Source organism: Castor canadensis, chromosome 10, assembly GCF_047511655.1.
Source record: "Castor canadensis chromosome 10, mCasCan1.hap1v2, whole genome shotgun sequence".
Classification (NCBI taxonomy): Eukaryota; Metazoa; Chordata; class Mammalia; order Rodentia; family Castoridae; genus Castor; species Castor canadensis.
In genome coordinates, this window is record NC_133395.1 from 77,740,196 (window position 1) to 77,884,374 (window position 144,179).

Sequence of the window (144,179 nt, forward strand, 5' to 3'; positions counted from 1 at the left end):
AAGCCTCAGTACCAAATCCTAAATATACTGTTCTTCTATACATATATACCTATGATAAAGTTTAATTTATAAATTATACAGTAGATTAATAACAACTGAGGTGGGGGTAATATCACCTTCTTCATTCAGTGGGATGACTCTGTGGACACAGGTAAAAGGCTTAAGTTAGGCACAGGTGATAGACAATTCCTGTCCACATGGGTTCAGCATAGAACCTGCCTAAGAGTGGTGGGAACACTGATGGCATCCTAGCTTCTGCTCTCAGGTGAGGGGCCCACACACTGGGTCCTGGAATAGAGAATACTCCTTATTGAGTGAGGCAGTGAGGCTTCACTTTATCAGGAATTCACCTCATGTAATGTCTATTAAAGAAGCACTGCTTACCTACAGATACTCCTTTTGATACAAAGATGGCAGCATGACCTCAAGGAGTGGTAGGTATGTATGTAAATTCATTATAATACAAAAGCTTAAGTGACATCAACAATGACAGAATGACAAATTCTGTCCAGTGCATTTGAAGCAGTAGAGCTCCATCCCCTTTCTCCCTGCAAAATCATAGGAAAATTCAGAACTCCATGGTCATTTTCCAAAATCAGACCTGAGGAAGTGGCCTTTAGTGTTCAACCCACTCTAAATAAAACTGCCTATCTACTTATTCAAAGTGAGAAACTCAGTCCAAACATCTTAGTTGGCAAATGAGGAAAATGTAGTACAGAAAAATGACCCCAATAAGGGGCCACAGCTGGCCAGAAGCAGAAGCAGGACTGAGACTCGTTTCTCCACCCTCTTTCCTGCTCTGTGATCTCTAAACCGTTATCCTGAAGCTCAATAGTAAAAACGAGCAGCTGGCTCTCATCAGTGCCTTTACATTAGCTACAGAAGCAGGCGTAGCTGGCGTGCAGAGCACAGGATCAATCCCTGTGCTCTTAAAAATGGGTAATTTTCTCTTGACATTTTACATACAGAAAACTATGGATGCTCTTGATGAAAATTTCAAATATGCCAAGAAAATTTTCCAAAGCTGAACGGTGCCTTTTAAAGGTTTTATAGGCCATTTGTCCTATAACAGAACCTATATAAGGAAGGTGAGTATGATTAGGCAAAAAACTGTCCCTTAATTTTGAGTAAAAACAGTGCTTATTATAAACATTCCCTTTCAACGGATAATGAGTGTGGCAGTTATATAACAGTGCATAAACAAATGATACAATTCAGCTTTTACTTCATTATGTCAAGAACTAAAAACAAAACTCTATGACTGCTATTTCTAATAAACACTTAAGTATAAAACATTTAAAAGACAGCACAGATAATCTAGGCTAATGCATAACTGAATTTAAATAAAATCAAATGAAGCAAATGATTCCTCTTGTGTGTTTGAAAGCAATGTGTGCCACAAAGTCACAGGATGACTCTGGAGTGTGGCCTGGGAGGAGGGGATCAAGTGAGAATGCTTTGGTTTGTCACTTCTGAGCAGGCTGAGGGTGTAGCTAGGTAGCTTGGTGGGGGAGTGACACCAGGTCTATTCTAATTTCTCCCATACACCCCAAAGCCAACTCCTTCCCAGCAAGCAGGGAGGCCTTTTCTTGGTCCCAGGAAGCAGGGGCAGGCTGTGCATGGTCACTATCTGGGGACAGCAATCATATACCAGCATGCTTTGAGAAGCTGGGAAAGGGAGCACAAGACACTCTTCTACCTTTTGTGGACTGGGCATACTCCTTGAGTATGAAGGAGGAATACAGGATTGAAAGGTTTGTAACTGCACATTAAAACAGACATTGAAAATCAAAACTGGGGGGAAGAAGGCACTGTGAACACACTTTTATTTAAAATGAAGATTCCTGACACAACTACACTAGAGTTGGTAGCGTAAATCTTTAGCTAAAAAAGATGTAACATTAAAATGTGTTGATTTTAATGAGGGTTCTTTTTAAAGCACCACTTAAAGTCTATATATTGAAAAATAAATACAGAAAAATTGTTCTATCTAAGGAATGAGTCTGAAAACACCGATTTTTCAACTTCTCACTAATTGATATGGACCACTAAGTCCAAAACTGTTTGGGCATTTCCCACACTGATCCCTTAGAGGAAAACAAATGTAGACCTATTGCCAATTTTCTGATATGTTCTCAGCCCTTGCAGGGCTACAACTTTTCATAAATATGGTCACTGGCCACATGATTTCTAAGGTATGAACTTGACACTCAAAAAAAGTAAAGAAGAATATTTGTAAGTATTTTATTTTTTGAGAAAATTTGAGAAATGACCAAAAGTACAGCACATCAAAAAAAACCAACCAGCCAAACAAAAAAACCTGGGACTAGTTTTAACAATCTGAAAACTTGAAATTCTAGATTTGCTTGTTTTGAAACTAACTTCCAAACAAGACAGAATAAAAACAATATGGATATTGACTATACTGCTGGAACAGCTTACACTTGCTAAGACATCTTCAGAGCAAGTTCCTTTTTGTTTCCTCCAAAAGTTGCAAGGTCATTTTTTTGTCTGTCACCAAGAGCCACCTTAAAAACAACAAAAAACCTCCTGAGGAAGTCACTCTTAGGTGTCCACCCTGCCAGTTCACGCCTGTCCTCACACACTGAGTCCCAGGTGCAATGTGGGCTGGCTAGGTCACCGCCTGGCGGGTTGGGGGTCATACTTGTCTCGGGTGCCCCGCTTCCTTGGTGGAGAGTGGCCCACTGCCCCTCGGGCATGCAGGCTGTGCTTATAGGGATGACTTCTGTGCTTCTTCTTGTTGGCTTCTTTCTGGTCCTGGCTTTTCGCTGGTTCCTTACTGCCCTCTTTTTGTTCCTGGTCTTGCTCTTTGTGGGAGGGCAATGTGTTCTTAATTGTGTTAATTAGGAATCTTTTATTTGTACCAGCGAGAGGACACTTCATCCTGGGGGGTGAGGGGGGAGAGAAAAGGAAAACCATTATAAATGAGAGAGCTCAAGAACTCCCCCCTTCCACACTGAACTCACTATCATGATTAGTACCGAAGAACTCCACAGAGCCAAGTTCCAGGGTTTCTTCAGCTTCCCTTGCATGCCACCTAGCGTAAACTCGGAGTAAAAGGGAGTCAAGACAGAATTCCTGAGAGAGACCCACAGGACTTTGGGCTGTACCCTGTCGACCTTTCTCCCTTATTGGGACTCAATTTCCTGCAGAAGTTTATGTGTTCAGGTATTGACCACAATGCAAATTAATTGACTCATACAATATTTTCTTATAAAAAATAAATGCCTGCTCAGACTACAATGTCTCAAATTAATTATTATGGCATGCTTTTTATTAGCAAAGAATGAAAATGTCTTTTTACCAAGCAACAAAAAAGTGTATAGGAATCAAATGGCCTATTCTAGAAATTAAAATTAGATGAAGAATCCATAAATATGCAATAATCTCTTTTTACTTAAAAAAAAAAAAGCTTTATATGTTCTCTTCTGGGGCTCCAGCTGGGGCTCTGTGGGGTGCACTTTCTTTACATCCACTCTCAGGGTGAATTTCTGTGCCATGTATATGTAAATAGCTTCATAATTCAAGTTCACCCAGCACAGCAGCTATAACCAATCAAATTTCCAATTTATGTGCTTAGACATACTTATATACTATAGTATTTACAATTTCTCAGGTGTAGTAAAACTTTTCATTTTGGAAAAGAACTCCCCTCGCCAAATCATGTTACTTAGAGTGGCTGACATTAAATAAAAGTGAGTAATATCCATCATTCTATAAAACTTTGATTTACAGAGACTCCTTCACAATCCTACACTTACAATGGTTCAATTTTTTTTTTGGCAGTACTGGGGTTTGAACTCAGGGCCTACACCTCGAGCCACCTTTGCCAATTCTTTTTTGTAATGGGTTTTTTTGAGACAGGGTCTTGTGAACGATTTGCCCAGGCTGGCTTTAAACCGTTATCCTGCTGCTCTCTGCCTCCTGAGTAGCTAGGATTACATGGGTAAGCCACCAGCAACTGGACTGATTTTTCAACTTTACAATGGTGTGAAAGTAATACTTATTTAGTAGAAACCATACTTCAAATTTTTGACTTTTGATTCAAAAAAAATTTTTTTTGAGACAGGGTCTCATGTAGCCCCAACTGGCCTCAAACTTGTGGTCCTTTTGCCTCTGCCTCCCAGGTCTGAGTGCTGAGATTACAGGTGTGAGCCTCCATGTCTGTCAATTTCAAATTCTTTATAACCTTTTTATAAAATAGGCTCTTCCTGTGTCCGAAGCATGTTTAAGGCAGGCTAGACTAAGCTATGACGTTTAATAGGTTAGGTATAATGATTGTCCTTTTGACTATTCAATTTAGGATGGGCTTATTGGTATGGAATCCTACCATAAGTTGAGGAGCCTCTATAGGTCAAACTCAATTCACAGGCACTTCCTTATAGTAACTGTGTACACTTGTAATGTACAAGTGAGAGATAAGTAGTCATCAGCCTAGCCACATTTATATGGAGGTCAGACCACCTTGGACAACCAGAATGGCATTGAATCTGGAAGTAAAAGGTTGGGGGGTAGGGAAGAGAAAATAACCCCTGCAGCAAATAAATATCTCTTGAGCCTAGAAAGACAGAGAAAATACCTGAGAAAAAGCCTAGGTAACTCAGTGCTATGCCTGGCTAATGCTCAGACCAAGAAAAGTGGCAGGGGGATAAACTAGAGCAGGGAGGAACAGAAACTTAGAAAGGGACAATAGAGTGCAGTAGAAGCAGTGGAAATATGGTAACAGCACTCACTGAGAAAAAGGGATATTCTGTTCCCTTTGTCTCAAACCCTTGGATCCAGCTATGTTTCTGAGTTTAGGTATTAGCAGCCTAATGTTGAGGTGGGTCCAGAAGGCAGAAATGACTTTACCTTGGGACTACTAAGATACTATAAGGCTGGGGTTCTTTTTCGGCCAGCTGGGTTTGCACCAAGTTTGCCATTGTGCCCCAGAAGGTGTGCTGGGATGGGGAACTAAAGAGGCCAGCAGGCAAAGCAGCTAACCCTGACCAGTCAACTTTCTCATCACACTTAGTTATTTTTATTTGTGGTTCTAAAAAGCCATACTAGCTCATGTGGAAAGAGCTAGACTTAAGGTTCTAGAAGTAAAAGTGGATATAAAAACTGAAATAGCATGAGAATGGTTAAAACTGTTTTCAAACTACCCATAACACACTGCCAGAGTTAAGATCTGGCATTCTGTGTTAAACTGTAATTTTTTTAAGTTATTTGTTTTCTGATACAGGGTCTTTGCTATATTGCCCAGGCTGGCCTTGAAATTATGGACTCAGGTGATTCTCCTGCCTCAGCCTCCCAAGTAGCTGGAACTATAGGCATGCACCATCATTATGTTAAAAGATTCCCTTGACTTTCAAATCTGTCATTCTAGAAACTGTGATGGAGGGTTCCATATACCGACCAAGATTGATTAGGGCTAGAATTATAAGCTTTTCATCTATTTATTTATTTTTGAGTAGGCACATGTCTAAGACATTTCACAAAAATAAGGCACTTGTACCCTGCAGTTATATTTGACTTATGGAAAACAGTAGTCAAGCCTGGAAGACAGGAAGGGGAGGATGAAATGTAGCGGGGGTTCTGATTTTAGCATTTTTGTCTCTCCTTTGAGAAATGGAGGTCGTATCTAAGCTTTCCACAGATTTAGACCTGCCACTTTGGGCTTCTAAAATAGTTTCATGACTGTGACCCATCAAATAGTGACATGTGATCACTAGCCATTAGGGTTTTATGGTAGCATAACAAGAAGAACAATGCCACACTTACAAAGCAATCACCTGGTGCCGGGGTATTACCAGTATTTCCTTATTTGGTCTCTACGGGCCCCATTCATTTTATGGCACCACCCTGACTGGGGCAGAAGAGAGACTTGCTGCAGTCTAAGCAGATGGCCAATTAGCAGAACTGTCAGTGAGCAACTGCGGGTGGACAGCGTGTCAGCATGCTTGTAGCTGAGGCTACTCTGTTCAAGAGAGAAGCAGAGCTACATGCAGGACCAACCAAGGATGGCTGGCCGGCTATTCAGGAGTGCAGGACAGTCACGGACACAGACAAAGGTAGAGAATTCCTAAATACATTGACTTTGAGGTGTGTGACGTATAAGAGGCACTGGGCATTATGATTCACAAAAATGATCTTTATGGGAGGTAAACAGAGACTTGGGTCAGCAAGTGGCATTTTATCCTCCATTCTGCGCATTCTCTGCACTATCGTGGATCTAAGTCCCAAATAAGACCTCTGGAGGCTGAGGCAGAAGCTCAGTGACACTCCCAGCTCTCCATGGAGCAAGGTACTATTTTTTATCTTGATGCTGTGCCTGATTGCAACTTATTTTGTTGTTCAATGCCACCATAGCTACTATAACCACCCACGATGCTACAGTTTATAATTTGGCAGTCAAATGCCCCAGTGTGTAGCCACCTGAAAAATGCTTTTGCACTGTTATCATTTCCATTACCAAACTGCTAACCCATAATTACTCTAAACACAACAGTCCTAAGGCTCGCAGTAGTGTTCCATGACTGTCCCAAACACTGTACCGGAAAGAAATGTAAAATAGTTGACATATGTGTGAGTGTATATGTGAATGTGGATGTATATATACATATTTGTATGTATTATATATATAAAATATTTATTCAGTAAGAAACCTGCAAATCTTTCACATGTAAGACATTATTCTATGCTCTGCAGCAAAGAAAGAGACTAGGCTACCAGTCTCTTTAGGAGACTACCGAGAGAACAGAAGGTAGTGGAAGGGGAAGTTCAAAGCAGGTATGCGGGGATAGATTGCAAAGCTATAGTCCTTGGCCTCCATCTCACAGAACAACATAGGTCATTTACATAGATATATGGTCTGAGAGCAACATTCAGGGTGCTCTGACTCACTTTCATCACTGGATATGAGGAATGTGGGAATCACGGACAGAAAGTGCTGCATTTTAGTGGGTTATTTGACAATAATCCACAGAAGGGAGGCAGCTTGGTAAAGGAGCATTAAGCTGCAGGCAGGAAAGCAAATTACAGTGTCATCAGCAGATAGCCAGCTGGGGGTCTTAGGACTGCTTTGGGCTCCATGTTCTCTGAGTACAAAGTGGAGGGTTTTGGATCTCTGTGGTCCTGGAATATTATGAAGAGCCTCAGCCATCAATCAGCTGAGATGAAAGCCCGTTCCGTCCTCCCCATTGATTCTATCACAGTTGCTGCATCTGGACTGCCTCTTATTTGTCTTATCCCATACTGGATTAGAAACTCAAAGACCAGGAAAGTCTCATCTTCACCACTGCCATGCCTGGCCTCTTAATGTACCTACTGGTGTGCAGTGAAAATTTAAATGAACTTTGAAAACCCATACGTGTGGAAAAAGATTGAAGAAATTTACTTGCTTTCCAATAATTAAGCTGGAGATATAGCTCAGCAGTACATACAAGGCCCTGGGTTTGATCTCAGCACCCCCAACCCCTACCCCCCAAAAATCAATTGTGTAAAGTGGAAGAATGTAGGTGATTTCCTCCTGACCTTCAGGTCAACCCCAAATCAAAACAGAAAAGTGTCCAAAAAAACATCATTTTCCTTAAAACTGGGGTAAGATAATTAAAGACTCATTTTCCCTCAAGTGAATCTTTGGAACTTTGGTACCAAAATATAAGGCTGAAGTTTCACAGGTACTAAACTCAAAAATTTTATGTACTATACACTCAAAAATTATATTTGGCTGGAGATAAACCAAAGTGAATGTCACCAGGATAAAAACGGCTTTGTAGACAATGAATCTGGGCAAATTTCTGAAATTTATGCTTAGAAATTCCTTTATGTTGACTAACAGGAAATCACATGGGCCAAGATTTTAGGCCTCTGTGAAGACTCTAGAGAGATTCTTTTTCTGAAACACATCCAAGAAAGTATGCAGCACCAAATGGTCTCTTTCTTTAGAAAATAAAAAATGGCATCCCACTTGCTTTTCCTTTAGTTCAGCAGCCCCTGTCTGGCACCTGCCCAGCCTTCTCACTAAGATCCTTCTTAGGGAATATCCAAAACAAACTATGGCCATAGTGAGCAAGACTGCCTTCTCTTTTAAGAGCTGTCCAAGGAAGTCCAATCCACAGAGATGGACAGATCCTGGGACTCTGGCATCGGTACAGGTTACTTCAGTGCAGAACACTGCCCCTTGCCATGGCAAGGGGTCACTCTGGATCCTGTAGGATTAGTAAATTGTTTTGCCAATGTGTGTACATTCTCTAATCACCTGTGTATCTTTTCAGACCTCCAAAGCCCAGGTCACATCCTATAATCACTAATGGTGAGTGGGACACATGCATGAGTCATTTTTGAAGCTCTCCAGGTGATTCCAAATGTGCAGATAAATTTGGATACACACACACACACACACACACACACACGCACACACACACATACTTCAGTAGATAGAAACCAGGTGCTCCTCTAAACTCAGCAGGATATAGGGCAGATGCTCTTTGTCCCAGCACCAGTAAACAGAAGCAGTTAGAGTCATCTTGCTGGAAAGGCTGACTAGGAAATAGTCAGGTGCCCCTGGAGTTAACAAGTACCAAGAAATTCCTGTTTCTAAAGCACAAGTCTAAATGTAAATATGAAAAAATCCAAATAAACCCCAAAAAGGAGCAGATGAATTTCCCTTTTATTTCTAATGCAATAAGGTCTTCCTTGTGGTTGATTCACTCAATTATTCAGAGACATGACTCCCAAACTTCGTTGACAAGATCTCCTGGGGGAAGCTTTAAAAAAATCTAAGACCCATTTTTGACTACTTTTATCAGTTTCCTAGGGTGAGAGAGGAAGGCAGATCTGGATTTATAAAAAAAACAAAAAAAACCCTCTCCAGACTTTTTTCTCACTTAAAAATCTCTATTACAAAGCTATAGATATATACTTATAAAATGTCCAACAGTAGAGGGTAGCAATGAGCACTCTCTCTCCCCCCTCTTCCCTGTTCATTTGCTCTCATTAGTGATTACTACTGTCAGGCAAGTCTTCTCTCAGACCTTTATTCATTTATAAAGTTCCACATCTTTTCTCACTTAAGACAAAGGAGGATTATACACATAGACCTGCAACTCAGTTTCTCACATACTAGACATTTTCCCACAAGAACTCACCTAACACTAGCCAATTCCTTTTAGTGGCTGAATAGTATTCCATACTAGATTGTGCCACCATTTATTTAACCACATCCCTATCTATGGACATTTGGACGGTTTCCAATTTTTGTTTTTGTTATTTTGAGACAGGGTCTTGCCATGTAACCCAGGCTGGCCCTGAAGTCACGATCCACCTGCCTCAGCCTCCCAAATGCTAGGTTTACAGACATCCATCACTATGACCAGCCTATTTCCAATTTTTTTTTGTTATAAAAAAATGTGCTATAATAGGGTTGGAGTGTGGTTCAAGAGTGGAGCACCTGCCTTGCAAATGTGAAGCCCTGAGTTCAAACCCCAGTACTGCCAAAAGAAGATTGCTTGAATACTGTATTTATGCATATGTATGTGTATGTGCATGCCAGGCTAGTGCTCTACTACCAAGCTACACTTCCAGCCCCACTGTGTGTGTGCACATTTATGAGGTTCTCTGTAAGAGAGGGCACAGAAGGTGGAGGGGCACAAACAGAACATGACTCAAGAATCTTGTGGATCATTTGCAGAGCAAATCATACCACCACCTGCAGTGCAACAAAGTACCACCAGCCACATGCCCTGGCCTATACTGGATTACTACCTTTTTAATTTTTGCCAATCTAATGGGTGGGGTGAAGAGGCATGTTACTATTTAAGAGGGATATAAAAACCTATACATACAGTCCAATCCCAACAGATTATAAATTTTAAGAGGGCAGAAATCTTTCCATTATGCTTACAGATGTATCCAAGTGCTAAAATAGTACATATTTACTGCTGAGTGCCCAGTAAATATGTTAGTTATCCTTCTACTGAGCATTTGTGGTTTTGTTCTGAAAATGTCATGTACTCATGTATAAAACATATGTATGCACATTAGACATATATTTATATATGGTTTTCTTTTTATAAATTTGTAGGGACTTGTTCAAAATTAAAGGTATTCGTCTGTTGATTATTATTATTTGAATCTCTTATCACTTGTCTTTTAATAAGATAGCTTTTTGTATGGTACCTTTTGCTGTGTAGAAGTTTACAGTCAAATCTGTCAATTTTTTCGTTCAACTTCTAGGCTGTATGCCTAAGGAAGTTTCCTGTCCTATCCTAGCCAATATATCATTCCCCCCCTCCTTTTTTTTCTAAAGAGTTCATAGTTTGTTTTGTATGTTAATTTTTAGTATTACAGATCGTAAACTGAATCAGCACCACTACTGAACAATATGTCCTTTCTCCACTAATATGAATGACCACATTAATTTCCTGTACAGATACTGGTCTCTATTCTTTCCCACTAGTTTTTTTTTTTTTTTAAGTCTTACACTAATCTTGTACTAATTTAATTACCAAAAACTATTATATCTAATCATGGAATGTTTTCATCTTAGTCCCTTCCCTACTCAATTATCTTAGCCAAAAACAAGACAAAAAAATAATGTACTATAGTAATTGAGAGATCACCACCTTGACCAAGGGCAACTTGACCTGAGTACGTTTCATAGTACTCACTGTCAATATAAAACACTAGTATTTTCCAATGAAAGAAAATTAGAATTTTGGAAAACTGTGAACTTGACAGGTTCCTAGTAAAAACATCACCTATATAATATTCTTGCCCAAAACTCTTACCTAAATCTGATTATGACAGCATAATCAGGCAATACAGAATGTGGGACATTTTTGGCTGGATCCTGAATCAGACTCCAAAGCAAAAAAAAAAAAAAAAAAAAACTGTAACCACCTACATTTTGGGGATTTAGATGGCAATATGAAATTAATGTGAATGTTCTTAGACATCACAATGTGATTATGTAAGGGAATGTCTTTGGAATCTGCACGCTAAAGTATTTAGGGCTAAAATAACAAAATGTCTGTAATTAATTTTCAAATGGTTCAGCCAAAAATTACACATTTATGTGTTATATGAGACTATATTATACACATCACAAAATATATACACATGCATACATATCTTCATACAAATTCTTTTCTTGTTACACTATCTAATTGACTTTGAGTGTTTATCTTGTGCTGAACCATTATAGGTCAGCATCCTATCTTCACTAGATGGCCTTTTGTCTCTTACTTCCCAGGGCCAATGCTTTGTTATTTTTCTTTTTTGTTGCATTTGCTTGGTGGACCTTCTTTAAAGCAGTTCTCAGAGTGTGACCTGTGGACTTGGGTATCTTCCAGATCTCATGAAGGGATCTACAAAGCAAAAGCTATCTTCATAGTTTTTGATGTTATTTACCTCCCCCCCCAACACACATACAAAGTTGACATCTGCACTGATGATAACAAAGTAGCAAAACTGTAGAAAGAATCAAGGCAGTGACACCAAACTGTACCAGTAGTCCTTAATAAAGCAGTAAAAATTTTTAATTTTGTTAAATCCTGATGTTTGTGCTTTTGTTTTTTAATTATGTTTATGAAATGGGAAGTACATATGCAGCACTTGTGAAGTGTGACGATTGTCTCAAGGAGAATACTCGTGTGACAGAGCTGCAAGGTGAGCTAGCTGGTTATTAAAGAACACATTTCATAGTACTCACTGTCAATATAGAACACTAGAGTTTTCCAATGAAAGAAAATTAGAATTTTAAGACTGTGAACTTGACAGGTTCCCAAGATTTCAAAGACTTTTCTGACAAGATCAGTGGTGATATTTAGAAATGTGCTTTAAAAAATATTATATAATAACATGTGACACTTGGAAGATCTTTATGACTCAGGGAAGAAATATTTTCCAGATGATCAACAATGATTTATATAATTAAAAAACTGGTAAGAAGATCCAACATTGAATGTAAACCAAGGGATTTTATTATAAAGGAACAAGAAAAGTTTGCATTGTTGAAAAGAATGTTAAGAAACTACCATTAATTGAAATTGCTTGCAAAATTTTGATGTAGTTCAAAGAATAGCTAAATTTTCTGAAAAGTTTATTGAAACACTTCTTCCTTTTCCAAGTATGTCTATGTGAGGCGAGATTCTTTCATATACTTCCACCAAAATAATATATTGCAACAGATTGAATATGGAAGCAGATATCAGAACTCATATGATCTTTTATAAGCAAGATATCACAGAGCTTACAAAATTATTAAACAATGCCACTTCACTCAATATGTTTTGGAAAATAAATTATTGCTAGTTAAAAGGAATTGATAAACACTTTAAAAATTGCTTAGTTTTAATTTTGGATATGACCTCAATAATTTTTTAGAGTACAAAGGACAAAACATTTGTAAACCACGGTTACAAAACAATTAAAAAAAAAACAAAGCCAGTGAAAATTCTGTCTTGTAGACTAATGGTGCCAGCCATCATTTTCTCCTATTCAACATGTTTCTCCTCCCCCATGGAAAGAGCACCAAGCTGTTCCTGTATCCACTCTTCCTTTCTTCTACAGTAAAGAACACCAGATGGTTTTTTCTGGCAAATGGTTGCCTAGGGGAAAAAACATGAAATTTCTGGCCTTGCACTTACACGTAGACATGAGACTAAATTCTGGCCGTTGGGGTAAAATAGAAATGGTGCACAAAGCTTCTGGCAAGTGTTCTTCAAGGGAAGGCATGTCTTCCTTCTCTTCCTCCTTCCTGCTAGCCAAAATGTGGATTTCATGTAGAAAAGATCCACACAGCAGGGTTGGGAGATTTGAAAAACTATAAGGAAACTAGGTCCCCAATAACTATAGAACTGCCAACCTAATTGGCACAGTACCCAAAGAGATCACCAGTACTCCATCAATCTCAAGATACAGCAACTCTCCCCAGGACTGGCATTGATACTCAGTTCTTCCATTATCAGAAAGTTCTACAAGTCCGTGAGTGGTCCTGAGGTTGTTAGGATAAATGAGTTCCATTTGGAGCACCTTCTAGAAATAGCTGCTTCTTTTGACTGTTCCGGGCACATCAAGAACCGGGATTATATTTTCTTATTCACTGTCAAATCATCTGAATTCATGGTTTAGCTCTATGTCAATTCTCCCAATTGTACCAGATTGGAACAATGACTACAGTCGGCCTGAGGAAGGCCTTCTCTTACACCACTACGTAAAGCACCCTGCTCCTAACAGTGTGTACTAATAGGATTCCATCAGGAGAGGCACCTTATTTCTGTAAAGGACGGGGAGGGTTGAAAAGAAGAGTAAATTTAACTAACATTTCTAATATTTTCTAACTGCTACATACCAGGAACCATACTAGGTGTTTTCATACATATTATCCTGCTGAATTTTCACAAGTACCCTCTTAGGAGGTAGCTATGTTACTGGATCTAAGGTGATTACATGTTATATACAAACTGACTCATTTATACTAGATTATTTAGTTTTCTTATATAATTTATCCCATACATATTACATATTTAGAATGATTTTTAATTTTTTTTGAGACAAGGTCTCACTACATAACCCAGGCTGGCCTTCAACTTGTGATCCCCCTGCCTCAGCAGCTGGGATTAAAGGTGTGTACCACCACACTAGACTTTCAGAATGAATTTCAAAAAGATAATAGGTGATTTCCTCGACATCCAAGTGTTTATATTCCTCTTTTATGCTACAGATTCACTTACAGATAACTTCAACCAAGACTTTCCTCTTCGACTTTTTAAAAAGTGTTATGGAAGATTACCCAAGAACTTACCAGCCCATAGGTCCCATTGTTTCAGCTCTAGTTTTCCCACGTTTTGCCTCCTTTAGTAGTTCTTCTATGGCTTTCCTGATGGGAAAAAGAAGGAAATTTGAGAATCAATCATACACTAAGTTTGGAAAATCAACTGATTCCATGCATACAATCTTGGGAAAGGAAATGACTTCTGAAGCATGACTGCTGGAGCAAAAAAATAATTTAAAATGATTGACATTAAACCTTTTCATATGAAGGGAAAAAACACTGAAAAGAAAATTAGAGAAAAAAGTGACAAACTGGAAAAAATATCTACAATACGAGCCTATATTTATCTTACTAACCTAAAAATAACCAAAAGACATAAATAGCTAAATAGATATTCATGTTCATCTATATTTAAAATATTCAAATTCACCATTATTTAATGAAATGCCAATTAACTCAACAATGAAAAATGTTTCTGCCCACAAGTTAGTGAGGGAGTAGAGAAATGGGCACTCATTTCTCCACTAATGGGCACTAAAGCTGAGAGATTTTTGGAAGACAATTTGGCATCATGAGGAAGACCTTTAAGAATAGTATATACCTGTTGACTTAAAGATTCCACTTTATCCCAAGAAAATATTCAAGTAAGTATGCAAAAACTGTTATGTACTAGCATACTCATGAAACAACAATGAAAGGAAAAGAGCAGACAAGTTAAATATTTACTAATAAAGGACTGGTTAAATGAATCATGACATATCCACATAGGAAGATTAGGAAGTCATTAAAAATGAAGACAACAGGTTACTAAGAAGAGAAAAAATTTTGTAATATTTGGAATACAAAGCTAATTACAAAACAGCGTGTATATGATAATCCTATTTGAAATTTATTTAAAAGCATAATTGCATAGGAGAACATCTGGAGGGATGTTATCAAAATGGTAACTTTTGATAATTTTCTTTTGTTTGCATCTCTGCATTTTCTATTTCTTCTATAATGAACATGTATTATTTGCATAATTTTTGGAAGAGCTTAAAAAATCCCAAAAAACTTATTTGTCAACTATATTCTGAGACTTAACTTGCCTAAGATATAGCCCAAGATGCTGTGAGTAGCAACAAAGGAAGGTGCTCATCCTTGGCTTAAATATTATTGTGATACATAAATAATAGAAGACTTCTGGGGTTAGATGCTGGAACAGAAGCTTCTTCTTTGTGACTCCATTAATGAGAAGAGCTGGTAACAAAGGCTAGACTACATTCCAAATTGAGAAAAAGATGAAATTACAGAAGAGGGGACAAGACAGTTAAAAAGCCATGGAGAAACAGAAAGGCTATTTAGAGAAAAGAAAAAAACAGACCAGCTCTACCCCAGCTTCCCAGAGGGGAGGGGAGGCCAAAGCCACAACTGCAAGGTAAGCCAGGTAGTCCTGGTAATAACAGATGGGTAGGATAAGCCCTGATACAATGTGGGGATATGGTATGACAGGGACTCCTCCTGTGTGGCAGGCTAGCATTGGAGAAGAAATCCATTTTGTTGCTTCCCATATCTCAGACAGCTATGGCTGGGAACCATCTTGAGAGGGGACTATAATTTGAAACTGAGCTACTCTGGGAACCTGAAAGCAGGGAGGAATGGTAAGTCACAGAACATAGGGATACCCTATGTTCCCACAGTGTCAGGGTGGGACAAAGCCATGAGCTGCAGTTGTGGAAGGGAGAGATGAGGGTCAGACAGTTTAGACAGCAGGGAGCTCAGGCTGTGAAGGATATGTTGGTTAGTGGCTCCACCCTCTGTGGATCACCACAGAGAAGAGAGATCCGAGAACATTCCCAGGGCCAGGAGATTGCTTAGCTTCCAGAACTGCCTCCTTGCGACATGTGGAGAGACTGAGAGCTCTGAGCGCAGGTTAAGTAGATTGCTCTATTTTCCCAGCCTGCTCCCTCCTGCAGGAAGATTTTACTGTTGGGTAGGATGCAAAAATTTTGAGACCAGAGGCAGAGTGTTGGGTTCCCTCAGTTCTTCCCCTCCAGTGCACTCTCAGTGCTCTGTTTGTCCTCTACTCCTTCCCCATGCCCTCTGGGGATATCCCAGGCTTGGATGTTTGTTGGTTCTGGGTGCACAAACTGGGGGGTCTGGAACAAGTGGGAAGCTGCCTGGCTCACAGACTACAAAGCTTTTATTGAATCCAGCAGCTGCTTCAGGTACACAAAGAAGGGAAGCTTCCAAATGTACCCTGACACTGACAACTTACCTTGAGCAGCATGGGCCTCAGCCTGCATACAGCATGAGCCTGAACAGTGCTGTTACTATTATGGTGGTTTGTTTTCTCCTCTCTGAGTGGTACTAGGGATCGAGCCCTCAAATTAACACTATTCATAAAACTGTAAGAGATCTCCATCTCAACAGATGAACAAATCACAACCCAGAGAGATAAGAAAAATGAAAAGGCATGGCAATGACTCATTCAAAAGATCGTATCACTTCAATAACCAAATCTAAAGGAAAAAGAATTCAAAAGTCTAGTTTAAAAAATGATCAAAGACCTCAAAGAGGATTCAAACAAACAGCTCAATGAAATAAGTAAGTAAATTCAAGAACCAGATGAGAAAGTCTTCAACAAGGGTGAGAAATTCAATAAAGAAATTGAGATTCTGAAAAAAAATTGAAATGCTGGGAAAGAAAAATTCAGTAAGTCAAATAAAAAACACAGTGGAGCATCAGCAGGAGATTAGATCAAACAAAGAAAGAATGTCAGATTTGAAGATGAAGTTAAGGACATATCACATTCAGATAGCAATAAACAAACAAGCATGACCTCTGGGCCATGATCAAGAGACCAAAACTGAGAATACAGGAGGAAGTTAGATAAAAAACTAAAGGTGTAGAAAATATAGTCAATCAAATTATAGCAGAAAACTTCCTAAATCTAGGGAAAGATATGGGCATTCAAGTATAGAAAGCATTTAGAACTCCAAATATACATGACCAGAAAAGAATCTCTCCACATCACATTATAGTTAAAATGCCAAGAACACATAAGAAAGAAAATTTAAAACACCAAGAGAAAATCACCAACATACTTTGCAAGAACAGACTTATCAGAATTGTACAAGATCTCTCAGCAGAAACCCTAAAAGCTATGAAAGTGTGGAATGATAGTTCTGAAAGTGACTGCCAACCAAGATTACTATATCCAGCAAAACTGTCCAGAAAATAACAGAGAAAGACCTTCTAAGATGAGGACAAACTAAAGGAATTCGTGACCATTAAGCCAGCATTGCAGAACATACTTAAAAGGAATCCTACAGGCACAGGAGGAAAAAAAAAACATCAAAAACATGAGAGCTCAAGAAAGAATAAACTTTATGAAGGAATAGCTAAACAATGAGAAGAGGGAAAGAACCAAACATGTACAACTCAGTAAACCAGCAAACTCCTAAGGTGAACAAGGGATAAAGAAGAGAAGAAACAGTACTTGAATCAATCAAGAAAAAAAAAAATCCAACAAAATTACAGGAACCAGCAAATTACTCTTAATAATAATCTTAAATGTAAATGGTCTTAATTCACCAATTAAAATATGCAGACTGGTTGACTGGATTAAAAAACAAGATCCAATTGTTTGTTATCTGCAAGAGACACACTTCATTGGCAAAGACACACAGAGAATGAAAGTGAAAGGATGGAAAATCAAGCAAGTGCAAACCGAAAGCAAGCAGGAGTAACTATATTCATATCTGACAAAGTAGACTACAAGCCAAAATTGCTCAGAAGAGATAAAGGCCATTATATATTAATAAAGGGAACAATCCATCAGGAAGATATAATTTCTAAATTTATACACATCAAAGGTTGGTAGACACAATTTCATAAAATGAACAGTACTAGACACAAAAGGACAGATAATAGTGAGTGACTTCAATACCCTACTCTCATCATATAGACACATCTTTCAGACAAACAACAAAGAAGCTTCAGAGTTAAACTGCACCACAGATCAAATGGACTTAACAAACATCTATGTAATATGCCATCCAAAAGCTACAGAATATTGTTCTTTGTACCCCATGGAATTTTCTCCAAAACAGATCACATGGAAAGTTAATCAAGAAATTAGGAAGGAAAAATGTTAAATTTTTAGCATCAAATGAAAATGAAAACACAACTGACCAGAACCTTTTGGATACAGCAAAGACAGTTCTAAGAGGGAAGTTTATAGCTATGAGTACTTATATTAAAAAATAAAAAAAAACTGGAGAGTTTTCATATAGATAACTTTATAATGCACCTCAAGGTTTTAGAACAAAAACAAGCCTAACCCAAAATAGTAGAAAGAAATGATAAAAATCAGGGTAGAGGGATGAGAGCTGAGGGTATGGCTCAAGTGGTAGAGTATCTACCTAGCAAGCCTAAGGCCCTGGCCCTGAGTTCAACCTCTGGTACAATGAAAAAAAAAAAAAAAAAGATCTGGGCAGAAATTAATGAAATGCAAACAAAAGAACCCTACAAAGAATCAGTGAAACAAAGAGTTGGGTTTTTTTGGAAAGATAAACGAAATTAACCAATCCTTAACCAAACTAAGAGATATAGAACCAAACTAATAAAATTAGAGATGAAAAAGGAGGTATTACAACAGTTATCAATAAAATTCAGAGGATCATTAGAGAATATTTTGAAAAACTTACATTCCAACAAAATGGAGAATCTAGAAGAGATGTGTTTCTAGAAACATATGACCTACCTAAATTGAACCAAGAAAACATACTTAAACAGATAAAAAATGAGCAATGAGATTGAAGCAGTAATACAGTCTCCCAACAAAGAAAAGCCCAGGATTGGACAAATTTACTAGTGAATTCTACCAGAACTTTAAATAAGAACTAACACCAATGCTCCTCAAATAATCCCATAAAGCAAAAAGGGAAGAGACACTACCAGACTCATTCTATGAAGCCAGTATTACCTGATATCCAAACTGGATAAGGATACAACAACAAAAAGAAAACTATAGATCAATTTCCTTTATGAACATCCATGCAAAAATTCTTTTTTACTTATTTTTATTAGCATATTATAGTTGTACCTAGGGTACATTGTGTCATTTACAAAAGTGCTTACAGTATATCTCAGTTAGATTCACCCCTCCATAGTTCTCCTTCATCCCTCCTCTCCCATTTCTTACAACAGTTTCAACAGATCTCATGGTTCCATTTTTGTTCATAAATACACATTACTTCTACCATATTCACCCTCCTTCATCCTTTCCTTATGCACTTCACTCTCCCATTGACAGGACTTGTTTTACTTTCCTGTCCTTCATTTAAAAAAAATGGTTACACAGGGAGTTTCATTGTGACATTTCCTTATTGGTTTATCCCATTATTCTCCTTTCTACCTTAGTCTTTGTGTTACAGTGATGTCAACAGGTTTGAGTGTTTCATATTCAAGTTTGTATAGAAATTACCTCAACCATATTCACCTTCTTTACTTTCTTAATTTAACTTCCCTCCTCCCCATTAGTGCCTTCCCTTATCATGACCTGTTTTACATTCTTGTCCTTCATTGTTCAGGTTTGCTGTTCAATAGAATTTTTGTCTTGATATTTTATGCACAAATGTATTGTCAATCTAACCCCCTCTACTGCATTTCCTCAACCTTCCTCCCCTTCTACTCTGTGTTGTTCAACAGTTTTCAGTGTTTTGTTGAGTCTTGTTCCTATACAAGTCTGATGTATTTCATTACTGTTCCTTATCTTTCTTTCCTTCTTTTTCTCCTCCCTTAATCCTGCTTTTGGGTGTATGTTCTGTGTATATTTATATGTATATATGATATGATGCAAAAATTCTTAAACTACTTGCAAACTGAATTCAACAACACATTAAAAAAGTCATTCACCACGATTCCAAGTTGGTTTCATTCCAGCAAATCAATAAACATAATACAACACATAAATAGAGTCAGTTACAAAACAATCACACGGTTGTCTCCACAGATGTAGAAAAAGCCTTTGACAAAAGTCAACATCCCTTCATGATAAACTAGAAGTAGAGGATCAACACAATAAAGGTTATATATGACAAGTCTATAGCCAACATTGTACGAAGTGGGGAAAAACTAAAAGCATTTGTTCTAAAATCAGGAATGAGACAAGGACATCTACTTTTTCCACTTACTCAATATAGTGCTTGTATTCTTAGCCACAGTAACAAGGCAAAAGAAAGAAATAAGAGATACAAATAGGAAAGAAAAAGTCAAACTATTTCCATTTTCATATGATATGATCTTATACTTGAAAGTCTCTAAAGACACCACCACCAAAAAAAAAAAACAACAAACAAAAAAAACAGATTCCAGCATCTGATACAATCTTTCTGTAAAGCAGCAGGATACAAAATCAATGTACAAAAATTAATAGCTTTCCTATACAACACTAATGCACACACAGAGAAAGAAATCAGGAAAAAAAATACCATTTAGAACATCCTCAAAAAAAACCTAGGAATAAGTATAACTAAGGAGGTGAAAAATGCCTACAATGAAAACTATAAAACTAAAGAAAGGAACTGAAGAAGACACTAGAAGATGGAAAGACTTCCCATATTTATAGGTTGCCTGAATTAATATGGTGAAAGTGGCTATATTAACAAAAGCAATTTATAGATCCAAAGAAATGCCCATGAAAATCCAAAAGACATTCTTTTGAAATAGGAAAAAACAATTCTAAAATTCATATGAAAGCACAAAGGACCCTGAATAGATAGTAATCCTGAACAAAAATGCAATGCTAGAGGTATCACAATACCTGACTTCAAATTATACTATTGAGCCATAGTAACAAAAACAACACACACACAAAACCAGACACATAGGCCAATGAAACAGAACAGTGGATCCAGAAATAAGTTCACACAGCTACAGCCATCTGATTTTTACACAAGTGCCGAGAACACACATTGGAGAAAAGATAGCCTCTTTGACAAAAGGTGTTGGAAAAACTAGATAGTCACATGTAGAAGACTGAAACTAGACCCCTGTCTCTCACACTGTACAAGATCAGTTCAAAATGGATCAAAGATTGAAAATTGATAGGGGAAAACACAATTTAAAAACACCTCAAGATATAGGCACAGGCAATGATTTTCTGAACAGGACTCAGGAAATAATAACAAGAACTGACAAATGGGATTACATCAAATTAAACAGTTTCCGCACATCAAAAAATTGGTCACCAGAGGGAAGACAGCTCACAGAATGGAAGGAAATCTTTGCCAGCTATTCATCTGACAAGGGATTAATATCCAGAATATATAAAGAGCTCAAAAAATTAAATACCAAAAGAACAATTATTCTAATTAATAAATGGGCAGACAAAATGAACAGGCAGTTCTCAAGTGAAGTAAAAATGGCCAATAAATACAGGAAGAAAGTTCAATATCCTTACTCATAAAAGAAATGCAAATCAAAACTCCATCAAGAGCCCATCTCACCCCAGTCAGAATGGCTATCATCAAGGACAAACAAATCATGGTGAGGATGCAAGAGTGAAAAAGGAGCCCTCATACATTTGGTAGGAATGTAAGTAAGTGCAGCCATTATAGAAATCAGTATGATGGGTCCTCAAAAAACTAAAAATAGAACTACCATATGATCCTACTAAACTACTCCTAGTTATACATCTGAAAGAATGTAAGCATTCAATGGAGATATGTACACCCATGTCTATTACAGCAGTATTCACAATAGCAACCTACATGCCTGTTGATGAACTGATAAAGAAAATGTGGTATATATACATGTGGAGTACTATTCAGTCATAAAGAAGAATGAAATTATGTCACCTGCAGGAGGATGGATGCAACTGGAGGTCATCATATTCAGTAAAATAAGCCAGATTCAAGAAGACAAATATGGCATACATAATTTCTCTCATATGTGGATTCCAGATTTTAAAAAAACCAAAGAAAGCAACCCCTCACCCCCAATTGACATGGGGAGTGAATATGATTAAAGTACGTTGCATTCATGTATGAAAACGTCATAATGCAACAAATTAAAATTTTTTTAAAAAGGGAGAAGAGGTAATAAAAAAAGTAAAGGGGTGAGCATGAACAAAGTACATTTTACACACATATGGAAATATCACAATGAAATCCCTTTGTACAATTAATATGTATAAATAAAAGCAATTTAGTAACACTATGTAAAAGCTATGAAGTTGAACACAAATATATTCAATGATATACCTAAATCTAATCAGAATGTTTTGAAATGTGATTATATAAATTCTATATTAAAACATCTAGCTACAGTGTTATAATACTACTACGCATTATTTATATGTTCCTCATATAATATTAACACTTTGTTAGTTTTATAAAAATTCTAGGAATTTTTAATTTTCCTTCCTGATTTCTTCAATGACCCATTGATCATTAAACAATGTATTATCCAATCTCCACATGTTTCTAATGTTGCTGGAGTTTCTCTTGCTATTTGCTTCTAATTTTATTCCACTATTATCTGAAAAGACGTACGAAATTAGTTCAAGCTGGGCACTGATGGCTCAAGCCTGTAATTGCAGCTACTTGGGAGGCTGAGATCAGGAGGACAGTAGAAGTCAGCCTGGGCAAAAAGTTCATGACACTCCCATCTCCAAAATAACCAGAGCAAAATGGACTGCAGATGTGGTTCAAGTGGTAGAGTGCCTGTTTTACAAGCGCAAAGCCCTGAGTTCAAACCTGTTCCACCAAAAAAAAAAGTTTAATTTTTTATTTTATCAAAGAAAACATGCATGTAGCTTAAAAAGTCAAAAATATTTAAAAGACTTGACAATAAAATACAGTAGTCTTCCTCTTAATCTTTCTTACCTACCAAAGGAAAACAACTTCAAAATTTTTAAAAATCCATTTCTTCTGGTATTTATCTCTATATTCCTAACATTGTTTTTGAACTATCTATTACCCTCTTAAACTTCAGCAAACACATCAGCAATAACATACTTTAAAATAAACTTTTATATTAATATTGATATCTTTAAAAAGTATATTGTTTTAGTTTCAGCAGCTTGACAATTTCTGGTCCCTGCTTGGTGGACTACTGGCTGGGTTAATGAGGAATTGAAGCACTTGCCTATCCACCAACATGTGCACCTTCTTACCCGACACTTGCTTAATCAGATCACAGCTCATGGCCCAGCCCGAGGATATCACAAAAAGGTAAGTCATCTGATTACACATATCATTCTCCTTCCAGTGTCTTAAACAATAATACAGTCTATTGATATGATGTGGCAACTTTGTTTAATATATGAACATTTTATCCTATTTAGTTGTAAAACAGATATCCTTTTTTACCCTTATATAAGTAAAAGAAATTAAAGAGTATAATTATTCCAAAATTTCTTCTCTTCTTCCCATAAATTTGTGTGGTAGTTTCTAAATAAAAACAGGTCAATCATCCCTAGTTCTACCCATTGTTCTCATCATGCCAATACAAATGGTTAAAAATTAAGGGGTGGTGATGAGGGACGGGACCTGTTTGGGCAGTTCTTTGATTATGAAGGAAATTATATCAATCACAAATAAATTAGAATATATTTTCCCATAAAAATTGTGTCAAAATGTTTGCCTCCCTTTCTGGTTCAGACTACAAAAGTTTATTTGAATCAGAAAATAGTCAAAATGTAGTACATGTACAGAAAACAATACCCACTAAAGAATCCTGCAGAAACCTTGAAAACATGTTCTGAGTTCTTTTTTTCAAGAAAAAAAGATTCTAACTCTTCTTTAATTTCAATTTCACTTAAAATAGTCTCCAGCAGTGTTATCAACTTTACCTGGCACAATTAATGATGCCTTCTTATTTGCAAATACAACCAAAGAGAAAAAAAAAAAGGTATATGTATAAGAAAGACTGCCTGAGGTAAAATGAATTCACCAGGGATGAAAGATCATAAAAGGATGGGCAAGGATTGGGTGGGTACCATACTCAGTCAGCATCTTCTCATTGGTAAGATGGCTTAGTTGTAGCCCACAGTAGACACTATAGAGAGTCCCAATTCCATGACTCCAATGTACCCAGGCTAGTTAGGTATCTATAGTTGGTCTAATAATGACTAATGTTGATATAGAGCTTTAAGATTACAGACGTGGACTGTAGTTTACATTGTAATCCCAGCTATTCAGGAGGCAGAGATTAGGAGGATCCTGGTTCAAGGGCAGCCCAGGGCAAAAACATGAGCCCTATCTAAAAAATAACTAAAGAAAAAAAAAAGATTATTAAGAACTACCCTGTCTGAATATGATAACGCAGTTATTACCACCAGTTTACAGATGAGGTAAGTGATATTCAGAGACACCCACTACTTTACCTCACTAATGATGAGGGAGGTCAGGGAAGAACAAAGCACACAAAACTCCACCTATGTTTTTAAGGCTACTATCCTCCAATCTTCTTATAGTATCTATCTCCCTATGAACATTCTACAGTAAATCCTAGAGAAGTTGTTTTCTTTTTATCTTTCATTAAAAGGCAAAGTAAGTAAAGAAAATAAACAAGGAGGGGGAGATGCCTGACTTTGAGCTTCCACTGCTTCTGTATTCATTCAGAGAAGTGGGGGATGGGCTGATAATGGAGAGGCGGAAGGAATGAAGGACTGCTCACTATTTTGTCCTAAGAATGCTGAGCATTCCTACTTCCCACCCAAAATTCTCCTGCATAAGTTCCTGCTGCAGGGCCTTTCTTCCAAATAAAACAACAGTCTCTTACAATCATGTCTTCTGACCTTGAAACATCACCACCTTAAAAATTAAGGGGAAAAATCAGAGTTTCCTCACTGCTGTAGCCTCAAATGTTTCTTTTGGAACTTAAGCTAACGCATTGCTAGGTAAATCTAGTTCTTACTGCACACACCCACAGAGGCCACATACTTAAGTTACCAAACACTGTGAAATATCAATGTGTGTGAAGCATGAGAGTTTTAATAAGATGAAACAGAACTGTAAGCAGCAGTTAAATTACAGAGAAAGCAAATAGTACAATATATAGAAATAAATGTGTGTGTATATATATATATAACTTGAATAATTAAGCAGTTATTCAGACATATAGTTAGTTCTTGGCACACTAATTTTTATACTTGGTTCCTTCAAATACCTGTTTTCCCCCTTAAATACCTTACAGTTTCTTTGTAAAACAAATTCATTCTACTATAATGTAATTCTCCATGGAATAAAAATCAGAACTGAGCCATTAAGCAGACAGTTTTCTGGGCATAGGAACAAAATACAATCAATCTTCAATGATCCATGTGTGCATTATCTACAGCCAACTTTCCATCCGAGTTTGGCTTCCTCAGGCCTATTTATTCCATCAGCCAGCTGCTACATGCTTAAGGAATGTCAACTGATCATAACAGCAGCTTAAATAAAACCCAAGTGGGAATGCAAATCTGGTGCAAAATCATCTTAAAACCCAAAGTCAAACAAATTAGTTTTGAGGTATCTGGGTCTGTGTTCCTTTTTATTCACATAAACCAATTGACAGTTATAACTATGACAGTCTATAGAAATGGTAGGTATGGCTTAAGGCAACTAAAATGAAGCACTGGAAATTGAAAGGTAAATTAAATAATGAAGAACACAGGAAAATGAATTTAAAGGAGTAAGATCAGAGAAAGTAAATATCAAGTAACTGCTCAAAAACAAGAGACTGAGAGAACAGGATGGACCTGCACATATCTTTCAATGGTGAGGGAAAGCAGAAACAGAAGGCTGAACATCAGAAGCTTGGCTTGTTTTGTACCTCTGTAAATCTTTTTAAAAATCACCTTTGATCAACTAACTGTAAAGTACAGTACCTATCACATGATGGGTGAAAAAAAACAGATTCAAAAAGGGATGTGTTCAAACAAGCATGACTTGGTAACAAGAACACAGACTTAGAAAATTGGCAGAAACCAGCAACGTTTGTTGCTACTGACTGCGAAGTCCTCTCACAGGTCTTTTCTCAAAATGCTGAAGACAGACAGTTCACAACTCAGTCACCCACATACATTAACCATCAAAGTCATAGACAGAATGTAAGAGAAATTTTACTATAGCAAACTAAGTATCTCCATAATGCAGTGATCAGACTTGGAGAGAAAAATGGAACAATCTGCTTGATCTTCCAATAAGGATTTGATGTCAGACCACAGAACATTCTGATTACAAAATGTGAGTAGATGATCGGATCACTGCTGGACATCTGCAAACAGCTGCCTGCAGGCTCAAAATGAGCCAGCAGTTAACTAGCGCCTTAGTGATCATGACCATGAAGATCCGTAAAAACTACAGAACACAGTGTGACTTAGTGTTTTGATAAAGCACAGATGAAGAAACTCAGGATATTCTTATTTAATTTCAGTAAACATGCAATTGTCTGGGATCACCTACCAACTGCAAAAAAAGAAAGAAAATTCAAATTTGGGAAGTGAAAAGAATTATTCACAGATGTGAGAGGAGACACCAAAAATTAATTCTGTAAATTACATTAAATTTAAGCCAATCTGCATGACACACTTATTCTGTAAGTACTGTGATTTTCATAGTGAGGAAGGCCCTTCCCTAAAAAAGGCTTACTATTAGCAATTGTATATATCAAATGAAGATACATATATGTACTTAGAAAACAATGCTGGGGCTGGGGATGAGGCTCTGTGGTAGAGAACTTGACTAACATGCACAATGCCCCCAGCATTGTTTGATTCTCAGCACTGCAAAAAGCCAACTAAACAAAAACAACAAACAAATAAAAGACAAATATTGTATAGTCTAGGATAGGGAGGGAAGGGAACACAAATGTTTCTTAATAATATTATAACAGACAGGCAGAGTTACAAGAAAAGGTGGTTAAATATCGAAAGTACTTATGCCAGAAGAGTGGAGGATAACAAAGGAACAATGAATTTGAATAAAGTATTAATGAGACCTTTTCATTTCATGCCCACATTCACTAAAGAGAAAGGAGAAAAGTAGGATTTTAATCAACGGTAGAAAAATCAGACAAGGACGTCACAGATTTTTTTCAAAGATGAAGCCCATTATCATAGCTATCTCAAAGAGTTGTTATGAGGGTGAGACTTTATTTGGATCCAAGTGTTCAGGATTTTATAAGAAGCATAAGAAATATGACAGCTAGTTTTTATGTGTCAAAACTCCTAGGGGCCAGAGGACTTGTCTTTTTTTTAATCATAGTTCTCCCTATGCCTGGCACAGGGTACTAAGTTAATACCTGGGCAGTGAATGATATTCTGTATGCAAAAATGCAGAAATTTAAAAATAAGAATGGAATTCAAACACATCAATAGTAACAAGCTGGTTAAAAAAATGGGCAAAGTACATGAATGGACATTACCATAAGAAAACATATGAATGGCCAACAGATATATGAAAAATGCTCACAATCATTAATCATCAGAGAAAGGCAAATTAAAATCACAGTGATATTACTTTACATCTGTTAGAATGGCTATTATCAAAAAGCTGGAAGATAATTGTTGACAAAGTTGTGAAGAAGCTGGCAGAATGGCTCAATTGGTAGGGTACCCACTTAGCAAGCATGAAGGCCTTGAGTTCAAACCCCAATACCAAAAAAAAAAAAAAGGTGTGAAGGAAAGGAAATAGCTTACACACTATTAGTGGGAAGGTAAATTAGTACAGCTGCTTTGGAAAGCATGACATTTCCTCAGAAAATTAAAGTTAGAAGTGCTATGTGATCCAGCAACCTCACTGCTGGGTGTACACCTGAGGAAATTAGTATGTTGAAGAGACAGTTGCACTCCCATGTTCACTGCAGAATTATTAACAATAGCTAAGATATGGAATCAACATTACGTGCTCCTCAATGGATAAACCAGTAAGAAGTAGAGAGGTAACCAAGGTTTAGAGATTGGGAAGGAGGAGGGATTGGGGGATTTGAGGCGATACTGATCAAGGGATACAAAATTTCAGTTAGACTGAGAAATAAGCTGAAGAGATCTAACTATAGCAGGTGATTTTACTTAATATCACTGTATTATATTTATGAAATTTGCTAACAGATTTTAAGTGTTCTCAGTGTAAAAAAAAGTATGTGAAGTAATGCATATGTTGGCTTGATTTAGCCATTCCACAACATCTACATATTTTAAAACATGCTATGAGAGAAACATGTACAGTTTTTGTTAATTAAAATTAATTTAAAAACTAAAAATATTGAATCTGTAGAATAGGAGCTAATAGGTGACATGGAAGAAGAGGGAAGGGGAAAAAGAAGACAAAAATAGGAAAACGTAGACAAATGTATCCTTGGGGGAACAAATGGGGTGAAAAGGATGAATGGCAAAGGCTTCTGACTGAGCATTCTCTGCAGTGGCCAAATTTGGACATAATCACATCAGCACCTTGTATCCTAAGTGGCATTGAGTAATACTAGGAAACCATAGTGCAAGATGTGGAATGAGGCCGAGATGGAATTTTCCTGACAGAATTGAGGACTTGGGATTCTCTAGGGCTGCCTGAAAATCTCAGCAAAGTTGCATATGCAGAAAACACTCTTCCCCTAGTGGGCTACCAGAGACAGCTGGCTTTGTTTAGCCTCTAATGTCATTCTGCTTCACTACACACATAGTAAAAACCCACTTCACTCATGTATGTCAATTTCCTAGGGAATACTAATTGTGCTTTGAAATGGAAGCACACAGTGTTGGCTAATAAAGAGCTAATGTAGAGAGGCAGAGATGTCATTGTGGGGGCTCACCACAAGTGAAGCTCTGTGGGATTACCACAGGCCTTAGCTTTGACAGTACAGAAGCCTAAGATGGCTATGACACCTTGACAACTGCAGTACCACATCTGCCATTATAGGCACTCTGCAGCTTTGCTTGGAGTATGCCCCCTAGCCACACCTCATCACCAGACATCCAGCCCAGACGTGACATTCTCCACCAGGCCTCTCTCCTCATGTCTCTATTTGCCCCACATCAAAAGATGTACTCACTCCTCTCAGGCCCACAGAGGGGCCAAGCAAATTCCACATACCACATTTCAAATATTTAAAAGTTATAAAGTAAACTAAAACATGAAATAAAATATATTTCTTCCTTTCATCTTGACACTACAACAAAATTAAAAATTCTTGAGTTATTTTTTAAATGACTAAAAGTCAGAAAAATATCAAAGATGACATAATTAACTTATAATACACATTGATTATGTTGTTAATGAGTTGGTAATATTTGGATAAAGAAATAAGGACATAATTCACATATTATTATATATTTACTTCATAAAATTTTTCTTTCATTGATTTCAGCAAAATCCATAATTATATTGTGATAAATCATGATTTTCACATAAATTATGTTCCATAAACCATAATAATCTAAAAATATTAAAACCAAATGTAACTAGTAAATACGGATAAAATTTTTATGCATTTGTTAAAATGTAAAAAATTTAAAACCTAAATTCTGAATGTTTTAAAAGGCTCTTATAAAATAATGCTCTATGAATATGAAACTTCTTGCATGTTCCATAGATTTACACATGAACACAAATGAGTAATATGATTGAGCTGCAAAATGTTATTCAGCCTCCAAGTGCAATGATCACCAGTACAGAGCTATGTGAGTCAGCTTTCCATCACCATAACAAGTTCCTGAGACAATCAGCCTAGAAAAGGTTTATTTGGTCTCATAGTTTTGGAGGTTTCAGTCCATGATTGTTTGGTCCTATTGTTTTTAGGTTTATGGGGAGGTAACATATGGCAGTAGCATGTGGAGAGCAAAACCATTTACTTCATGGCCAGTAATGAAAAACTAAAAAAGGAAAGGATGAGGGTCCCACTATAACTTTCAAGGGCACATCCTTAACTACCTGAAGACCTGCCACAAAGCACCACCTCTTAAAGTTTCTATCATTTGTGGATTAAGCCTTTAACATAGGGGTCTTTGGGCAACACCTAAGACCCAAACTATAGTATGTGCTAAGTCATTAGTATCTCCAGACCCATGAACTACTATGACAACAAAATGGAAAGTTAGCCCTGCTGGGAAACAATGCTTTCCTTTCTCCTTTTTTCGGTGGTACCTGAATTTGAACTCAGGGCCTTGCACTTCCTACACAGGACTCTACTGCTTGAGCCACACCTCCAGCCCTTTTTTTCTCTGGTTATTTTTCATATAGAGTCTTGCTTTTTGCTCAGGCCAGCCTAGACTGTGATCCTATTTACACTTCTCATTGCAGCTGCAATAATAGGTGTGTCTCACCACAACCAGCTTTTTCTGTTGAAATAGGGTCTCATGAACTTTTTGCCAGGCTGGCCTAGAACTGTGATTCTTCTGGTCTTAGTCTCCCAAGTAGCTAGGAAGACAAGCATACACCAGGGTCCAGCAAAACAATTCTTTCTTATAGAAAGCTCAATTGTATTCACACAAAGAGGAAAAGATTTGACAAGTTAATGAGTCTTTTCTCTTCTGCAGCTCAAATGCTTCCAGTTTACTCAAACATAAGTTCTCTTCATTCAAGAATGCAGGTCAAATTACATGAAGCAGCAGACCTCCAATGATAATGACATCTATATATGATAATATGGGGCTAGTCTCCTGGTGTTGGTCCCAGGCAGTTTTCCTTTGAATATTGATATAATAAGCATTAATATATATCACTGGGGATATGATGAAAAATAATAGCAATAGTACTTATATACCATGTGTTTAATGCTAAATCTTTATAACTCCTCTACATAGCAATCATTTCACAGAGCAAGAGATAACGGAGAAAATATGGAAGTCAAGAGAATGAAAACCACAACAGTCAGTAAGGCAATCTGACTCTAGGGCCCAGGATCTCACCATAGTTCAACTGAAAGGCATGGTAGATGACAAGAAGCTCAGTCTCACGAGGGAGGCACATAGTGGGATGGCAGCAATATTTTACTGTGATTATCACGGTAAGAACTGCTTCAATGAAGATAAACTCTAGACCCTTCACCCGGACTTTGACATTCTCAAATCTTTGCAGCTATTCATGTATAGGTGACCTCAAAGGGTGGGTTATTATTACAGAGAGATGATTTCTTTGGCTAGTAGTTAATGTGGGTTTAGCTCTTCCAAGGAAACATTTCTCAGTTCGTAAGATATCCATCTCACTGTAAGCATAGTAATCTCATTTTCAAAGCAGCAAGTGTGTTTTCTATAAATATTTATTCTTAACTCCTAATACAGAAAATACAATGGTTCATTTTCAGTTTGTGTAAATGTGCCATGGGAAATTTTATATAAATTATGAAGAAAAGCATCTCTTACTAAAAACAACTTCATGGAGTGGCACTGGTAAGGCTGCTTAGGAAATAATAAGGTATAAATAGAAAAGCTCATGAATTTTGTAATACCAAGAACAGCAGATCTGCATGATAGGTCAATTGTTAGGTTTTAAAATGTACATATATGACCTGAAATACTAGTTGGAGAAATAAATCTAGATGGAGAATATAAGGTTAAAATAATTATTGAGCTCTTTACTCAATAAAAAGCATTTGGTCTTCTCTTCAAGAAAACAGATGCTTTGAAGAATACAACTGGTGCAAAGAAATCTGCAGGAAAAAAAAAGGATTTAAAGTATAGAAAGATGGGTGTGGACAGGAGCCAATAAACCAGCAGAGAAACAAACTAATTTAGCAGCTGCATGAATTTAGTAAAAGAGGAAAATATAGCAGAAGATTAAAAAGCAGAAATATGAAATTTTTATCACTACCAAATAGCAGCTCAAAATACAAACAGGGAAAAATCACAGAACTTATAAGAAAGAAAATATTATAATATAAAGTCTGCGGAGTTTGCCCCATAACCTCCTTTTATGAGGGCAGAAGTTTGGCATAAAGTCCTTTGATAAATAACACATACCAGAAAAACCACCTCACCGAAAGCTGGTCTGTAACTCACTGTCTTAATCCTAAAAAAGCTTTATGTTGTACAAATGATCTGCAGCTCTCTGCAGGCTGTCCTAAACAATGCTTCAGAGTTCTTGGACCTCAGCCCTGAGGATGGCCTATTCAGCAGAAAGTCTGGCCAGCCTGCTGGAGCTGTTTCCTTTACTGGTGTCAAGGCTGCAGTAATCTGCTAGAAAACAAGCTGTCCACCCCTTGTAGAATTCAGTGTCTGGTTCACCAAATGATTATAAATTATACTCAGAGCTGAGAGCCAAGGAATGCAAAGCAATGAGGATAAGAGAAAGTTCCAGAATGTGTAGGATTTCCTAATCACTTCATGCTTCTTAAAAAGTGTTTTCATTTTAAAACACATGTAGAAACTAGTCTCTGGAAGGTGCTAGATCAAGATAAGTTACTTGTCATAAACTGAATTGAGCACTTTAACCCTGAAGAAAACATTTATACCTAGATTTAGATAAGAAGAGAGGAAGAGAAAGCCCACACTGCATAGCACAGGTTAAATGTCTGGCCTAGGGCCTCTCAGTAAAAGGCAGTCTGGCCTTAGGAGGCAAGAGATGACCAACAGCCAGAGAGATTAAGCATGCAGCTTGTTCCAGAGTGAGGGTACTTCCTTCTTACCATGTGGACTGCCAGACCTAGCCTCATGTTGACCCACAGGATTTTCTGTTTTTCAAACACTGGTTTAAAGGATATGCTAGTTTTCTCTACAAGTGGAGGGAGAGATTTTTTAAAAAGTTAACATATACATAGACAATCTTTTTTTTTTTACCATCAAGAATTAGTTACAAAAATCTATTATACAAAAATAATTAAGATGAATCAGCAAATTCTTGATTCCTTCAACCTTGTACTAGCCACACACACACAAACACACACACACACACACACACACACACACACACACACACACACACACACACACACACACACACCTAACTTTGAGAGCAGGGTCCTCTTCAGGAAAATGTTTATAAAAGTTCAAAGTACTGAATTTAGGTGGTCCAGACTAAGTTTGGCAGTCTGAACAAGTCTCCAAAGCTGCACATGTGTGAAAGATGCTTCCTTCTTTGCCAGTTGAAGTTGCAGAGCTCTGGTACAATGAAACACATTCTTACAGAGGCAGAATTGGCACTAGACAACCACTCAAAAACATTACAAAGATAACTGAAAAGAAAGAACCAGTGCAGGGGGACTTACCTCTACAGGATAAAAGCCCGAGGTATAAAATATTCCAAACTTATGTTTATGTCATATAACACACAGATGCCAAAAGAAAGAAACCATGGAGGGTATTATGACTGGTGATTCTGGTATCAGAAACCAGCTGTGAGACAACCAACAACTAGCAAACTTTATCACAGAACTTTATTTTCAGAGTTACTATTTTACAAGTTAACACAATCTTCTCCTATTCCTTCACTAATGTTATGCTTTAAATAGTGGACATACTAAAGCCATCTCATCCACTACTGAAACACAAGCCATCCTTAGGGATGGAATAGCAGCTGTAGTTTAAATGGATGGAGCAATGCCAACAAAGAGTTAGAATGAGGTTAAAAATAGAATAGGTACACAATTGAGACTGCAGTATAAAATTCTGAGAGACAGATCATGCTGATTATCCAAATAGCATAATTTGGCTTCCTCCCAAAGCCTAATACACTTTTATACTTATAAAAAAAAAAGGACAGTGCATTGTGCATTTTCAACACAAATACATCAGACTATCCTTTCACATTTCATCTGAAACATCAATTCCTCAATGTAACAATTGTCTCCTAGCATTTGCTTGATAGAAACTGGGCCATATATGAAACTGCTATATTAATTCCTACACAAATAGTGTTTCTAGAGAGATCCCCCCAAATCTAAGTATTTGCAAGGCTCTCTTTACTAAAATTTGTAAAGAAAAAAAAAATGAATGAAAATGCCCAAGTAGAGACCCATTAAATACTGTATTCTTTCAAAAATGGAAGGAAAAAGTTTCTCACGTTAGTGTTAGAAGTTATCTAGTTTAACTTTGTCATACAAAGTCATGGAAGTTATAATTTAGAGAAGTTAACCTGCCTACAACTAACTGATTATCTGCCTTTTTTTGGGGGGAGGGGTGTTTAATTGAAAATTATCAATAACACCAGGCAAGATTCACATACCTATACCCCAGTGCTTGGAAGGCTGAGGTAGGAGGAAAGCTAGCCTGAACTACATAGTGAGACCCTGTCTCAAAAAGAACCAAAACAAAAATTAGCATAAGTATTTCTTTTTTTTTCCTTCTAGAACTTAGAATGGCATGTTATATAGCACTTAGGAAGAAATTATGAGGGATGAACTAGACTGTTTTGGCTCAGGGTCATTACTTTGTGACACCACAAGTACCAACACTAACACCATACCAAACACACAAAATTTGGAGCAAAGTTTCTTACCTGAAAAATCCAGACTGAGTAGAATTACCCAATAATTGTCCCTAACACCTCTCCTGATGACTTCAGAAAAGGGATCACGCAGTGCCCACTTAATAGTTTCGAACTGAGGATATATTCAAGTCACCTTAAGAAAATGAGATAGCAGCCACAATACAGTGGTGAGAGAATGAGTTCTAGTTTGGCTACTTGCTAACTCTTGTGACAATCTTGGTCACAGAGCTAATAGGATCTGTGAAATTTCTACAGCCCTGTCAGAGTTCCTATGGGGATTAAAGAAAATTACACATATAGTTACTTTGCAAATACAAGGCACTGAACAAATATAAATTATTATTTTAAGAATTTATAAATAACCATTTTTGTAGTCATGATAGTATTGATGCTTATCTATGTTAACAAAACACAAATATTATATATCCATCATGTACATAGTGACTTACAATATGATGTTACTTTGTTAACTCTCAGAAGAATCCTTGACTTTGCTATTCCTTTTTTATTGGCTAGGTAACTAAGGCCTGGGGAGGTTGGTGTATCTAAGGTCAATAGTTAGGGCACAGCTAACTATAACCTTGAGCCTTTGACTTCATTTCCAGAGACCTTTCAAATAACAGGTATTCTTATTTTATTCAATCCATTAAGATGTTTTCTAAGCCAGATGCAGGTGGCTCATGCCCATAATCCTATCTACTCAGGAGGCAGAGATCAGGAGGATCGAGGTTCCAAGCCAGGCTGGGCAAATAGTTCATGAGGCCCTATCTCAAAAATACCTAACATAAAAAAGGCTGGTGGAATGGCTCAAGGTGTAGGCTCCGAGTTCAAGCCTGGTACTGCAAAAAAAAAAAAAAAAAAAAAGTTTTCTATATTTGAGGATACTCAAGTTGTGCTTTGGCATAATATAGATGAAAAGTTAATACGAATTTACTTAAAGATAATGCCAAGGAAGCTTAATAATATGAAAAATGATATTTTCATGAAACAAGTATCACTAATAAGCCCATATCTGGGTTCTTAACAAGATGCTAACTCATTGGCCCATTTCATAGTTAAGACTTACTAGCTATATAACCTTGGGCTGGTTGCTTAACTTCTCTAGGCCTCAGTTTTCTCTTCTATAAATGGGAAAACTATCAAATCTTGAAGGAGGAGTAAACTGGTTTTCCCACTTGAATGAGTCTTCTCGCTTTATAGTCACAGTTACGTGGCTGCTTAAGCCATCAGCTTTTGGCTAGGAATAAGCCTAGTTGGCTTTCTCATGTCTTGGCTTGCTCTAAATCACGTAACTCAGGTGGCAACCAACAACCAAATAGGAAGGGAACCCTCTGCTTGAGCTACAAGTCTGGGCAACAGACAGTGACATACCTGTAGGCTGACACTTCTAAAGACACATTTTCAGTAGAACAGTTTCTAAGCATAAGCCTCTAGAATCTCTATTTTTCCCATCCATTTAAGGACAAGGTGCAATCTTTGCATGTAAACAAAACAAACAAAAAGTAAGAATAAAACTGTAGCACCAAACCTGTGAGGCTTTGATTACAAAGGTCTGATACAGAATATAAATCCAACTCCTTTACTTTGACAAAGAACATGATGATCCCACTCCTCCTCATATTCAGGGAATGTGGTGAAGTTGAAGCTCTCCAGTTTTATATTAATCACTTTTGAAGAATAACCCTGCTAAGTATTCCAAGCACCAGGATTTATGCTTAAGTATGCAGAACACAGTAAGCAGGCAAACCAGGATCTGAAACAGCTTTAGATGAAGACTCTCAATGATTTGTGATCCTTTAACTCTGAGTTCCAATTAAACCTTATTCTCAGATTCCATATAACTTACCAAGTATGGTGGTAAGACATGAACAGTTATGGACCAAATCCTTCAATAATGTGTTCATCTTATTGTAGAGCAATTGTGATAAAAATGGCACAACAGACGTCAAATTATAGAATGTTCCATTTAATTCTTTTGAGTTGTTCTTCATATGCTTTGCGCCATTTAAAGACTGAGGTTTCTGACAATTTCCCACCAAAGCAAAGGGAAATCCATTTTACAAAGAAATGGCAAAATAAAACTTGAGTAACCTGCATTAGTTCACCCCACTGGATTTCAGTTTTTGAAATACTATTGGTTTGTTAATACCATACAGTAGGTACATAAAGTAGAAAAAATGCTCATGAAATCAACATTGTCTGCCTTGGAGTCAATTCTCACTAATGTGAGAGGAACTCATCTGCAGTCAACCTTGGCCTTCCAAATCCAGAGCTCTGCTTTCTTACATGTATATAAAAAACAGCCCAATCCTTCCTGGCTAAGGTGACCTCTCTGGACTCATCTACTGGCAATATCTGTCAGATCTACTTGTTTCTTACTAAGCAGACTACTCTCACACTCCTCTGTCTTTGCCTGCTCTGGTCATGACCACCCTTTGCCTCAATGAACTTCTAGGTCAGATTCCTCCTAGGCAGGTCCAGTCTCTTGTCATATATTTGCACCACTATGGAGCTAGACATACAACCACAAATCAACTCAAAGCTTATAAAGCTATTTCAGCCTTTGAAATTCAATTTCAGCTCTTGGGGTATTTAATTTAAAATATTACAGAGCTCCTTTTTATTAATTTGCTCAATAAACATTTTTTGAGTGTTTACTATGGGCCAGACACTGTTTTAGGGGCTATGGCTACAGAAGTGAACATTAAAACAAAAATCTCTGCATTCATAGAGCTTATGCTGTAGTGTGCATATGTGTGTGGGAGGGGGATAGACAATAAAGATAATAAATAAATTATGTATACATGTTAGAAGGCAGTGCTATAGAGAAACACTGCAGGGTAAAAGTCTTGGTGATAGGAGCTGTAATTTTAAGAGAGAAAAGTTGGAAGAAATGATACCTATCCTTCAGAATTTTAATAATTTCAGCAATTTGGTCCAACCAGATTGCAAATGAGATTCATCTTTGCATCCCTAGTACCTGAAACACAGCAGGACTTACATAGTTACTGAAAAAAAACCATGCATTTTGTATTTATTGCAATACCATTCGCAATAAATGACTTATGAGAAATGTAGTTAGAGAATGGATGTAATATTTGGCATTGACAAAGCAGCATACCTTAGAATCAAATCCTTTGAATTCAACCTCATGGTAACCAAAATAATAATCCCACAACTTTTGCTCTATTAGAGTTCTATGGGGACAAGATCCCAAGGAAAATCCTTATCATTCTCTTATATTGCTACTTCAAAATAAAAATGTTCTTTGATCAACTTCAATAGGAGATAACTTACCTTTTATTTTAGGTCAATAGAAGAAAAGGTAACAGATAGAGCACGGGATAAAGCTGATGAAGATGGCAATGTCAAAGGCTATTGGCAACAGAAAAGAGAAATGAAATGGACTGTAAAGCATAACTACCTTTACTGAGGCTCTCTATGATGATTATTATCCCACTCTTTCTCCCACTGAAGCCATAGCATAGGCAATGGTTCCTTGGTGCACTCAAGAAATTTCTGTCTTCTTGAAGCTTGTTACTCTGGTAACAAACTTGTTACTGAGTTTGCAAGTGTCAGCTGATGACTGTACAAAATAACCTCATTACAAACCATCAGTCCCAACAGTTATTCCTCTCTGTGTGGCCCTGATAGTCATTGTACATTCATTCATTCACTGAATACATGTTAAAGAAAGCCTACTATGTGCCTGCCAATTTTATGTGCTGGGATACAGAGGCAAACAAGGCAGTCCTCCTTCAGGGAGCTTACATTTAAGTGGAATTTGATAATAAATAAAGTGAAACTATCATGTTAGTTAACAACGACTGTTATGAAGGAATAAAGTAAGGTAAGGGAAGAGAAAGTAATGGAGGTTTCTCTGCAGCTACGCATGCAGTTTTAGAGCATGGTGACAAGGCTTTCATTTCCAAGTGTTTACTCTTGTATAATCCCCTCCCCTGAGTGTGAGCTGTACATACTGATTCATGTCTAACAAACAGAAGAGAGTACAAGTGATGGGATGTCACTTCTAAGATTAAGGTATAAAAAGCTGGCTCTGATCTTGGATTCTCTAACTCTTGGATTGCCTGCTCTGGGTAAAGCAAGCTTCCACTGCTTGAGGCAGCCACATGTAAGTGAGCTGGGGGTTGGGGGAACCGAACCCTCCTCCATGCAAGCCTCAGGACCATAGGCTTGTTGACTCCTGTAACACAGCCTTCTCAGAGACCCTGAGTCAGAATCACTGAGCTTAGTGCTACCTACATTCCTGATCCACAGAAACTGTGGGAAACGTTTGGTGCTTTCAGTCTCTAGGTTTTGGGGCAATTCATTATGCAGAAATGGGTAATTAATACAGTGGTCAAGGATGGTCCCTTCTGAGCAAATGATCTTGGAAAGGGGCAGACCATGTAAACATTTAAGGGAAGAAAATTTCAGGCAAGTAAAAGACAAGTGCCAAGGCCCTAAAATGGGAAACAATTTAGGCAAATATGAAAGAAGGCCTGTGTGGAAGAGTCATAGGTGATGGTGTGGAAAGACAGATAGGCCAGATCATGCAAATCAGCATTGACTCCCACAAATAACAAAACATAACCAACACTGTGAACACTATTAGTCTAACCACTAGTAACTCTCTTGAACAACAACCAATACAACACTGTTTGTTTGAGTATGTACATGTACTAGGCATTGTGAAAAGTGCTTTACTTCATTTCTTCTTCATAATAAACCTGATAAAGTAGGTGTTATTATTCACCTAATTTTATAGATTAAGAAAGTGGAAGCGGAGAAAGGCTAAGCCACTCATACATATTCACAAGCGAGGAAGTGGTGGAGCAACAAGGCCCTGACTTCAGAGTCCCTACACTGCCCCTGTATAATACTATTCTGAAAAGGAGTGGCTAGAGAGAACATAAATCTCTTTACCCTTGAAAAAACATTCCCAACCCTAAGCTGTTGTTTAAGCCAACTGGTCAAGTCTTGGCTGTATTAGATGTCTCAGGCTTTTTGATTTTCTCATGGAGACCTTTTAATGGAATTTGTTGACACATTACCTGCAATTTTTTTTTCAGGTTTGACCCAAGTCAGAAAGGTAAAACATAGATAAGCATTCATGCAGCTTTTCTTTTTAATATATGTACAACAAATATAGAATTTATAAAGGATAGGAATTATTAGAGAAAATACCAAATAGTCTATTTTATGCAATTTTATGCTCACTGATATAGATTGAGTCCTGGCTTCCTACCAACATTTCAGATACCTGGCACCAGACCAGGCATCCATCTGCTACAGAACTTGCTTTTCCTTCCTTATCTTGAAGCTTGAGGAGATTATGAATGTTCCAGAATCTTAATTTCCTCTTCAAAGAGGAGAAACCCAATCCATTTACTTTGATTTTTATCTATATTCTATTAATAGGAATGCTATTTTAAACTTTTTTTTTTTTCTTAAAAGCTGTGACAGATTGGAGGCCTTCCAATTCATATTATAATACCCTCTTGGGCTAAAGGAAGCCAAATATCACAGAAGTTACTGAGGATTTTGTTGTTGTTGTTTCAAAGTTTGCACCCTAGAAGATATATGAACCAACCAGTTTGTTCAACATAATATCATAATAATAGTACTAACAGCTAACATTGAATAAGGACATGCTATATGGCCAGGTACTATACTAAGTACTTTGAATATATTGTCCAAATTAATAGTTATAGCATCTCCATATGGTACCATCATTATTCCAATCTTACAGATGAGAAAACTCAGGCACAAAGATGTCAAACAGTTTAAAAATTCTAAGATCACGTGGCTAAATAAGTCTAGATAAAGAACAAAACTCAGGCAGTGTGATTCCCACAACTATAACTGCCTCAGTTATTTAGACTGTACTGAACATGTGTAGCTTTTTCTTATTATTCCCTAAAAACAGTAACAGTATCATTACTATTCACATTGTATTAGGTATTATAAGTAATGTAAAGATGATTTAAATTACACAGGAGAATGTGATAGGTTCTATGCAAATACTATGTCATTTTATATAAAGGACCTGAGCATCATGGATTTTGGTATCCATGAGGGTCAAGGAGCCATTCCACAAGAAGATAAGGAGGGACTGTATTTCTTTTCTCAAAAATACCAAGAAAAAAAAGGCTCCATTAAAAAAAAAAAAAAACTACTCAATACAAACACATAGAAACCAGTTAACCACGTACAATGTTTTACATATCCTACTGTTTCAATAGTAACTCGATATTTTTACTATATTAGGTAAATATATACAGATTAAAGTTGAGTGATATAAATTTAGGCACCAATATCCCTCACCCCCACACACCATAAAACTACAAAGTTTTTTCCTTTAATAGCATTTATAATTTTGCCTTTTCATTGCTGAATAATCTAAACTTATTTTTAAAAAAGTTCTGGGCTTATTCTCATTTATTGTTCATCTTTTTCTGCTTTTATTTTGCTGCTCAAACATCAGCTCCTCAGAGAACCCTTTTTTAACCACTCAGTCTCTCAGTGTTTTCTCCTCTTGGCCATCCTTCTTTTATTTCCTATTTGTATTAGCATCCCAAATTGGATTATGTATTAATGTACTTGTTCATTTCCTATCTGTGCCATTAGAAAATAAACCATATGTATGCCAATTTGTTTCCTGCTGTATCCCCAGTCCTGCATGTATTATGTGCTCAATAATATTTGTGGATAAAAATGAAAAAAAATTTTGAGACAGGGCCTCAAACTCTTGATCCTCCTGCCTTAGCTTCCCAAGTGCCAGGATTACAGACATGTCCCAATATGCCCAGCTGAAATATTCCCTTTGAAGACAGCAACTTGATGACAGGTCAGGAAGAGCCAATCTGCTCACTGCCCTGACCCTCTCCCTACCCCCCCAATTTTGACACCTATAACCCTAGATTTATATTCTTATAAAAAACGCAAATTATTGTGGTATGGAGAAGGGGAAGAGGTAAGAGTAGTTGGATCTCCTGACTCCTATCAGTAGGACAGGCTGGGGAAGAAATGGTTAATTCTGCCTTACTGGCTTTTGGATATGAGGAAATGGTAGGGAAACCAAGGAGTAAATGAACATGTATATGGGGTCTCAAAGAGTTTGGGGGTCATTTTCAACCCTTCTCTTCCCTTTACTCTTATATTGTATCCAATGTTTTTTATATCCATTCCTACAATTATGCCATCTTTACTTTGCACGAGTATTATTACAGATGCTTCCCCAACTCACTGATGTCTTCCAGTGTTCTCTTCCACTCATTCATAGGAATTAGATGAAAAACTAAAACTGTATGGCTCCTTTGCACTGGGAAAGAGCCTGAACACTGTATTTATTTTACCAGTCCACCAACTTCAATCTTATATGAGTTCCTGGAAGGCAGACTACACCTGTCTTGTTTGCTATCCTCAGTGCCTAGGGCAGTGACTGGCAGAGTGGAACCTCAACAGTGTCTCATCCATTCCATTCTACATTTGGCACTTACTACTCAGTACTGCACATTAGGGCACCTTATTGTAAATACAATTTCTTTTTCATGTGTGCAACTCATGTGCCCTGTTCAAAACCACAGAAGGCTTTTTAGAAGACTCATATTACACTCTCTTATTTCTATTACTTCTCAGGACTGCTACTTTTAGGTACATACTTGCTATATATATAATTTGACATTCAATAGTCCAGACTTGGGAGGAATTTCATTATTGGAAAAAAAAAAACCCACACAGTATCAGGGCATTTTATAAAGTTTAAGAAGCAAAAGAAAAACCAACATTAAAAATTTGAGCAGAAAAAGGAAGTCTTTATACATCCTTGACAGCAGACTGATAGATTTGGATAAACTTTCTGGAGAGCCAGTTTGAAGGGTATTAAAAAGATCATCAAAGGTCACATATATTCCCTCATGTGTGGAAGCTGGACCTGTAAGTTAAATGTATATATAGATACATATATAATCATATATACACACAAACATATAATATATAGAGAACAAAATCATATTAGTGAGTCTGTCTTAGAGGACTACAGGAGGCAGAAGAAAGAAAATGTTAAGAGAATGAAAAATAGTGAAGCAGCCCATCTATATGTAAAAATAATGTACAGTACTATAAGCTATTGAATATTAGAGGAGCATGCTGATAAAAAGTAATGGGGGGGTTAATTTGATTAAAGCATGATACATACAGGCCTGAAGTACCAAGATTAAACTTCCTTGCACTATCAATATACACTTGAAAAAAAAAAAAATGGAGAGCAGGAGGGTAAAATAGGTCTTTTCCAGGGGTGGGTATCAATGGGAGGCGGGTAGGCATAAGGAAAAGGAGAATAAGGGTAAATATGGTGGGTGTATTTAGTATTCATATATGAAAACAGAATGAAACTTGAAGTTGTTCTAAGAAGGGGGGAAGAGGAATAATGATGGAGGGGGGATTCTAAGATATAGTATAAACACATATGTACTCATATATTACATATAACATCATAATGTATCTTCCTGTACAACTACTATATGCTAATAACATTTTTTAAAAAGATTATTTAAAATAATGCTAATTAAAAAGATGACTTTTGTCTAGTAATCTGAAGACTACCATCTTAACATGTCTAAGGGAAATGAAAAGAAGGGTGGGAAATTGTGGGCCATGGAACTAGATATGCTTTCATATTTCTGGATCGATATTTCTTACACAGATACCTTCTCATCTCTAGAGATTTTTCATGAAACTGTGTGTTATGCCAATTAATTGGAGCACTTAGATGTTACAGCTATATGCAATTTATAAATAGTTTGTAAAGTGCTTTGAAAATGCAAAGTGCTAGGCAAGTACTCAGAATTATTATATATTAAAAGCCTTTAGTATATAATCATATTATTTAATGATCGCTTCTTTAAAAGGCACAGTACTTTATAGCTGAGCAGAATTTCTGATCTTGAATCATTAACACTGGATTAGTCTGAGTAAAATGCTATTACAGAACAAATCAGATACTGATTAATTTTTTTTTTTCAGTTTCATAGTATGATTCTTGTTCATCTCCCTTACTCTTTTTTGGACCAATTCAGCTTTCCCTCAGTCCCTACAGACTTCATGCAATTCCTTCTATACATAAGGGATTTTTGGTTATCCTGTCTGCCCTGCCCTGTTTTCTCCCTTCACCCATCTGCCTTCTGAAGTTGTTTTGTATGAATCTATGGCCATAGATTCATACAAAAGACTGTATGCCATGATTAATGACAAAATATTTTATGAGCAATGAAGTCATGTAATATGGTAATGGTCACTACTGGGTACATTTCCCATGTGTACTGTTACTATTTCAGTCTACTATCATCATTCTATACCTCTATGACCACTAATTGAACTTTGATTTCATTTCCTGATAGGCCTAGATTCAGAAGAATTAAAATCCACCTACAGGTCTATCTATAGGCAAAATTTTAGAAGTGGCAAAGGAATTTTTGATCCTTTTCTATTAACTTATGTTGTGCTTCCTTCTTTGCTTCATTACTATTTCTCTTACATTGACACTAGCTTTTCAGAATCTCCATTACCTAGAACACTCTCCATTCTTGCCCCATGAATGATTCTGCGGACTTTCTACCATCTCCCCACATTTAATACTGAAATTATATAGTACTTGGTCCTGAACCCACTTCCTTGTCACTCTACATTATCTTTATCGTGACAACTCACAAAGTTTATCTCTATCTTAGAACCCTTACATGGCCTCTGACTCACATTCAGTGCTTATGAGGATCAAAATGGAATATTTGACTTCTCTCATCTTTTCTACCTTCCATCTTAAGCTTCCATTTTAGAAATTGGTCCTAATCCTAGGTAGAAGTCATCTTTGTTTCCTCATCTTCCACACCCAATTCCTGAGGTTTACCAGTTCTATATCCACTTTCTTTTCCCCATTACTAGTTTTTTACACTCCTAGACCACTTTAATTCTTAGTTTTCCCTCTGCTTCTACTCTGGATCCCCTAAATTCACCCCACCACCGTACTGTAACCAAAGTAACTTAATCAAGATGTAATCCAACTACACTTAAAATTCCAACCTCCATACCACCCCAGCTCTTCTTCCCATGGAAACCAGAGGACAAACCCTTCTTGCATGCTAAAACATGCAAATCTTTCACTTCCTTCAATTCCTCAAACTAAAGATTGTTTTTTGCTTTAGGACCTTTGTGCACGCTCTCCATACTCCAACATGTTTTTCTCTCCATACTGTACAGACAGATTCTTCTTTTCCTGTAAATTTGAGATGTCCCCTAATTTCTATACCTAAAACAGATCCCTCTCATGTTTTCTATCTTAACTCTGTAGGTGTTTCTTTCATAGAATTGTAACTTCAAAAAAAAAGCTGCTGCTCCTCCTATAACACATGCTCTATGAGGACAGGATTTACTGTCTGTCACCCACTAGCAAATCTATCCTCAACGTCTGGTACAAACTAGACTCAATAAATACAGAAATCTTTTGGGGTTTTTTTGGTGGTGCTAGAGTTGAACTTCGGGCCTTGCACTTGCAAGGCAGGCTCTACCACCTGTGCCACACCCCCAAGCCCTTTTCAGTTATTTTTCAGGTAGGGACTGCCATTTTTACCTAAGGCCCGCTTCAGACCTCCACATAGCTGGGATCATAGGTGTATATCACCACACCCAGCTCATTGACTGAGATGAGGTCTTGCTAACTTTTTGCCTACGCTGACTTGAAACAGCAATCCTCCAGATCTCCCAAGTAGCTGGGATTATAGGCATGAGTCAGCATGCTTGGCTCCAGAAATAACTTTAACAGATGTAGACTAAACATGAGAAATGCAGGCTCTGTGGCAGGCTAGAAGAGGTCAAATTTGAGTGACTGAAAAACTACCTATATGAATTCATTCAGTATTTACTAAGTGCCCAAAACATCTCAGGTCGGGGAGAGGGCAGGAGGGAGAAATGACCCAAACAATGTATGCACACATGAATAAATGAATAATAATAATAATAAACCTGTCAGGTGTTGTTCCAGGTATCAGAATCACACTGAAGATCAAATGGTATAGTGGTTAACAACACAAGCACTAACAAGAGCACAGTAAACATTATAATCAGGAAAGGCAGAGTATAATGAAATCACACAGAACTACCCAAACTAGGCTAGGGAGTCTGACAGTTAAGGTTTGACTTAAGACTACAGTAGTGTGGTAAAACTCTCCAGGATGAAATAGGAACATCAACAAAGGCTCCAAAGCACAGAACAAGGGGAGAGGGGTTGCTGGGCTCAAGGACTGACAGATATTTGGAATAGGATGGTTATGAGACAAGGCTGAAGAGGTAGACAGAACGGCTCTTTGATATGATTCTGTATGATATGATCTGATATATGATTATTTTTCCCCACACAGAATTTTCCTTCTTTCTATCAAATAGTGCTTCTTCTATGCCCTAGCTATACTTAAGACACCTACCTAAGAACTAAAAATGTTATCTGGTCACCTCATTTTCTCCTTCTAAAAATACTCAAAATATTTGGCTTACTCGGTCCATGACTAAATATTAGTATCCTGAAATTCAAGCAGTAAATTAGCATCTAACTTAAAAACGCTACAAAGATGGAGCTTGACACCAACTAAAGTGCTAATGCAAAACCAGAATTCTCACAATTCTCTCATTATTCCCCACTCATGCCCAATCTACCAATGATAGCAAAGGATATAATTCTCATTATTAAAATACCTAGCCAGAAGCCAAGACCCTACCTCAGTCTATCAACTTCAGTCTACTGGATCATGTTTGATTGCATCTCTCTCTTTACTACCACCCCAGTCAAGAAGGAATATTCCTTTTACTTCCATAATCAAAATCCTTGAGTAGCTCAAGCCTGTAATCCTAGCTGCTCAAGAGGCAGCGATCGGGAGGATGTTCAAGGCTCTCCTGGGGGAGACACCATCTTGAGACACCATCTCAACCAATGGCTGGGTGTAGTAGTGCACTCTTGTCATCCTAGTTACACAGGGAAGCACAAACAGGCCAACTTGGGCATAAAGCAAGACCTTAGCTCAAAAACAGCCAATGCAAAAAGGGCTGGTGGAGTGGCTCAAGTGGTAGAGTGCCTGCCTAGTAAGCTGTGAGGCCGAGTTCAGCCCACGGTACCATCAAAAAAAAAACAATTCTTGTTCCAGTCCCTGATTTTTTCAGTTTTCTCACTTTCAATGTTGGCTCAATTAAGAAGGAGGGAGAAGCCATCCTTGAGAATCATTTGGTTGCAAGTAACAGAAACCACTCAAGCTAGTTTACATAAAAGAGGGAATTTATTAGGCAAATACACAGGTTCTTTCAGGAACTCCAACAGCTGTAATAAGTCAACAGCTAGAAGCACTGTTTCTGAAGGACAGAGCATGCGGTAATCATAAACTTTTAATGCTGGGTTCTGCAGGATCATGGGGATAGTCCTCCGTGTACCCTGTATAAGGGCCTAGAATGTGGACTCATTTCTGCTTGGTTTTTGATCCTTATAGTCCTTTACGCTGGCCTCAAACTTGTCAAGCACATGTTGGCAGACATTCATGAGCTCATTCAGGCCTTTCTGAAATGGCTCAACAGCTGGAAGGGCGCCTCGAGTCTGAATGCGCAAATTAATTTTGCTCTCTGAAGGATGGGTCGTAGTGTAACCACAAAACTCCACTTCCGGGTTCTTCATGATCATGTAGCGCAGAGCATTTCCTAGGGTATGGTCCTCCCCGTGCAACACAAATGTCACACAGTGTCTATCTGGTCCAGCTGCCTGGACCATTTCCAGGGCTGTCTTCCTCTCGCCTTCAGCCATTGAGGTCTTCAATCCAGATATTTTTCTACACACATATTTGTTATAAAAATGAGATCATACTGAATATTGTTTTGTGACTGGTTTTTCATTTATCATATCCCAAGTGCAACACATTAATCCACTTCAATTACACAGAGCTATAAGCCTCTCATTTTACTACCTCCACAATTTCTATCCATAAATACCTATTGTCTCCAGTTTCTCCCTACTCCATTTGACCAATCCACATTGGCCACAAAGGGAGTCTCTCAGAAAAACATAAACTTAAATGTTTGCAAAAACAGTCTTTTGGTAGTCACAAGAAAAGGATAGGATTAGAATAGGGTGGGCCCTGCTGAAAGATGAAAAGGGAGTTGACAGGCGTATAAAAACACAGATCTTAATATAAAAATAGAAACTACATATTATCAAAGTGCAGGCCCAGCTACTGCTTCCATTTGCAAGAAGAAAGGAAAGTACTAAGTGGAAGGTTTGAAAGGAGTAAGCAAGAGGGAGAAAGGGAATTCAGCGTAAAAGGGGCTTTAGGAGCAGTCGCACAGAGCAGGGCCGTGACGGTAGCTACAGGAACTTAGGCTTGACTCAACACGCCAGCACCGCCACTCCGAGCAGTGACCTGCTGTGCGACTTTACACTAGGCAGTTCTAATGGGGTGGGCGGCTTAGAACTTAACACTGGTGTACCCACTGGTCTTCCCTCCCGGGTAACTAGCATACTCTGGGCGTCTCTATGTAAACACATCCGTGCCTCCTCCCCCTCTTCTCAACCGGATCCAACTGTTCTCTCTCCTCCGCTCTTTTCAACGCCTCCATTCAGGCCTAGCTACCCGGCTAGGCCGCGGAGGCTGGGCTCGGGTCCGGCCGCGTGCCCCGCAGCCAGCCGCTCTCCTGGCCCGGCGCGGCCCGCCCCGCTTCGCCCTCCTCCTCGGCCGTTACCTCTCCAGCTCCTGGTCCTCTTCCATTGCGGGGGTGGTTTCCAGGATCCTCAGGTGGTGCTGGCGGACCGAAGGCTCTGCCCCATACCGCGAAACGTGCGGGCTAAGCAGGAAGGAAGAAACGACCGACGGAAGAAGCGGAGAACGGAAGGAGCAGGGCGGAGCCGCAGCGGCGGCGGCACAGCCCAGTTGGAGGGCGGGGCCAGTACAAGCCCCACCCCCTAGGCCCCGCCCCCGGCGTGGGGAAGGCGCGCGCGGCCGGGCGGCTCACCTGGAGTTCGCTCAGCAAGCCCGCCCTACGGAGGACTCGGAGGCCGAGGGTCCAGCATTGGCTTCCACGGTGGCTCAGACAGGCCCGTGGGCGCTGGGGTTCAGCCTTTGGTACTTTCCCCAGGTGGTGGCGAAGGGGGCGGGGCCTCACCTGCCACCTTCACATCTCCTTCCTTCTTAGGGCCTGAGTCGGGCTTCTGCTAGACCCTGGGGGACTGGATTGCTCCTGGGCTGGCTCTTTCCAGAACCTGAGTCTTTAGGGGCCTCTCATGGGATACCAGGCTTAGGCTACAGTTGATCAATACACCTTCACAAAGGAGGGGGCTAATTGCGGAGGTGAATTTCAAAACAGAATACTTATGTTTTAAGACGGTGTTTATCTCACCGGGGTTCCTGCAGCTGCACAAGTCAACTGGGTCGAAAGACAGTTTCTTTCTCTCTTGGGGTAAAGACTGAAGTTTGGGAGAAAAGCTGTTTCCCCATCGCCTTCTTTCTCAGAGTCCTTTCTGCCCTAGAGTAAGTCCTCCTCCGCTATTGACTTCCTTTTCTCTTTACCCTTTTGGCCCTCACTGGCAGAACCTCCCTCTCACCTTTGTTCCTAGGTGCCCCAACACCCCGGCAATCTTTTATCACCCGACTCGCTCTCCGCCGCCCTCCTTGCTTAGGACCTCCCCTTTTCCGTTCCTTCAGGTGCTCTTCCACGGTGACCACCCCTTCTTCCTTCCCCGCCCTTCTTAACCCGGGTCAGCTCGTCCCTGCCCTACCTACCCCAGCTGTCCTCTTGGCCAACACACCTACATTTCAGCTTTCCTGCGCCACCTGCTCTCCTCCACTCCCCCTCCGACCCCCTACACGTTCCTCCCTCCCCAGCTGTTCCGGGTGAGCAGAGACACTTATCCAGCGTCTTCTGCAGGGGAATCAGGCGAGCGACAGGGACAGCCCAGAGTGGTGGGGGAGGGCAGGCGGCGAGGGGCGGAGTGGGCTCACTCTAACCCGGGAGTGACTGTCCATTCTGGCCCGCCCCTTGAGCTCTCGGATAGGTGAAGTCGCTCTCGGGCCCGCCCCTTCCCCGCCCTCCACCGCTGCCGATTGGCCCAGGTGCGTGTCGGGTTGGACTGCTCGGCACTGGCGCTCGCCCCCGGGAAGGCAGCAGGGGCGGTTGAGAAGTGAAGTCTTGGCCAGAGTTTGCTTCTTGCCAGGAAATCCGCGGAGGCGGCGAGTCCCGGCCGAGCGGACCCCGGCTAGCTCCCGGCTCTCCCTTAGCGGACCGCGGAGAGCGGGAGCGGGAGCTGGCGCTGGTCTGCTGTGCCGGGAGCCGTGCGCGCTCCGGGCAGCCGCGCTTTCCCTGTGAGTAACTTTGCCTGTCCGCTCCTCTGGGTGCCCTCTCCCGGCTCCCGGCACTGCCTCAGGTACGGGCGGCGGCGGGGTGTGGGGTAGCGCCGCACCCCGGGAGGCGGTCGGAGCGGCGCCGCTGCGTGGCCGGAGTTGCGACCTCCGCGGCTCGCCCGGGCTGCGGGGCTGGAAGAGGCGCTGCCCTGTGGGTCGGCGCGTGGAAGGCGGGCTGCCCCGGCTGTTAGCCTTGGGTGGTTCCGGCCGCCGCGGTACAGATCTTTGCGTCGTTTGCTTCTAAGGAAGGGGAGCAGTAGGGAGGAGTTTTGCGTTGTGTTTTGTTTGGTTTTTATTATTGTTTTGTGTTTGTGTGTGCTGTTGGGAATCCGAGCGGCACCAGCTGCCCTCAGGTTGAATTTTGTTCTTCTGGGAAGGGATGGGAGAGGTCGTCCTCCCCGCCTGTTGCCTGAGAATTCTCACCTTCCCCACGAGGCTGCAGGCAGTGGGGAGAGACTTGACATCTTGCAGGGAGTAATCTCCATGTGTAGATTTGGAGGCATTCGCACACAAAGCACCGCTCAGGAAATGCATCAGTCGCCTTTCAAAGCTTGGTGCCACGTTTTAGACCAGGACTGATGACTTAGTGGTGGGTTTCTTGTAGTATTTCAGTTTATGTTTAAGATTGTGGATCCAGACGTACACTTCACTGTATAGATTTTTCTTTCTGAAAAATCACAGAATTCAAGATACGAAGTGAGTGAGAACCGTGGCAGTGCAGTTGGAGGAAACAGTTGTGAGCTCTAATTTATTGAAACTGCCTTCACTTTAAGAATTTCACGTTCTTTTAGCAGTAGTTCTTACTTGGGAATTGGCCCTCTTCCCGGGACAGATTTTGATTTTCTTCTTGCGTGTATACTGTGACACAGCACTGATGACGTTGGATTTCAGTAAATCAATTCTGTTTACTTTGATAGATTTGACTCTCCCCCCCACCCCCCAACACACACCTTTAAGAAAAAAAGACTTTGGCAGGTAAAGAAGGAAGAGTGGGAGGGGGAATCTAGTGTCCTGCTTGGCCTTTCAAAGCTTTGTTAAGCCAGGAATAACAAAGTTTTGCCTTTTCAGCTTGTCCAAATCCCACATGTGAGTTTTCCCACAGGGTTAAAATGTAGGCCAAATTGGAACCCCTGTAGACTAACACTACTGTTAAAATAATGTCAGCCCAGCCTGCTTGCACGTTAACATTCAATATCTGTATCTTTTTCCTGTCTTCTGTGTCTTTTCCAGTCTCATAGAATTTGAAATTTTCATTAGCTGTTCATTTAACCACTCTTAAAGTGTCTCATGCATGCCAAGGGTCACTTTTTTGCTCAGAGTCCCTTAGAGTAGCTAATCCATACTTCTGTTCCACTAGCTAGCTGATAGTTTGAACAAAAGGGCTGTGGGAATTTAAAAGGATATTTCTGCCTGGAGTTAGTTTAGAGAAGGCCTCACATAGGCACTCCTTAGATGAGTATGGAATTTTGCCAAGTACATTCTAAATATGTATGTCTTTAGGGTATTTGTGTGTGAGATCTGCATATGGCTAGTCTGGCTGAAGGACTCAACGTCTGGGGTTGAAGTAGTAGCCAGGGACTGGTGCTACTCATTTCAGGGCACATGGCACTTTGCCTTGCCTACAGTGGGCATTCAAATATTTATTGAACTGACTGGAGCAGAAAAATGAAGGATTTTGTATTTTACATTAAGACATTTGGGCTCTATCTAGTCAGGGATACAGAGCTGCCAGTTTTAAGCAGGAGGATGTCATGATAACATTTGTATTCCAGCAGTCTGGAGGATGGTGGGGTCTAGCTGAAAGGTAGAGAGACAAAATAGAAGGCTGTTACAATGTAGGGATTAAGTGTTGAAGAATTCTGGATTCAGACTGTCTAGATTTGGATAGGCTCTGTCACCCACTGAGCAACCTCTGTGCTGTTGAGGTTCTTTATCTGGTAGGGTTTGGAGATTTGAAAAAATTATATATATTACTTAGAACAGTGCTTGGTATACAGTAAGGACTTAGCCAATGCTACTATGTCATCCTCTGTGAAGGCAGTGGGAAGAGATGATGTGGCATTTAGGAGGTTATGACTAGGAGGCTGAATAAGTGCCTAGATAGGATTAATGAGAGAAGGATGATCCCTTGGTTTTTTGACTTGGGGCATGGGTGTGTACTAGTTAAGCTGGCTGTGGAGTCAGAACTGGGATGAATTCTATCAGTTACCCTTAGAATTACTGTCTCAACTGAGTTTTGATTCCCTAACATTTAGGAAATAGTCATAGTACCTGTTGAGTTAGGGTTTAAGGAGGCAGTGAAATTATGCATGTAATGCCCTTGGCCCAGTATTTGTTATGTTCCAAGTGCTCAATAAATATTAGTTGTTCCTTTAGTGGTGATGAAATTAATGAGCTAGTGGAGTGTTGGAGGCTATGAGAAGGAGTGGTTAAAAAACAAATGATGGTAAAGGTAGGGAAGGGATGATAAGAAATTTGGGACCAACCCAGTGAGGTGCTGCATGGATGGTCGAGATGTCTGTGATGCATTTGTGGACAGGTGTATCTGAGAGAAGCTAGGAAAGAATAGAGAAGGAAAAAGAGTCTGTATAAAGTATGTGTATATATGTGTGGTAAGCTCTATGGAAAACTTGGGGGGAAGGGAAAGTAAGTTTTGGGAGAAGGGGAGATGGGATTTATAGGGTTGCAAAGGCAGGTGTGTTGACATTGACCTTAAAATGCATTTTGACCACTATCAAAGGAGAACTTGAGACTCCTACAATGTGGTTAACTCTGTTCCCTTCTCTCACTCCTGTTTTTCTCCTTTATGATTGAACCCCCTCCCCAGATACTTTTTATTATGTAATCATTTAACTTTTCCCTGTTTCCCCTACAACAGTTCACTCAAAACCCACCTTCCTAAAAGAAGATCTCTAGAAGAACTAAAGATCTCGTTTCATAGGTTTAGCTCTATTTAGGAAGCAGTGCTGGTTGAAAAAATAGCATATAACTCTTGCATACAAAATTGTAGTTGTAAAAGACTTCCACAGGCCTCAGTTGATTCTGTTAAGAGGGTCTGGGAGTTTTATAAAGCAAATCTCCTTGAGCTTTTCTGTCATATGCTTCTTTTCCTCTGAGTAGAAAACAGAAAAATCTGTCGTTATGTATGTTTTGTTGGTTGGATTCAGAAAAAAACTATTAGACTAATGAGAACTTATTAAGAGGGATTTTTTTTTAAAAAAAAAGCAAATGTTCATGATACATATTGCAATAATAAACTGTCCTGCTCATGATAAACAGTCAACAATAAGTTGTTCTGTGGCATATGTGTGTGTGTGTGTTTGGTGCTGGGTGTCAGAGTTTTTTGGGTTTTTTGTTTTGTTTTGTGGTACTGGGGCTTGAACTCAGGACCTACACCTTGGGACACTCCACCAGCCCTTTTTTGTCATGGGTTTTTTTTCAAGAGAGGGTCTGACAAACTATTTGCACAGACTGGCTTCAAACCGAGATCCTCCTGATCTCTGCCTCTTGAGTAGCTAGGATTACAGACTTGAGCCACCAGTGCCCGGCGTTGTCAGGCACTAACAAGGCAAGTAAAGGCAAGTACTCTACCACTGAGCTACACCCCTATCCCAGTTAGTAGGATTTCAAAGATGCAAATATAGTTTCTGTCTTTTAGAATGTATGCTTCCTAGAGCAGAGATCCTATCTTATTTTGCTCACTGCAGAATCCCCAATGTTATAAAAATAAACATTAATGTATGCATAAATGAACGAACTGGATCCTTTGGCTTTGATCTGTTTTGCCCCACAGACATCTCCAAATCTTTGGAACAATCATAAATTGGAGGGAAAACAAAAGAGAATTGATTCAGGGAGGAAGCTTAAAGTACTTTATGTATTTATAAAAAGGTAGAGGATCTATAACAGAATTGTTGGCTACTACGATTCACTGTTTTAATGCCAGGTGCTGTAATTATTTACATAATTCTTCTCCTCCCCCTTTTCACATTCTGCTGCTGTAGTTGGGTGTGGTAAGGAGGAACAGACTTCGTAGGGATATAGCTTTGTTCAGAGGTAAACTTACAACTACCCCATAAATTTGTCCTCTCTTGGTTATTAGCAGAGCTTCAGGGCAGAGTCTCTGAAGCCTTGATAAGGAGAGCTGGAAAGCTAGGACAGAAGTGTGGGCAGATAAGGTTTAAGCACACTTTAACTTCTGTCTTACAGACCTGGAGGTTTTAGACTGTTACTCTGGCAATCAGTATCACTCAGTGGAGGAAAAAAAAATTTTTCTCAGTAATAGGGTAGAAAAAATGAGAAATAGAAATAAAAGCCAGAGAACAGGCAGTAGGCAAGTCACATACTTAGAAGATGCTTTCCACTTAGAAAACATTACCTTCATATGTAAAATGAAAGTTTTAATTTTTCTTTATTGAAAGAGTAATCTTAGAGTCCTCTTAAATAACAAAATGCCCAAAAGTGGACCATTGTAAAAAATGTTTATTGCTCCTCAACTCCAGTGACCTTCATTTCCACTATATTTTAATATCCATTTGGTGCCTTGTCATTTCCCTGTATTTTCCACATTAAAAACTTATATATAAACTTCTACATCTTATTCTCTGACCACAATCACCTGCCAATCCTTCCAGCTTTCTCAGGCCCACACTTTATAACACAGTGTCCTTCTTCTTCACAGAGACAGTTTACCAATCCCTCTATCCCATCTCCCCTTCCTTTTTGCATTAATATATTTTAGATTTGCAGTCTTTACTATCTGCAAACCAGGGGTCTGGAGCCCCTGGTTAAGCATCTGAAATATGCCTCTCTTGAACTTGCCTTTGTGCTATACCTGCCAGGTAACACCCCCCCATTTAGGTGATCCCTGCTTCTGCCCCTTCACTGCTTTGGTAAGACACCTTGTTCCACCCTGCCTTGCTTTTTCTCAATGCAGTCAGTTGTCTCAACCCCCTCTACTTTCCCCTCACTCAACTTGGTATCTACTGAGTGTTCTGACACTGACTTAAGACAGGAATTGGTCGAATAATAGATAGCTCTCACAGTTCCATACTATGGTAAGGGCTTTGAAGAAATAGTATAGGGTTGTGTTGTCCAATGTTATAGTCACCAGCTTCAAATGGGATTAGTCTGCATTGAGAAATATAGTAAGTGTAAAATACACACCAAAAAAATCCTTAAAAATAATGTATTTACTTGGGGGTTTTTTAGTGGCATTGGGAATTGAACTCAGGGCCTCAGGCTTGCTAGGCAGGTACTCTACCACTTGACCCAGCTCCTTGTTTCTTTTTTAAAATCATACCTGTGGCACATTTTAAATCATACATGTGGCTCACATGATTTTTCTGTTGGACAGCTCTGGGTGTTATCTGGAGATGTGATGAGGGGAACTCACCTTGTCTACGGTGTGGTGTATCCTTGAAGAGTTCCCATAGGAAGTTGTAGTTGAAGGTTATGTGGATGGTAGGTGTTACACTGGTAAACCCTCCCTAGAGGAAGCAGTTGGAGGTGAATGGCACTTTGTAGAGGGGAAGAAGGTGCATGGAAGAGAGATAGGAGAGAGGCAGCATGTATGCCTTGCTGGTCCTGATCAGGATTTTATTCTTCATTTATGGATCATTCCAAACCTTCATTATTCACAAACTTTTTTTTTAATTGGTGGTACTGGGGTTTGAACTCAGGTCCTCACACTTGCTAGGCACACAGGTGCTCTACCACTTGAGCCACTCCGCCAGCCCTCTTGTGTTGGATATTTTCAAGATAGGGTCTCAGGAACAAATTGCCTGGGGTTGGCTTCGACCCTCAATCCACTTGACCTCCACTTCCTGAGTAGCTAGAATTATAGGCATAAACCACTGGGGCCCTGCTTATAAACTCTTTTATTCAACCCTTACCTCTTCTATAGTCTTTAAATAATCTGGTCACTTCATGGAGAAAATTTAGATTGTCTTCTGTGATTTCTGTCATATTTCTGTCTTCCTCCTTAATTTACCTGCTGAGGTCTCTGGGATAGGCTAACTCACCACAGGCTTTCAGTCCCATCCTTTCAAGTGTCTTTCAGGTGAGGATTCATGGATTAATTCCTCTCTTCAATATTTAACCTCTTTCTCCCTGGTCCTTTTTTCAGACCAGCCTATAAATATGCTTCAATCTTATGCTTATAAAACAAACATAGCTCCATTGACATCAATTCCTCTCTAGTTATTGTTCTTAGAGCATAACAAATTCTTAAATTTCTTTGTTTAAAGCAGTGTGTTCAGAGCATATTAACAGGCCATCAAAATAAAACTATTAATAAGATTTAACAGTTTTTCCTTATTGAGTACTTTAAATCTGGTGAAATATTTTCCACTTTTCACCACATCTCAATTCAGATGCTAAATTTCAGAGGTTTAAGTGAAAGGAATTCTACCAAAATAACAGAAACTTAACAACAATATTTTACACTGTTTCATTTTTTCTTTTTATTGTAGTAAATTTTACCATCTATCCATTTGTAAGTATATAATGCTGAGTATACTCATTATTTTAAAACAAATCTCATCTTGTAAATTTGAAACTATACCCATTATACAACTTACCCTCTCCCTCAGTCCCAAGTAACCACTCTTTCATGTTTGTTTCTATGAATTTGACATCTTTGCCTATCTCATATAAAAGGGATCTTGCAGTGTTTGTCTTTTTAGATGACTGGCTTAGCATAATGAGTTCAGGGTTCATCCATGTTGTAGCATATGACAGAATTTCCTTCCTTTTTGTGGCAGAAAAATTCCATTCTATGTAGTATATATATACCACATTTTGTTTAACCATTTGTCAGTGGTCCTCCGAGCTGTTTTCACCCCTTGGCTTTTATGAACAATGCTGCTATGAACATGAATGTGCAAATGTCTCTTTGAGATATTGCATTTAATTTTTTAGGACATATGTCCAAAGTTAGATCATATGTCAGTTCTATTTTTTATTTTTTTGAGGAACCTCTATTCTGTTTTCCCTAGTGGTTGTACCATTTTACATCCCCACGAAGAGTGCACAGAGATTGTAGTTTCTCCATACTATCACTGGCAGTGTTATTTTGATTTTTGGAGAGTAGCCATCTTGATGGGTACGAGGTGATATGTCATTGTGGTTTTGATTTGCATTTCTCCAGTAATAAGTGTAGTTAAGCATCTTGTCAAATTTGTTGGCCATTTGGATAGCATCTTTGTTGAAGTGTGTTTTCCAGTACTTTGCCCATTTTTAGTAAGTTTTTTGTTTTGTTGAGTTACTAGAGTTTATTATGCATTCTGAATATTAACCTAACCTCTTATCAGATATGCAAATGCTTTTTCCTGTTCCCCAGGTTGCCTTCTCATGCTGTTGATTGTGTCCTTGGATGTGCAGAAGATTTAAAGTTTGATGGAGTCCCAAATGTCTATTTTTGTTTGTGTGTTGGGGTCATACCCAAGAAATTCTCCTCAAATCCAGTATCATGAAGCTTTTCCCATCTTCTTTTCTTCAGTCAATTTTGAGTCAGTTTTTGTATATGATGTAAGACAAAGATTCAAACAAAATATCTTGAACATATTTCTGAGAACTTGCTTATGGAAATAAGAGAGAAAGTTCTGAAATATGTGGAGTAGGTTTGATTTGGAGGGAGGTTGGAGAGTAATTGATATTAGTGATTGGCTTTTGCTACAATTCTCAAATGGTACTTTATTATAATTCTGTTGTGAATTCTCTGTTGTTTTGTTTCTTGCAGTAGAGACACATCAATATAGAAACAATAGTCTAAGTTTAGCAGCAGCTAACACATAAAATTAGTGAGAAGTCAGTTTTCAGAGGGCTTGTGGTTGTGTCCTATGCCTCTGATTCTAACTATGGTTATTGGCTTTTGGTTAGTGATTGCTATATGTGCCCTTAAGACCTTTCTGTGAGTGCTGTTACATAGATATCAGAACTATCGCTAGCAGTTAGTTCCTATATGCAATATTAGCTCTATTAATTTGTGTTATTTTAGGCTTTATGCTGTCATTGTAGAGGAGAGACATTAATGGATACTTAAATAGATGAATTTCAAATTTTGTTAAAATAGACATGATTCTTCTAAGATTCTAGCCAATTCTTTTTTCCAGGTATGTGTATACCTTTATCAGCATATTCGAGTGACTTTTCTACCTTTGAAGGAATATAATAACATTGAGAAACCTTTCCAGGATCTGTTCTATGAATCTGAAATTTTTTTTAATGGCATGGGAGCTATTTACAAAAAAAGATTTAAAAAATTTCAGTGAATCAGTTTTGCAGAATACACAAGGGTGGAGGTACGGTTTTGATATGGCTCAGGTGGACCATCCAAGGGTCCATGTGTTGGAAACGTGGTCCCAAATGTGGTGTTGCTAAGAGAAGCTTAGACCTTTAAAGAAGTGAGGCCTAATAGGAAGCCCTTAGGTTAGCTGGGGGGAAGTCTTTGAAAGAAATGACTGGTCTCCTTGAATGCGTTCTCCAGACAGCACATTGCCCTAAAAGCCTGAACTTGGTCTTCCAAAAGCCTCTCTGGCTTCCTTTTGTTAAGATAGGTCCTCCCCTCTCTTATGTGCTCCTGCCATACTCCATGAGACACTCACCAGAGCCAAGCCAGTGCCAGCACCATGTCTTAAATCTCCAGAACTATGAGCTAAATAAACTTCTTTTGTTTGTTTGTTTGTTAAAATTGTAGCCTGCCTTGGATATTTCATTATAGCAGTGAAAAGTAACTAATACAAATAGTAAAATCAGAGTACTTTTAAACATTACAGTCAACTTTCAGTGAATATTATTTTCCTTATAAGATGTTTAGCAAGTGCATGGTCGCCTGAAGTAATCAAAGTTTGTGCCAGAGGAAAGCAAAATAGACCATTAAGTAGCTCTTAAATTATTTTCTCATAATACAGCATGATAAAACTTAAGCATAGATGTCTTATGACAAGGTAAGATAAAAGTTTATTAAAAATTATAGGTAAAGAGTAATAGGTGAAAACAGATTTCATGATTGTGAAGGTCCTAAGATAGCTTAGCACATGATTATATATCTTTTTTTCCCCACCACTGGATATTTTTTGCATGCCTATTCTTTACTAGGCTCTGGTGAGAAAATATCAATGAGTAAGATAACTAGGACCTCTGTTAGAGCGTTTACATGCTGGGGGCAGGAGCATGTGTCGTTTATTATAAAAAAAACAGGTAAGGAAATTCATGAAAAGGATAATGACAGATTTTAAGAAGAAAATAAAATGATGTGATTAGATCTGAATGGTCTGTTATACTAATGAGTAAAACCTGCAGCTGGTCTTCAGCTGTCCTTTTGGTTATTAGTCTATCTTTTTCACCAGGAAAAGTTTTAACTAGTATTATCAAACAATGCACTTATGCATGCCAGGCAGGTGTTCTACCACTCAGTCATACCCTTACCTCCAAAAATGTCATCTTCACCTTGCAAACCCTGTCTCAGAGGTTTCCAACTCAGTGAATTAGCTCCATAGGGAAAAAAGGAAGAAAAATAAAGGAGAATTAAGATATTGGGAAAATCATTTCTCATTTTGATTTTTGCATGAATCTGGGAGTTTGTTTAGTTTTTCAAACTTGAATTTGTATCTGTCAGTATATTCCTATGTTCTGAATTAAGAAAAACAAAACCCCAGCAGTTATTAGAGAGGGGGGGGGAAATAATTTTGTCAATCCTTGTGGAATTTGCAATTTTGTTTGAAAGTTTGTCACATCTTAAAAAGCTCACCCATGTTACCTTACCAAAAAAAACCTTAATTTGTGACTTAGCTTATTAGACTATCTTTACAATTGATGTGTAAGACTGGTGCCGTGCTTTCTTTGGTACATAAGAATTTGGAGTGTGACCCATGACTCATCAGCTGACGTTGTGGAACATTTTTAGAAACAAAGACTGTGATAGTAGATTTCCCTAAGCAGCATTGGCGAAGTAAATATAAGAAAATACAAGTTCGTCTGTATCTGTTGGTGTGATTACAGCTGTTTGTACTGAATAACTCTTAGAAATGTGTCATTTCAGTGATTTTGAATAGAAGCATATAAACTTTGTGTCTGGCAAAAAGATCTCTTATGCAGCCATAGCTGCATTTCTCCCATGAAGCAACTTTGTAGGTAAATATGATGCTTACTATTTAGGCAAGTGTTTTACCTATTTACCTTTAAAACACAGATGAGCAGTGAAAAACAAAGCATGGTCTCGGGCATATTACTGTGTGCTTAGTACTCCAGAAAATTATTTTTCTTTTTTGACGTGGACATCTCGTTTGTTTGCTTTGCTTTGCTTTTTATTTTTAATCATGTGTCTAAGAACTTCTGCTTTTTACTTCCTACTTTTATTTCCTTTTGTGGCTACTCCCTTGCTTCTGCCATGATACATTCCCATCCACATAGAGGTCAATCTATACAAATGGATATTTAGTGAAAAATCAAGTTCCATGCCCTTCCCTTGGCCCCACCTCTGGCTTCCTCCATGGTGACTATTGTTAAGAATTCTTTTTATACCCTGGTAGGCATATTTTGTGCATAAAAATATATGTGTATCTCTATATGGATCTTTAAAAATACATCTGTATATTGATTTAAATTAGCTTAAAATTTGACTTGCTAGTCCTTTTGAAATTTAGTTTTCCTGATTCACCCAAATTATATTACTTTTTAAAAAGCTGTTTATCTATTGAATTTCATGCAGATGTTACCATGCAGAGGTTTTCTTTCCTGGGTATGATTATAAACAAAATGATTGTTTGAACATGTTTTCTTTTATAAGTCATGGCCCTGTTGCTTTTTAAAGGGAACGCTGAGGCCAGACAAGGTGGTACAGGACTGCAGTCCCAGCACTTCAGAGTCTGAGGCCATGAAGTTTTGGACTATAAAGTGAGACCCTGTTTAAAAAAGGGCTGGCAGAGTGGCTCAGGTGGTAGAGCGCCTGCCTAGCAAGCCTGAGCCCTGAGTTCAAACCCCAGTACCACCAAACAAAACAGCAAAATGAAAAAGGGAATGCTGAGCACAATGAAAATTAATTTAGTCATCTTTATGATAATTTAAAATGGAACATTTGCTTCATATATAATCTCAGAGGATTAATTTAGCAATAATAGTGGAACCATTGATGACCTCTCTTTTTGGTACATTTCATATTCTACCCAAAAGCTTGGTTATTAGGGAATATTATAATGCAAACTGTGCTGAATTAAAAATTACTTGTTTAGCATTGCTGCTTGGAAGTATCTTGGTGCATTTTGTAGTGTTGGTCAATTCTGCACTTGGTACCTTTCAGTGTTAATGTTTACAGTGAACACTGATTACAGTATCTTTCATTTTTAGAACTGTTAAGTGCATCCATTTTGTTTTTATAAAAGGGGAAAGGAAAAGATAGTCTTTTCCTTGAATTCAATTAGGGTATGGTGTCAGATGTGGAGGTGAAAAAGGTAAGTTGTTTTCAGTAATTTAGAAGGTTTTGACATTTTCAGTGTTATATTCCCTTCGTTTCAGTTGTGAAATATAAGTGAACAGAATTGTACCATTGCCAAAATTAATCATACCAATCATTATAGTAACTACTATTTACATGGCTTTTCTAGCTGTCACTCATCTAGGAGTTTTAAGTTTCTTTCAGCAGTTAATTTTCACAGCAATCCTGTGAGGTCAGTATCTTGTATTTAAGAACTGGAGTTCAGAAAGTACGAGAAGCAATCTATAATTTGGACAAGAAGATGTGGTTACCTATGATTGGAAACCAGACCTATTTTACTAAAAGCCATGCCATTCTTTAGTGTATTAAGGCTGATAGAGTCATAACTGTCATCATCTTTTTGCTGAAAAGATCATTTTAGTTTAAGCCATATAGTTAGTCATGAAAAAGTAGGTTCCAAGTATAAACATCTGTAGTTGTGTTCTTGGACTCATAATTTTCCTAAAAGAACCTCAGTGGGATTATTTTGTTACAGTGCAGCTGTAACATAATTTTCTAGAAATTATGGTTTCAATCATAAAGCCTGGAAGGAAAAAGCTGGTTTCTCTCTCTCTCTCTCTCTCTCTCTCTCTCTCTCTCTCTCTGTCTCTGACTTGGAGAAAAAAATAGTTACATTTTTTATGTACTGCTTCAAGTTAGGTGTTTAATTCTGTTTAGTGGTCTTAGATCTGAAATGGAATATTTAGGAGGATAAGGGGTTGGAGAGTACTTGGTACCTTGTTGCAGATACTGGCACCTGTAAAAGTATGTATATCTTAACTTTTGCCCTGGGCTATCAACAAGGACTCTGATTTTAGTTTCATCAAGCCCTTCCTATAATGCTACTTAACTAGTGCTGTATGTACCTATGTGGTTCTGTGTACTTATTTAGTGTGGTGTTTTCTGAAAAAGCTGTGTTTCCTGCACTGCCATAGCAAATGGCAGTATAGAAGTAGTCACAAGAAGAGGTTGCAACAAAAACAACTAACATCTTCTTGACTGAGGTGTTCCTTGTACCCAATAGCCCTTTGAGCCATAGGCATTCACTTGCCTGCCTGCCTTCTTTCCTTCCTTCCTTCCTTTGTTATTTTTTTTTTAAGTTTTAACAAGGATTTATTTTAGTACCACAGGATAAAATATAGACAAGACAGCAGAGGGGCGAGGAGAGAGAGAAACATTTCCTGTCCCTACACAGGAAATGGGAGCAAATCTCTTTCTTCTTTGCTCTTTACTTTTCTTTCTTTCTTTCTGTCTGCCTTTATGTCTGTCTTTATGTCTTTTTTTTAAATTTTGTTTATGAAATAATAGAATTTTTCACCTTTTATGTTATAAAAATAATCGAATAATGGAACATTTAGTAATACATATTCATAAATGATTTTTCAAAAGAAACTCAATGGGATTATTTTGTTATAATGCTATTGTAGGCAAGCAATGGCAAGAAAAAAATAGTAATTCCTACTATCAAATATATAGTTTTGTCTGTTCATAGTTTTTCCTTGTTCCCACTCATAATTATTCTGTACTCTTCCTTATTAGCTACGGAGAAATTTATGATGAGTAAAATTTATAATGCTTTTTATAGTGTCAAAGACTTGTACTAATATTAACTTATTTCTTTTGCTTTCCTGTTTTCTTAGCTTATACAGTAAAGCTTTCACTTACAGAAATACCCTTCATTTTCAGCATTACTACATGCATACCTTTTATAGTCATTGTGGCTCAAACTATTATCCAGAATATGAACTAAAAGATAGAGAGATTCAAGTTGAGAAACAGTTCACTTTATAGAACACCTGTAATTTAGGATTGCCCTGTAGTGGGCTCATTAGAGGAGCCTTTGCATTGAGTGTGCTGCTGACACTCCTGCCCATGTGTGACTGCACTGGCCATGCCCGTTGTCCTTGTCTGAGAGTGACTGCAGCATAGCACAAAAAGAATATGGTAATTGTTTACTACATAAATACATATTTTTTAAAAAATGAGGAAAACATTTTAGAAAATATACAAAAACCAAGTTGGTGCTTTGTGGAATGGTGCTAATAAAATTAGTGATTAAAATTTCATTTGAAAGGGCTGGGGGCATGGCTCAAGTGTTAGAGCACCTGCCTAGCAAGTATAAGGCCCCAAGTTCAAGCCCCAAGTCCTGCTGGGGGAAAAAAAATTTCATTTGAATATATACTTTTGAGTAGAGGAATACATTAATTGTAGTCATTTTCACTGAATTAAAGTTTGTCATCTTAAGGTGTAATGATATTAGTCTAGTCAGGCGGCATTTCTTAAGACTTTCTACCCCATTGTTGGCATTTGTGTAGTAGAAAAATAAAGATAGCTGTATAAGGACTGGCTGCCCCTTAACATGTTGTGGGCAAGTAATGGTGTATAAAAAGAGATCTGGAGTTTGCATAGCCTGCTGTTGTTGTTTCTTTGACATAAGCAGATGGTGTTTTACTAATTTTGGATAGTAACCTGCTGAGTTCTATGATGGCATGATTACATAAGCATATCCTACTGAAAATGGATATAATATATCCAGTAGTGATTTGCTCTTATTTCTAGGACAGTCTGCTGCTTTTATGAGCTAGTTCAGAATATGTAATTGTACCAAGGTGTGTTCAGGTACTATTCTTATTCCCTCAGAACTTAACTAAAAACCATTAACTTCAGTGCTAAGACAGAGTTACGTAGGGAAAGGTGACAAAATTCTTTCAATGTAGAAAACAAATTAAATTTTAAAGGAAAACCAACAGTGTGCTGTTCAACAGATGTCTTTCAGTTCATTCCATTGATCTAAATTATGGATCGAGTCATAAATTGTTGATCCTATTAATGCATAAGAAATGAACAGAAAGAAAAATTATTGACACAGCTTTCCAAGTAACTGCGAATATTTGATGGCATAATTGTTTCATGAGATACTAAATAAAAGTATAGTTTCAGTCATGTGATTTTTCAATAAAATTAATAGCATAATTTCTTTTTTTCTCCTCTTTTTTTTGGGAGGGAGGTGATACTGTGGTTTGAACTCGGTTTCTTGCTTGCTAGGCAAACATTCTACCACTTAAGCCATACCCCAACCCTTTTTGCTTTTAGTTACTTTTCAGATAGGGTCTTGCTTTTGCCTGTCTCAGACCTAAATCCTCCTACCTACGCCTCTCGAGTAGTTGGGATTTCAGGTGGGAGCCACAGTGCCCTATTCCTATAATTTCTCTTAATATTGCTTTATATTTTATATGATTTTCAGTTATTCTTGTGTCATATAATCTTTTTGGGACTTTTGACATCATCAAGGGTTGGCAAAAGATATGGAGCAATCAGAGCTCATACATTTTTTTATATTCTTTGGGAATATAAAATGGTGCGACCACTTTGGGAGAGGTCTGGCAATTGCTTGTAAAACTAAGCATGTACCACCCTTTAACTCAACCCTTTCACTTTTAGGTACGTATCTAAGAGAAATGAAAACATAGGTTCATAAAAGTTCTTGTTCATAATCACTGAAATCTGGAAACAATCCAGTTATCCATCAGTAAGGAGCAGGGTATAATGGGATACTACTGAGCAATGGAAGGAAACAGACTATTAATATATGCCACAACACAGATGAATTTCAGAAACATGCTGAGTAAAAGAAGCCTCACCCAAAAGAGCACATACTCTGTGTTTTCATTTAGACACTTTAAAATGGGCAAAACTCATCTATGACTGGTTTCCTGCAGAGGTGATACAGGTGGAGATTGATGAGGAAGGGGCATGAGGGAACCTCCTGGAATAAGCATAAAAACTTATAACGGGGAAGAATAGGCAGATCTGTGATAAAGCAAGCGTAGTAACATGCAGGTAGGCTCCTAAGATAAAGTGTTCCTGTGAAGATACTGAATTTTTCTGTGTCTATACATTTGCATATTAAATTGTTGGGAAAGTTAGATGTACTATTTTATTAACTATACTTTGTTTCCTTTTGTTTCAATGATATATATCCTGATCTCATATATGAACTTGTGCCTGTGTGATAATTTATGAGAATTTCTCTACTATTAATTATGCTCAGGTTGTAGTGTTATTTGAGGAGTCGTAGAAGTATCATTCTAGTTTATTAGTGCAGTTGTCTTTCTTTGGGGTTGTCATTACAGTTTTCTTCAGCAAATAGACTTATAAATCATGTGGCTTCTCTGTGTCACATGTTGCTTATATAATGACATTTTTGGTTTTTAATGAGGAGGAAGAATAAGGGAACAATCTCAGGTACCAGTGAATGTAGACTTTGGAATTAGGTGGACTAGTGTTTAAATCCCATCTCAAGTCACATAGAGCCTAGTGTTTAACCTCTCTGAGCCTCATTTTTCCTTACCTATAAAATGACAATGGTAATTATTTCATAGGGTTTGTTTGAATAATTAAATGAAGTAATGCTTATAAAGCAGTTAGTATGGGGTTTAGTATGTGGTGATGGTGAATGAATAGTTATAAGGAAATAGTTAAATCATTGGAAATGAATTTTAGACTTTCAGGTTGTTTGAGTAGGAAGTAAGGCTACTGTAAGGTAATAGTGAATGTATGACTGACTCTGAATGGACACACATAACCTAGAACAACACCTGGAAAATCTGTGGATTCCTCTCTGAGGACTTTAGATCCAAACGCTGCTACAGAAACAACCAGTCTGATAATGGTCAGCATTTAGAGTAGTGCTTGGGAAGGAGAAGAAGTTAAAGTAGTAGACATTTTATTTATTTTTATTACCCAACATTCACAACCTTATTTCCAGCCACAGCCCCTGACTTCATTTTTCACGGGTATACCCATTCTCTGCTTCAGTCTTTGTGCTTCTGGGGATATTGACTCACAGAAGTAACCCAGGTCTGACCCATTAAAGGATCGGGTGTTCCTGTCCACAGTGATTGATTCAGAATGGGTACATGACTCAAGCCAAGCCATCAGAGGTAGGAAGATGTGAGTCTTGGGCTGTTGTTGGAAATATTGTGAGAGCTGAACAAGGGTCATGACCTTAAACTGCCACATGCAGCCTAAGAATGCATTCGACCCAGGGAAAGCAGAGTTGGCATAGTATCCCCAGTCAGCTACACCTCTCTTGTGTTTTACTTATGCCAGTTTCAGTTAGGTTTTCTATCACTTAACACTGAAAGAATCCTACGCGTAGCTGCTCAACCAGTTAAGGTATCTATTAGTAATATTGTGTAGGGCTTGTCTTTACCAATTCTAGTTATGCTTATATTTTCCTACATCACATATATTTTAGTTGTCTAGTGGTTAATCTGGTTAGATTTTAAGTTTACTCTGGCTGTACATGCTTTTCATCCTCATTGGAGTATGTCTGCTGTCCAATGCAGTAGGCATAGCCTTACAGTTATTAAACATTTGAGAGGTGGCTTGTCCCAAGTTGATTTGTGACGTTATCATAAAGTACACATTGGCTTTCACAGACCTGTATAAGAAAAGAGTGTTAAGACAGCTCAATAAATTTTTACATGTTGATTACATGGTAACATGACAATTTTGGATATAGTGGATTAAATAAAATATATTATAAAAATTAATATATTTCTTTTTTCTTAATGTGGCTACTGGAAAATTTAAATGATATATGCCTCACACATTATTTTCCTATTTGTGTCTTTGACTAGTTAATGTCTTTGTACTTGACTAATCACTGTGAGGGCAGGGACTGTTTATTTAGCTCACTAAAGTAATCCCATCCACTAGCACAGTGCCTGGCATGCAACATATCATCAACAAATATTTATTGAATGAATTGCACATTTTCTAGTGCTTAATTTATGCACCTGTTGATGTACCATGCTAGTTAACTGGGGTTTTTAAAAATTATTCCATTCTACTCTTAGGTTTTCTTCATCTAGATTGCTTCCATGGAAACAGCAGCGAAATGATTGTTGCTACCGGGTTGCAGTAGCATTCTTTAGATGTTATTTGCTGCCATTGTTAATCAAAACCTGTAAGTGTAAATATTCAAATGGAAGTTTCTTGAGTTTGAAGTCCAAAGTGTAGTGCTGGGCATGTAGCTTGGTAGTATAGCACTTATCTAACACGCAGAGGTCCTGAGTTCAATCCCCAGCACTGCAAAAAGTAGTAATAATAATAATAAATAAGGAATTTGAAGTACTGATGTATGCTACAATATGGATGAACCTTGAAAACTATCTTAACTTGCCAGTCGTGGTGCACACCTGTAGTACAAAGACTCAGTCACAAAGGATGAGAAGGATGAATCCAGCAAATATATATATGTGATCAAGGCCCTCTCTCAAAAAGCCAAAAGAAAGAAATCTAAAGTAGATTTAACTTGAAGGAAGTTGTTAAATATTCACTCTTTTCTGGTTCTCTTGAAATTCTTCTTTCCATTAAAATGTAGTTTGCTAGAAAGTGAAAGTTACTTAAAATGGATGTTGTTTTATTTCTGCTAAATACCCTTGATGTCATTTATTTTAATTTATACCATCTCTTCATTCTTAATGAATGCTTTATAGATTATTAACTTGAACTTTACATGGTTAGAATGTAATTACGTTGTCTATAATATAAGTAAACTATCTAATAATAGAATTCTAATAAATTATTAGAATTGCAAGATCAGATTGCATCGAGGATGTTAGTAGGTGGGGTAGAGACAGTTATATCCAGTGTTAGTGGTACAGCCCTAAGCCATTGACAAGAAAAAGCAAATGGGATTCTAGATCATGAGAGATTATATTACAAGGGAGTGGTAGGTGGCCTTGGATGATGGTGTTCTTCCAGTGAAGAAACATAAATGCTACTTTTGATACCTGAGTCTTCAAGGCCTAGGAGGAAGAAAGCTTTAAATCTAACTAAGACATTTCTTTTCTTTTTCTTTTTGATGCTCTACTGCTTGAGCCACCCCACCAGCCCTAAAACATTTCTTTACAGACCCTTTTTTGCATGAAGATTGCATTCAAAGCCTTAAATATTTTTGTAAGTGAATGTTTTTCAAGAAGCTTTTGTAGAGATTGATGATAGCTCAAAATTTGAGCTGCTATTAGTTTTATGTTCATTCAAATTGATTTTAATATCTAAACACAGCACAAGGTTATTTGAATTTTGTGAATGTAGAAAGGATTGTCAATTTTGAACACTCCATTTTATCACAGTAAAAATCAAAAAATGAAAATACAAAGTTGTGAAAAATTCCTGTGAGACTAAGAAATGAGATCCATTTAGTATTTTGGCTCTTACATAAATAGCAATGTGTGTTTTCTTCTAAAAATTAGTCTCCCTGATGCTAACAACAAAAGAAAAAAAATTTCCCTGTGACTCTGTCATCTATTTATGCAAACATATTTGTATATATGTACGTGTATGTATGTATATTTTTTGGCTCGTACAACTCTACATGGTTACCATAATTTATGTACTTAATACTTAAATACAGTATGTACTTAAAAAATAATAACTTTGGAATCAGGGTGCCTGATTTGAATCATGTTTCCATCAGTTACTAGACATTACTTAATGTTTCTTATTCTCAGTTTCCCCATCTGAAAAATTAGGAATGTGAGAATGATATCCAATTGTCATGAGAATGAACTCTTATTAGTTCCCCATCTCATTAATACCATGCCTGACATATAGTGAGTGCTCAGGAAATGTTAACTTTTATCTCCACAATCTTTTAGATGTCAAAATTGCCCTCATAAATTAATCCATTTAATTTAGACTATGATTTTATGACTCCTCTCCCTTTTTGTTTAGCAATGAAACATTCTGTTTTTACCCTATTGTTTTTCTGTTTGATGATGCAGGAAATCCCCCATGGAATTGCAGGAGGCTTGAAGACTCACTAAGCACCTTTTTCATTTCTCCTTTAACTTTGAAATTAGGCATTAGTAGTCTGAGGCATTTGTGAATAATACATAGTATTAAGACTGACTCATCTGCCCTTTTCAATTATTAAGCACACACCATACATATTTTCTATTTTCACTTAAGTAGCTGATAATGTTTCATCTACTTTTAAAATAGTATATATAATCTTAATATAAATGTAGTAAGCCTAACTGCAAGTTAATATATAATTAAACAATATTTTATATATTGTATACTTCACTCTGCACACATACATATACAATATTCTTCATGTACATTTTTGTATTTTTTCAACCACTGCAAAATAGGTGTCTGGGAGGGTACAGTCAGTACCGAGAAGAAAAAATAAGCAGATGGTATCAAGTGCTTATATCGTGTTAGCTTTTATTTCATAACAAGAAATGTTGTAAACAGGTAGTTGGTAATATAAGGCAATTGTTTCTGTGATCCATTGTTTGATATTTTTTAAGTCAATCATATTTTTAAATTTTCTGTATTTCTTAAGTAAATACCTAGAAGATATTTCCTAAACTAGGTTTCTACTGGTAGAAAGCCTACAGGTGTTAAAAGTGAAGAGGCATTTCTAAGGTGAATTCTGAATATATTTAATACATCAAGGAAAATGATGTCAGGCTACAGTAGCTAATAGAAATTTATGTTAAACATTTAATTTATAGTTTATGTTATAGATATGCTATTTAAGGGTTTTTTCCTTAAGTTAAATTTTTGTTGCTGTTTTGTCTGTGTGTAATAGTTTGTAGATTAAATCAGTTTAAGTTAGATATTTAGTTTCTAGAAACAGTTTTCTTCCAGGAAAGGTTCTCATATTGCATTACTAAGCAATAGATATTTTAAAATGAAAAGTTCTAGATGGGGGGGGGGGCGCGAGGTGGCACAAACAATGTATACACATGTAAGCAAATGTAAAAAATGATAAAAAGAAAAGAAAAAAAAATTCTAATTCAATGCTCTCAATAAATGGAGACAGAAGCAACCATGTAAAATGTGACTGCCAAATAGTAGCTATGTTTAAAAAAATAATTCCAAACATTAAGAAATGTATTTTCATTTAGACTGCTAGATTTTTGTAGGGTTTTTATTTAGGGCTGGGATATAGGAATAGGTAAGAATTGTGAAGTCTCTCATCTCTTAGATTAAAGAGCTCTTATTATTAGAAATAAAATCATTGAACTCTCTAATGGTAGTTGTTACCACTTTTTAAAAGCTCACAAAAGTGTATCTGTGGGTAACAGTACAAGAAAACCTAGTATTTAAGGAGAAGTTCAAGAACTGCCAATCTCTGAGAAACCTAGCAAGAATCTATTTAAGATTGAATGTTCTGTATGAAAAATTTCCAGAGGAAACCTTATTCTGTATTAAGATTTACAGACACTTTCATCTCCCCCAATAATCTACCTTTGTATATTTTGTCTACAAATGTCTAGCCTAAATCTCATAGTTTATACCTAAGCTGTAAATTTGTGAAGTATAGAAAAATGTTAAGGATAAATAAAGGTGATGATGATGTTAAAGTAGCAAACATCATCAAAAGAATATATAGATATAACATATATATCTCCTTCTATAACACAGAGTGAGGGGTTTACCAACAAAGTGAAAATCCGATCCCTTCCTTCTGATCTCATTTCAATTAACTTGTTGGTATTTGGGTTATGAATGGCTCACTTTTTTAGATAATGATTTCTTTCACTAGCACCTGCCATTCTTGAATGAACAGGTCTAATTGAATTTTTAAATTGGAAGAGCTAGAAAACAGCTATGGTGATTTAATTGTGTATGTCAATGTTGAGCCTAGCCAGAGAACCTGGCCAAACTTGGCATGTTTTACTTCATTTCTTAAAGAGCTACCCCAAATCCTGAAATGTTGTGGTACTCCATGGAGAAGACCACTGAGCCTCATAAGTACTGAAGTGTTGTTCTTTGTTCCTTTTCTGGGCCTCAATATTGGCTCATTCTTGGCATATGGTTTCTAATAAGTTTGGTATCTAAATGCAAATTAGTAGCAACAAACTATAAGTATGTTGTGGGAAGGTAGTGGTAACAAGAGACAAATATTAGAGGAGGTGGCAGAGAAATGAAAAAGTAGACATTGTGGAGCTATCTGTGGAAAAATCATAGATATGATGTAGCAGTCGAGAAGAAATTACGTCAGTATTTTCTGTTTGAGAAGATAGAGAAGCGCATCATTCAGAAGAGGCCTATGAAAGCAGTATGAAGGGTAAGGTAGAATGCTATGTGTGTTGAAGGGTGACAGGAGTACAGGAACAGAGTAAACAGAAGAGCAGGGAGAAGGGAGAGAAAGGAAGGAGAGACAGCAAGAAGATATTGAGGTGAGAGAGACAGATTCAGTCATTGTGAACAGAGAGGTTGGAACAAAGTTTGCAGTAACATCTGACTACAGCACTGGGTTTATGGGTAACTATATAGAAAAAGATATGTCCGGAACATTCCAGGCAGATAGAAGAGCATGTTGAGGTCAGGAAGTTTTCAGTAGCCTGGTGTAGCCAAAGCATAGAATGCGTAGAATTGTGTCAGGAAATGAAATTGAAGGAACAAGGCCTGGAAGGTTTGAGTGTGTGGTTGAAGAATTTGGCATTAATTTTGCAAAAGCAACCGGAGACTACAGAAGGCTATTCAGCAGAGAAAATACTGGCAGTGGTTTGTAGATACTGTGTTTTAGAGACTAAATAGTGGAAAAACACTTAGAAAATATTTTAAGAACAATTGTAACCAGTAATAGCTGAGAGTAAACTAAGAGTAGTGATGGGAATGGAGAAGTAGCATGTCCTGGAGGTATGACCGACCATTGGGATTCTGAAGACTGGTGTGGAAAAGAAGGCAGGAAGTGAGAAAGAGATGAACTAGTCCTGGAATACTGGAAGTATGGGAATGCCATGAGGAAGAGGAACATTTGGAGGAAGATACATTCAGCCCTTCATGTCCTTGGGTTCTGCATTGGTGAATTCAGTCAGCCTCAGATCAAAAATATTTGGGAAAAAGAATTCAAGAAAGTTCCAAAAGCACATTTTTAATTTGTCACGCCATATAGCACACTGAGTTGACACAAATGAAGTGCTATGTAGGCATTGAGCTAGGTATTACAAGTAATCTAGGTATGACTTAAAGTATACAGGAAGATGTACATAGATTCTATGTAAATACTGCACCATTTTATTTAAAGGGTTTGAGCAACCATGGATTTTGTAATCCATATGAGGTCCTGGAACCAGTACCCATGGATACCAAGGTTCCACTGTAAAGACATATTTTAAAAATTTACTAACATATGATAGTTGTACAGGGGGTGGATACATTTTGACATTTGCATATGTGCTTACAATTTATCTTAAATTCATCATTCTCCCTCATACCTCCTCCCCTCTTTTTAGAACAATTTCAACAGGTTTCATTATTCTCTTTTCATACACCATATTCACTCCTTCACCATCTCCATTTACCCTCTCCCCAAGAGATTTGTTTTTTAACACAAGTGTAAGATAATTCTTTAACTATTAAGAGAAGTTAAGTTAGATCTATTCTCATACTGCATATCAATCAGAATCAGGTTTTTCTTTAAAATATTTTTAAAATGAGGAAAATAGAGGTAAAATATCTCATAAAGGAGAGGATGAAAGTAGTGGAAGAACTCTCAGAAATAGAAAATGAATGGATTCAACTATAAAAATTGGCATCTTTTTATGCCAGTAGACAATTAAAAGTCAAACAGAAGGCTTGGGAAAAGTAACTACAACAATGCAATAAAGGGTTATCATAAATATAGACTTCATATCAATTGATGGAAAAACACTTTAAATCAATAGAAAAATGAGGCCAAGGATATAAAGAGGTACTTCACAAGAGAAATAGAAATAATAATCATGTATTTAATTTAGCTAGAATCAAAAAGTTGCAAATGAACAGAAAAATACTGTTTTTCAAGTATAAGATTTATAAATATTAACCAGGATTAGAACAGTTTGGAAGAAGTTAGTGTACTTATACATTACTAGTAGGAATCAAAATTGTATTCACCATTTTGGAGGGCAGTTTTGTAGTGTAAATCAGAAGCCTTTTTTATACTTTGGCCCGCTAATTCGATGTTTTTGGAATTTGTCTCCAGGAAGTCACTGGAAAACTATTAGAAAAGAACGGTGGGTAAGATGAGAACAAGAGCAGAGTGGTATAATTTAAGGCAGCAGAGTTTCAAGGGAGAGAAACCAGTGATATTAAAGAGAGGTAAGGTAAAACTTGGGGCTGAGAAGTAAGTGCCATTGGACTTAGCAGTTAAACTCATGACCACAATAAAACCAGTCTTAGTGACTGATTGGATGGAAGCCCTTCCCTTGGTAAAGAGTTAGAGATTGCACATATGGTCTTATATTTTGAAAATATTGGGGGTGAAGTAAGATGGGGGAAGGGTAATCATTTTAGAAGAGTGTTTTGTTTTCATTTTAAAGTTGTTGAGGCATACTTTTTTGTGACAGTAAGAAAGAATTGAAGAAAGATTAAATAAAGTTACCATGGGAATGGATATAAACTTTCTGGTGGAAGAGACTAACCTTTGGATAGGAGAGGGAGAGGTCTGATGCAAGAAGAAGGACATTAAGGATGTGTATAGACACAAATAGTAAGCTTGTATGTGGAGATAAAAAATTAGTATTTTGTTTGGTTAATGGAGTTGGGGTATATAACCTCCAATAGTCTCAGTTCCTCCCCAAATACAAGATTTCCCCTTTTCCATATAGTATAATTTCTCAAAAGAATTGTCTATGCCTTAATTTCTGCCTTCTGCTTCTCTTTTGAACTCTCACTGAAGGCTTTTGCTCCCAGCACTCCGCCAAAACCCTGTATCAAGGTCACCCACGAATTCCATGTTGCTAAATCCAACTCTTAATTCTCAGCCCTAATCTTATTTAACTGGCCTGCAGGATTTGACACAATTGATTATTCCCTCCTCCTTGAAATACTTCATTTGGTCTCCACATCACAACCTCCTAATTTTCCTCCATCTGCAATGGCCAGCCACTCTTCCTGGACTTGGCTCCTCTTCATCTCCTAAACCTCATAATGTGGAAATGTCCCAGGATGACACTGGAAGCCTCTGCTTTTTTATATTCTTACTCATTCACTCTCTTCTGGTTACTCATCCTACTCGTCCACTTCTCTTCCAGGCTAATGATTTCCATTCCATCTGTGCACTGGTCACCTCTAAATTCTTATCTGCGTCCTTTCCTTTGACTGGACTGTGGATTTAACTGCTTATCCAGTGTCTCTTAGAGATCTCATAGACATTTCAGATCTTACATGTCAAACTTGAGCATACCTGTTAAACCTACATGTCTGTTACGGTATTTCTGTCTTTTCAGTTGTTTAAACCAAAAATCTTAGAGTCATCCTGACTTCTCTCCCTTCCATCAATTCATGAACACTTTGCTTATCAGTAAATAATATATTGTTCATCAGCAAATCATACTAGTTTTGCTTTCAAAATATATATGAATTTGAGTCAGCCTTGTACATTACATTCCAATCTACCTCATCTCGTGCTTGGAATATTTCAGTAGGCTTCTTGCTTCTGCCTTTGTCCCATTCATATTATTCTCAACATAGCAGCCAGAGTGGTTTTGTTAAAATTCTTACTCAGAGTAACAGCCAGAGTTTTTGAGGCCCTCCAGGATTTAGTTAGCCATTCTTTCTACTTTGCACATTTTGCCCACACCAACTGCCTTGCAGTGTTGAGAACTTCGCACATGCTCTCCTTAAGGCCTTTCTACTTGGTGTTTTTCTTGCCTCTAAATGATTTTATTTCTAGTCACTTCTTTTTGGTTTCATTTCAAATACCATCTTCTGGGTTTTTTTTTTTTTTCCCTGATTGCCCATTTAAAATAGTTATTCTTCTCCTTGTATCTGTATTCCTACCTTGCTTTCTTTTGCTCTGTAATACTTTTTAGCATCTAAAATACTGCATAGTTTATTTATTTTTCTTATGGAAAGTCTATCCTCTCCCTGACTGCCCTCCCCCACCCATGTAAACTTCCTAAGGGCAGAAATTTTAATTTTTGTCTGGTGCTGAATTCCTAGCACTAGAGCAGTAGTGTCTAGCACATAGGTAGTTCTTTCTTTTTTTTCTTTTGTGGTACAGGAGCTTGACCTCAGGGCCTACACCTTGAGCCACTCTACCAGCCCTTTTTTGTGAAGGGTTTTTTTTCAAGATAGGTTCTCACATAACTTTTTTTTTTTTTTTTTTAGCTCAAGGTTATGGAGCACATTTATTATTATTTTTTTATTATTCATATGTGCATACAAGGCTTGAGTCATTTCTCCCCCCTGCCCCCACCCCCTCCCTTACCACCCACTCCGCCCCCTCCCTCTCCCCCCTACCCCCTCAATACCCAGCAGAAACTATTTTGCCCTTATTTCTAATTTTGTTGTAGAGAGAGTATAAGCCATAATAGGAAGGAACAAGGGTTTTTGCTGGTTGAGATAAGGATAGCTATACAGGGAGTTGACTCACATTAATTTCCTGTGCGTGTGTGTTACCTTCTAGGTTAATTCTTTTTGATCTCACCTTTTCTCTAGTTCCTGGTCCCCTTTTCCTATTGGCCTCAGTTGCTTTTAAGGTATCTGCTTTAGTTTCTCTGCGTTAAGGGCAACAAATGCTAACTAATTTTTTAGGTGTCTTACCTATCCTCACCCCTCCCTTGTGTGCTCTCGCTTTTATCATGTGCTCAAAGTCCAATCCCCTTGTGTTTGCCCTTGATCTAATGTCCACATATGCGGGAGAACATCCGATTTTTGGTCTTTTGGGCCAGGCTAACCTCACTCAGAATGATGTTCTCCAATTCCATCCATTTGCCAGCGAATGATAACATTTCATTCTTCTTCATGGCTGCATAAAATTCCATTGTGTATAGATACCACATTTTCTTAATCCATTCGTCAGTGGTGGGGCGTCTTGGCTGTTTCCATAACTTGGCTATTGTGAATAGTGCCGCAGTAATCATGGGTGTGCAGGTGTCTCTGAAGTAACCTATGTCACAGTCTTTTGGGTATATCCCCAAGAGTGGTATTGCTGGATCAAATGGTAGATCAATGTCTAGCTTTTTAAGTAGCCTCCAAATTTTTTTCCAGAGTGGTTGTACTAGTTTACATTCCCACCAACAGTGTAAGAGGGTTCCTTTTTCCCCGCATCCTCGCCAACACCTGTTCGTGGTGGTGTTGCTAATGATGGCTATTCTAACAGGGGTGAGGTGGAATCTTAGTGTGGTTTTAATTTGCATTTTCTTTATTGCTAGAGATGGTGAGCATTTTTTCATGTGTTTTTTGGCCATTTGAATTTCTTCTTTTGAGAAAGTTCTGTTTAGTTCACTTGCCCATTTCTTTATTGGTTCATTGGTTTTGGGAGAATTTAGTTTTTTAAGTTCCCTATATATTCTGGTTATCAGTCCTTTGTCTGATGCATAGCTGGCAAATATTTTCTCCCACTCTGTGGGTGTTCTCTTCAGTTTAGAGACCATTTCTTTTGATGAACAGAAGCTTTTTAGTTTTATGAGGTCCCATTTATCTATGCTATCTCTTAGTTGCTGTGCTGCTGGGGTTTCGTTGAGAAAGTTCTTACCTATACCTACTAACTCCAGAGTATTTCCTATTCTTTCCTGTATCAACTTTAGAGTTCTCACATAACTTTTTGCCCGGGCTGGCTTTGAACCGCAATCCTCCTATCTCTGCCTCCTAAGTAACTAGGATTACAGGCATGAGCCACCGATGCCCAGTTAGGTAATTCTTAATAAATCCTGGATGGATAAGTGGGAAGGCAGGTGGATGGAAGAAGGGTTGATGGGATGGATGGATGGGAGATCAGGTTTGAAGGTTAGGGAGAAAAAGAAAAATGAATTAGTTTGCTTTGTGAAAGTTCCCTAGTGGAGAGTTCCAAAAGGCAAAATGGCATAGTTATTTGTAAAATAGAAGCATAATGTAAAACCTAGGATTTTGTTTAAATCCATTTCTGAAAATTGGGAAATTAATACAATTGGGATAGTTGCGTTGCTGATCACCCTAAAGACTTTGTATAGTACAACCTCTTTTTATTTCTAGCTTGACAATAAAATATTTTATTTCCAGTTGTGTAATATTAAGCATCTATATTTTGAAGGGCTTTCTCATTTGTGATGTATCTGAATCTGGGTAATGATGTACAATTAATGAGGTTTTTTTTTTTTTCTCAGTATTAGAACTGTAACTTAAACAACTCATAATAAATTAGAAGACCCTCTGAACAAATAACAAGGCCAGTAAGGGTTTGATCCCTGCCCTCAAGGCCATTACCTATTTTCACTAGCTTTGGGGAAATACAAACATCTGGCCCACTCAGTAATGGTCTGGCCCAGAATCATTTTAAGTTACAACTGGAACGAAGTGAGCAGCTTAAATACAGTGTTTTTTTGTCTGTTTGTTTTTCAGATGGAACTGGGATTTGCACTCAGGGCTTTGTACTTTACTTGCAAAGCAGGTGTTCTGTTTGAGCCACACTTCTAGTCCATTTTGCTCTGGTTATTTTGGAAGGCGGTGTGGGGGGGTAGTTCTCAGGAACTATTTGCCCCGACTGGCCTTGAACCTCTATCCTCCCAATCTCAGCCTCCCCAAGTAGCTAGGATTACAGGCCCCTGGCAAATAGGTTCTATTAATTATTGATGTACCTGATTTGCTTCAAAAGCTGTAAATTTCTTACCTCTCATCCATACTCAGGATAATGAAGTCTGGTAACCTTAATTATTAGTGATACACCATCATAAAATCCATTCTGTGGTTTAGTTCCACTTCATTTATTTTATTGTAGGTTTGACCATAGACTAGCAGTCTCCTGCTGATTCTTTTGTATTTATTGGAGGAAAATAAGACTGAAAAGTTTGTTCTTCTGTAGCTTTAGATTTTTTATGAAAAAATGTGAAAACGACTGCAGCAAAATCTACCATCAAACCACATCTGTTTATGCTACTAACAATTACTTGTGCTTGCCTTTTAAGAAACAAACCAACAACCTTAGTCCTTCAGTGGCTGCAACAGCATCTCCTAAATAATCCCTTTTCTGGAAACCAGTAGAGAAGATTATTTTTGTCTTATAACATTATAGTATCTTATGTTGTACTGTCATCATAAAAATACAGAAGTATTCAATTATATATCTCCCACTACTCCCTTGTACATATACACTTGTCTGTGAAAATGTGACTTTTCAGATCAGGATATTTAAAATGTCTAGTACTATAACAACAAAACAAAAACAAGAAGTAAACACACAAAGCCTTTTATATAGGCTATGAATTTGGATCATTTCTATGGCAAGCATAATACTGAATAGCAGTAAAGAAACATGTTTGTTCTGTTTTAGGCCAAAACAAATGGAGCGTGTGCTCAAAGTGCATTTCTAGAAGCGTGGAATATGGGATCTGTAAGTATCTTAGGGCTTGTCTATTAAAGTTGTGAGAGGGCCGGAGAGGGAATGCTGTGTGGCCTCAGTGCTCAATTGCAGAGTTCGTAATCACATTTGGGTCTCCTGATTACCAGTCTAGTAGAAGAACGTGGGCAGCCCAGCACTCTGCATCATCCTCTATCATCATTAATTTAGTGATAAATTAATTTTACAGTGCTTTTACAGTGCTTGTAAAAGGGTTTTCTTTTGTGAGACCTTTTTTACTTCACAGTAATCCTGTGTCAAGCAAGGTGCCACTTCTACTTTACACAGGAGGAAACTGAGATTTATAGTGTTTCAGTGGTATGCTAGATTTAAAGGTTCCAGTCCATGATCAGATAGGCATGTTTCTTTGGGCAAGGTAGCAAATAATGGTGGGAGTATATGACAGAGCAGAACTTCGAAGCAAAAGATGAGAGAGAGAGGAAGAGGGAGGGAGGGAGGAGAGAGATACTCTGACCTTAGCCTCCTGAGTGTTAGTATTGCAGGCATGGGCCACCACACCTGAAGACTGAGTGAATGGCAAAGTTCCAACTCTAAATCAGTGACTCTTTTGATGACTTTTACTCCCTGGAATAACTGTGACCCAAAATTACAGAAATTAGAGTTTGAAAATAAGAATTTATTAATCATTTGAAGACATTTTTTTTTTTAGGATTTGTTGTAAAATCAGGTAAATATTTGAAAGCTTTCATCTGTTAGAAGAAAATTGGTTATTTAATTGATGAAAATTTGAGCCCTTTCCATTGAGTATAAGGAAGCACTTAAATTACCTATATATCCAACAGATAAAACAGCACAGCAATAAAACCAAACCTTTACTCTTCCCCTGCCACACACACCCCTTTTATGTATTTATTATGTTACACTTGTTAATCTGTGGCATTCTCTAAGACATTAGGTGGGGAGTGCCCTCAGGAAGAGCTGTGTGCAGAGATGGCAGGAGCCCAGGTGCCTCCAAATAAAGTTCTTTCCACAGAGGTCCATTCTGATTGGCAGAAATATGTTTCAGATACTCAGCTGTATAGAAAACCTTTGCCTGCCATCTATTGTATTTCCTTTTTGAAGTAGCCTTGCGTAGTTTCTGTTTTTAAAGTATTCTCAGCCGGGCTCTGGTGGCTCATGTCTATAATCCTAGCTACTCAGGAATACAGATGAGGAAGATCACAATTTGAAGCCAGCCCTGGGCAAATAGTTCTTAAGCCCTGTCTGGAAAACAACCAACACAAAAAGACTGGTGGACTCAAGCGATAGACAACCTGCCTAATAAGCATGAGGCCCAGAGTTGAAACCCCAGTACCACTAACATATAAAAAAAAATCAAAAAATATTCTCAGATAACATAACTTAGTATAATCTTTAAAAGCATAATTTAGGTGTAGCCATCTGAGTGTAGGATTAGGTAGGTGACTTAGTATGGAATTTACTTTTATCCTTTTGCATTAAAAGCATTTTTCATCATAGCTTGGTGACTTAAAAGTTAGAAGAACTAAAGGTAGAAGGACATTTGAAACTGTAAATTCTCTACTAGCCACAGCTTGACTTCCTTTTTGTAGAATATTTATGAGCTTATTAAGGTTATCAAAAACGCACTAACGTGTTAAAACTTAAAGGCAAGCATGGCATTATCAGGAAATATTTTACGATGTATAAAAAGATACAGAATCATAAGCATTTTAGAATTACATTTAAACTTGTGTGTATGTGAGTGATCAATTAGTATTTAAGCAAAGCTGATAGCTTATAGACAGGAAACCAAGGCTCCAGAGTATCTATAATAGAGGAGCACACAGTAGACATTTGATAAACATGTGGTAAGTGAAAGAATGAATTGTGTAGTGACCTAGTTACCCAGCTGGCATAAAGTTCTGGGGCTTAATTTCATCGCTCCTAGCATTTTTTTCTTATTTTACTAATTTTCTAGATTATTCAGTAGGATATGTCTAGCCATAAGTACTACATTAAGAGTGCTTAAATCTAAGATAATTATTTTAATATTTAAAATGATTTTTCAAGTGTTTCTAAAAGGATTAAGATAAGGAGAGAAATAGGTAAGTGTACCAAATTAGTTTTGTGTAGAAAAATGTAAATGTGGAATTGTTGTAACTCACGTTTGACAGTTTCCTAGTGTTGTGTGCTAGGAAATAAGCATTGGTTGATTTGCAAATTCATTTTATGTAAAGCTCCCATGTGATATAAAATACTTCTATGCAGCTAAATATCCAGATTGCTTCCTCCAGTAGGAAAAGGCTCTGGGGAAATACCTTATTCCAGAAAAGACAAACTTCAGCAGTTAGTTTTAGTTTTTGTCCCTCTAACAATTACCTGACAGAAGGTTGATTTTGGCTCACAGGTTTAGAGGTTCCAGTCCATGATAAGGTGGCCGTGTTGCTTTGGGCAGGTAGTGTATCATGGCAGGAGTGTGTGGCAGAGCAGAACTGCTCACTTAGTGGCCAGGAAGCAAAAGAGAGAGAGAGAGACAGACGAGCAGAATATTGATCCTCTTGCCTCAGCCTCCCGAGTACCAGGATTGCAGGCATGGGCCAGCACATCTGTCACTATATTTTTATTTGGGGAAAAAGTTCTTTTTTTAATGGTTTTATTATCTTAGTAACAAATGAATACTTAAACATTTTAGCTATAGTACAATAAATGTGGACAGACACAAAGAAGAGCTGTTTGGGATCTTTAGTGATTTTTTCTCAGTAATGTTTTTATTTTAGTAGAGGTGTAAATTCACATGTCCCTCTTCCCTTTTCTCTCCAGTGGTGCAGCTTGTGAAACTGCAGTACAGTGGTATGACCAGGCCGCTGACGTTAGTACAGCCAGGATGTAGAGCATTTCCATAAGGACCTGTCATTTTAACCTTCTATCCACCTTTAATCCTGGGCAACTACTACTCTTCCCCATTTCTATAATTTTGTTATTTCAAGGATGTTATAAAATAGAATAATACAGTATGCAACCTTTTATGATTGAGTTTTTTCAGTCACTTAGTCCTCTGGAGACTCATCGGGTTCTATACATCAGTAGTTCAATTCCTTTTTGTTTCTGCATACTATTCTATGGTATGGATGTATTACAATTTGTTTAACCATTCTACCTGTTCAAGGACGTCTAGGTTGTTCCTAGTTCTGGGTATTACAAATGGAGTTGCTGTAGACCTGTGGCCTGAGGCTTTTGTGTGAGGGTGAGTTTTACTTCCTGGAATAAATGTCCAGGAGTGCAGCTATGGAGTTATATGATAGTTAGCATGTTAGCTTTTTAAGAACGACCAAACTTGTCCAGTGTGGCTAAAGGAATCTGGAGGTTAAAAAGTTTGACAACCACTGCCTTGTGCAAAGGCAACAATCAGAGCTGACAAGTGACATAAACAGTAAGAAAATTTTCTTGTGTTGAGATCATTAAGTAAGGAAACATTTTTCTTTCCTCAGCTTTTGAAGGCTTTGTTCTTTGCTTATAAATTACATTGTAGGGCCCAATATGTTGATTGCTTTTCAGTGCCACAGATAAATGCCCACAGATTTCTTCTGTGTATTTATATATTTATTCACTTCAAGTTAACAAATGAACCTAGAGCAAATTTTCCTTTTGTGCATAGTATGTGCCAAGAAGTGGAAATATAAAAAAATGAAAAAGGCACTGTCTTCCTTCTGAGAGGAGAGGAGACAGCCACGTATCATGTAGAAATTGCTGAAATGAAGTTATGTGAAAAAGCTGCAGGAGCTACAGAAAGGGAGATACACCAAGGGTCCACAACGATGAGAGAGGAGAGGATGTTGGAGGCTCAGCATTGGGTCAGGGGGACCAGGTGTTTCCTGTCTGAACATACTTTGGTACAGCCCTTACCTCATCATCTTTTTCCCCGTGCTGGATTTCTTGGGCTGGGAATAGGAAGGACTCTTGAAATCTGAGTTAAAAGTAACATCAAGGTGAAAGTTGTCTGAAAATATATAGTTTTGGAATATGCACATTAGTGGTTAAAAACTATAGTTCTTTCTGCTGGAATCTCTGTTGTGTAACAGGGCATTTATTCTTGTCCCACAAACCAGGAAGAGCCTTCATGCTAATCATAACCAGAATTAAGTAATAGTCTCATACCTCCCTTTCCATTGCACAGGCTATTTTTAAATATATTATTTTAAGTGTGTTTGAGTAATCTCTGCCAATTTAATAGTTTATTTCTCTTTACTATTCCTGGAATATTGCTAAACTTTTAGCTAACATATTTGTAGAAACATACATTATGCTACATTTTATTTCTATATTTTGGGAAATGTATGAGACTTATGTATTTGTAGTTTAGTGTCTTAAACTCTTCATAGGTATTATAGATAATATCTGAAATCAAAGTCATATCTAAACCTGAGCATATCCTCCTTGCAGTTCTGATCACCTGGATTTATCAAGACTGAGAGTACTGTCATGTAGTTGATCATTCAATGTTTATCAGGCTTCTCCACGGGAGGCCCAAGTCTTAGAGCTCTTACTCTGTTTTCTGATGTGTAACAAAACGCTTGAGCTGAGTACCTTATTTTAAAAATAAAAAAAAAAAAGAAGTTTATTTAGCTCACAGTTTTGGAGCTTGAAGTCCAATATCAGCAGCCCCAGCTGTCTGGCCTTTGGTGAAGGGCTGCCTGGCTTCACGGTAGAGTGGAGAAAAGGAAAATGGCTTCATGCAGAGGGGATCACATGGCAAAACAGAAAGCCAGAGAAATTCAGGGCCAGCTTTATTCTTTTATCGGCCTGCTCTTGTGAGGATTAAGGGTCCTGTACGAATCATGCAAGTCTCTTCAGAGGGTGATGCCCAGTGACCTAACCACCTTCCACTGGGGCCCGGCTCCTGAAAGCTCCACCACCTCAACCCACCACACTGGGGACCAGGCTTCTAGTACATGAACCTTTGACACACACAGTAGTTAATCCATAGAAAACACACAGTATAGCAAGGAATCCAGCAGAAGAAGTGCCATATAACTGCTCAGGAGGCTAGCATACAAAGAAGAAAGAAAATCTAACAGACTGGGAGCAGTGGGATGGGCGACGTGGGGGAGCTGAAGGTTGGAAGAGTGGGGCAAGCGCATTTCTTATAAAACTCTCCCCTCCAGAAATATCTTTCCTTTTTCCTGTAATCACTTAATTACCATTGCCTTACTTTGAAGCAAGAAAGAACTAAGTTTCTTTTTCTTCTCTTTTGCTAATTGTAAGTTGTCTAGCTTTGGGCAAATCATAAAATCCATCTGAGCTTTTGTTTATCTTTAATAATAGCCAACACATTGCACCTGTAGTGTGTCAGGCACTATTTTAAGAAACACACACACTTATTGTTTATGTTGATCCTTTGAAATAGGAACTGTTAACCCCCATTTTCCATCTGAGAAAGAAACACACAGAAGAATTTAGTAAGGTCACAAGGCCAGTAAGCAACCAAACAGGGACTTGATCTCAGACCAGCTTCCAGTCTGTGATCTTAACTACTTGTGCTGTACAACCTCATTCAGTTTTCATTGAATATTTGTTTCATGATAACACAGAGGTCTTTCAGGAGTGGAAGTAATGAAAACATGTTAATTTTCCTCATGAAAAAATGATAAAATGAAAATAAAGAACTAAAGTTATTTAGTGATGTGGAAGATAGCTGAACTATAAGAAATGCTTTCTTAGTCATTATATGGGAGGCTACAATTGCAATGTTTTCTTGAGTGTAAGAAAAATTAAAATAGATACCATCACAAAGAACAGCAAAAGATTTGTGAATTTCCTTGCTAATTGAGTGGGAAACAAGTGTATAGAAATTCCATATTAGTAAAATACCTAACTTGAAGCAGTCTATCTGCCCAGATAAATTTCTCTCGTTAGTTTCATATACCTTGCACTGTAAACATGGTTATGATGTTCAAAGGTACAGAACAAATCCCATAAATTACCAAATATAACAAGTACTTGCTGTCTTAGTGTTGCTACTGATAGGAGTTTAGAGCACAGGTGCTCTTATTGTTATTTTATAAAATAACTTAAACATGATTTATCTGAGGTCAGATCAAGCTGTCCAACCTGAATCTTATCCCAACTCCCCTAATTCACTGCCATGGTTGTAAAGTCTGTGAAAATGTTAATGCCTTATTTGTTCATTATTTAGACAGGGTCTTGTTGTGTAACCCAGGCTGGCCTTAAAGTTACTCATCTCCTGAGTGCTGGGATTACGTGCACACACCACCATGCCTGGCTTAATGTTGTTTTAAAAATAAGTACTCTAAATAGGTAAAATAGAAGTATGTACAGATTGGAGGGGAACGTTGTTGAAATGTAGACAGTAATAGAATCCATGTGTATCCTGCTTGTTCTGCTCTTGAGCAGGGATAGGAAGTTTTAGAGTTGGAGATTTTGTACCTGCTTCACATTTCCTGAATGTGCCATGCACCCTCCAGCCCCCATGACTTGTGAAACGGTAGCTAATGTGCTAGTTGATACTCTGCTTTCACCCGAGATACCCTTGTCCATTTTTTTCTCTCTGACCAATGCTTCCTGTCACAACTCAGCAGTTCATGTTTTTTCAAACACTTTTGAAAGTATTTCTAGCCACAAAGCCAAACAGAGTTAAATGCCAGTTCTCATCTTTCCCATGCTTACATAACATCCTGTATATAACTTTCTTAAAGTACTTATTACATGGAATTTTAATAATAGGTTTTCTTAAATGTCCTCTCCCTGCCTCTCTGCCCAAGTTCAATGTTCAGCACACATTGGAAGCTCTGTAAATATTTACAGAAGGGATCCAAAAAGCTGCTGTCTTTGGAGTTGATTTTTAACCCCTGGTGCTTCAGCAGCAGGATGTCCTTATATGAGGGGAACATTCCCTTTGAGCCTTGCACTAAAACCAGAGAATGTTGTAAGAGTCTTGTGTTAGAGAGGATGTGTATGTACAGACACACACACACACACTCTACACAAAGCTACTCCAAGAAAGCAACACCAAATGGAAGTATGGAATAAGAAGTAGAATTGAAATTTATAATGTGTCTTACATGTTTAGTTGAATTGCACAGGTAATTCAGTTAAATAGATAAACAATTAAAGCATAATAAAATAGTGTTGTACCTAATGGAGTTTGCACAGGTGTTATATGTGATGCAGATTGTCTTTCTATAATTTAAGTTATATAGGAAAAGAACATTCAAATCCTACATGTTTTAAAACATATTTTCCCATAGTTTGGGGCAAAGATCATCTTTATTACCAAACTCAAAATTACCCTCAAGAGTACATTTCAAACACACTGCCTTCGGTGTAGTACTGTATCTGCCCAAGGTCAATTAGAAGCCAAGAGCCGTGACTAGAATGACAAGTACAAACGTGTTACGTAATATACAGCAAATTGCAGTATTAGCACACTATGGAGATTAATTAGCTTTAAAACTACCATTGGACAATGAAGTATTTGGGTATTTCAGTCAGTCAAACAATTGACATACCATATAACATATCTTTGCTTTTAATCAAAGTTAAATATATTATTTAATATTTAATCAAAGTTATTCTTGGCCAACTAGCAAATAGTTTATTTCATTGTTTTTGTCACTAATTCATTACCTGATCTAAGCTGTAATTTTTTAACTAAAAAAATGAATAATATTATATTGAGACTTTTAACCACTTTTGATTGATAATAATTACTTTTGTTTTTATCACATAGAAAAAAACAAACCTTGGCTTTAGTCAGATACACCTCTGTCTATAAAAGGAAAGCAAACCTTCAGTGGAAGTCTAACATATGAGTGTACAGAATCTGTGCCACTTGATTCAGAATGGGAACAACAAATGATGAGATGGCGTCAGTGGAACAGACCTCTTCCTACTCCTCCCTAAATCCCCTGTGCTTTGAGTGTGGCCAGCAGCACTGGACAAAAGAAAACCACTTGTATAATTACCAGGATGAAGTGGATGATGACCTTGTCTGCCATATTTGCCTTCAGCCTCTGCTGCAGCCACTCGATACACCGTGTGGACACACTTTCTGCTACAAGTGCCTCAGAAACTTTTTACAAGAGAAAGATTTCTGTCCATTGGATCGGAAGAGACTTCATTTCAAGTTGTGTAAGAAGTCTAGCATTCTAGTTCATAAACTTCTAGACAAATTATTAGTTTTGTGTCCGTTTTCTTCAGTGTGCCAAGATGTAATGCAACGCTGTGATCTGGAGGCACATCTTAAAAACAGGTAAGCAACAGCTCTAAAGAAAGAGCAGTAGCTAGGTTTTATAAAAAGAGTTGTATAAAACAAATGAATAAAAATGTGATCACCAAGTATGGTGTTACACACCTGTAGTCCCAGCTCTCAGAAGCCTGAGATAGAAGCATTGCCAGTTTGACGCCATCCTGGAGCTAAAAGTAAGACCCTATCTCAAAAAAGTTAAAACACAAACAAAAAGCCCCAGCAAAGTAATGGGCAAATCAAATACAGAACATGCACAATAAAGTGCATTGAATAGTATTTAACATTATGATTTGTCAAAACTGTGAGTACAAAAACTACAGTGAGAAAGTACTATTTTATTTATTTATTTTTTTTTTTAGTGTAACACAAAACAAATTCAAATGGTCAAGACGATACAATCATAGACTCTTTGTAAAAGGCAGTTGGGCAGTTTGTTTTTAGAACTGTAACTGAAATATCCTTTCATCTAGTTTACTATCCTAAGGAAATAATCCAGCAGAAGGGAAAATTGTAAAGATGTTCACCACAACATTGTACATGGTAAATTGGAGCTAATCTAATTTCTTAGGAGCCAGGAAGGGTTAAGATACAGTGTATCAACCCAATGGATACTATGCAGCCAATAAGAATGGGAATTTTGTTGGAAAGAAGTGTGGAAATAAGTTGCTTGATTTAATTTGCTGAGATCTTGTGAAGATTCTGTTCAGGAGCTTGACTGAACAAGAACCAGGAGTTAGAAAACTAAATATTTAGTGTGTATTTTTGTTCTAATGAAAACTTTTTAAAATGTTGAGTAACTTATTTAACTGAATAGTTGGTGAGTCTTATAATTCAATTTTTGTAAAAGACTTGATTTTTTAAATTATTTAAACCCTTAGGAAGGTTTAAAATACAACTCATATGTAGAATCACATAAAATGACAGAAATAAATGTATTCATTTGCAAACTTCGGGGGAAGCCACTGTGTAGTATAAATCTGCAGTAATCTTGAGGGCTGTAGGAAACAGTGCATCCTTTGTAGTACTGGGCTTAGATGTAAATGCAAATCTGATATAAAGTGACATGATACTCATACAGTCATAAATTTGAAGGAGGTTATCTAATCCCTAATTTAAAAAGTCACAAAGATTTAGAGTTAGTTAATGCTTTGGTTACACTTAAGCTTCCTTACTCTTGTAACTTCTGTATGCCGTGTTTATTCTACCATGGATAGAACCATGTTGCTAAATAGTAGTCAAAATTTCATACACACATGAATACACAAGTTCTTCCTGCTCCAGAATATGACTGTTACATAGAGATATCATGTACTCATTAGAAATAATTAAGACACATGAAACTTTTTAAAAAATGAACAAGGGCTGAACGTATAGCTCAGCGATAGAGAATTAGCATGCACAAGGCCATGGGTTCAGTTCCCTGCAATGCTAAAAACAGAAACAAGAACATTATTAGATGTTAGAGATGTCTACATTTATGGAGAAATTGCTTAAATTTAAACCGCATTGTCTAAAAATACAAGTTAACAGCAGGCAGTGGTGGCTCATGCCTATATCCTAGTCACTCAGGAGGCAGAGATCAGGAAGCCAACCCCCGGGGCAAATAGTTCACAAGATCCTGTCTCAAAAAAACAAAACACCCATCACAAAAAAGGGCTGGTTGAGTGACTGAAGCTGTAAAAGTACCTCCCTAGCAAGTGTGAGGACCTGCCACACAAATCCTTGTTCTGCCAATAAATAAATAATCAATCAGTCTAAGAAAAAGAAGGATATATAGATTTTTGAAAATGCATCTAGTTTAGCCTTAGCTAGTCCGGGTCAGGCCTACTCATGACTGAAGAATAATTTAGGCTTCTTATTTCTCTCAGTAGAACGATTGCTTTTAGGATATATGATTCTTTGGTGATTCTTTTATGAACATTAGTTCAGGATTTATGAGGGACTGAATGAAATATCAATTCAGTTACTTATTATTTTTAGAGCAATGAGGTAAGATTTTCACTAATTTTTCAGAATATTTACTTAAGTAGCATTCACACATTTAATATGTACTTGAAATGCTAATATTTTCTATTAAACCATTTATGATTATATAAAAATTTGGGAATTGCAGACTATTCTTTCATTTACAGATTGATTAAGGCTAAGCAGTTATATATCCCTTTGAAGCTCCATTTTCCAGGTGTGCCATGATATTTAAGTTACTAATTTAATAATTTCTGTGAAAGATACAATGAAATGGTGGATGATTGGAAAAGGTGGTGATTTGCCTTCATGTGAAGAACTAAGTAAGGGTGATTACTGAATATACCAATGTAAAAAGTTAAATTATCAAGTTTAATTTGATTTTATATCACATTTGAAGAGATATGTGGTGAGTAGTCTTACCTTTCTCTAGTCTCCATTAAAAATATTGAAATTTAGGTAGTATTTTTTATCCAACACTCAACCCTAAAGAATGTATCATTTTTGTTCATTCAGCAAATATTTATTATTGACTTTGTGCTGCACACTGTTCTACCTGCTAAGTTATCTTGTCAAACTGTTAATAAGTTAGAATCTGCTGCTGGATTGTAATTCCTTTAGGGCCAGAACCATGTCGTCTTTGGATTCTCTTGCCCAAAGTTGACACTCAGCTAGTATTTGTTCAGTTTACTTGTTGATCTGTTCGATCATCCACTGCTGAGAAACTAACCAACCTAAGCATAGAAACATAAAACACAGCAAGCCTTTGATTCTGCTCTTAGATTCTGTAAGTCAGAATTCAGACAGGACATAGCAGGGATGCCCTGGCTCTGCTGTGTATCTGGGCCACCAATGGAACTGAAGAGTCCACTTCCAAGATAACTTCTTCATTTGTATGGTCTGGTTCTTTGGGGATGATTAGAAGCCTGGGCCCAGCTCAGACTTATCAGCTGAGATCCTGCAGGTGGCTTTTCCAGTTTAGCAGCTCCAGGTATGTAAAGTTCTTACATGGTGGCTCAGTGTCCCAGGCAGAGGCAGAAGTTCAGGCCTAAAATAATCTAGCCTTGCAGTCTCTTCTGCTGTTACTCTATTGGAAACAATCCTCCCCCAAATCTAATGGGCTTCACCTGTGGGAGAGGAAGAAAAAATTTGCAGCCATATCTCAAACAAGCATTCAGTAGTAAAAGAAGAATGATGTCATGAGGAATAGAACAAGATTATTATGACTACTTGTGGCACTTCTGTACACAATCCACTTGTTTTTTAGAAATTGATAAGTTTTATCTAAGTTTCATTGACATTCATAGAATTTCAGCATCAGCAACAATGAATCACTGAATGAAAGCTACATGGCTCTTGTGTGCCTTTGTCCTTTAGTTTTTAGGGTTTGGAAATCTCTTCACTCGTAGACGTAGAACATTAGTAGTAGTTTACATAAATTTGGTAATTTCAAATGTCAGATCACCTTTCCTATGAAAGGATGAAATTCTACTCTTAAATGGTATATGTTTCAGTTTGAGAGAGCTGACATTTTTCTCCTGCAGACAGAAATTTATGTAAGATGAATGTCTTTTTAAGAAAAATTACTGTTACTAACTAATTATATACTAGTAACAGTGAAGAATTGTAAAAGACATGAGCAGTGTCCATCTAAGAATGGAGAAATAAAGCCTTTAAAAAATATTCTATATATCGTACTAAGTATGTAATACTTGGATAATTATATTGTGAAATTTTGCCAGGCAACATCAGCCATAAAGCATTCCTCCTATTGTCCTGCACCTCTCCTCTCCAACCCACCCCAACAATTTAACATTTAAATCTTATGTTTATTTGTTGTTGTTAAATGATATATTAATACAACATTAATTCAGAACCGTTTTTCTTTACTATAATTTTTAAGAAGAAAAGAAAAACCATCTGATGAACTTAAAGATTTCAGCATGGAAAAAGACTTAAAGGTTTTCTTTCTACTGTACCAACTTCCTGTTAGGTGTCTTTTCTTTCTCCTATGTTCTTTGAAAGACAAACCACTTTGATTTTTATGAAGTCCACAGTATGTATTTTTCTTTGCCTGCGCTTTTGGTATCATATCTAAGAAACCATGGTCTAGTTCAAGGTCACAAAGATTTACACCTATATTTTCTTATCAGAGTTTCATAGTTTTAGCTCTTAATATTTTGGTCATTGATCCATTTTGGGTTGTTACATAAGATAATAGTATGTATTAATTCAATCCTTTAAATTTTATTGGGAGCTGGATGCCAGTGGCTGATACCTGTAATCCTAACTATTTGGGAGGCTGAGATCTGAAGGATCGCAGTTTGAGGCCAACCTGGGGAAATAGTTTACAGAGATACCACCTCCAAAATTACCAGAGGAAAATGGACTGGAGGTGTGGCTCAAGCAGTAGAGTACCTGCTTTGCAAGCTCAAAGCCTCGAGTTCAAATCCTAGTCTGACCAAAAACCAAAAAATTACTGAAGCTTTTTAAAAATGTTTTTAGCCTAGAAAACATTCTGTAAGTACTTGAGAGAATTATGTATTCTGCTATGGATAGATCAGGTGTCTGTTAGGTTTAGTTGTTGTATAGTATTGTTAAAGGGTTGTTTTATTTTCTTGTTCTTATGTTTAGTTGTCTATCCATTATCAAAAATAAAATATTGTTGCCTTCATTATTGTTGAATTGTCTCTTCCTCCCTTTGTCAGTGTATTTTTAGGGCTCTATTGTTTGCTGTGTTTATGTTTATAATTGTTATTTTTTCTTGATAAGTCAAGCTTTTCTTTCATTATAAATATCCTTTGTCATAATTATTCATTAATCTCCTATTAATTATTAGGATAGCTTTTGTCCTAAAATCTATTTTTGACTGAGTCTAGTGTGTATACCCAGCTCTCTTTTGGTTACTATTTGCCTGGTGTATGTTATTTCCGTGTTTTGCTTTTGGCCCCTTTATGTCCTTGAATCTGAAGTATGTCTCTTGTAAGCTGAACATAGTGAGATCATTCATGTTGTTTTTTTCCTTTTTTAACCCATTCTGTCAATCATGACTTTCTTCTGGTGGTACTAGGGAAAGCACCCAATCACTCGGCTACACCCCTACCTCTAAATCACTGAATTTTTATCTGCTTGTTGTTTTGTGTTTTTGAAACAGGGTCTCATAGCCAAGGCTGCCTGGAACTTACAATCCTCCTGTCTCTGCCTCCTGTGTGCTGGAATTACAAATGTGTACCACCATGCCTGGCAATCAGTGACTTTTTTGTTTTTGTTTTCAGTGTTTAGGATAAACCCAGGGCCTGGGCAATTCTATGCAAGCACTATACCACTTGGCTATATTACCAGCCCTTGATTTTTTGAGGCAGAGTCTCACTGTGTAGCTCAGGCTGGCCTGGAATTCACAATCCTCCTTTCTCAGTTTTCCAAGTTCTGGGGTCACAGATGTACACCACCATGCCCAGCAATCACTGATTTTTGATTGGAGGGTTTTAGTCTATGTTACTGAATTTTACTGAGAAGGTAGGAATTATGTTTCCTATTTTTCTATTTGCTTCTGTGTATCTTTTTTGGAAACAAACAGCTTTTATTTAGTCTTAAAAAGTATATAATAGGCCTTATAATTACTTAATTTGTGGCTAACAGCTGTTCCTATTTCCTTTTCATTCCCTGGACGTAGTCTGTTTTCCCACTGAAAACCAGCTGCTGCCCATGTGGATGTTGGTGTAAACCATGTATTTCTCAGTCACGATATGTTTATGGTCTAGTTACTGCCTCAGCTGTTTCCTTTTCTTTCTTTTTTTTTTTTTTTTTTTTTTTTTTGACGGTGCTGGGGTTTGAACTCAGGGCCTTGTACTTGCTAAGCAGGCACTCTACCACTTGAGCCATGCCCCAGCCCAGCTTTTTTCCTTTATGGATAAAATAGTTTTATGCATTTATAATTAAATTTACTTTCTTGACAAAAAGGCATTTTTCTCATCCAGTTTTCAAAAATATTTGCCTAGATCTTTGCAAGAACAGTCCCTGGAATATTGCACAGCAATGCAGAAAGGAAAAAAATCACTTGTCTGCCTTCATAACAAGCCATAGAAAAAATTAAACAAGAGAAAAGTAGATAAAGGAATTTGAAATCGATCTTTAGTTCATGGGGAAGAAACTTACTAGTTTTATAGTTAAGGGATAGCTTTCAGTTTTAGTTTAATTTAGTCCTTGTTTTGTTGAGTGGAGGAGGCCTGTGATCTTCTCCATACATACGGCCATGCACCCACCCACCCCCACGGGTAGCTCCAGCTTTTCTTTACTATCACGTATCTTCCTCCCACTCAAACTGGGCATTATTGATTGCTTTGTCTTATCAAGGTGTCACATGGAAAGGAATATGCATCTGATGTCTGTTGTAAAAAAAAAAATCCCTTATTTAAATGTTTTGTTGATTGTTTAAATGAGCATCCACCTGCTATTTCTATGTGCTTAAATAAGTAAAAACAAGCACATTTACAGCTCTAGTTTGTTGTTGTTTGTGTAAGTTTCCCAAGTACTTAGAATATATTCTTTTGCCCACATTGCATATCTGTATTGCCATTGCTGCAAATCTAATTTTATAGACCAGCTAGTACACTTCTGTGTCCTATCATGTCTGTCATGAAGTAAGTTATTTGGGCCCTTGCAGTGCCTTGCTGCATGTTGTAAATTAAAGCTTCCGATGTATTAGTACCCACTAATTATGAATGTTTAGAGAGGGGCAGCAGCATGGCACACTCAAGGTCCAGGTCAGGATGCCACTTCTTATAGTGGAAGAAGCCTGGTAGATTGTCACTTGTGGTTGAGACTTCTTGCCTGTACAAAGGGCTCTGTAATCCAAATTTCATACTCATTCTTACAGCACAGAGGCAACTATTGGAGTGTCTCCTGGTGACTAGTATATACCTGAATATATTTTTTTGCTGAAGTAGTTTTTGAAATATATACCAAACTACTGTTCATGTCAATGTCTTTTGTTTAATTTGTCTGCCATGTGGAGTGGTAATAACTTAGTTTGAGTAGAGATTAGGATCAGAATTATGTACTAAATCGTGGTTATTTCTATTTCTTTTTGTGTAGAAGTCATTCCCATTCTTCTGTTGAGACATATGTTATTAATCTTCCCCCTTTTTTTGTTTTATCTTTTCAAATAATCTGGAAACACCTGATAACTCTTTCTAGATGTCCTGGAGCTTCTCATCGGAGAGTTGCCCTGGAAAGAAGAAAAACTAGTAAAACTCAGACAGATATTGAGAATGAAAGTGGATCCACTATAATAGAGCCCCCAGGTACTTCATCCCCAGAAATGGACTGCTCAGGGACAAGGACAGGCACAGTGCCCACCGAGCAGAACTTGACATCTGTGTCTCTTCCCACATGGACTGAGGAGCCTGGCCTGGACAACCCCGCCTTTGAGGAGAGCTCTGGAGCTGACAGTATGTGCTATTCACCTCCTCCTGGTATAGTTCCTCTCTGCCATCCTTTCCACTACTCTTCCAATGTGTGCCTTTGTCCTCTTTAGAAAAACTACTGCATTCAGATACAAGCTTACCCATCACATCATTCACCCTGTTCGGTGTGCAGTTCTAGTGGTCTGCATTTTGTAAAAAACGAGTCTTATCCTAAAGGAAGGTGATCCTTCCCCATCCTTTTTCCATTGTAATCCACTAGGCATTCACATGGTTCTTAATGTTTTTCTGTGTGCAAAAATGTGTTTGCTTTTTGGTATAAGAAATCAATGATATCATGAACAATGAAAACGGCAATAATAAATCAAGTGTATACTCTGTCAAGCATTACGCTACACACTTTCTGTTAGCTAATTAATTAAATGTTTGTCATAACATTATAACATTTTTAAAAACAGATAAGAAAGCTGATCTTAAGAGGCCGAATGGGCAAGCTCCTAGAGCAGTAGGTGGCCAGAAATACAGCATCTGATCATGCTCCTAACCACCACCCATGTGCAGCCAGCCACTGTGCCAGCTGTGCACCCACAAGGAGGCATCATCCTGGGCATGCCTTGGCTGTTTACCTCTAAAAATAATTTTGTGCTACAAATTGCAAATTGTACTATATGCTCATATTGTTCTTGCCACAGTTGATGACCCTTTTCATCTCCTAAGACTCAGCTCAAGACCCACCTCTTAAGAGCTTGATGTGGCTACTCTCAGCTCATGTGGGTTTATATACCAGAGAGTATGTCTCCTCTGTACTGCCTAATGCTATCAGACTGTGTCATAGTGTAGACTTTGTCTTATCTGTTAGGGCAAGGTGACCTTCTGTCAGGCTGGCAGAATGACTCAAGCTGTAAGAACACCTGCCTAGCAAGTGTTGAGGCCCTGAGTTCAAACGCCAGTGCCTCGAAAAAAGAAAGAAAGTTTAAAAGAAAAAAAAAGAAGGTGAACTTCTGTCAATGTTTCCTCATCAGATCACTGGGTCGTCACCAGTAATCTGATACATACTGTTTTTATCCATTATTTCTCAATCACCTTTGGAAGAGAAAAGTTTTGGATAATTTTAACATGTTTTTTGTCATCCCAGTTCTTACCCAGTTATATTACTTAGTTATTGATCATCTACACATTAACATAAGATACCTGTTTACCTGAAGAAAATTAGAATATAAAACATTGTTCTTCCTTTCTCGTTTTAAACTTGGCAGCTGCACAACAGCCACTTAGTTTACCAGAAGGAGAAATCACCACAATTGAAATCCACCGCTCTAATCCATACATTCAGTTAGGAATTAGCATTGTGGGTGGCAATGAAACGCCACTGATTAACATTGTCATCCAGGAAGTCTACCGGGACGGGATCATTGCCAGAGATGGGCGACTCCTTGCTGGAGACCAGATTCTTCAGGTATCTGTTCTAGTTATTCTATTAATTTGTGTGTTTGTGTTCGTATTGATAAGTTTAAAACTTAGAAAATTAGCTGGTTGCAGTGGCTTATGCCTGAGAATCTCTCCTGCCTCTCAGGAGGCAGAGATCAGGAGAACCATGGTTCAAGGCCAGCCTGCACAAAACATTAGTGGGACCCCCATCTCAATCAGTAGCTTAGTGTGGTGGCTCAAGCCTGTCTTCCCAACCTCAAAGGAGGCATAAGTAGGAGGATCACTGTTGCCCTGGACAAAAACAGGATACCCTTTCTGAAAAAAAGGGCTGGGTATGGTTCAAGTGGTAAAGCACCTGTCTACCAAGTGTGAGGCCCTGAGTTCAAACCCCAATACCAAAAAAATAAATAAACCTTAGAAAATCATGATATTGTGTAACCTTAATAATATATGCTGGTTTTATATGTAGAATGGATCAGAGTTTTATCTGTGCTTTTCCCCTGTTTCCTCATATAGCTAGAATATAATTTTCTCCCACCTTAATTTTCAGTCCCACTTATGACTAGGCACATGGTGCTGGGCTCTCTGGGCTTTCTAGTCTCTTCCTGGCTTGGACTCCATGACTGGTTATTTCAGGGACACCTTCATCTATGCTGAAATCTCTTACCCATTGGCTTTATTCTACACACCCAGTTTTCCCATTCATCTCTTGCCTTCATGTCTGACTTATTCTCTGATTACTGATTACTAAAATCTAGAAAAAACAGAACTGCATATCACTAGTTACTGATGCATGCATACATACACGTATATATGTGTATATGTATATAGTTTGTTTGGCAGTGCTGCTGGGGATTGAACCCAAGACCTGTACATGCTAGGTAAGAATTCTACCACTGAGCTATACCTCCCCCTGAGTTACTTATAATTTGTACCACAGAATTTAAGATAGAGTTCAGAAATCTTGTAGTTATCTTACTCCCTAATGCTTTCTCAGCATTCTAACTCTGTGTTTTCAATAACTGCTGGGTCCACCCCTCCAGAATTTTATCTTTAAGGAGAAACAGGCTACAGATGTAGCTCAGTGGTAGAATGCTTGCTTCACATCCACACATGCCTGAATTCAGTCCCCAGCCCTGGAAGAAAGAAATAGGCATGCCAAAAAAAAAAAAAAAAAAAAAAAAAGAATAGCATGGGGCAAGATGTTTTATTAGAAGGTGTGTTGACACTCACTGAGAGGGTGGGAAGGTAAGAACTGTATTTATAAGACTGGAGTTTATGGGAAAACTGACCTGGGCAGTTGAAGCTCAAAAAAATGGATCATTTCTAGAAGGAAAGAGAAGATATATTCATGAACAATATAAAAATACCTTCTAGGAACTCAAGTGCAAAGACTTCCCTCCTTGAATCATTGCTGTGTCCTTTACCATGATCTGCTGATATCTTCCTCTTACTTCCATTTTCCTGGCTACCCTTACCAGTCTAGGCCTTTACTACTACTTCATACCTGATTTAGTAGAATACCCCATCAAATATGCCTGCCTCCCATCTCCTCCCTAAAATCTGACATGATCACTGCTAGGCTAACATAATTGTAACCCTGCTTTCCTTGCAAGGATTTGGATAGAGTGTCAAGTTCAGACTGATGAATAATCAAGGTCAGGGTGCTCCTTGATCCCTTACACAACCTGTCTTCTTAATCTGAACTCTTTTGTATCTTCCATACCAGTTTGTTCATTTCTTACAGTGCTCTCTAGGCACTGTACTAGTTGCTGGGGATGCATTTAAGAGCAAAATTCTGTCCTGCCCTCAGAATGTATGATCTAGTGGATGATTCAGACCTAGCAGTCTTCCTGCTTCTCTGTGGGCAGCATACCCCCACCTTCCAGCTCATTCTTATCTTATGCTGTACTTTGTCCACCTTTACCCTGAAAGCTTTGTTCATCCATTCTTACCTACAGTGATTCCTCCTCACTTGAATTATTGATGGTATTTGTTGCTTTCCTCTTCACTCGGCACATAATCCATTATAGTAGGTTGTTTAACCGTCTTAGCCATGTTTACACAATCTTTTTGTGGTGATTGCAACCACCCTGAATGTGTGTTTATTGTAACATATGATGAATACACAGGAAATACTTGGTGGATCAATAGAGAATGGGTTTATTATTTTTATTTTTGGTGGGACTAGAGTTTGAACTCATGCTTGCAAAGCAGGCACTCTACTGCTTAAGTCACACCTCCAATCCAGAGTAATGGATTAGATGTGACATCTTTTTGGGAATAATCGTTTCCTTTATTAAAACAAAACTTGGGAATTTTAGTTCTTGAAAGGAAATCTCCAGATTTGGCATGAGGATGGGGGACAGGCTACAGAAGCAGCTGGGACTGGCCTTTTCATTGAGAATCTTTGAGTTTTCCACACCCACTTGTATGCTGCCTCTCGTGGTAGATTATTTCTACTTTAACCTCAAGCTCTGAACTCTTCCTTCATTGCCCCCTGTATAGCTAAGACAGACTGAACTTTCAAACTGCTTGATGGATTTTGTTTGTTGTTTTGCGAATTCTAAAAGGAAGTAGAGGAAAAGCATAACTACGCCTGTTTACATGAAATCAGGCTTGTGCTCTCTCGTGGCTGACTGTGAATGGCATCTTAGCTGTCATTTTTGATACTTGTACTCTAGCTACACAAGGCTGGCCCAACTTTAAGGACACTTTGCTCATATTCCTCACTTCCTGTCCCACTTCTGCAGGGAGGGAATCTTACAGCTGGTTCCCAACATCTTGACACCTTGGCGTCAAGACCAAGAGAGCCAGAGAACTCTTTCTGCAGCCTCCATGTTCTTTCTGACTCCCACTTCCTGCCTTTCTTGCTGTAATTTAAGTGTATACTTATTTTGTCTTTGTGTTTTTTGAGTTTTGTTTGTTTTTTGCTACAAGCAATGTGTTAGCATTGGACTTCACCATTTCTAATGTATTCCTCATTCTTTTTCTAAATTTAAAAAGTCATTTTTATTTGTATTTCTTTGACTATAACAGAGATGAAATCATTTTTGTTTTATTTACTAATAAGTAAACTTTTTACTTTTTTATTTCAGAGAATTGTTTAGTAATATAACTGAATCTTTATACCTCAAATAAAATTATCTGAAATTGTTGATCTTTTTTTTTTTAATTTACCAAAGTTTTTGTAACTACGTAATAGAAATTGCAGTGTGTTATTACTGCATGTGGAGACATGCATACTAATGGCAGCCCTTAATAAAGATAATGATTCAGGTAGATAAAGCGTGAGCACATAACCTGATTTGTGAACTCAGAAAGGGTCTCTCCTCTTGTGGGCCCTGATTCCTGGTTGTCTTTTAATTGGTGTGTTGGATACAGTAAGTAAAGCTACCTCCTTTGCCCACATGTGGAGAAGTATTTTTGGTCATTCAGAAGCAAAACACTTAGAAGTCTATTTAGTAATTTTTACTACCTTGTTATCTTCCACTCCATATAAGCCAGTGAGCCAATTTAAAAATCCCCAAGCAGTAAGATGGTTCATTTGCAGACCAGAGAGCTAAGCCATGCTTTTATTTTAGCAAACTATATGTAGTTAATAGTGGTTTACCTACAGTAAAAAAATAAAAGTTGACCGGTTATGATGGTGCATGCCTATAATCCCAGCTACTTGGGAGGTGAAGGCTGGAGGATCATGAGTTTGAAGCCACCCTGGGTTAGTGAGACCCTATCTCAAAAACAAAAGTGCTATGAGTATGGCTCAAATGGTAGATTGCTTGCCTAGCATGTGCAAAGCCCTGGGTTCAAATACATATATATGCACTTGTACGCATGCGTGTGTGTGTGTGTGTGTGTGTGTGTATAGATATATATGTTATTCTGTTAAATAGCCTGTTTGCAGAGAAGAACCATATGTCCTCAAGGCCTTTTGCTACTCTTCAGAGATTCATATGCAACCTTTTGAGCAGTTTTGAAGAAAAAAATACACTTTTTAAAATTATATCAATGTCACTATTAAACAATATAACTTTTAGAATATTATTCATAATTATTTTTACTGCAGTCAGAATCATCAATAATTTAGTTATTTTCAGTTTTAAAGGAAAATAATTACTCAAGTGCTAATCACATTGGTACAAAGCCATTTAGCCTGAAAGTGATAGAATTTAACTATGCTGGTGCTATCTTTACAGAAATCTAGAAATGATATTTTAATTGGTCTTTGCTTTCTCTGAATTTCTCTGGCAAACATGCATTTGTGGAGGATGAATCTTTTTCCACTTGTAGGATATTTCCCAACCTGCTTCACAAAAGAAAATGAGAGTCTGCATGCTTACACATGGCTGGAAAATATACCTGGGTTTCAACCAGACATTTTGTAAAATCCATTGTGATTGTCTGGATGTAAGATGGAAGAATGTGAACCTATAGTCATCTTTTAGCTGGATAGCCAGAATGATAATTTGACTGATGAGTCTATGTCAGCCTGGTCTTCCAGAAACTGACTTGGAATTATTATTTTGATCCTACATTTGTCAACATTTCTATCAAAGTCTTGTATGGACGCTACAGACAGAAGAGAATAGCAAGGTTTGTGTGACAACAGCTATGAATTTAATAACTGGATTTTAGAAGTTGTCAGTAGACCAAAATCAACAAAATTTAAGTTAGTAGTGTTCAAAACTTCCAATCCCAGGGGGTGGAAATCACTCAGTAAGATAAAACTATCAATTCTAGATAAACAGGAAGGGGGAGGCAGATAAGTAGGAAGGGGAGTGGCCTTATCATGAATTTATATGAAAGAGATTTAAGGATTTCAAGTGATTACAGACACCTAACCAAGAACCCGTCCCATCACTGATACAAGTGATGTGTATTACACTTATATGCTAAAGAATTAGAGTAGAATTATAATTTTCTACTCTTCTTTAAAGTAAAAGTTATCTGTAATAAGGTTATGAAATTGGAATGTGCCACTTTTTAAAAATATAATTCCATTTATTTTCTCTAGCTTGGGTATTGAGTATTGCATTGGGAAAAGCAAATTTGTAATCCAGCAGAACTTAAGTTTCTGTTCTACTAGAACTAGTAGCCCTGGGCTGATGTACAGCTCGGTCTCATGCTGATCCTGTGAAGCAGATAGCAAACACATTTCACAGATGAGGAAACACTAGACTAACGTCTGTAGTTTGCCTTAGGTTATCAATAGACAGTAGAACTGAGAACTCTTAATTCCAGACTATCATCAAAGCCTGTGATCCTGACTATTACTCTGTACTCCATGCTAGTCATTGTAAGCTAATTTTTATGTATGTATGTATGTATGTATGTATTTATTTTTGCAGTACTGGGGTTTGAACTCAGGGCCTACACCTTGAGCCACTCCACCAGCCCTCTTTTTTTAAATTTTATTTTGTGATGGGATTTTTTTGAGATAGGGTCTCTCAAACTATTTGCTGAGACTGACTTCAAACCATGATCCTCCTGATCTCTGCCTCCTCAGTAGCTAGGATTGCAGGCATGAGCCACTGGTGCCCAGTGTAAGCCTATATTTGAAAATGTCTTTAGAGTGGTTTACTGTGTACATAATGATTATATAACATTTTTACAGCGTTGACTTCTTTTGGAAATGTCATTTAAACATTTCCACAGGATAGAAAAATAAAAGGTTGTCATGCACTGGTTGTATTCTTTTTTTTCAAGGTCAATAACTATGATATCAGCAATGTGTCCCATAACTATGCCAGAGCTGTCCTTTCCCAGCCCTGTGCCACACTGCATCTGACGGTGCTGCGAGAGAGGCGCTTTGGCAACCGAACATACAACCATTCTGATGGGAACTCTCTCCGCGAGGAGATTTTCCATGTGGTTCTTCATAAACGGGACTCCGGTGAACAGCTTGGCATCAAATTAGTCCGAAGGACAGATGAGCCAGGTGTTTTTATTCTCGACCTATTGGAAGGGGGGCTGGCAGCCCAGGATGGCAGGCTTAGCAGCAATGACCGAGTGCTGGCCATCAACGGGCATGATCTGAAGCACGGGACCCCAGAGCTTGCTGCCCAGATCATTCAGGTAAACACCCAATGCTGAGCCTTAATTTCTGTACAGCAGTGTTTATTTTCACTGACACAGACATCAGAGTGCAGGGGGTGTTTGACATTTCATTAAAAAATCAGACATGGTTACCTAAATTCCTCAAAACCCACATTGGCATAACTTCCTTATACGTGTTTTTTCCTAAAAACTTTGTCCCTGTGGACTTGGCACTGGCAATACAGTGTAGGCTCTACAGTTTCACACTGATTTCACATTTGATCTCAGGGCTCCACCTAGTCAGCCAGATAAATCCAATAGTTGTGTCCACCCTTAACAAGAGGCTCATAGGAGCTGTGATTACTAAGGTTGTGAGTTACAAGATCTCTTAACTCCCCTTCAGGACCCATATAAGTAGGGGAAAATAATTCTGTATTAAGAATAGCTTGTCTCAGCTGAGCGCTGTGGTTTCTGCCTATACAGATACTCGGAAGGCTGAGTCAGGAAGATCACTCCAGCTTAGGAGTTTGTAGCTTAGGAGGGGGGAGGCGGTAAGAGAATAACTTGTCTGTTTTTTAAGGAACTTGAAGTGTTTTAAACACATCATGAAATTTGTCCTCACAGTGTTACTGTGAAGTAAGTAAGGGTAGTCATTATTAGAAGGCATGTTTCTAGAAAGAACATGAAGACAGGTCTGCTGGAAACTCATCCAGAGAAGACGTACAGGTTCTGTCACATACTATAATGATAGGGACATAGCCAACAGTGATATAAAGGTGAGGCAGAAAAGTTTTTTTCTTAAAGCAACACAAGCTACAATATAATTGAGCATCAGGTTGATAGTAAGTGAAAAATGTGTTTACACACAGAATCAAATAACAAAAACTGCATTTATTGCATTGAGAGGAAATTTAGATATTGGTCTCATTTTATAGACTTGAAGTTTAAAGAAATTACATGCCTTAAAATTCCCTGAAATGAGAAGCAAGATTAGGACCTAGTAGATATTAGAAAAATAGTTCTCTTCCCTTGCTGGGAGGGAGAAGGTAGGTAAAAAATGGAGAGAAAGAAGAAAAAATAGAATTTGTGTACTTTATGAAGTGAAAAGTAAGATCAGTAAGATAGAAATAGATTGGTCATACGTATTTATATCTCAGGCAAATACTCTTAATTCTTAAATAGGTATCCTCACTGAATTTCTAATCAGCTTGTGGGAAATAAATTATATAGGTAGGAACTATTTTAAATTTTCCTAACTGTATTTATTCTGTTTTGATTTGTTTTGTCTTGGTTTTGCAGTAATGGAATTTGAACTCACAACCTTGTATTTGCTAGACAGCTACTCTACCACTTGAGACACACACCCAGCCTCCTGATTATATTTTACATGTGGATATTTAAAAATAGTTGCTTCACATTTTATGGTATAATTTTTCTCAAACTCTGGAAAAGTGAAACTGCCATGTTTAAGTTTCTTCTTGAAAAAAGTTCAATCTTACTACTTTTGGATTATTAAAAAGTAACTTGTATTCCGTGTCTAAAAAGGAGAATTATGAAGAAAAATGACAGAAAATAAAGAAGAAAGTTAAATCACATTCAACCTAAAAACCCCAAGATAGCAAGCAACATAAATGTTTTTAGAAAACATCATTCCAAGCATTTTTATGTATATTACATATGGACACATGCACTCATCTTGTGTCTTTTGTATCTTTTTATTTATCAATAATGTTGTAGTGTTTATATGAAAATAAGTACAGACTCACATCATGAGTTTTAGTAGTAGTTTAGTCAGCATGTACCATAGCTTATTAATTCATTCCCCTGTTGACAGTCTTTCATGATTGGTTTCAAGTTTAAGAGAGTTTGCTTAACTCTCCTCCACAAAGACCATAACAATTTGTACTCCCAGCAACACGGTATACCACTCACTTAAGAACTATGGTATTACTGTTTGAGGCATCGTACATTTTAAAAGTCTTCATTTTAACAAAAGTTTTGCTGTGTTTAAAACCCTGAGTCTTCTAACAAGTGTGAAACAAAGTTCAAACCCCAGTACTGCCACACTGCCACACCCACACACAACTTAAAAAAAAAAAAACCCGAAAACCTGAGTCTTAAGAAACCACAGATTTTAAATTGCCTAAGCCCTATTGTTGATCTATCATTTAAATTCTAAATGCACATTTTCATCACACTCAAGATTTCAAGCAATCTTGAAAGATCAAGAATTTGCTTCCATTGACAGGTTTGTATGAAGAGTTTTCCAATAAAGTTAAAATCTGTTTTTTGTCTATAAAGTGTTAAGCAGTAATGAAAATGAATCTATTTATTGAAGTAAAATCCCAGTTATTGATTCAACACTTCATAAAGTACTTATAATCTGAAGTTTCAGAATTTCAAATATCAGGATTTTAAACATTCTACCTTGGCATTTACCCTTTGTGATACTGGGCCTTGAGCACGCTAGGAAAGTGCTCTACCACTTAAGCCATGCCCCCAACCCGGCACTTATCCTATGATCAGGTCCCTAGACTCTGCTTGGAGATACCAGCTGTCACTCCTTCAGTTACTTTGAAAAACATGTCTGAGGCTAGTTAGCTTCATAAAATGCTTGATAGCGTATGACTTATAGTAGGATACTAAAGTTGTTTATAACTTACTTTTCAATTTAAAATCTGGAAGTAAAGTGATTTCTTAACATTATTGACTTAAATCACTATCATGATTCCTGAAACCAGGCTGTCATATTTTTTGTAAAAATGAGAATTGTAGTCATGACCAAGAATAAGCATCAAGTAGATCTGTACTTCAAAAGCAAAGACAAAAGTAACATAAATGTAATAGGTGTGAATATGTGTTTAAAAATAAGATCATGGGTATATAAATTTAAAATGATAGTCATGAACCTCAAAAAATGTAACACTTACATGGGGTGTGTGTGTGTGTGTGTGTCTGTGTCTGTATGTGTGTGTTTAACCACAGAAGTTTGAAAATATTAGCTAATGATCTTCCTCCCCATCACCAGGTGCAGTCACTGCCCAGGTGAAGTCCTGGTACAGTGATTGAGAAATGCATAGAATTACAAAGCCTGTGATCTTTTAGATGACAAACATCACTCCTGATTGGTGGTAATGTATATGTGTTTTCTCCAGGCTAGTGGAGAGAGGGTGAACTTAACAATTGCTAGACCAGGGAAACCCCAGCCTAGCAACACCACCCGGGAAGCAGGAACTCACAGTACCAGCCAACACCACGCACAGCCGCCCTCCCACAACAGACCAAACTCACATAAGGTGAGGATTTTTTTTTTTTCTAATTTGCACCGCACTCAAAAAAGAATCATTGTTACAAGCTGATAAGATTTTAATGATTTTTTTGTACACTAGTTATACCTCAACACAACGATCTTTAAAAAGATTTAAATGCAGGCTGTTATTCTATTAGAAAGGTGAACACAGGCATTTGGGATATGAAATTTATGTTTTCCCCCCTTGGAGAGTGACTGCATTTTCTCCTCTTTTCAGCCACTAGAGATAGTTTCTGGCAGGAAGGGTTCCTTTGTTAAGTGATTGTTAAGAAATGTGCAATCTCAAAAAAAATCTTACTTGTTTTGTGCTGCTTTGAGACTCTTCTCTGGTTGTTTATTTAAATGTAAGCATTTTGTATATGATTGAAAAAGTATCATGAAAACATGATTGACAAGTATATTTGGCAATTGGAGATATTACCTATAGTCACAGAATTAGACATGTGAATGTTAAACGTAGGAGTCATAAATTTAATAGGTACGTGTATAGCTTGTGTTTTTATGTTATAGCATAGGGAAATGTTGCCCTAAATCATTTAAAGTCCCATCTGTTGAGCTTTGTTTCTGCTTCTTCAGCATCAGTAGTTACTGGGTTTATAATATATTCCAAGGTAGGTTAGCTGAGAATTTGGACACTGACTCTGCTCGCATTCCAGAACTAAAAAAGGATGGCACTTTTAGTATTCTGCATGTACTGTTTACTTCATTTGAACTCAACTTCTATTAGGCCAGAAATTTTAAAACAGTTATGTGTTGCTCACCTAATTATCTGAAAATGAAAGCTAAAACAGAGCTTCTAAAGTCGTTCTCCTTAAATAAAATCAAAGTATTTGAGTAAACAAAAACTTGTTTGTTGATCTGCTTAAAAAACATAGAAAGCTCTTTATGTGCTGAAGTAGCTTTTAAGTTTAGTACATTTAAGGGAATAATTCCCTTCAGAATCTGTCACTGACATCCTAAGAAAGCATGGCTAAAAGACAGTATTTTTGTCCCATCGGGTTTTTCTGGTTTTCCAAGCTAAGTACAGATGTATCACTGGATTGTGGCTTAGTTAATACTTAAGAGAAATTGCAACCACTGGCTTTTGTTCTCATTTCTTGGCAAAAACCAAAATGTATGAATGAAGCCTGTAATTTTTCCTTTATAATAATGATTATGAAAAAGGAATTACTGCTTTGTAAAGGAATTTTGAATAAGAGTTATTTCATGTAGCTAGTCTTTGCTTTACATATTATAGATAAACACACATAAAATTGTAATATAAGGCAAAAGTTGGCAGTTAAATCTTTTATGTCATTGAATTTTGATATCTGACATAGTTTTAAAACAACTAAAAAATTGTATGTAATTTTCCAACATTCATATGAAAAACTTGGTGTACTTCATTTTAAAATTTTGTTCGTTTTGGGCACATGTGTTTTCTGTCGTTAACTTTGCTAATTCTTAACTCTCTTTTATGTGGCAATGTTTTATTCTTATTCTAGACACTTTGTAAACCTAGATTGTTAGAACAATCACATGGAATGTAATGTGTTAACAAACTACATTTGTTAACCCAGTCCTGATTAAGAAAAGTAAAGATAGCCCAGGGAAAACAAACACACAAATTCACCGAAACAACTTGTTCAAATGGTTATAATCATCACGAAACATTAAAATACTGTGTACGTTAGTCTACCAGCACGCCACTCAGTTGCTGATTTAGATAAACATTCATACAATAGTGAATCCTTAGAAAGTTTCTTGAAGCATACAAAGTATAATCCTTGAAGATTAGTTTGGTTCCTGAGGAAACATTGCATGCATTTTAGCTGTCCAGAGCACTAAAGCAACCACCCTTAATTGACAAAATACCAAGGACTGATAACACTCAAGGCTGAGTGTCCCTGAGTTGTCTTTATAATGTTGTGTTTGCCCAGTTTTGAAGGATACAACATAAATATCATATGTGTATGTATACAAAAGACTGTTGAGAGATGTAGACAAGTTTGCAGAGTCAGAACATTTTATAGGAATAGTGTGCTGCTCTTACACATAGTTCCTTTGATAAAAGTTTCAAGCCAACATGGATTTTAGGTCCAGAAGAGGCACGTGGGCTTTGAATCCAGGGCCCAATTTTTAAACTGTCATTAAAGGAACTGTTACAATTCTGTAAATATAATTCACGTATTTCTGATTTCAATATTGTTCATAGTTATCTTGTCCATAGCTGATGAGTGTTAAAACCTTTTGAGACACGAGCTCCACGGCTATGAGATAGAACCCGTGTAGGTGCTGTGGACAATACATATATGTCATGCATCATATTGTAGTATATATACAAGATAGGTCAATATTAATACATAACACAAACACTTTTAACATGCTTAAGTTCAAATCCTAGTGTAGTCACTTACAGTTGGGACAGGTTACACAACCTCTCTGAGCTTGTTTCCTTATCTGTAAAACGGAACCAGTAATAGTATTTTCTTTGAGCACCATTAGGATGATTAAACAAAGTAAAGCACATACGCCATTAGCTTTGCCCATGCTAAGCCCTACTAGATGTCAATTATTGCTACTTAATATTAATATTGCATATGTATACCTTATTTGTTACTGAATTCTAATTCCAAAGAAGAATGTTTTAAATTTTCTTTTTTACAGAATACTAGTTTTTTAGGAATTTATTTCCCTGTCATAAACTTTTTCCAAAATTTGGCTATTTCATTTCTTTTAGCTTTCCATGAACGTTTTTGTTTTGTTTTTGGTGCTGGGATCAAACCCAGGGCTCGCACATGCTATGCAAGGCCCTTCTGAGCTTCATCCCAGCCCTTCAGGAAAGTTTAGAAGATGATTTGCACTTGTTTCATGGCCGAACACTCACAATCCCTGCCAATAAGAACCAGAAGAGCGATTCACAGCTTTTTTCTAGCAATTAACTAGATTTCTAGCTTTTCTTTTGTACTGTTCTGTCAACTTTTCTTCCAAAGAATTGTGGAGAAGGAACTAAAATTAATTCGCTTGTCTTTAGAATCTTAAAACTCAGAAGCGTCATTTACTTTTATATAATTGTTCATATCTTGGAATTCAAGATAATTATAAAAATGGTGTATTTATTTTACATTAGACTTCCATATGACAACAGTCTTGAGTTTTTTCAGCTCCATGTCATATGACAATGTAGATATCCAAGGTTTGACATTGATGCACAGCATAACTATTAAGAAAAATGCATTTTATTTTCAGTCCTTAGTAATGCCACATAAGTTACCACCTTAGTTCAATTGTGTTTACCTCAGCTGTAGGTTACTCAGTACTCATTTTTTTTTTTCTTTTCATATTTTAGGATCTTACTCAGTGTGTTACATGCCAAGAAAAACATATTACTGTAAAGAAGGAACCACATGAGTCCCTTGGAATGACAGTTGCTGGGGGCAGAGGCAGTAAGAGTGGTGAATTACCCATCTTTGTGACCAGCGTGCCACCTCATGGCTGCCTCGCACGAGATGGCAGGATCAAGAGAGGTAAAACAGTGTCTTGAACAGTTCCACTACATCTTACCCCTGAATTAAACTCACATTTTTAAAAATAGAATATTGCAGTCTTCTGTTATACATGACTTTTTGAGGTCCTTTAAAATGTCCCTTGCATATAAAAACATAATGCCTTTCTGTCTCGGAAAAGATCATCTGAGCAGACTTAGCTTCCAGCATTATGACAGACACTCTAAAAGTCCATCTCACTAAAATGCAAATGTTGCTTATAATAAAGTGTCTAGGTAGATGGGGGCTCAGACAGGAAGTAGGATAAAGGACAAATTTAATTTTAGGAGTAAACTCATTTATTTTACATTCCCTCTAAGTGCTATATAAGTTACATAGGCGGGAGACACAATTAACCACTATTACCATGTTAAAAATAGCAGTCTCCATTGACTTAGTTTGTTGATATGGGGAAAAAAAAAAAATGAGCCTTAAAGTCATTTTTCCAAGAATGAAGTTAGACCCAGACCTCACACCATAAGCAAAGCTTAACTCGTTAAGGATCCAAAACCAAAATGTAAAATCTAAAACGCTTAGAAGAAAACACAAATGTAAATCCTTGTGACCTTTAATTAGGTAATAATTTCTTAGCTATTACACTAAACGTACAATCAAAAAAAATTTTTTAATTAGATAAACTTGACTACATCAAAATTGAAATGTTTGTACTGCAAAGGGCACCACCAAGAAAGTAAAAAGATAACCCACTGAATGGGAGAAAACATTTGCAAATATGTATGTGTGTGTCTGTGTGTGTTTGTATATATGCATACATATATAACATATCTAGAATTTGTAAAGAACTCTTACAACTCAATAAAAACCACAAATAGGACAATTTAAACATGGACAAAGAATCTGAATAGACATTTCTCCAAGATGAATAAATGGTAAAAATCAAGTGCAAAGCTGCTTAACATCATAGGTTGTTAGGGAAATCAGAACTATGGTTCAACATAACCTCACATCCACTAAAGTGACTATAACTTTAAAAACACAGGCAAATAACAGATGTTGCAAGAATGTAGAGAAATTTGAAACCCTCAGACATTTCTTATTAGAATATAACATAGTACAACTGTTTTGGAAAACAGATTGACAATTGCTCAAAGAGTTAGATTCAGTGATTCTATTTCTAGAGAAATGAACACGTCCATATAAAAACTTGTACACCGGTGTTCTTAGTAGCATTACTCACAGTAGCCAAAAAAGGTGGAAACAACCCAAATGTTACTAACTGATGAATGGATCAAGAAAATGTAGTCCATCCATACAATGAAATATTACTTGGCTGTAAAAAAGAATTAAGTACTAACATAGTCTACAACATGGATGATCCTTGAGAACATTTTGCTAAGTGAAAAAAACATTAATGTGAAATGTCCAGAATAGATAATCCCATAGAGACAGTAAATGGACTAGTGGTTGTTTAGGATTAGGGGAAGAGGAGTGGTTGCTAATGGGTGCAGGGTTTTTGAGGAGGGTGATAAAAATCTTCTAATAATTGTTGGGGTTGCAAACTCTGAATATACTAAAAACCTTAAAATTGTATTTTAAAGGGTGGATTGACTGCTATGGAATTTTGTCTCAACAAGGCTACTTTTTTTTTTTTTTTAAGTTTCTTGTCCACTTGTAGAATTTGGGGTAATTTTAATTCTTCATATTGTTTTATTATGTTTTCTACAATGAGAATCTTTCGCTTTCACAATCTGAAAAATAGATGATAAATTGGGAGAGGGTGATTTTCTGTAGATTTTGTACTACAAATGTCTGCTTCTATAAAACTAATGCTTTCTTTCCTAACCTTTTATCTAATCCCCATTGCCCTTTTTCATTATATTTCTTGGAAAAGCAACAACCATTTTTTTTTCTTCCTCAAGCACAAGAAGCTTTTCCAATTACAAGTTTCATTTCATTGAAGGATACTAAATGGTCCAAGGCTGTTTTCTCTGTACATATTCTGGTATATTTGCCCTGAGTGAACTGTGCAGGCCTGTCTTTATATATAAAATTGTGTAAATATACAATAGAATCTATTTTAAAAAACATTTCTAAGTGCAAAGATTTGAATAGTTTTTGAATTGTAGAAATTTCTGAAGCTCAAAAAAGAAATGAATGTGCCCAGGCCTAAACTCAAGCTAATGAATTGGACTTCCCATTGTAACAGAGTGCCTCATCCCACACTTTTGCCTTTGTATTAGACATTATTATAAATTTTTGAGTCATTTTGAAATATTTTCCATGAATTGGACTTGTGTTCATTGTTATAAAAATGATCTTTTGCCTTATCTGAGTAATTGGAATTAACCTTTGTGAATTAGACAAACAACAAGATTTGTAGGGAAACAATTGCTTGATGGCTAAGGTCATTTTTCTGGTCTCTTCCTTTGGACCAGGTGATGTGTTGCTGAATATTAATGGCATTGATTTGACCAATCTAAGTCACGGTGAGGCTGTGGCTATGCTGAAGGCCAGCGCTGCTTCCCCAGCAGTCGTCCTCAAAGCATTGGAGATCCAGGTTGTTGAGGAGGCAACTCAGACTTCAGAAGAGCAGCCAAGTGCTTTCAGTGAAAACGAATATGATGCTAGCTGGTCTCCATCATGGGTCATGTGGCTTGGGCTTCCAAGGTAGTGATAGCTTTTTGTTTTATGGAATAATATTTGCAACCTTTATGAGTATGTAGTGGTTAACTTACCAGTTGGGGGTGAGAGGAGACTTTAATTAGAGAAAAATAGCAACATTAAATTCTAAAAGAAAATGGTCATTTTTCCTGTTATATTCAAGAAAGTTAACTTAATAATAAGAATTAAGCTAAAAAGATTTCTGTCTGTAAAAATGAAGAAAGCAATTCTGCCTATTTCTGTTATGGGTTTTAAGTGGGCTAGCTGCAAGATTGGATATTCTAGTTGCTTGCTTAGAAGGACTGTCACTTACCAACATTCATTCTGATATGTGCCTATTTTGCCAAAAGAAACAAGCCAATGCTTGGGGCTGTTCCCCATCCCAGAAACCTTTTTAAAGGCCTTATCTTTTTAACTTTCTCTAAAAGAGCAGAATCTAAAACTATTTTTATTGGGCACAGAAGTTTCAAAGCCAAATCATTTTCTTTTAGCTTCTCCACTTTTCTAAAGAGTTTTTTGCTTTTGAACCAACCATGACCAGCAAAACATTCTGAGATTAGTTCATGACAGGGTGACGGAGGCGTGTGACATCTCAGAATCCATTTCTGTCTCCAGATGGTTGTTAGTTGGTACTCAGATTGGAAGATTCTGTGTTATTATTATTTTTCTAAATCTTACAATATGTAAAATACTACAATATATAATATATTACAATATATAAAAATCCTTTGATTCTTAACCAAGTATGAAAATTACTTATTCTTTAAAATAAATATAAATGTAAAGAATGTATCAGTTTCTGATACATTCTGATTTATGGGGAATAAACTTGTAATAACTATTACTGCCTTATGGTTATAAAGTATTTTCACATAAAAATAGCAAAAAAAAGCATAGATATTACTGGATTTCATTTGTTGACAACCTAACTTGCTGACTTTCTTGGTTTAGAAAAAAAAATTGGAAAGCCTAAAGCCTGAAACTATACTAGAATTCATTGTGGAGAGATTTTTGGCCACAAAGATTATTTGACTATGGCATGTTTATTCCATGCATCAAAACTAAGTGTTTCTCACTGAAGTTTATACAGATTTAAATGGTTGCTGTTAAACACCTATAGAGCTACTATCTAAATTGTGAAGTTCCAAAGAAACCTCATTTCTCTTCTTCAGTTCTCAACCCAATACCTGGATGGTCATTGCAAACTTAGAGTGGCAGCACCTGTGGGTGCACAACTGCCTGCCTGTGCTGTGCAGGTGCAGTGACCTCATCAGCCTCTGCCTCTCTGCTGACAGAGCAGAAATGGTAACATCCTAGAGAAATCCCTGATCCTCATGTTTCATCTGCCAATGAAAGGACACTATTCCATGGATTTACAAAGGTCTCTATTGTGCTCAAACTTATATTCAGCAGTCACATGTGCTCCTGTGATATGTGTGGCCACAATAAGCAGTAACTCTACTTTCCTGAAAAGGGAGACTTCCCCTGTTCTTGACTGAGGATTCCCAGAGAAATGCCTGCCAGTTTGTTGCAGAAGATTCAGAGTAATGAAAATGACCTACACTGTCCCTAAAACAATTCCATCCAGTACATAGACATTTCTCTAAAAGTCCTTTCTTATCAATGAGCTAAGAAACTAGACCAGAAACTAGATTAGACATAATATGTATATTTATAAAAATCAGCTTTATTAAAAAAATCTAATGGATTAGAAAAGGAAACCTTGTTTTAGATGTCTATAGATCTGATTTCACTTAATAATAAAGTAATAAAGGATATCATATATATATAAAGATATTATTATAGAAAAAATTTTACATCATGTACATTTTTTTTTAATTTTTATTCACTGCTTATTCCCAAATCCATAGTTTTGGGAAGTGTTAGATTTTTTTTTTCCTCCCTCCTTGGGCAGCATCCTCCAAACTATAGTATCTTAATGTCCAAAATGGGAAATATTTATCAACTTTTTTTTTCTTCATGCTAGGGACTTACGCATGCTACATCCCACCCTTCTTCTGGCAAGCTATACTCTGGTCATTTTCTTCCTTCATTTGAGTGCTGAGAACAGCAGTACTAGACCTCTTTCATACCCCTTTATTATTACTCTTATAGACACAAATGATTATTAGAATTGAGGATGCTTTTGACAATGCTGTGAGCAAATATCAACACATAGTCTTTTTGTAAGCATTTCTGAGGTGTCACCTGTAACCAAGCTTAATTAAGCTTCCTGCACATGTGGTGTGTACACATGTCTTCACTTAGGAAAAGAAGACTTAAAAAAGCTAGAGAAATTGATTCTGCCTAGGACTTAACCTGTGCTAGAAAATGGGTTGTCGAAATAATGTAGTTGGGGCTAGGGTATACCTCAGTGGTAGAGCATATGACTAGCACAGTCAAGGCCCTGAGTTCAACCCCTAGCACCACAACCAAAAAATTAATAATAATAATAATAATATAGTCAAAAGGAAGTAAAGTAGCCCTTTTTCTTTTTTTTCCAAGTGTTAAGTATACCATGTTGTGGAGTTATAGCAAATGAGCAGGATATGAAAGCCTCCATGTAAATTTTTTCTTTATTTTTGTGATTACTCACAGTGCCCTTCACAGCTACCATGATATAGTTTTACGAAGAAGCTACTTGGGAAGCTGGGGCTTTAGTATTGTTGGTGGATATGAAGAGAACCATACCAATCAGCCTTTCTTCATTAAAACCATTGTGTTGGGAACTCCTGCTTACTACGATGGAAGGTTAAAGTGAGTCTTATTCTTCTCATGAAGCAATTTATGGTCATTATGCTGACATGATACAGCCCAGGAGTTAGCACCCAATTCAGCCTGCTGTCTGTTTTGATGAAGTTCTGTCACTGGGCATGGTGATCCCATGCCTGTGATCCCAGCCTCAGGAGGCTGAGGCAGGAAGATCTCAAGTTCCAGGTCAGCCTAGACTACATTTGCAAGACCCTATCTCTAAGGAAACCAGATAAATAGAGTTTTATAGCAACACAGTTACACTCACTCATTAAGCTGCTATGGCTGCTTCTGTGCTATGCAAGGCTCCAGTTGTCATGACAGACTATATATGGCTCACACATTGAAACAGAAAATGTTTGCAACCCTGGTCTAAACTGAAGCATTAGCTTTAAGTTATACTTTATTAATCTAATGACCAGACTGAAGATGAATCATTTGACTGGGCACATTGTGAAGTGACAGCTCTGAGCAGTTCTTCTATACAATCTGCTCAGATCTAGTTCTGCCGTAAGATGACTCTGCTTTATCTGTCTCCGTAGTACACGTCTCTACCTGACATTGTATTTATGCATGCTGCATTACTTTTACAACCCTAGTAGTCATAGCAGTTCATGTAGTAAGTCAAATAAATATTTGATGAGTGTATGTACAGTTTACCACTGTATGCCAGGCAAGTGCTAAGAGCTGTGCCTGCGTTGTTTAATCTTCTTAACAACACTATGAGGTGAGTGTGTTACTATTCCTGTTTTACAAACAAGGTAGCTGAGGTTTGGAAAGTCTAAGAAACTTGCCCAAGATCAAATAGTTAACATTGGTTGATTGGCATTCAACCCAGGACTATGGCTCCAGAGCCCTGGCCTCTGATCCCTCTGTTGCCTGCCATCACAAGCCAGCCTCTTTTTCAACACGGAGGCCCTGGAAGAAAGAGAAGATGTCTTGCCAAATATTACCCCAACGGAGAGGAGGTGGTTGATATAAATTCCTAGTGCCTAGTTTTTGGTGAAAGAGCCAGTTCTTTGAAAGTAAACATAGTCATACCGGACAGAGTGTTGCACATGGAGCATTTACATTTTTTACAAAGAGAAAGTGACTTCTAAATAATACTGCAAAAAGTATGCTGCAAACCAGTCCCTACTGATGAAGAGGAAAAAGACTATCATTTTAGAATGAAAAAATGAATTAATTATTCTCTTAGCTAAGTTATCAGCCAGGGGTCACCTCAGTTAATTAATTTGCATCCTACCTGCTTCCAAAAAAAAATTGAAGTGGTGAACAATAAAAGAGCATATTCATTCATGTTGTAAACTAAAGACCAAAAAGCGTAAGGGTAATTATCAGTTATAAGGCTAGGAAGGTCCTCAGATTCATCATCCGCTTGTGGTTATTGTACTTACAGGACAGTGAGTATTAAAAGCTAAAAAAAAAAGAGGAAGTATGAGTCTTATTCTCAATTTAATTCAGCCCTCAGCTATATGAGCTTTAAGGATGGGTATAAAAATTATACTCAGAATAATAACCAGTACCCTCCAACTATATTTCTTGGTATTTTTCTTTAGAGAGGTAGCAGATTCATTATCCTAATTATATCTTAAGCTAATATGAAAAGTATTCTGCTTGTCCTTGAAATTCCCTTACCAGTAATGGGAGGGTTTGGCACAGGGTATTCTTGATTGGCAAGGGAAAGCCAGCGTAGACTTAAAAATTGTTCCAGATGTTTCTCAAAGTAGTTCACGTCTACTAGCCATTGACAGTTAATCAGTAAGCAAAATTGTGATTTTTCATACTAAACAGTTGAGATAATGTTTGTTAATACCATTAAAATAACATTTTACTTCTCTTTTTGTTTTTGTCCAGATGCGGAGACATGATCGTGGCTGTAAATGGTCTTTCAACAGTGGGCATGAGCCACTCTGCCCTGGTTCCCATGTTAAAAGAACAAAGGAACAAAGTCACTCTCACTGTCATTTGTTGGCCTGGCAGCCTCGTATAAGTTTTTGAAACTAGTTTCCAGTCTTGCTTCTTCCCATGTAGGTTTTTAAAAGGAATCTCTTTGGTGTCATTGTGTTTCTCCTTGATAGGAGTTCCTGGCACAGCTGGTAGACACAGGGCCAAAAACCACTAAGATCATCCTTTTATGTTTGTTTAAATAGTTTCCTAAACTTAGCTGCATTTCTGTTTGTTAGCTTGGAAACAGCCTTCCACTAACCCTGGTGAGTTTATACTTTCAGAATTCAGATTCTCAGTGGTCAAAATGTTAACCTACAGTAATGAATGAAGCCTGCCCAAACTGTGACCCAGCTAGCTGGATTATAAGTGGTGGTTCTTTGTTTTTAGTGACTGAATCATAAAGTGAGTTGTATATCCCCCAAGACAGTGTCAGCGCAGCCACTAACAATAGTGTTTGCTGCCAGACAGTGCCGTGAATGAACACATTGTAAGTTTGGCTGATAACCGTTGCTCATTTTTCATTGGTGCCAACATTTCAAAACTTTATACTGTTTATAAAGTGATTTTCTGGTTTATTTTACTTCTACTTTAATCTCTCAGTACTCATAGATGATAAAGACATAAATCTGATAACCACTAAAGAGTTTTTTTTTAAATAGTTATAATAATGTACTGTTATTAAAATAGTGGAGAAGAAAAGATAATGTTATCCAGGGACAAAGGAGCTCGAAAAGTAATTATAGCTTAGAGCTGGAGATGGTGCACCAGAGTTACTCAACAGTCTAAAAGCGTTAAAGATTCACTTCCAAAGGAATGTTTTGCTACATAGGAAAATTTTTGAAGGCATTTTTTTTTTTTTTACTAAGAATCATTTCTAGAGTTTCTACTGTATTTATCAGCAATCTTGTCTGAAAGTGTTTTTGTGATTTATGCAATTAAATTAGATGATAAAAACCATATTGCTGTTAAAAATACAAACACATCAGAGCTAATAGGAAAAGAGAAACCTTGTTTTATTCAGATAGGAGCCTTTCTTGAGTGTTGTAGAAACCTTAGTTTTCCCATCATTTCCTAAGAACTTGTTTCAAGTAAGAGACAGAAAAACTCGGGGTTTTTTTAAAATCTGAAATAGTAGATTTTAAATGTTAATATTTTTCAATCAGCTCTTGGTTACTAGACTATTTCATATTTTTTTAAATGTTTTGAAAACTGTCCTTTATTCAACATAGTTGTCCTTTGGAGGCACTTAAGGAAGTGAGTAAGAGAAAAATGTTTTTATCTTATTAATATTATGTGTACTTGAAAAAAATTTCTCTTAGAAACCTAGTTCAGAATCTGAGCTAATTTACAAGTGACCTCTTATAATAAATGGTATTGGTAATCAGATAATGTATTTCAAATACTATGGTATATTATCAAGCATGACCACTTCATTTTGAAACTTAGCAGTCAAGTTGCTGGAGTTTATTATATCTATAGCATGTCACTGACTATTCCAGTTAGTTTTATAATGATTTTTTAAATGATCTCTTTGGAATAAATTAGAATTGACAACAATAATTGGTACTGACTTGTTCAATTCCTTTGCTACAATGTATGATCAGCCTGTTGCCAAGATACAGTGGGATGCCCTTACAGTATATTACTGTCATATGATGATTGACTTTTGAAGCAATTTTATAGTGAAGTGCTTTCATATTCTAATTGACATGGAACAAGTTTTTTTCCTACTCCCCAAATAGAATTTTGTAACCAACTTTGCTGTTTTTTTAAGTGGTTTGTAAGAATATAGAATTTCTTTGGGGAGTGGGCATCCATCAACAAATATTTTAACTGACACTTTGTCATATATAAAATTCTTCCATTGAACTGCCTTTAAGTATTTTGAAGAAGAAATTTTTTTCAACATTATTTTTATCATGAAAGCCTTGGAATCAGACTAAGCTATAGATTATAAGATTATAGCTTTTGGTCAGAATTTGGTGATAGAAACTTGTTCATAATTTATTGTTACTCTTGAAATATTTAGGTTTTCTCATTTAAGTTCTTACAATTAAATATTTTGATTTGTTCTGTGCCTTCAGTTTAAATTATTTCAGGATTTTTTCATATGTATTTAAATAACAGCATGATAATCATTCAGAATGGAAATAAATGTCACTCTTTCCATAACAGCTCAGCATCTCTTTTCTTGAGCAACAGAGGTTAACTTAATCTGAGATCCTTAACTTTTGTTCGTAGCACCACTGTCCTTACAATATACTGAGCTTGAACCCTCAGGATCACAAATCCACTTTCTTACTTGCATTCCTGCAAGACAGACATATGAGGTAGAACCTGGCTTTCCCTCCATAGTACCTGTGCCCCGCTTCATTGTTGCTCACGTGTGACTGTTAAATCCTGAATGTGGCCAGCACCGTGACTGAAATGATAATACCTTGGATACATTGGGTTATAGGAAATACGTGATTAAAAATAACTTCGCCAGATGCTTCTTACTTTTTCTAATGTAAATTTAGAAAATCTTTACTTTGCAGTAGTGGCTTACCTTGTCTCAGGTGGATGTCGTGGTTCCCCTGACATTGTGATTTCTGTTCTTCATATAGCTTTGATCATTCCTTGCGTTTATTATGCTAACAAGAATAATGAAAATAAAATTGTCTTCTGCTTTCCTGGTAAACTAAATTCAAACCAAGGCCCCTGGCCTGACCCCCTAGTCAGGTTTTCCAGACGGCTCTTCAATCCCATTTACCCTTCTTTATTCCAGCATACTCCTCAGGCACCCAGTTCCTGCCTTAGCAGCATGCACGTGGGCCTTTCCTTTCTCTGCAAGTTCCCAGTATTTGGAAGATAACTTGAATTCTGTCTCTGCTGGACCCACTCCCCTTTGTGTGCTTGGCAGTCTCAGTGGGTCTTTACTATGTTTGTATTTATTGTAGCCCATCCCTGGCTACCTAATTATTATCACGGGGGTTTTTGTTTGTTTTTTGTAGTAACTAGGGTTTGAATTCAGGGCCGTGAGCTTGCTAGGCAAGCTCTTTACCACTTGAATCATGCCTCCAGCCCATTAACTGAGTTTTAAGTACCATCTTATCTGCCACCTTGCAATTTTGCCTTCCCTAAGTCTGCAGCTCCCATAATCAATGGACTCAATATCCTGTTGCATTAAGGTACATGCATCTCAGCACCTTCAAAACTGAAGACCATTTTCCCAAGCATGTGCTATCTCCACTCACTCTGCCTCTTTCAGTCCAAATGCTTAAGCTATCAGAGTCACTTTTCTAACCCCATTTCTCATCACATCCTGGTCCTATTTTAAAATCTTCAGTGATTCCACATCCATCTATAGGATAGGGAAAATGGCTTGGTGTGACACAAAAGTCCCTTTGGATCTGACTCTGCAGCCTTATTTCCTACTTTTGCTTAGTATATAAGTCACCTCATCCCTACATATCCTCTGCCCTTCTGTGTTTACCAGGGCTGACTTGCCTCAAGTAATACCACCTTTGGGGGGAAAGGTTTGCCAATCTATCTCAGGCTTTTTTTTTCTCCTTTTAAAGGTTTTATTAAATTATATTTTTATGGTTATAACTGTATGCTAAGAAGATAGAAACAAACTTGCCAGGCAGTTGCTTGAATATCCCATCTGTGGGTTTTGTTTGTTTGTTTGCCTTTTTTATATAATACTGGGGATTGAATTCAGCCCAGCACTTGCAAGGGCTCTACTACTTTTGCCTATGCCAGTCTGGGACAACCATTTTTTTACCTCTGCCTCCCAAGTAACTGGGATTGCAGGTGTGTAATACCATACCTGGCTTGTTTTTGAGATAGGATCTCACTAACTTTTGCCTAGGCTCGTCTCAGACCATGATCCTATCTCCACATCTTAGCTAGGATTACACGTGTGAGCCACCATGTCCAGCTTGGACTTAAAAAAAAAAAAAAAACAGGTAATAGGGGCTGGAGATGAAGCTTATTGGTAAAATCATGCTTAGTGGACCTAATGCCTTGAATTTGATCCTAGCACCACACACACACTTTTTTTTTTTTAATGAACTTGACAATAATTGTCAGATTCCGAAGAGTTCAGGGTATTCCAGAGGAAGAACCAAGGCCTACCTAAAGTCCTTTCTGTATTCAGGACCCACTCTGTGTTTAGTGGTCACGTCACCTTAGGCACCTCTCAGCTGTGCATTTTCTCAGACTCTCCCACCCATGAGCTCTCATCAGGTTGAACACGCTGGTCAGGTGTGTTGTAGGTTGTGCTCTATTAGGTTTACTATTTTTCCCCTGTGATATAAAGCTGGTGTATGGTCTTTTAGGAGGAAGATCACCAAGGCAAACTGCCATTGTCCTCGTGTTAAGGATATATACAGTCAATGTGGCATTTGTTTTTGTCAAACTGAAGGGAGTGAAGTGCTATGTCACTGAGGTTTTGTTTCACATTTCCCTGGTTAATGGTGAAGTCACAGACCTCCTTATGTGCTTCATAGCCATTTAGGGGTCTTCTGTGGTGAGCACCGTGCTTGATGCTTTCTCATGGGCCGTTTGTGTTTCTCATCTCGTGGGTGGTGTGGGGGGCAAATAGCCTTTTCCAATTTATGACTTCTTTTCAACATTATAATGATATGATCAACTAAAGTTCCTCATTATTATACTAACAGATGTATAGATGGCATATAAGCAGGTTCTTCTTACCTTTTAGAATTTCTTCAGTGGTTGTCCACTTCCATGACCCAATTATTGTATTTTCCTTCCATCTTACTTTGTACTCTCAGTCTGTTCTGCCTCCCTCTGCTTCATGTTTTCTACTGAGTTGTAGATTTGTATCTGTTAGGTTAGCCTTGAGTTTTTCCTTATGCATATTTAACATAAAGTTTTGACTTGGTCAGTCATACTATCCTCCCCTGCATGATCTCCAAACGTTACCCTCTGATTTAGTGGCCATCGCTGTAGCTCTTCTTTATCTCTTCTTCACATAGCCATTATTATTGTAATTGTGTGTACAGTCAAGGTTTGTTTAGATTTTGTTTCTGAACTACATAAACGTCAAGAAACTGACATAAACTCAGTTCATAATAGTCGTTGAGTATAGAAATAACATCCCATGGAGAACATGTGGAAAACAGAAGGCCGGTAGGATTAATGACAACATTGATTCAGGCAGTCTGGAAGTTGATGGCAGTCCAGACATAAGGAGAGATTTCATAAAAGCTGTGTGTGGTGCAGCAGCACCCTCACCCTATTGCTATTTTCCAAGCTTTGGGAGTCACTAACACAGTCCAGCAGAAAGCAATGTCATCACCTTTCCTAGAGCAAATGCAAGCTGGATTATAAATCCAGTGACGTGTTTTCAGAGGAAAAATTAGAATGCAGAGATGTTCATCACCTTTCTGACACCATACAAAATACCTGTGATAGTAATTTAACAATGGGAAAGATTTATTTTGGCTCACAAGTTTCAGGGGTCTCAGTCCGTGGTTGGTTGCCCCTTGATTTTGGGCCTGTGGTGAGGCAGCATATTGACAGGGAGGGTGTGGTGAACCAAAGCTGCCCACCTCTGGTAGAAGAGAAGTGAAACAGACAGGAAAAGACTAGCTTTCCACAATCCCCAGTGACCTAACACCGCCCACTTAAAAGGAAAGTTCCACCACCTCCCAGTAGCACCACATGCAGGGGACCAAGCCTTCAACACATGGGCCTTTGTGGGATATTGACCCAAACCACAACAGCACATTTAAAACAGCTGAAGCCTCCTCTTCATCCAAACCATTTCCCTTTCTCATGTACTGACTCTGGGGTCATTCCACTGACAGGGCTTCAGAACTTGATTTCCATTCTTTGATGTTTTAAAGTGGACTATAACTTCATGATTCCTCAAACATTGAAGTTTTAGTTAAATAAATTAAATTTGAAATTAGCACACGTGAATTTCACCTTCCAAGGGTGCTTCGCCCAGTTCATCATGCCTAGCACCCGTATTCCAGTATAGTAATGCCCCATTAATTCATCTAAGCTAACTTACAATTTGAAAAGCTTAAACAGAGTTGAAGCAGTATGTGTCTTAAATCAACATATTTTTTAAATAGAGGCTGAGGTGTCTAAGCTGCATGCTGAAGTATACTGTCTTTGTGTTTCCATAAGTACCTAAAAGATACCCATGCACTTCGAGGTGATTGGTCTTTTACTTTCCCACGTAGCCATTTAAACAGAATTCCACCCAGCACCTACTGTGAGTGTAACAGTGATAGGCTCTGGACCACTTCTTCACTATACCTCATTTTATAATTCAGCTTTTCTTCTGTTTGTCCACATTTGGTGATAAACAAAACTGTCAATTAGCAGTTCATGAGTTGAGCTTTCCTCTTAAGTCTCTGCTCTGCCTGCAGAAGGAAAGTTTTCAGCTCCTTAGGGTCCTTATTAGGAGGCTTTTTTTGCCATTTTACAGTGCAAATCTATTTTTGCTTAGCTAACACTGCCAATTAATTTCTATGACAACACAAAAGCCCTTTAGAAGTGAAGTTGTATATGTAAATACAATGCCTAATAGCGATAAAGTGCCTAAGGAAGAGATGCTAAAACTTGAATCACATACAAGAATAAAAAGTTCGTAGTTGGAAACCTAGCAGTATCCCAGTGTGGCAGACAGCATGGCTCCTCCCACCAGAAGACTGAGTGGGAAACACCACTTTTGCTCTGTCAAATCCTCACCTGTAAAAAACACTTTGAATATGGGCTGTTTTGCAAACTTGAATCAATATTGCAAATTTGGATCAATACTCACCTTGTTTCTTCAGGTGTCCATATAAGGGTGAATAGAACTCCAAGCCTGCAGGCCTGAGCCACCGAGGGAGGAAAAGGCAGAGAGCAGCTGACCCCACAGCTGATCATGCACACATCCCTTCTCTAAGACTTTCTCAGTTGTTTGTTTAATAATTTGTTCCTGTCCCTCTTCCCAGCTAGAGTATAGAAACTGTGGGGAGAGAAAAATCTCTTTGTTACTTTTAATATTTAAATAATAAGCAGGTACAAGACACGACACCCTTGATTTGTCTTTTTTTTTTTTTTACTTAACATTTACTTAGCATCTGTTATGTGCTAGACACTATACAAGGGTCTTAAAATCCATCAGTTACCAAGATAGAGTTGTTGCTATCTCTGAATTTACATCCTACAGAGGGGACAGAATCAACATAAAGTGAAGAAATAATTTCAGATGGTAAGAAGTACAATGAAGCAGGCAAATGGAGAAGCTGGGATGGAAAGGAATCATCATATGAGAGGTGACCAGGGAAGTCCTGCTGAGGAGGTGTAGGAGGTAGAATACAGGCTCTCTGTGGCAGACTGGATTGTGATATATGTACGTGTGTTGGAGGTTTCATGACTACAGGAAGTTTTCACTATGTTCGGAGTTTGTGCTTCTGACATACAAGCCACCCTCTGCTCCTTTTCTGTCTGGAACAGAGAAATACTAACATGCATGATAGCACACATGGTCCAAATGTAGAAGGAGGCCACCCACAGTGGAAAGAGCCAGACAGGCCTCCTGTCTCTAGAACACATGGGGAAACTCGCGACACCGATCTGGTCCTCGGTTTTCTTATCTGTAAAATAGGAAGAATGCTTAACTTGGATTGATTGGTACAAGATCAGGAGATGGTGCAAGTAAAGTGGCTAACACCTTGTGGTGTTACTTGTGGACAGATTCTGGGTAGAACTACTCATTCTGGGAATGATCAAGGATTGCAGTCAAGTAAATTATTAAAGCAACTTTTAGAGGTTCCTCTGAACTCAGGCTTTGGCTTACCCCCTTTACTGTGTGCTTTACTAAATCCAACACATTAATCAGCAGGTTCTCTCATGCACGTTAATCACACAGATGATTCACGTTCCCTAGACACACCCTGTGCTTTCCCCAGGCCGGGCTTCTGTTTCTGTTCCACTCTTCCAGGAGGCCTTGTCCTGATTCTCTGATGTAAACTAATCCCATGAAGCCTGTTCAGCCTTCTAAGCCCAGACAGATACCAGCTGCACCAAGGCTGCCTGGCACCTGCAGGCCTGGGACTCCTCCACATTGCCGCACACATTGACCGCAGCCTGGCCTGTCTGTGCCCCTCGGTGTCTGACCACCCACACGCCAAACACTGCCTGCCGCATGGTGCTCATGATGACCATGCTGGCCAGCTTCAATTCAGCAGTGGCAGAAGCTGTGCAGAAAGAAGTTGGGGGCAAGGACGGCCTTTGGTTTCCATCTACAACAGGGTAGCACAAGGGACCTGATGGCCCAGGGTTAAGAAGAGCATGCTGAGGCAGCAGAGGAACTTCAAAGGCTACCTCTGGCACAACGTGCAAGCATTTGTGGATAAAACAGCCTGATGTTCAGGACCGTTTTTAGACACTCCAGCAAACAGAGGAAAGCTAAGAGAGTGGGAATAGGAAATAACTGGCAGTTATCCTAAGAGAAACAGAATGGTGGCAACACACCAACAACCCCTGTAATGGTACATGGTTAGAAAGAGTCTGCACAAGAAACACAAGACTGCTACTTGTTTCTGTTGGCTGACATTGGCATAATTTCTAGGCAGATTTGCTGCTTTTATCTTCTATACACGTTCAGGAAGTACAAGTGGTCAGTTACAACAGCATGCATGTGTCACATTTTGCATTCCTTACAGATTTTTCATTTCATTCTCATAACCTTACAAGATGTTTGGAGACAATTATTCTCATTTGATAAATGAAGAACACCAAGGTTTCAATGATGTGACTCACTCATTCTCACATAACTGGCAAGTGGGAAAATACACACTCATAATGGGAACTTCCACCCACCCTTCCCTGCCCTGTACCAACCACATGATTCTACATTCCTGCCGTTCATTAGGGTCCTGACCACACTCCCCACGCTGAAAATAGAGGAAATGACTAGTTCCCACCTCTTCTTACATCTGCCTTCCCCATGCCAAGTTACTTTGCCGCATTCAACATTCATTCAACAAACATAAAAATGAGTACTGTTCTACCCTTTGGGAAGGCTATACTAAGTAGTAAAGTCAGAGGGAAAAAAAAATATAGTCATCCATGGGGGACTGGCTCCAGGACCCCTTCCGTGGATACCAAAACACATGGGTGCATGAGACCCTTATATAAAATGGTATAGTATTTGCACAGAATCTGCAAACTTGCATAGATTTAAAATCTCTCTAGGTTATTTTAAATACTTAATACAGTATGAATGCTATGCCAGAAGTTAACACCGTGTTACTTAGTCCAAGAAAAAAGTCTGTATGCATTCAGGATAGCATTTTTATTTCAAGTATTTTCTACCTATGGTTGGTTGAATCCTCAGATGTGCAACCTATAAATACACAAACTACTCTGACCTTTGGAGAGGCCAGGAGTTAAAGTTCCACCGGGTAGGGATTTTACAAGGTTGCCAGCTGTGCTATATCTGCATTCTGATTTACACTCTTTTTTCTGGTTCTGTGAGGCTGAGCCTTGCTATGTAGACTCAACTGGCTAGTCTTGAACTGGATGTCCTCCTGCCTCAGCCTCTCAGAAACGGTGAAATTACAGCTGTGAGCCACCATACCCAGATCGTTCTGATTTATCTTTGAACGAGGCTAGCATTCTTGGTTTGTGGTGTCAACTAGCCTATTTGAGCTATTTACTAATAAATAATCTAAGCAGGGGGACTTCCTCAGAGGTCTCTTCTCAATTCCTGCCCTTGTATATCTCAGCAGCAACTCTCAAGTGTACTTCAGGATTCAGAGACTGTAAGTTGAGAACTTGACATTGAAATTTAACAAAAGATTTGGAGAACTCCAGAAATTCAACAGCTCAACCTGGGGAAAGGTGGTGAAGTGACTCCAACAGCTAACAGTGAAAGTTGCTGTGTGACAACCATTGTTCCCATGCATGTGTCCCTTTTTCCTCACAACAAGCTTCCAAAGTAAGCACTGCATTATCCCAGTTCTGTAGTCAGAGAAGACAGGCACACAGAGCTTGGATCCTAGCACTGGCAATTGTCCAAGCCACTTCAATCCTGCTGTAGGATCCCACCCTAATGATATGCGGTTCTGCATTTACCCCAAGGGCCATGCCTGAGCCCATACTGAAGGTTTTGTGTGTGAGCACTGGTGGGGAAATCCACAATCAGCTAGATGATTTACAATGTGCCTTTGACCTGTTGGACCTTTGCCTCCCTGGTTGTCATCATCCTCTTGTCACCTGACATGGGTGGGTAGCAAAGGAAAGATTGAAATAGTGCCCTAGTGGGTCAGACAGCTGACACAGTCCCTCCCTGGAAAGTTCCTGCCTTTTGGAAAAAATTTATCATATGCCCCAACTCTATGAGTTGTTTAGCGCCACTTGCTACCCAATGCACCATTATCTTCGCATAATCTTACAGATGGGATTTCCTATTTCCAAGAAGTCAACGTGAGGAAGGGCTTCTTAGAAATAGCATGTATCAGCATCAGAATCTGCAGGCAGCAGGTCAGGCAGCACTAGTCAGGTGCTCCTAGGGCCCTTGAAGAAAGCTGGCTGTTCCAAGAAGGCTGCATTGGCCCATTGTGTAAACCCAGTCTGGGAAGGGGGCACCGCCACTGCTACATGAGCAGGCTTTGTGAAGGCAGTGAGTGACTAGGTGAGTGGGTTCACATGGTTCCACCTAAAAACCCCTGAGGCTCCAGAGAAGTCTTGAGCTGGCTTTCCCTGCCTCCTCTCACCATGGTTTTTCTCTCGGCTCCATTTCCCTTGCTTCTGCCCTGACCTCATTTCCTCCACTTTGTCCTCTGCTTCTCTTGCTCTTTCTGTATTTTGCTTGCTTTACCAACCTGAAAACCATCCTGCTTTTACCTGCACCTTCTTTGTCTCTTTATCTCTTTCCCATGCTATTTTCAGTTGGGTGTTGGCTGGGTTTTCAAAGTGTTTGGGGCTGAATTTCGAGCACCTCTTGCTTTCTGGGAATAACCCATGGAAACAGAAGCCCTGCATACAGAGCACCAGTTCCTCATTTCCATCCTGTCTCCTTTTCCTTCCCACTGCCCAGCACTCCAGCCTAAGATTCTGGTTTCCCCAGCGTTGGCGGCTCCAGCTCCTCAGGCCCCACGTGCACAAAGGCAGATGGAAGCTCCTGAGCCAGGTGGACCCACGCCCACATGGGCCTTTATATACTCCCTTACCTTTGCAACTGCACTCCAGCTCCTTGGAGGACAGGAATGGGCCTTTGATGCCCCTAGATAAGGAGCCTGCTCCACGCCCCACCTTGGCAGATGAGGGACCAGCTAGCTGCAGGCAGCTTGGATCCAGGCCCCAGGATGCAGCCCCTGGCCTCCTACTGTTGCGTGTGGTCCCACCAGGCCCCACGCCTGTTCCAGGCCCATTTCTGTCCAAAACAGCCTTCCCCTTCAGGTTCTGCCTCACTCCAGGAGGGCCCAGCATTCTTCACATCCAGGGCTCCGAGAAAAGAAAAAACCCAGAGGACCAGCACCCAGGCAGAGCCAGAAAGACACCCAGGCAGCAGCTCTTCGAAGCAGGCCTCTGCAAAGAATTGTGAGTACCCTATACAGGAACGTGAATATATTCATAACTATAAAATAGCTTTTCTCTCATCAAAGTATTTAAATACCTCAGTATTTAAAGTATTATTAATGATCACAATCATTAAACTGTAAAAATAATAGGAAATTATTGAGATTAGTACTTTCTAGTTGAATGTGATTTATATGCATCATTGTTTTTTAAATCTTAATTTTACACTTAGGGGTAATGTTTAGAAGAACTGGCCCAAGAATTCCATTTATGTTGATACTTTATTAATGGCTCTCATAGCCAAATATTATCCCCCTCCAAGATTGCTTGATTCCCATGGAAGAAGTACATTGCTAGCAAGGCTCAGCTGGCATGGTGCCTTGGACCCACCTCCTCATAATACAAAGTTCTTAGTTTAAATTTAGCGAGGACCTCCCCATCTTCTCTATCATCCAGTTCTTACATACTGATCAAAAAGTCTTGCCATTTTACATTTTTTGACAAATAGTCTCAAAACAGGAGATTTGGTAGACTTTCATATAATTAGAAATTTCTATTTCAACATTAAGTGTGCATTTACGGGAGTTTTTCTAGGTTGCAACTACAAATTTAATTTTTACAACAAAAATGGCGTAACAATAACAAATTTCCAAACATCCTGTAGGCGGCATGCTAGACTCTGTCACCAGAACACTTCCAAATTCTGTGTGTCCCACGTAGAAGAATCTATGGCAGGACATGTGGGTGTAATGGAGTTTATTAAAAGTTAGGAAAGGGGCTGGGCACCATTGGCTCACGCCTGTAATCCTAGCTACTCAGGAGGCAGAGATCAGGAGGATCATGGTTCGAAGCCAGCCGGGGCAAATAGTTCCACGAGACCCTATCTCGAAAAACCCACCACAAAAATAGGGTTGGTGGAATGGCTTAAGGTGAAGGCCCCAGTACTGCAAAAAAAAAAAAAAATTAGGGAAGGGAAATACAAAGGGAAGCATGGTAGGGCCCAGGTAGAATCTGGAGGTGGAAAGAGCCTGCTTCTTTTCTCCGGGTGATTTTAAAACCTATGCTAACCTATGGGAACCAGGTGATTCCCATCCAATAATCAATGAGTGGGGCAAGGGCATGGTTCCCAGGTCAGGTGAGGGGGTGCCATTAGCTGGCTCCATTGACCTTTGAGCCAGGAGGAGGAGCTGGGCTGACTTCTGTATACACCTGTGTTAATTCTCAGGTGCCCCACCCATGAGAGAGAAAGTTCCTGTTCTTTCTAATTTATTGTAATTAAAATGGAGCTCTTACAGTGAGTCAGGGAGGGGTCTTAGTCCCAAACTTTCCCTAATCCTAACCTGCCTCAAGCCCATTTTCCAAATATTCTTATGTAGTATACATTTCCTCTAAACAGCAAAGAAACTTATGTTCTAATTTACTGTTAAAACAGGTTTTGAAAGGGTTGATTTGTGGCTTTTCTACAGTAAGAACCAATGTCCTAACACAGTTTAATTTAGTTAACTCTAAATAAAGAAATCCTTAAATCCACTGAGCCAGGAGCACAGGAACCACAGTACATCACAGCATGCTGAGAAAGCAATTGGTGATGTGAAGTTTCCCTGACACCCCACTTTGAGGATCAAGCTCTCAGTGGATGGCTTATCTCACCTACCTCGGAATGTGAATTACACATTCTGACCGTGAATTACATTCAGAGTGAATGAATGTGCCGACTTAGATGTGGACAGTAACGAGTTGTAAAGTTTAATTGTTTTTATTTTTAGGAAAAATTAAATCAAACTCTAATATTTTCTTCCCAAAGATGAACCCCAACCCCTAGGAGCCACAAGGAACTAGAAGTGTCCCCTGGGGGGCGGGGTTGCCTCACTGTTTTCTACTGGCCAGTTTTGGTAGCAGCAAGGGCCCAGGGTGGACCTTGCAAATCACGCATCTGACCCTGTCACCCTCCTCTAATGACTGCTGGTTTCTCATGGTCAACTGAATAAGACCAGATTCCATGGCCTGACTTACATTCTAGGGGATGTACAACATGGGGGCCCCAATCTGCCTTTGAGACTTCACTCCCCCCTCCATCTCTGCCTGGGACTAACCTTATCTTTCTTGCACCTGCTGCCCTCTCTGCCCCCTAGCAGCCTGCACCATCCTCTTTCTAAGCAAGTTCAAGTCATCCTGAATTCCCCAAATCAAGGAGGTCCCTCATTCCACAGTATTTTCCCAAGGACAGGGTTGATACGCCCTGTCTTGTGGGCTGCCTCCTTGATCCATATCCTTCTTGCTTATAAACATACCCTTCAGTTTGTTTAAATGGAAGTGGATGTGGTTCCTCAGTCTCCCAGCCACCTGCCAGAGTCACGATGATGTCAAACATTTCTGGGGTGAGGTTGCTCACTTGTCAGTGCTCTAGGTCACTCCCCTAGCCTCCTCTACTGCTGTGTTTCCTTCTTTGGGGAAAGGAGGCTCTTTTTCTTACAGAAATGTAACCAGCAGAGGACAGCTCTGACACATGAGTAGTCTGAAAGAATAAAGCAAGTGGGATATCTGCTTGGTCCTCATCCCTCAGCACACTAGAGCAGCTGGACATCAGAACCCCAGCAGCTCCAGCTAGCCAAGACATTAGCTGTGTCATGTTCTAGCGCCCTCTAGTTGTCAGATGTAGTAGCCACCCTTACCTGTGGCTCCCCTGTGTTTGCAGCCCAGAGCATCATGGTGCAGGGCCAGGTGAGATCTCATAGGTACAAAAGCTTTTACCTATGAGGGGAATGGGCATATTCCTCTCCCATGTGGCATAAAGAGCCAAAGAGTTGGAATAAAACAGAAAAGCAAGAGTGTAAACACTGACGATCTTCTCCATGGCCATTTCTCCATCCATCGGTAATGAAGACGGCAATTTACCATGTTCCCTGCATGTGAATTTAGCATCTATGGTATAGGGCTCTTTGAATGCCAATGTCATTGAGGTTTTGATAATTATGCACCTTCAAAAGATGTTCAATGTAATTCTGATCATACTCCTCTAAAAAAGCCTCAGATTAAAAGCTTTCACTGGCTCTTTAGACCATGGGCCCGCAATTATAGAAAATGAACTGCATTTTAGCTTTCCACTGAAATTAATAATGGTTCCCCAGTTGACTCTGAATAGTTAATGGAACAAACAGGATACTTCAGTACAATATGGGTTGGAAAGCCATTTGAGTGAGATTCTGGGTTCCAAATGGGAAAATAATTCATACAATGCAAACCTTTCTCATATGTACTCTGTACAATAGGTATTTTCTGGGCTGAAAACTTAACTATTTAACAAATGATTAACCATACCTCAGTTAGCATGTACTCTGATGAAAACCGAACTTGGGTAAATAATCTAGCATCTGGTGGTTAGTGCTGCAAAAGCCCTCAGATGAACATCCTTACTTCACATTGAGGAAACTCAAGTTCAGCTAGTTGACCATTCTTCACAAACACAGCACTGATAAGGCAGAGCTAAAAGCAGAACCCAGGCTACAGACCCAGAGTAAAGCAAACCCTCACAGAGGGCCCTGTAGAGGAAGACAGTTACAGTGTCAAAAGAGCCATCCTGAAATTTGGCAATTACCTCTGTGTAGGGAAATCTATCTACTGTGAGACTGGGATATGAAAGCTGGGGGACAAAAGAGTGTATAAGGGATGGGGCGTGGCTCAAATGGTAGCGCATATACTTAGCAAGTGTGAGATTCTGAGTTCAAACTCCAGTACTGCCACAAAAGTATGCCACTCCCTATTTCAGTATTTAAGAACAAATTCTAACAAGCAATGAAACAATATTGTAGAACCCAACAAAGTTGCAGGATACAAAGAGAACACACAAGAATCAATTTCATTCTAAATACTAACAATGAATAATCCCAAAAAGAAATTAAGAAAATAATTTCATTTGCAGTAGCATTAAAAAGAACAAACTTTGGCCTTGGAGACAAATGATTTTTGCATTGAAAACTAGAAAATATTTTAAAAATAGTTAAGGAAGGTATAAGTAAATGAAAAGACATCCCTGTTCACAAATGGGAAGACATAATGTTGTTAAAATGTCAATAGTACCAAAAGCAATCTATAGATTCAGTGAAATCTCTACCAAAATCTCAATGCTGTGTTTGCAGAAATAGAAAAATGTACCTTAAAATTCATATGGAATACAAAATATCCATAAGCATCTTGAAAAAAAAGGGAACCAAGTTGGAGGTTTCATAATTCCAGATTTCAAGCTTACTACAAAACTATGATGACCAAAAGAGTGTGGTACTGACATGAAGACAAATACAAACTAATGGAGAGGAACAGAGTACCTAAGGAAGCCCTCCTGTCTACAGTCAAATGGTTTCCAATGAAGTGCCAAGACCCCTCAGTTGAAAAGACTGTCATTTCAACAAATGGTGCCAGGAGAACTGGACAACCACGGGTAAAAATAAGTTGGTAGCATACCTGCCTGGCAAGTGCAAGGCCCTGAATTCAAACCTCAGTACCACCAAAAAAAAAAAAAAAATGAAGATGGTTTATTACCTTATATGAATTACCTTATGAAATAGTTAACTCAAAATGGATCAAAAATTCTTAACCCTATTAATGTATGCTAATAAAAAAGTATAAAAACAAAAAAAAAATCTGCAAGGTGCCAGTGGTTCATGCCTATAATCCTAGCTACTTGCGAGATTGAGATTGGTAGGGTTGAGATTTGAGGTCGGTCCGGGCAAACAGTTTGTAAAACTTTATCTCCAACAAATAACCGAAGCAAAATGGACTAAAGGTGTGGCTCACCTGTTTTGAATGTGTAAGGCCAGGAGTTCAAATTCCGGTCCAACCAAAAAAAATTCTAACTGTAACTATTAAAGTCTTAGGAGAAAACAGGGGGAAAGTTTCATGGTAATGATTTCTTGACCATGACACCAAAAAGTATAGCTAACAAGAGAAAAAAAAGATAAATTTAAACCTTATATATCAGTGTACTAACCAGAGAATGAAAAGGCAACTTGCAGAATGGGAGAAAATATTGTGAATCATATATCTGATAAGAGATTAATATGCAGAATATATATTTTTAAATCCTATGATTCAATGAATACAACAAAAACCCAAAGAAAAAATGGTCAAAGGACTGAAATAGACATTTCTTAAAAAAAGCTACACAGATCGCAAATATGCAAAGATGCTCACCGTCACTAAGCATTAAGGAAATGTAAATAAAAACCAGAGGATACGACTTCATACCCGTTAGGAAAGCTACTACTGAAAAAAACAAACCAGAAAATAACATGTGTGGGGAAGGATGTAGAGGAATTGAAAACACTTGTGCATTGCTGATAGGAACCTAAAATTAGCCAATCACAATGGAACACAACAGTATTCTTCCTCAAAAAATTGAAAATAGAATTACCATATGATCCAGAAATTACATGTCTAAGTATATCCCTCAAACACCTAAAAGCAGGGACTCAGCATTCAGATAGTTGCACACACCCACAGTTATGGTTCAGACTTAGATTGGCCCTGTTGAGGGCTTAGTCCAAGCTAGTGATGGAGTCTTTATGAGGTAGGGCCTGGTGGGGCCTAGAGGGAGGAAGTAGTTAATTGGGTAGTGGGTGTATGATTTTTGAAGTTTGTGTTTTACTGCCTCCTCACAACCTCTCCTCTCCTCCTCTTCCCTCTCCCCTCCCCCTTCTCTCTCTTTCTCTCTTTCTCTCTCTCTCTCTCTCTCTCTCTCTCTCTCTCTCTCTCTGTCTCTCTCCCTCTCTCTCTCTCTTTCTTTCCTGGCCACCATGAGGTAAAATGAGAAAGTCACAAACCTGGGGTGAGTGGGGGGAGTGTTTAATGGGTGCAGATTTTCAGTTTGGGGAGACGCAAAGTTTTGGAGATGGATGGTAGTGATGGTCGCCATGGAATATCACTTAAATGGTTAAAGAGGTCAATTTTATGTCATGTGTATTTTAACAGAATAAAACATTAAAAATATTATAAAAATGTATAAAGATGCTTACCAACCATATTATAAAGAAGAAAGGGGGACAGAAACAGTGTGTCCAAACTATACAAATGTTTGGGATTTTCTTGGAGTTTTTTTTTTTTTTTGGTGAGACTGGAGTTTGAACTCAGGGCTTCACACTTGCAAAGCAGGCGCTCTACCACTTGAGCTACACATCTTGTTATTTTGGACATGGGGTTTTGTGAATTATTTTGCCCTGGTTGGCCTTGTACCCTTCCAAGCAACTAGAATTGCAGGCTCGAGCCACTGGTGCCCAGCCATGCAAAAGAGTATGGATGTGCAGGTCTATATTAAAAAGTTGTGGAAAGGTATTTCAAAGTTATCTTTCCCATTTTATAATTATAGAAATGAAGGTAAAGTAACTTGCTCAATGTGTACCTCCTCAGTCAACTAGCCTGGCAGTCCTCCCCATTACAGGCATCTGGAGTGGGACACACAGCTTAGAGTAAGGCATCCTACCCTTCCCCCCTCAACGGGTACCTTCCTCTCTGCTCCTGAGTCCTTGTGTCTGTTCCCAGGGTATGTGGCTGGGGAAGGGACTTCATGAACTTGGGTTAGTCAGACTTTTCATTACTCTGACAAAATGTCAACAGAAACAACTCAAATGAAAAGGGTTTATTTTGACTCATGGTTTCAGAGATTTCAGCCTACAGTCCTTGTCTCTGTTGATTCTGGGCCCATGGGAAGGCTGAGTATCATAATGGTGGGGGCATGTGGCAGAAGCCACTTCATGGTGGACTGGAGTCTATAGGAAGTCCAGAAAAGGGCTCAGGCAAGATAGACCTCCACGGATGCAAACCCAATGACCTATTTCCTCCAACCAGGCCCTGCTTTCCACAATTCTACTACTTCCCACTAATGCCATCATATCAGTGAATACATCAAGAGATTAATCTGTTGATTAGGTCAGAATCTTCAGGATCCATTCACTTCCCAAGCCCATCCTGCTGGCAACCAACCCAATACATGAGCCTGTGGCAGGCAGGGGACTGGGGGGTGGGAGAGGGGGGAGGTGGTGGAATTTCATGTACAAACCATAACAGAACCCTTTCGTTCAGAACATTCAGTCTTCACTTCTTCCTGCCAAATCTACATCACTTGCTTGGTTTTGTTGTTGTTTTTAATTTCATCATTGTTAAGTCTATAGGCAAAAGGAGGAATTCAAATTTAAGTTAAACAAGACACTGGTGGTTAAGAGAAACCTAAGAAAGCTAAAAATAGGAGAATTTAAGAGACTCTGAGACAGGACACTGCTCCCAGCTATTCCTCATTAGAAGCTCAGTTGTGCAATCCACCTTTCTTGTAACTTTTGAGGCTGTCTTTTCACATGCATTCGTTCCTAGGAAGAGGGTGAGTGACATAGAAATATCACAACCAAGCTGGGGGAGATGGTGCACATCCGTAATCCAGACTGAGGCAGGAGGATCGTGAGTTCAAGGCAGCCTGGCTACATAGCAAGTTCAGAGTGAGCCTTGGCTACATAAGGAGACCTTATCTAAGCGGGGGAGGGGTGGTTTGTAAAGAGGGAGAGGGGAGGGAAGAGAAGGGGAGGAGAGGAGAAGAAATGAGAGATCACACACAACATAATAGAAGACTGGAGAAAGTCCTTACAAGTGGTTATGGATGTCCCAAAGTTTTGACCTTGTGGGTATTTGGCACAGTACAAATGTGTTACTACAAATGATTCCCTGACCTGTCTAAGCTGGGGTAAAATGGACTGAAAGTCCTTCTCTCTGTGATGAAAGTAATCTAAAAACTGGATTTCTAAGATGAGGAATTGATGTTATTATGCTCAGAGCTATTAAGACCTGATTGAGCAGTAATAACTAATTTCCAGGGCTGCAGAGTTCACTGATAACAAACCGTATGATGCCCTGGGTCAGAGCTCTGACCCAGATTGTCCTGTGTGAGTTTTTGTTTCAAAATGGCATATAGATAGGCAGAAATGTTAAAGGTTAGGTGACCAAATATCAGGATTCAAAAGTTCTTAATAAGCTAAAACTGAAAACTTGAACTTTTGCAAGGTAAAGTGCCTCATTTAGGTTCAAATAATTAATTGCATTAGTACAAAATGGGGGGACAGTCAGAAACTCTGGATGGCCATGATTTTAAATGAATGTGCATAATTTGGCAGCTGTGCTTTGTCAGCTACCGTGGAGCGTGGCAGCTACAGCAAGGGAAGGAGGAAGCTGCCTCTCTGCCTTTTGTTCTCAGCACATCACAGCCAGTTCTTGTGGACTCTGCTTTTGATGGTTCTGGGGTTTGAACTCAGGGTCTCACACTTGCTAGGCAGGTGCTCTGCCACTTGAGCTTCTCTTGCGGACACTCTTGAAGGTGGACTGGAAATCTGGATGTTCATGAGTCACTCTGGGAATCATGTTATCTGAGGATGACTGAAGGAACGGTGGGCATTTACCCTGGAGAGATACCAGGTGCACTCTGGCTGTCTTCAAGAGTGTGTGGACATGTGAAGGGACTTTTGCATTGGCAGAGAAGCTGGCCAAGGTGGCCTGTGGGGTCTCTTCCAACTCCGAGATTCTGTCTAGTGCTGTTAGGACAAAGGGAGACCCACTTCTCCAACATGTCTTCCAAGTTGCTTTGGGTAGCATTTGGGGCTGCTGGGTAGATTCCAGTGGGAAATATTTGAGGAAACGTGTAGTATTTCATGCTTGAAGTTACGCAAAACAAGTCTGAAGACCTCTCCTCCCACTTCTATAATTTCTAGACAGACAGGAAGATTGAGAAACCCATTCAGTAGGTTCAAGTTATCTGCTGTGGGCAGTCCTGGTAATCAGCTCAAAGCACAGTTACTGGAGACCATTTAGGAACAAGATCATAGCTCTGTTCTACCGAGCACTTTTTGGATCAACATTCCTTGCAATGGGGCCTCAGCACTATCTGGGCTGGTGTCTCCATAGCTGACCTCAGCTGACAGTGATGGTGCCTTATGCCAGCTCATCTGTTCCCCCTACAAGGAGGGCAGGACAGGCAGGCAAAGGATATGAGAACAGGGCACTGTGGGTCACAGAGATCTCAGAGGCCTGAGATACTGCTAGAGAAGACATCTTGGCAGTAGACCACCTGACCAGTTCCCAGTTCACAGTAGATACGGGTCCAGAGAAGTTCAGTGAGTTTCCCAGGGCTGAGCAGAGCCAGGCTCAGGGTCCATCTCCTGCTTCTTGACCTAATGTCTCCACCTTCCCATACTTCCCCACCACACTGGGTGACAGGTGAGAAAACTGTGCACAGTGAGACCAAGGGGAAGGGAGATGGTATTTAAGATGACCAAAAACAGAAAGAGAAGTAAGGAGACCACATTCACTTCTCTCTTCTGTGGAAGACTTCTCTGTTGTGACCCTCAGCTCCTGTTCTTGTGGGGTTAGTAGCTGTGCCCTTTGGCACTCCTGGCAGGTAGCTTATTGAGTGGAAGCTTAGCGGTAACCAGACTGAGTTCAAATCCTGGTCCTGCCATACGTGACCTGTGTGAACTAGTGTAAGTCACTTAAACTCACTGAGCCTGAGAGTCATCAGTCTTTCCTAGGGTGACAAGTGTGGCAGCTGTATGCACCCATTGGTGTGAGATAGATGTATGTGCTCACCAAGAGGTGACCACTGTTCCTCTCTTTGCCCACTTGCCAGATGGGCTAGTCACCTCCACCCTGTCCTGCCCTTGGAATGGTCATGTTGTGAGCATCACTGCTGCCCAGGAAGGAGGCAGAAGGGCATCCAAGGGGACCAAACGCGGGTGGAAGTGAGAGATGAGCATTTGGAGACTTTCATAGTCCTGCTGTCTGCACTCTGAGCCTCAGTGTCCTTCAACCGTGAATGGAACCTGTTTGACAGATCTCCACGAGCTAAAGACCAGGAAGAGCTGTGTGAGCCTAGAGTGTATCAATCTGCTTTATGCTGCTATAACAGAATACTACAGACTGTAGGATTTATCATTTTACAGTTCTGCAGGTTGGGAAAATCAAGGCACCAGCATGTTTAGTGATTCTCATTCTAAGTCGGCACTTTGAATGCTGCGTCCTACAGAGGGAAGGATTGCTTAGTCCTCTCCCAAGTGAAGGCAGAAGGGACAAGGGCCAGAAGGGGGCCGACCTTATCCTCTTACAATGGCATTAATCCCACTCTGGAGGGCAGAACGCTTATGGCCTAATCACCTCTTAAAGAGCCTAACTGCGTACTGTTACAATGGCAATTAAATCTGTGTGAGTTTGAAGGGGAGGGTCACTCACACCACAGCAAGGCGTAATAGGATATCCCATGGGTGGAACTCAGCTTGGTCTCCTGACAAATGCCAGCAAATGACAGCCCCAAGCACTCCAGTATGCCAGATCACCTCAGGGACTTTGTCCTGTGCCTGCCCTGGCTGTCTCACCATAGGTGGTGCCTATGGCTCTGGATACACAGTCCACTGGATAATGGGGGACTGTGCCAGCCCCTCTGGATAATGGTGCTCAGCAAACTCCAAACTAACCTCCTTGAGGAGGAAATGATGTAGGAGTTCAGCAGGGAGTTAGGAGACCCGATGGCAGAAAATGATGACTTGGATGTTGATTTAAAAAATCACATCCTAGGCTGCTAATGATAATGGAACAGCTTGTGACATACAGCAGGGTCTTGCTGATCCACAGTCCTTGTAGTCTATGGAAGATGATATCCCTGGTCAGACCAGCCAAAGCCAAGAACTCCCCTGCCTGACATGTGGGAGCAGTTGATGCATGACCCAGTTTCTAGAAGTTGATAACAAAGTTTTCCAGGACTGAACTGTGTCCACAGACCCCAATAAAAACTTGAGGTCTTGGGACCTTAGGTCAGTGCTGCCTCTTCGGTCTGGCATCTGGAGGATGCACTTTTGCTTTGCTCTTGCTTTGCTTTGCATCAGTACACCTGCTCCTGCCTGTGTCCTCTGTATCCATCTTGAATTCTTTCTTTGACAAGACAAAAAGAACTTCCTGGACCTGGTGACCCAAATCTGATAAATGAATAATTAGGAGATGAAAACTATAGGAATAGAAATAGAAGGCAGACAGATAGTAGTGCAGAAGGGGATGTTTTGGGCATGAGGTTTTGGGAGAGGGAGCAAGTTCACTAGGAGACAACCTGACCTGCATGAGGAACCAACACCTGTTCAGGAAAGGGTGCCAACCTACGGAGAGGAAAACTGACTCTAGCTTTGGGGCTCCCTCCTGGAAACTTTCTGGAACCAGATGGAGCTCCAATTCTAAAATCGAGAGAGCAGTGGGCATTTGCATGTTGTGGGAGAGAGGAAAAGTCACCTCTCTCACCCACATCTGCAACAGAGCAGGATAGACGCTCGAGAATTTGCCTGAAACTGAGGGAAGGAGATTCTGGAAATTTTTACCAGGTAACTACTGATCCATATGGGATTCCTGACCACACAACCCAGACACCATCAGGCCACAACCTTTCCTGTGACTTCATTCTACTGGGTGTGACTAAAAGAAGTCTTCACAGACCCCCCGCTCCACAGGTAACAGTAGGCTACAGAAGGGAGCAGTGAAGGAGTAATAAAGTATATTAAAACACAGAGATCCCTCCACAGGCTTTGCTGATTTACTTGCAGGGAGAAAAGTCTGGAACAGATGCACAAGAAGCCTCATTATCATTCATACTAATTTTTCATAATAGCTTCCATATTTGAAAAATGATGAGGTTGAGCAAGATGGTCTCCAAGGCACCATGCAGTGCAGGAGCTCTTGAATTCTGGGCTTTAATGCCTCTGAACCATGGCCTTCCTCTGGATTGTGTGGAATGAACAGTTCCAAAAACCAAAGATCTCTCAGAGAACGAGTGCCTTGGTGGTACCTGGGTGCCTGAATGGACAGGTGGCGCATTTCCTAAAATCTGAAAGAGTAGACACTGGAAGGGGACATATAGGATAGTGCCCCTGGGGCCTTTGGATTTTGTTTCTTGGCCTGGCTGCTTTCACTTTGGGATGTACATTCACAAATGCATTCACAAATGTTTATATTTTAATGTCATAAAAATATTCAACTCCCACTTATAAATTTCAAGGTTTAAAACTTAAAATACATCTAAGAAGTTAGATATGGGGATGACCTGGCTGATAATCTGGGGCTCCATGGATCACAAGGCTTGATGACTTGGCCTGGTGGCATGGGCGGCTTGCACTGCTCATTGCTCTAAGCCCTTCTCTACCACCCGCCACACTCAAGGGACTTAGGACAGAGACTGAGGGCTTTCTACTGCTTTCTGTGTCCCAGGGCTGCAGCAGAACTCCAGGCCTAGCCCTCTTCCTCTCCAGGACTCACCCCTTCCTCCCAAGGCCAGGCTCTCCCTGTGATCCCCTCAGGGACTCAGACTTCTTGTAGATCAACTTTTAAATTTTTTTCTTGGGGTTTTCTTTATTGTGTAAACTGATTTCACACTGCATTCAAAGAAGTTAAAATATTTTTTTAAAATGTGGGGAAGGATGACTCTTGTCAGGGGAGCAGGTGGGTGTTTGCAAGTGTTGCTGGATGGTCTGGGGCAGTCAGGATGGAGCCACCTGACCTCCCTGCAGGCCTCAGGAAGGGGGATGGTGCAACCCACTTGTTAGCCTCCATCTCACAATCTCCACCTGTGACAAAGTCGTGCCCCAGGCACTGTGACAGTGGAGCTCTCCCTCTATAGTTTGCACAGGTCTCTCAAGTCCAGTGGTGCTGAAGAGATCCCGGCTCTGCTCTGCTGAGGACACATGTTGAGCAGAACACTGCTGTCACCTGAGGCTGACAGGAGTATGGTGCTACAGACTGGACGCCAGGGGATTTGTTCTAGTCCAGGGTTCACAGGAGGCCTAGGACTCAACCAGCTACAGTGAATGACAGGAGACTTTCGGAGGGAAGGAGCCAGATGTGGAATTGTCCAGGGAAGGGAGAGCTAGGTACTTTCCAGGAACCCATAGGACTTCAGTATGAGTGTCGTGTAGACAGACCAGGCCAGGGAGGTCCGGCACGCCACGCAGTGGAGCTCTGTCCCAGGACCAAGAAATCTTTGAGGACATAACCAAGGGCTGGGTATAATGTAATCAGGTCCTGCAAAGACATTTTTTAAAATCTCCTGCTCTCAGTATAACAACATCTGCCACAGTAATGAAGCCCCCACCTCATCCTGGTCCCAGCTCACGTCCCCCAAAGTGCTGGCAGGTCCCATGCTCTCCACTCGTGTGCCAGCTGTGGAGTGCCTGAGCTTTGTCACATTCATCTGCATGCAGTGGATCAATGGCTGCTCCCCTTATCTCTCGGACCTTGAAAAGATTCCATTTTCCTCCAGAAACACTAAGATTCCAAGAGAAAAATCCTTCTGTCATAAACTTTAAAAATATACTTGTACTGCCCTTTGCTTGCATTTTAAACCTATCTTTAAATGTCTGAAAACTTCTGCCATATGCTAGTGTCTCATGTCTATAATCCTAGCTACCCAGGAAGCAGAGATCAGGAGGATCATGGTTCAAAGCCAGCCCAGGCAAATAGTTCATGAGACCCTATCTTGAAAAAAACCCAACACACACACACACAAAAGGCTGATGGAGTGGCTCAAGGTGTAGGCCCTGAGTTTGAACTCCAGTACCACAAGAAAAATAAACACTTTTCTGCCATGTGCAACATATACAACAACAGTGCATACAAAAAGAGCAACATAATAAGCTACAAACCCAGTACTCAGCCTGAGAGCAAGAATGTCACCAAAGTCACTGAAACCAGTTGAGAGTCTTGCCTTGCACCCATCTTTCTGCTCTACTCCTAAACCGTGGGTTACCTCTCTCCTAAATTGTTTATATTTCTCTTACTTTTTAAAATTACAGTTTTATAACAGAATGTTAAATTTTACTTAATTTTGAGCATCATAAGATACTAAACTATATGTTGACTTTTGTAAGATTTTTTTTTTTTGGTTCAGTATTGTTTCTAAGATTTGTCCTTACTTTTGCATATTGCTGATCTTATCCATTTCCCCTGTTGTATAATATTCCATTGTGGAAATGAGCATACTTACCCATGTTCCTGTTGGTGAACATTTCATCCATTTCTGATGCATCCAGGCAAGATCAAGAGCAGCTCTAAGACAATTCCTTTCTAGGACAGAAATTGCTGGGGCTCCCAGCTGTTTCCTGAATGTCTGTACCACTTTATACCCCGCCAGCATCTCTAAGAGGTGGGATAGCATTGCAGCACTAATTCACAGTTACCTGCCTCCTAATGAGATTGTCACCTTGCTCTCAGTTTATTTGCCATTTACTCTTCTCTTCTGAGATGTATCTGTTCACAATTTTTGCCTATTTTATTGCCAAGTGTTTACAATTTCTCTTAATTGGTTTTTAGTAGTTCTTAAAATTTAATTCTGTGCTACATATATTGCAGAAGTCAGTTCCCAGGTTGCTAATGGACTTTTTATTTTGAAGTAATTTTAAATTAACAGAAGAGCTGCAAAGACAGCACAGAGAATTATCTTACACTGTCCACCCATTGTCCCCAATGTTAACATTTTATATTACTGTGGTGTATTTTCCAAGCCTAAGAAACCAACCCTGATGTGCATTACTACTAACAAAACCGTCGACTTGGTTCAGGTTTCACCAGTTTTTCTAGCAATGTCTTTTTTTAGTTTCAGAATCTAATCCTAAATACCACAGTGCTTTTGTGTGAATGTCTTTCAATTCTCTTTATGTTGTCTTTTTTTTTTTTTTTCAGTAATGGGGCTTGAACTCAGGGCCTTCACTTGAGCCACTCCAACAGCCCTATTTGTGAGGCGAACGTGATAACCACTACACTGTGGAAACCCGCTATCACAGCCCTATTTGTGTAAAGAGTTTTTTGTGATAGAGTCTCATGAACTATTTGCCCCTGCGGGTTTCGAACCATAGTCCTCCTGATCGCTGCCTCCTAAGTAGCTAGGATTACAGGCATAAGCCACTGGTGCCCAGCTTATGTTGTCCTTTGAGGAATGGAGTTCTTAATTTTAATATATTCACACTCATTAATTTTATAATTACTGCTTTGGGAAGCTTGTTTAAGAATTTCTTCCTGGACTGAGGGGGCAGCTCAGTGGTAGAACACTTGCCTGGCATGCACAAAGCCCTGGGTTCCATTCCCAGCACAGAAAAAAACAAAACTAAACCTCTCGTGTTCTTTTTGGCTGCCCTTGGGCTTGAACTCAGGGCCAACACATTTCCTAGGCAGACACATTACCACTTGAACCACTCCTTCAGCCCTGTCTTGTGTTGGATTTTTTTAAGAACTATCTGCCTGGGCTGGCTTTGAACTGCAATATTCCTGATCTCTGCCTCCTAAGTAGCTAGGATTACAGGCATGAGCCACCAGCATCCTGATCTTATGTCTTTATCATTACAGTATTCTCTTTTATTTAAGGTTTGCTTTGTATATTTAAGTCTTGATACTGCAAAACTGATTATTGCATATGGTGTCAGGTAAGGCCCCAACTTCATTTTTTCCCAACAGTAATAGCTGTACAGTAAGTATATTGGACAAAAGTATATTGTAAATATATTGCAGATGATATTTTGTATATTATACAAAAGTCTCCCTGATTTTTTCTTCTTAGGAATTCTCCAGCTATTCTTGGTTCTTTACTCTTAGGTAAAATTCTAAATTCAGCTTGCTACACCTTTCAACAGCCCTGTTGGGGTTTTGATTAGAGTTGCATGAGATCATTCAGAGAGAATTCATATGTTCGATTATTGGTACCTTCTATCCATGAGCTTCATGTTTCTCTCCATTTCTTTTCCAGTCTTTAAACATTTCAGTACCTTTCACACTTCTCTCTACAAAGAGACTGCATAACTTTTGTTAGATTTATGACTACATGTCTTAGGTTTTGGATGATACTGTAGATAACATATTTCATATTTCTTAACCATTTATAGCTGATGTATAGACACTCAATGCTTTTTACTTTTTTAATTGAAATTGATTTCAATTCAGATCAGAGAAGTTACCTTTTAAAGGTATACAAATCAGTGATTTTCAATATATTTAAAAGTTTGGGTATCACTAACTCCAGAACATTTTCACCATCCTCAAAAGAACCTGGTACCCACAAACAGTCAATCCCCAGTGCCTTCCTTCCTTGGCAACAATGAACTCACTCTGTGTCCATGCCTCTGCCTCTTTTGGCCATTTCATATAAGTAGAATCACACTATGTAGGTTTCTTATGGCTAGAATTTTCACGTGGCATATTTTCAAGGTTCATTTATGTTGTAGCATGCATTGGCATATTACTCCTGGTGGCTGTATTATTCCATTGTATAAATATTCAACATTTCATCTATTCAGTTACCACTTGATGGTCACTTGGGTTGTTTCTACTTCTCAGCTAATATGAATAATGCTGAATTGCATTGGGGAACAGGGCTGGTGGAGTAGTTTGAGTGGCTACTAGCAATGCCTGCCTAGCAAGCATGAGGCCCTGAGTTCAAACTCCAGTATCTCCAAAAAAAAAAAAAAGGCAGAAAAAAATCTGTCTTGTCATTTCAGGAACAGGGGAGGAGAAATAAAGGAGAGAGGTGGAGGGGGTGAATTCAAGTATGATATATATGATACATTGTAAGAACTTTCATAAATGCCACACCCCGACCCAGCACAACAGCAAAAAAAAAAAAGTACAAGCTTTTGTGTGGACCTACATTTTAATTTCTCCTGGATGTAAAATAGGAGTAAATTTTTCTATGTTTAACTTTTTGAGGAGGCATCAAACTTCTTCTAAAGCAGCGATACCATTTTACACTCCCACTGGCAATGCAGGAGAGCTCCAATTTTACACACCTGCCAACTTTTGTTACTATTATTCTTTATTTTTATTGCAGTCATCCTAGTGGTTGTGACGTGGCATCTTGTTGTGGTTGTGATGAATTATGGTAAGCATCTTTTCATGTGCTTATCAACCATTTCTGTATCTTCAGAAAAATGTGTATTCAAATCCTTTGCCACCTTTAAAATTGGATTAT

At 38.4% G+C, this 144,179-nt stretch overlaps 2 protein-coding genes across 6 annotated transcripts; one reads left to right on the forward strand and one right to left on the reverse strand.

Moving 5' to 3' along the window:
• Nucleotides 1-2,230: 2,230 nt before the first annotated feature.
• On the reverse strand, nt 2,231-48,100 carry Polr1d (RNA polymerase I and III subunit D). The gene is made up of 3 exons (XM_074043645.1): nt 47,941-48,100; nt 13,811-13,885; nt 2,231-2,905 (listed from the first exon to the last, which is right to left on the reverse strand). The coding sequence occupies exons 1-3, from the start codon at nt 47,964-47,966 to the stop codon at nt 2,638-2,640; spliced, it is 369 nt and encodes a 122-aa protein (XP_073899746.1). The 5' UTR covers nt 47,967-48,100; the 3' UTR covers nt 2,231-2,637.
• Nucleotides 48,101-49,340: 1,240 nt separating this feature from the next.
• On the forward strand, nt 49,341-117,813 carry Lnx2 (ligand of numb-protein X 2). Of its 5 annotated transcripts, XM_074043643.1 has the most exons (11): nt 49,343-49,556; nt 78,338-78,397; nt 86,112-86,633; nt 93,792-94,069; nt 95,275-95,474; nt 101,153-101,521; nt 104,638-104,778; nt 108,121-108,298; nt 110,713-110,944; nt 113,537-113,695; nt 115,547-117,813. In XM_074043643.1, exons 3-11 carry the CDS (start codon nt 86,224-86,226, stop codon nt 115,680-115,682), a joined length of 2,103 nt encoding a protein of 700 aa, XP_073899744.1. In that variant the 5' UTR covers nt 49,343-49,556; nt 78,338-78,397; nt 86,112-86,223; the 3' UTR covers nt 115,683-117,813. The 5 variants fall into 5 exon arrangements, with proteins under 5 accessions (XP_073899745.1, XP_073899744.1, XP_073899743.1 ...); XM_074043642.1 differs by lacking the exon at nt 78,338-78,397 and having other exon boundaries at nt 49,343-49,618; XM_020176813.2 differs by lacking the exon at nt 78,338-78,397.
• The last annotated feature ends 26,366 nt before the right edge of the window (nt 117,814-144,179 follow it).

What these genes read in the sequence shown, in the direction of transcription:
- Polr1d (XM_074043645.1), bottom strand. Translation starts at nt 47,966, where the DNA reads ATGGAAGAGGACCAGGAGCTGGAGAG. An exon ending in GAGGACCAGGAGCTGGAGAG is followed by an intron (nt 13,886 to 47,940) that starts GTAACGGCCGAG and finishes TTTTCCCATCAG; the next exon opens with GAAAGCCATAGAAGAACTAC. An exon ending in ACAATGGGACCTATGGGCTG is followed by an intron (nt 2,906 to 13,810) that starts GTAAGTTCTTGG and finishes CTCACCCCCCAG; the next exon opens with GATGAAGTGTCCTCTCGCTG.
- Lnx2 (XM_074043642.1), top strand. Translation starts at nt 86,224, where the DNA reads ATGGGAACAACAAATGATGAGATGGCGTCAGTGGAACAGACCTCTTCC. An exon ending in TTGCTGCCCAGATCATTCAG is followed by an intron (nt 101,522 to 104,637) that starts GTAAACACCCAA and finishes TGTTTTCTCCAG; the next exon opens with GCTAGTGGAGAGAGGGTGAA. An exon ending in AGATGGCAGGATCAAGAGAG is followed by an intron (nt 108,299 to 110,712) that starts GTAAAACAGTGT and finishes CCTTTGGACCAG; the next exon opens with GTGATGTGTTGCTGAATATT.